The following is a 121,896-nucleotide window of genomic DNA, read 5'->3' on the forward strand; positions in this document are numbered from 1 at the left end:
TCTTCTCCGTTTGGAGAGATTCCCCAGACTGGTTCAGGAAATGGAACCTCACTTTGACCAGACTGATTGGCCTCTCCATTTATGGTCCAGTTGGAGGTCGGGCTTCTCTTGCACCTTTCCTCATGAAGGTTTGAGGATAAAGCTCATCAAGGACTTACACCTTGTCATTGAACACCTTTTCAGGGGATATAATAATAATCATCACTTACTGTCACAAGTAGGCTTCAGTGAAGTTACTGTGAAAAGCCCCTAGTCGCCACATTCCGGCGCCTGTTCGGGGAGGCTGGTACGGGAATTGAACCCGCGCTGCTGGCTGTGTTATGCATTACAAGCCAGCGATGTAGCCCACTGTGCTAAACCAGCCCCTTATTCTTCATCCCTGGAATGTGCTGGAATGCTTTGGAACCTCAAAGTGCCAGAGAATATAAGAGTCATGATGTGTTGGCTAGTGTAGGCTTGAGAGATGAACAGACACGTCCAACACTGATGAAGGTTCAACTCAATTTTATTAACTACTTCTAACTAACTAACACACGATGACTGTGGGTCTAAATGATGCTAATTTAAACTAGAAACCTAAGCCTTGTCCGAACCAGTTGACTCTCTCAGCACGTGTTGAGTCCGTGCTGGGCTGAATAAGTTCCTGTTACACTCAAAGGCAGCACCCAGAATGAGCGGGAACCGTGGTGCCCTCTGCCTTTATAGTGTGTGTATTCTAACTGGATTGGCTGCGATGCTTGTGCATGTTGATTGGTCCCTGTGTGTGTCCATCAGTGTGTGTCTGCACCATGATATACTGGTGTATATTATGACAAATTATAGAAACCCCCCTGGCTACATTGGGTGGCACGGTGGCACAGTGGTTAGCACTGTTACAGCCTCGGGTAACTGTCTGTGTGGAGTTTGCACTTTCTCCCCGTGTCTGCGTGGGTTTCCTCCGGGTGCTCCAGTTTCCTCCCACTGTCCAAAGACGTGCAGGTTAGGTTACGGGGTTACAGAAATGAGGTGGGGGTATGTGTCGAAGTAGGGTGCTCTTTCAGTGATGGGCTGAATGGCCTCTTTCTGCCCTGTAGGGATTCTATGGTTCTTGCACAAACCTGGAGGATTGGCTGCCTGCTGATGATCACAGACTAGCTGGATGTAGAGTGAGTTGTAGTATTTACAATTCCACAATGGCTCCTGGCTCCAGGAGTTTTATCAGCACCTGGGTGCCAACCATGGCTTCCGAACCTTTGGCTCCAATTGCCCCAAAACACCTTGCCTGCTCTGCCGGGCTATCCTAATCTGTTGTGAAATGTAGAAAACTAGTCACCCCGCTGAAGGGTACATCTTTTTTTTTTTAATTTTTAGAGTACCCAATTAATTTTTTCCAATTAAGGGGCAATTTAGTGTGGCCAATCCACCTACCCTGCACATCTTTGGGTTGTGGGGGCGAAACCCACGCAGACATGGGGAGAATGTACAAACTCCACACGGACAGTGACCCAGAGCCGGGATCGAACCTGGGACCTCGGCGCCGTGAGGCAACAGGGCTAACCCACTGCGCCACCGTGCTGCCCAAGTGTACATCTTTGATGAGCTTTACACGATTGTATGCTGCAGATTGTGGTACTTGCCGAGATTCCCTACAGAGCATAACAAATTAGGGTGACAGTAACTTTCTTTTTTTTTAGAAAACATTTTATTAAGGCATTTATAATTTTAATATTTTAACATTCTAAACAACAGAACAATTCAACACATGCATAAATCCCACAATAACATATCCAACTTCCCGCCGCCCGAACTCTTAGCTACCCGTATATTCGATTCCTTGCCCTTACTTTCACTTCCATGCCTCCGTCTCCCCCCCCCCCCCCCTACTGACAGTCAATTTTCTTTGAAGAAGTCGATGAACGGCTGCCAACTCCGAGCGAACGCCTATAATGAAACCCTTAAGGCGAACTTAATCTTCTCTAGCCTAAAAAACACTACTTTTCCTCTCTTCATCTTGTATAATAATCTTTATTAGTGTCACAAGTAGGCTTACATTAACACTGCGATGAGGTTACTGTGGAAATCCCCTCATCACCACACTCTGGCCTGTTCGTGTACACAGAGGGAGAATTCAGAATGTCCAATTCACCTAACAAGTACACCTTTAGGGACTTCTGGGAGGAAACCGGAGCGCCCGGAGGAAACCCGCGCAGACACTCGTGCTAACCACTGTGCTACCGTGCCGCCTGAAAGAACCATCTCCATCTGTGAGCAATTTGCATTGATGAGGTGCAGACTGAGTGATGTCATGGCCAATCAGTTAGTGGCTCTTTGAAGACAGGAGCCTCTTTATCCTAAAAGATTTTGAACAAAGCAGTCAGAAAGCAAGCCAGGAAGTCAAAACTTAAGCAGTAGATATTAAATCCCCCCACCCCATCCCCTCCACGCTCTTTGATCCTTCTGCAACTGTCTATCCTCCCTCGCAGTGAGTCCGTGCTCACTGGGAGGTCCCTCCCTGCCTGGCAGTCCATGTGCCGACCATCAAACCACACAGTGGTTTAAAATGGCAGTGCACCGCCCCTTTAATTAGCTCAATTTCCCCGTTCATTGATGTTGGGAGGGCTGCCGAGGCTCTGGCCCAAAATAGCATGATGGCGTCTGTTATATTCCTTGTCTTGGTCTCCAAGTTAGCCAGATATGTAGTGTTGACAAAGAATATAAAACAAAGAAGTTTAAATTAAACCTAATTTATTTTACACTACTTGATTAGGTTCGCACACTTTACTGAGTCACAGATAACAAAATAATAGTACTGAATCTGTGGTACAGTAATCAATAATCTCTCTAATATATAAACTGGTTGGGGCTGGTTTAGCTCACTGGGCTAAATCGCTGGCTTTTAAAGCAGACCAAGCAGGCCAGCAGCACGGTTCGATTCCCGTACCAGCCTCCCCGGACAGGCGCCGGAATGTGGCGACTAGGGGCTTTTCACAGTAACTTCATTGAAGCCTACTCGTGACAATAAGCGATTTTCATTTCATTTTCATTTCAACTACACTCTAACTCAACCTCTCACTATCTTTCTACATTGAAATCTCCGTCAGCTTCTCCCCAGCCTGCCTAGAGACGCAACCTTTTGTATGATCACTCAGTAACGCCATCTAGTGCTGATATACATGTAATCTCTCTTGTTAACCCTTTCCGTAGGTGGGCTTTAGAGTGGTTTCACAGGTCGGCGCAACATCGAGGGCCGAAGGGCCTGTACTGCGCTGTAATGTTCTATGTTCCATACTTGTACTATGCATATCATTACAGGGTCGGAATTGGTCCCTATTTTATTTTACATGCTCCCGCCCCTGCGTTGCAAAATTCAGTCCACGGCGTCGCCTTCCTTAGCAAAAATGGGGAACCTGTCCTTTGTAAACACGTTGACAATGTTGCTGCACATACTGCATTGGGCAGGTTCCCCCCATCCCACCCCACCCCACCCCACACCCCAGGCCTCCACCCCCGCCCGGAGAATTCAATGGCACAAGAAATAAACACAGAGCCTTGGAATATCCGATTGAAGTGGTAGCATCCCAGGACAGCGTCCCTGGCCGGGTCCCTAACTACCCCGAAGTTGAGCAGCGCGGGAATCTCTGAGGGGAACTTTGTGTTGTTAGTTATCTTTCAAAAGCTACTCTCTGCTTTTGGAACAAACAATCTCTAGTTCTGATATTCTGTGGAGGCTCTAAGGGATTAACAGTTTACTGATATATTTTTCCTCGACTCTGGCCCCAACAACTCATTCATTTCTGTAAACTCCAAGAACAATTGTATACTTTTCAAATATTTGCATCCTTCACTGGCACCCACCCCCGCCAAACAAAAATATGGGCACAGGGATCAACATGTGGGATTAACTCTCACACATTCACCCCCTGCCTATTCAATGAAACATGCCAACGCTGTATTCATTCCCTTTACCACTGACACACAGGAGCAGCCGTATGTACCATCTGCAACAAAGCACTGCAGCAACTCATCAAGGTTCCCTTGACAGCACCTTCCAAACCTGTGACTTCCAGCACCTAGAGCAGCAGACACATGGGGAGCACCACCAGCTGCAAGTTCCCCTCCAAACCACACACCATCCTGAGTTGGAACGATATCGCTGTTCCTTTACTGTTTCTGGATCGGATCAAAATCCTGGAGCGCCCTCCTGGAACAGGAGGCATCCATCCCGGATGGAGAGCCGGCAGCCCAACTGGCTGAGGAGGAGGAGGTGCCAAGGAGGTGCCTAATGAGGCCACGTGTGTACCGGCACCGCCTGTCATTCGAGGACCTGCCGGACCGGGTATGCCGTCGAAGGTTCTGGCTGAGCAGAGGGGGACAGTGCGACATATCTGCCAAATCATAGTGCACCTGGCACCGCGGGGGAATGGGGGAGGTCACCCACTCCCAGTGGCCGTCAAGGTGACGGTCACCCAAAACATTTATGCCTCAGAGTCCTTCCAGGTGCCGAGCTGGGACCTGTCCGCAATCTCACAGAGCTCGGTGCACAGGTGCATCCGTGCTGTCACGGACGCCCTATTATACCCAGGCGGCTCAATACATCGACTTCAATGTGGACCGAGCCCACCAGGATGCCTGGGCAGCAGGGATCGCTGCCATTGACGGGATTCCCCAGGTCCAGAGGGTGATTGACAGGAGGTATGCCGCCCCATGAGTACCTGTAGATGACAGACCGCTCTACACTAACCGAAAGGGGTTCCACTGGATGAGCGTACAGCTGGTGTGTGACCTTCAGCTGCACATTCTGCTCGTCTTTGCCTGATACCCGTGCACGACACTTTCATCCTGGCACGCTCCACGATTCAGGAGTTATCCGCTGTTGTCGTGGCTGATGATCCCTATCTGGAGGCCATGGATCAATGCTGAGACCGTCTACACCGACATCCATCCAGCGACCAGCGGTGTGATCGAGCGGTGCTTCGGCAGAACTGGACCGCCCTGGAAGGGCCCTCCGGTACGCTGCTGAGAGGTTCGACCACATCGTGGCGGTCTGCTGCTTCCTCCACATCATCGCACAGAAGAGAGGCGACATGCTGGAGAAGGAGGACAAACCCCAGGCCGTGTCTGACGAGGAAGATGCAGGGGAGGGCGAGGATGGGCAGGACATGGGGCCCAGGTAGGCACAGGAGGCCACACGATGGGTGGGCCAGGGCCAACCCGCATGGGCACTCTGAACGCCTCCAGGATCACCGACTGGTGGGGTGGGGGGGGGGGGGGGGGGGGGGGGGGGGGGGGGGACTAGCCAAGGACATGGACACTGCATCCCACCCCACACAAGGCTGGTTGTAACAGTGTGAACAGCTGTTTAATGTGTACAAATATATCCCCACGTGCCCTAGCCTCTATAACTAAACCGTGTGCTGCACCCGGGCCAACTTAATAATAATAATAATAATTGTTTATTGTCACAAGTAGGCTTCAATGAAGTTACTGTGAAAAGCCCCTAGTCGCCACATTCCGGCACCTGTTCGGGGAGGCTGGTACGGGAATTGAACCCGCGCTGCTGGCATTGTTCTGCATTACCAGCCGTCTAACTTTCTGGCGTTATGGACCCTAACACTACTTCTGGGTGAATCCCTAGACGGTACATCAGGAGTGGAGGCGGCCTTCTGTGATTTCCGCCCTGTGACCGGGACTAACGGGCCTGGATGGGTCTGGCTGCAGCTCAGGTGTCAGGGCAGCACGGTAGAATAGTGGTTAGCACAATTGCTTCACAGCTCCAGGGTCCCACGTTCTATTCCCGGCTTGGCTCACTGTCTGTGCGGAGTCTGCACATCCTCCCTGTGTCTGCGTGGGTTTCCTCCGGGTGCTCCGGTTTCCTCCCACAGTCCAAAGATGTGCAGGTTAGGTGGATTGGCCGTGCTAAATTGCCCTCAGTCTCCCAAATTGCCCTTAGTGTTGGGTGGGGTTACTGGGTTATGGGGGTCAGGTGGAGGTGTGGGCTTGGGTAGGGTGCCCATTCCAAGAGCCGGTGCAGACTCGATGGGCCGAATGGCCTCCTTCTGCACTGTAATTTCTACAATTCTATGTGTCGTAGGTGGTGTGGTGCTGCCCTGTTCTTCCCGCTGCCCACCAGATACACCAGAGACGGGGGGCGAAGTCTGAAGTACTGCGGTGTTCCGGCATCTCCTCTGCGGGAGTCGCTGACACGGACCCCATCACCTCCTCCGCCTTCGAGGTGCCCGATAGCCCCCGGGCTACTCCATGGCACAGGGGTGTGAGCTGGAGCTGACACCTTTAAAAATAACGATAATCTTTAGTGTCACAAGTAGACTTACATTAACACTGCAATGAAGTTACTGTGAAAATCCCCTAGTCGCCACATTCCGGCACCTGTTCAGATACACTGAGGGAGAATTCAGAATGTCCAATTCACCAAACAACAATAATAATAATCTTTTATTGTCACAAGTATGAAGTTATTGTGAAAAGCCCCTAGTCGCCACATTTCGGCACCTGTTCGGGTAAGCTGGTACGGGAATTGAACCAGCGCTGCTGGCCTTCTCCTGCATTACGTAACAGCTGTCTAGCCCACTGAGATATACCAGCATGTCTTTCAGGACTTGTGGGAGGAAACCGGAGCACCCGGAGGAAACCCACACAGACACGGGGAGAAGGTGCAGACTCCGCACAGACAGTGACCCAAGCCGGTAATCGAACCCGGGATCCTGGCGTCGTCATGCAACAGTGCTAACCACTGTGCTACCGTGCCGCCCTCTATGGCTGAGCAAAGTGCTGCTCAACCTTGTTAGCAGAGGGCTGGTGTGCACGGTGCCGAAAAATCAGCTGGCGAGCCATCATTTGCGGTGAGAAGCCCACGGGGCCTCGTGAGGTGGATCAATTAACGTTGACTAGCCTTCCCGATCTTGCCCGCCCGAGTGTCGGGAATCTTGTGGCAGTTCAAACTCACTACCACGCTGAGGAATCTTGCCGGAGACACGGGGAGAACGTGCAGACTCCACACAGACAGTGACCCAAGCCGGAAATCCAACCTGGGACCCTGGCGCTGTGAAGCAACAGTGCTAACCACTGTGCTACGTGCTGCCCCACCTGAGACTTACACACCACCTGCTGCTGCCAGTCCTGGAGGCCCGCTGTGGTCACGACGAGGGTCTGCACGCTCGCTGCAATGGAGCACAGGGAGAGGACCATCGCCAATATCACGCTGCAACTGTGCCACCACCTTCTGGGACTCTGATACATCAACCAGTGACTGGGCCATCTCCCACTGTGACTGAGCCATCTCTCTCTGTGACTGGGCCATCTCCCTCTGTGACTGGGCTATCTCCCTCTGTGACTGGGCCATCTCCCTCTGTGACTGGGCCATCTCCCTCTGTGACTGGGCCATCTCCCACTGTGACTGGGCCATCTCCCTCTGTGACTAGATCATCTCCCTCTGTGACTGGGCCATCTCCCTCTGTGACTGGGCCATCTCCCTCTGTGACTGGGCTATCTCCCTCTGTGACTGGGCCATCTCTCTCTGTGACTGGGCCATCTCCCTCTGTGACTGGGCCATCTCCCTCTGTGACTGGGCCATCTCCCTCTGTGACTGGGCCATCTCCCTCTGTGACTGGGCCATCTCCCTCTGTGACTGGGCCATCTCCCTATGTGACTAGGCCATCTCTCTCTGTGACTGGGCCATCTCCCTCTGTGACTGGGCCATCTCCCTCTGTGACTGGGCCATCTCCCTCTGTGACTGGGCCATCTCCCTCTGTGACTGGGCCATCTCCCTCTGTGACTGGGCCATCTCCCTCTGTGACTGGGCCATCTCCCTCTGTAACTGGGCCATCTCCCTCTGTGACTGGGCCATCTCCCTCTGTGACTGGGCCATCTCTCTCTGTGACTGGGCCATCTCCCTCTGTGACTGGGCCATCTCCCTCTGTGACTGGGCCATCTCTCTCTGTGACTGGGCCATCTCCCTCTGTGACTGGGCCATCTCCCTCTGTGACTGGGCCATCTCCCTCTGTGACTGGGCCATCTCCCTCTGTGACTGGGCCATCTCCCTCTGTGACTAGATCATCTCTCTCTGTGACTGGGCCATCTCCCTCTGTGACTGGGCCATCTCCCTCTGTGACTGGGCCATCTCCCTCTGTGACTGGGCCATCTCCCTCTGTGACTGGGCCATCTCCCTCTGTGACTGGGCCATCTCCCTCTGTGACTGGGCCATCTCTCTCTGTGACTGGGCCATCTCCCTCTGTGACTGGGCCATCTCCCTCTGTGACTGGGCCATCTCTCTCTGTGACTGGGCCATCTCCCTCTGTGACTGGGCCATCTCCCTCTGTGGACTGGGCCATCTCCCTCTGTGACTGGGCCATCTCCCTCTGTGACTGGCCATCTCCCTCTGTGACTGGGCCATCTCCCTCTGTGACTGGGCCATCTCCCTCTGTAACTGGGCCATCTCCCTCTGTGACTGGGCCATCTCCCTCTGTGACTGGGCCATCTCTCTCTGTGACTGGGCCACTCCCTCTGTGACTGGGCCATCTCCCTCTGTGACTGGGCCATCTCCCTCTGTGACTGGCCATCTCCCTCTGTGACTGGGCCATCTCCCTCTGTGACTGGGCCATCTCCCTCTGTGACTGGGCCATCTCCCTCTGTAACTGGGCCATCTCCCTCTGTGACTGGGCCATCTCCCTCTGTGACTGGGCCATCTCTCTCTGTGACTGGGCCACCTCCCTCTGTGACTGGGCCATCTCCCTCTGTGACTGGGCCATCTCTCTCTGTGACTGGGCCACCTCCCTCTGTGACTGGGCCATCTCCCTCTGTGACTGGGCCATCTCTCTCTGTGACTGGGCCATCTCTCTCTGTGACTGGGCCATCTCCCTCTGTGACTGGGCCATCTCTCTCTGTGACTGGGCCATCTCCCTCTGTGGCTGGGCCATCTCCCTCTGTGACTAGGCCACCTCCCTCTGTCTCTGTGCCACATTAGCCAGCACCTGGGCGATGCCGGCGACGTTCCCAGCCGTGGCCTGCTGTGACTGGGCCGAGCTCAGAAGTGCCGCTGAAACGTCCAGGTGGCTCTGACACATGGCTGCCTGTGGGACGGCAACCTGCTGACCACCTTGCTCACGCTGATGACCACCTTGCTCACGCTGATGACCACCTCGCACACACCGTAGACCGCCACACTCACGCCTCTGGCCGCCTCTCCTTCTTTCGACACACAGCTTTTACATAACCTAGAACCAGTTCTGTTAAAAACTGCATACATTTATGATACTCATGCTTCCTAAACGGCTGTTTTGTCAAAGAAATACAGTTAATAATTAATCAAGAACATTTAATAATAATAATTAATCACTTTTCATTTCTCACACCTACATTAACTTCTGTAACATTAATAGCTCCAAACACCTTTAAAAACACACTTTAACAGTCGGCACATTTTTGCTTCCCTCTAAATGATCTTCAGCTAACGAGACACTGCGAGATGCAATGCAAGTGAGTCATTTCTGAACCAATGTGTTTGTTGAGAAATTGCCGCTTTAATTGACAGGCCCAATGTCTTCATATTTAATTTCACACCCCCCCCCCCCCCCCCCCCCCCCCCCCCCCCCCCGGGCCTCTGCCTGTCTAGATCCCTTTGGAATAATGTGCCTCAAGCACATTATTGAATACACCCGAAACTCATTAAGTAGTGCGAGCGTCATCGGCAACTGTTTGTAAACTTGGTAAATGTTCTTGATTCTTAACAGCATGTGTAAACATTTAGCCCGCATGTGTCAGCGTCTGAAAGCCACGGGCGTTCTGCCTGAATTAGTAACTGGAGATGAATTCCATACCTCCCACAGCAGAGTGTGAGAGACCAGTCGGAAACTGGACATCTCAGTGCGAATGGAAGCAACCATTGGGTGCATTTCTGCACCCCTTGCTATCCTGTGTGTGTGTTTTGTAAAGAAACCTTGCCTGTTGCGACGATTTTTAAAAAGCAGTGTTGAGAGTGAGGAAGAATCACCTTGTGTAAAAGCTCTGAATGAATCAATCACCCTTCAATGAAACATTACACACTAGGTGTAGGACAGGGAGTCAGGGGCTGGTTTAGCACACTGGGCTAAATTGCTGGCTTTGAAAGCAGACCAAGGCAGGCCAGCAGCACGGTTCAATTCCCGTACCAGCCTCCCCGGACAGGTGCCGAAATGTGGCGACTAGGGGCTTTTCACAGTAACTTCATTTGAAGCCTACTTGTGACAATAAGTGATTTTCATTTTCATTGCAATACCAGCCCTGTTCCCTCAGGGTCAATTTGTCCCCTATCCTTGGTCCAGCCTTTGCTGACTTAGATTGCATTCTCTGGAATTTCTTTCTTAAACTCTGCCCCCCCCCCCCCCCCCCCCCCCCACAACCCCACCACATGGACATGAGGGTCCCAACTCTGATTGGCAGATTTGGATCAATATCTCCTAATGTGGCTCACTGTCACGTTTTGTTCAATAATGCTCCTGGGAAGAGCCTCGGGATATTTCGTTATGTTAAAGGGCTTGTACAAATATAAGTTGCTGTAATGTAATAATTCCACTATCGAATTCTGATGTCTAAATGGAGCACCTCCAACAGCACCGCATTCTCTCAGTGCTGCACTGGGAGCACTGGCCTGCATTTTGTGCTCAACCCTCCGCAACAGGTTTCAATCCCACAACTTTCTGATTTACAAGCAAAAACATTCCCCAGTAAGCCACAGCAGACACCTTTGTTGCTTAACTGTGCCTTAAGGGCACGGTCTTTCTCCATCCCAACAGAAAAGTAATCTGTCTTCACTTAACAATTTACATGGGGCGTAATTGAAGCTCGGAGCTCAGTGTCTGCAAATCACTGGTCCAAATCCAGTGTTCTCTCGCTCTCGGGTATATTATCCCACACATTGTACTAAGTGATGTCAGATTTACACTGTTAACTGGTGAATACTAAAGCTTTTCAGAAGATGATCTGTTGAGGGTTTGGTGCAGTTTCCATTGAATCAGAATCAGAATTTACAGGGCAGAAGGAGGCCACTCAGCCCATCGAGTCTACACCGGCCCCGACCCAAGCCCACACCTCCATCCGCCCGCAACCCAGCAACTTCACCTAACCTTTGGACAATTTAGCGTGACCAATCCAACTAACCTGTACATCTTTGGCCTGTGAGAGGAAACCGGAGCAACCGGAGGAAGCCCACACAGGCACGGGGAGAACGTGCAGACTGTGATCCAAGCCGGGAACCAAACCCGGATCCCTGCTGCTGTGAAGCAACAGTGCTAACCACTGTGCTACCATGCCGCTGACAGCGGCAAATGTCACAACACGTCTTGACATGCCATCAAGACACATGAGCTTGAGTTTAGTTGACAATCAATGAAACTCAATCATTATTATTATTCGGCCTTAAGGTGTGGGCTTTGCTGGTAAGACCAGTATTTATTCCCCATCCCAAATTGCCCTTGAGCAGGTGGGGAACCGCCCTCTTGAGCTACTGCAAGTGTAACAGTTCGGTGCAACAGGGAGGCGAGCTTGGCCATTTCAGAAAGCAGTTAGGAGTTAATCATGCCGCCTGGGCATGGAGTCATATATAAGCCAGACCAAGGTAAGGGTGGCGATTTCCTTCTATAAAGGACATAGAAACATAGTAGATAGGAGCAGGAGGAGGCCATTCAGCCCTTCGAGCATGCTCCACCATTCAATATGATCATGTCTGATCATCCAACTCAATAGCCTAATCCGCTTTCCCCTCATATCCTTAGAAGGAAACAGGAGCAGGTCATTAATTAACCAGGCAGGGTTTTACATGGTTCTTAATTATGGATTCTAGCTTTTTAATACCCGATCTATTTTAATAAATGAATTCAAATTCTTATTATCTCTACTCTCGTAATGAAAAGGAGGAAGGAAGAACTTTGTTTTAGTTAATGCCTAGAGATGTCCCAGGTTGTCCCTTTGCGATTCACAGTTAATTATTAGTTTTTGAACTATGTTACTGTTGGTTTTGTGGCAAATGTGTCAGCCAATGTGCTCACCTTAATATCCCACAAATAGCAATAAAATGCATGGCTTGTTTGAGGGATGAATGTTGGTCAGTTCACAGGGAAAACACCTTGTTCTATTTTGAGGATGTATCCATGGGAACTTTTCACAACACTTGAAAAAGCAGGTGGGGCATCTCAGTTGTAACATATTCTAAAGATGGAACCTCCAACTGCACAGTGACTTGTTCACTGTGCACTCAAGTGTAAGACTTGGGGTAAAGGCAGCACGGTGGCGCAGTGGGTTAGCCCTGCTGCCTCACGGCGCCGAGGTCCCAGGTTCGATCCCGGCTCTGGGTCACTGTCCGTGTGGAGTTTGCACATTCTCCCAGTGTTTGCGTGGGTTTCGCCCCCACAACCCAAAGACGTGCAGGTTAGGTGGGTTGGCCACGCTAAATTGCCTCTTAATTGGAAAAAAAGAGAATTGGAGGTGGTGAGAGACTTGAAGATCATTTAATGGGGAAAGGAAGCAGCAAATGGAAGCAGTCAAGGGGAAATTTGCGAGGACCAGCGTAATAACTTTCAGATTTCATAGAATCATAGAATCCTTACTGTACAGAGGAAGATCCTTTAGCCCATCGAGACTGCACCGAGCCTCCGAAAGAGCCCTCCGTGCCCCCTCACTATCCCTGCGACCCTAACTAAACTGTTGGACACAAAGGGATAATTTATCATGGCCAATCCACCTAACCTGCACATCTTTGGACTGTGGGAGGAAAGCGGAGCACCCGGAGGAAACCCCCACAAACACGGGGAGAACGCGCAAACTCCACACAGACGGTCACCCAAGGCCGGAATCGAACCCGGGTCCCTGGTGCTGTGAGACAGCAGTGCTAACCCACTGTGCCACCGTGCCGCCCCTGTCCGAGGCACTAGCGTGCCACAGTGTCATTCTGTAGCAGAACCTCGTGTTACTACGAGCATCGAGGAGTCTGCGCCAACTTAGTTGCTTTTCGTTTTGTCTGGAGTTTCAGAAACTGGAGAAAAATGTGAGGCTTTTAGTAATCCTCTGCGTGATAATCAGCAGTTTAATTGACTTGACTACACATGACCTGGTTCCCTCTCAACACATATTTTAAATAATTACCCAAATATGTCAGTGGATACGCTTATTTATAGTTATTTGGAGGTGGAGTTATAAGTATACAACAAGTTGTGACAAGGAGAAGAAGACAACAGCCATGATTTAAAAGTAGCTGATGCAGGACGCAAGTATCTACATGATGTAATTAGATTTTGCCGCAAGGCAATATTAGCATTCACGTCATGAGCCACTGACAGAGCTCACTCACATATTTCTCACTTAATTGACTCCTGTCATGCCCAAGCTTGTGATATCCCACTTCACCGTAACGTGCAACAAGGATGTGAGGCCTTAGAATCTCACAGTCAGGCGCAATATAGAATCACAGAATGGTACGAGGCAGAAGGAGGCCACGCGGGCCATCAGGCCTGTACCGTTTCTCTGAAAGACAATTGCTTCCAGTACCCTACCTGTTCCCCACAGCCCCGCATTCTTCTTCCCTTCAAAGTATTTATTCAAACCCCTTCAGAATCTTACTGTTGAATCTACTCCACCCCACCTCCCCCGTCCTTTCAGAATGTGCATTCCAAATAGCAACAGCCAGCAGTGTAAAAAATGTTTCCGCGTGTCGCCGCTGGTCCTTTTTCCAATCACTTTAAATCTGCAGTTTTTTGCTTATCAACCCTCCACCCACTGGAAACTGTTTATCTTTATTCTCTCCATCAAAACACTTTGTGATTTTGAATACCTCGTTATCAAGTCTCCTCCTTAACCCTGGGTGGGATTTTTCTGGGATGGCAGGGCAGGGGGTGGGGTGGGGGGGGGGGGACACAATTTATCAAACCAGCGAAAGGTACGTTGGTTTCAAGCTAGAATTTCTGGCCTTGCGGTGGGGCGACCAGAAAATCCCACCCACGGCCAGAATCCTCCGGAACTTGGGATTGACTTTTCCTGCCCGCGGGTTTCCCGGTGGAGTGGGAGGTGGCTACAATGGGAAATCTCGTTGACAAGTGGCGGGATTAGAGAATCCCGCTGCTGGCGAATGGCGCACCGCCGAGAAATAGACGGCTGGGGAATGGAGAATCCTGCCTCACATCTGGAATATGGCATCCAATTTCAGCCTCCATATTTAAGGAAGGAGATTGCTGAATTGGAGGTGGTACAGCGAAGGTTTAGTCAATTGGTAACTTGGATGCAAGGCTGAGTAAATTGGACTTGATTTTCTGGAGTTTAGAAGAATGAGAGGTGATCCCATTGAAACATAAAAGATTCTGAAGGGGTTTTGATAGGGTGGATGCTGAGAGATCGCATCCACTGGTCAGAGAAGGCTGGGATTAGAATGATTTTTTGGTGTCTTGGGATAGAGGGAGTGGACAGAAAAGTGGGATTGGAGCCCAGGATCACCCGCGATTGTAATGAATTCTGGAGCAGGCTTGACAGGCCGTCTGGTCTACTCTAGCTCCTGTTTCCCAAGTTCTTGCAAACAAACCCAGCCTCTCTGAAGTCTCTGCTCCTGGAATCATCCTAGCAAACCTTCTCTGCATATCCTTCACCAGAGCTTTTAGAGCCTTCCTGGTCTGTGAAGCCCAGCACTGAACACAGTACTCCAGCCGAACCTGAAAGAATGGTTTGTGAAGGCTTGCTTTAACATTTGATCAGCGAGGAGGAGATGAACTGTGCACCAGACATTGTCCGACTGACAGCCAAGTTAAAGATGAATGGAATTGGGATGGGGAACGGCCCTGAATGGCAGTCCGATTGAAGGAAGATTGGAACTCAGCTGGGGTGAGCAGAGGAAGACAGCACAAGGAGGAGGCTCCTTGAGTCGGTTCCACCATTCAATGAGATCATGGCTGATCCCTAATTTAACTCCATGTACCCACCTTTACCCCAAAACCCTAAGTGCCTCTGAATAACAAAAATCTTACCAATATCAGACTTAAAATTTACATCTGATCTCGCATCATTTTGTGGATGAGAGTCCCAAATCTCAATGTTTTGAAAGAGTTTCTTAACCGTATTTCTGCCACGTCTGGCTCTTATTTAAAGATAAATTTAGAGCACCCAATTCATTTTTATTTTCCAATTAAGGGGCAATTTAGTGTGGCCAATCCACCCAACCTGCACATCTTTGGGATGTGGGGGCGAAACCCACGCAAACTCGGGGAGAACGTGCAAACTCCACACGGACAGTGACCCGGGGCCGGGATCGAAACTGGGACCTCGGCGCCGTGAGGCAGCAGTGTTAACCACTGTGCCACCGTGTTGCCGTGAGGTCTGGCTCTTAATGTGAGGCGATGCCCTCTCCAACATGTCCCCATCCAAGACTCCCCAACCAGCAGAATGTCTATCGCCTTAAAAGGTTGGTTTAATATCTTAAAGCTTTGATCAATCACCCCTAAACTTTCGCTTCCAGGGAATACAAGGCGAGGTAGTGTAATTCCTCCCCATTATTTACCCCTTGGGAGTTCCAGGCATCATTTATACGCTGTAGCTCCTCCAAGGCTTTAAGGTGTGGTACCAGAGATGTTCACAGGGGTGGTCTATCCAGGGATATGTAGTGATTCTTGATCCTTCTATTATTATCTAACTTGTTTGTGACGTTTTAATGATCTACGTACCTGGGCCCTGGGTCTCTTTGAGTCTTCTGCCGTTTTTGGCTTTTCCACTATTTGGGTAGATGTTTTAAAAGAAACACTCCATCCCCTGATCTCAACCACATCCCCACACCTCTGAACTTTTAAAAAATAAATTTAGAGTACCCAATTATTTTTTTTCCCAATTAAGGGGCAATTTAGTGTGGCCAATCCACCTATCCTGCACATCTTTGGGTTGTGGGGGTGAAACCCACGCAGACACGGGGAGAATGTGCAAACTCCACACGGGCAGTGACCCAGGGCCGGGATTCGAACCCAGGTCCTCAGCGCCACAGTCCCAGTGCTAACCACTGCGCCACATGCCGTCCTCCCCCTAAACGTTTAATGGATGCCTTTGCTTCGCAGTTGTTGGGAGATGAGCCTGACACCTGTACACAAATACCCCACAGCCCAAATACTCAAACGGTCCCAGGTACCAGGGGTGAGTGAGTACACAGAGGTCCCATTCCCCTGGGGCTGGCGTGGGTTCTAGGCTCCTCAGGGGCAATGTTTCCGTAGAACAGGTGAACTCTAATTGTCACCAATATGTCCAGCGCCTCCACAGTCGGGGGAGGGCCGATCCATGGGCCGGGGGGGGGGGGGGGGGGCATATTCGGGGCTGGGGGCTCTGTGGTGGTGGGGCGGTCCGGGGCACGCGAGCCAGCCGATGGGGGGGCCTATTTCGTGGGCCGGCTCCGCGTGCGGTATTCGCAATGAAGCACAATGCGGCCGCTGCAACCCACTGCCGTCCGCATGCGCGCCACGGACCCGGCAATTCTCCAGCCCGCATCGGCAGCTAGACCTCGGAGCTCTACGCTGCCTGGCTGCCGGCCCCACCCCCGGAGCAGGGAATCGGTGGCCGCTTTGTGACAGTTTTCCTGCCGTAAAACACCACTGTTTTCACGCCGGCGTGGGGGACTTAGTCTCCAGAACGGAGAACCCAGCCCACATGCTTTTACATCCAATGAGGCACCTTTTAAAAGTGTGACCAACTGATGGGACAGCCAATTTGCCCACAGCAAGCTCCCCACACACAGCAATGTGATAAATGGCCAGATCATTCTTCACAACGTTGGCTGACGAATAAACATTGGCCAGTGCATGGGAGAGATCTCCCCTGCTCTTCTTCGAAATAACCCCATGGAGTCTACTCATACAGCTGATCATGTGGACGGGGCCTCGGTGTAACGTCACTCAGCTAAAAGGCAGCAACTCAGTCAGTGCTGCATTCCCTCAGTATTGCTCTGCGGCGGGGGGGGGGGGGGGTCAGCCTGGCTTTTACACTCAAACCCCTGGAGTGAATAGAATTTTATTTCCAATCAGTTGATCATATTTTACAAATAAATACGAGTTTTACGATCACAGCCTGACTAACGGCGGAGGGAGGAAGCAATATTTGTGTCGGGTACAAGTACAGTCCGTGATTTGATAGCCTGATGACGTGTTTTCGGTTTTGTTCTTTGACACAAATCGGTGACATTTGCTGAATAAGCCCTCGACCTGTATGTCTTCTGTTTTATTTATCTGTTTAAAAAGAAAATAAACTTCAGACCAAAAAAAAATTGAACACCCAAACAAATCATTTCCATGTCTTTTGCCTTTCCAGTGCCTTTTACGTGGAATTAAATTACATAGAATCTTACAACACAGAAACAGGCCATTCATCGAATCGTAGACTCTACAGTGCAGAAGGAGGCCATTCGGCCCATCGAGTCTGCACCAGCCCTTCCAAAGAGTATCCCACTCAAGCCTATATATCTACCCTTCCCCCGTAACCCAGTAACCCCCACTTAACCTTTTTTTGGACACTAAAGGCAATTTATCCTTGCCAATCCACCTAACCTGCACACCTTTGGGCTGTGGGAGGAAACCGGAAGCCCATGCACACACGGGGAGAAGGTGCAGGGTCCAACTGGCCCATGTTGGTCTTTACGCTCCACATGAGGCCGTTTAAGCCCATCAGCATAGCTTTCTATTCCCATCTCCCTCCCATTTAAATAGCATTGACTTGACTGCATCCCTACAATCCCCAGGCTAAACACTGAAACTTGAACAGGAATAGAATCCCCACTGTGCAGAAGGAAGCCATTCAGCCCATCAAGTCTGCACCAACCCTCTGAAAGAGCACCCGACCTGGGCCCACTCCCCAACCCTATCATCGTAACCCCACCTAATCATTGGACGCTAAGGGGCAATTTAGCACGGACAATCCACCTAACCTACATATCTTTGGATTGTGGGAGGAAACCGGAGCACCCGGAGGAAATCCACGCAGACACGGGGAGAACGTGCAGACTCCGCACAGACAGTCACCCAAGGCCGGAATCGAACCGGGGTCCCTGTGAAGCAGCCACGCTAACCACTGTTACTCAGCCTCTCATCCAAGGGACCAATTTAGTGAACCGCCGTGCCACCCTCACGGGAGCTGAAGGTGAGGGGGCAAAGATAGTGAGCGGAGCCCTGTGCCTTCCCCCATGTTGAGTTTAGTGGCGGGGGTGGCATTTAGTCAGACAGGAGGGTGGCACATGAGAATCGCGCCGCCTCACCACACACCCCCACCCCCACCCCACCCTGATGAGGTCAGTGATGGCCTGAAGGGTCATTCTGTCCCACTGCCAATTGAGACCCTCGTGAGCAATTAATTTTCCCTTAAGGGCCTAACAGGCCGGGGGGGGGGGGGGGGGGGGGGGGGGTCCGCCATGTGGGGCATCCCTCGTTCAGAGGTACCCAGTGCCTGATCGAGGGACCTGACCTCGGGAAGGGGTGTGGCAGGGCGGGGCAGCCCAGCAAGAGCCTTCGCTGCTGGCCCCCCTCCCCCTCTTCCCTGCAACACCCCACCCACCATCACTCACCTCTGGCCTAGGGTCCAATGAGGATTCTAGGCTCTGGGTGGGCGTTGTGTTGGCAGCAGCCACTGCCTCCCAGCGGTGCTGCCGTTCAATTGAGTTGCCAGCCTCTGATAGTCCACGCCCCCGGGGATGAGCCCACTGCTGGCCCATCAGGCTACTGAATGGAACAAGTTGCAATGGGCCTTCCCAAAAAGAGGCAGCGCGGGACATCTGCCAGCCCTCCAGCCAGCAGCCCAGACCCCCTTCACCTCCCCAAGCTTCCTGCCAGTGACTCCAATCGGGAGGTCAACACGTTTCAGAGTTGCTGTGGAGGCAGGTCACAGATATTGATGAGAAGGAGCTAGAAAAGATTTGCATTTAGATAAAGCACTTTCCACGACCACTGCGTATCTCAAACTACTTACAAACAGTTAACAAGGTTCTGTTTAAAGTGTGGTCACTCATGTAAAGGTAGGAAACGCGGCAGAAAGCGTGCACACAGCAGGATCCCACAAACAGCAACGTGATAATAACCAGATAATCTATTCTTGTGATGGTAATTGAGGGTCAAACATTATCATCAGTGATAGCTTCCTTATTCTTTCTCAAAATAGTGCTCCAGGATCTTTTATGTTCCTGAGATGACAGAGGGCCTCAGTTTAATTGTTCGTCTGAAAGGCGCCAACTCAGTATGTACTTCACCGGGAGTGTCACCTAGATTCTGTGGTGATATGCATCACTGTAAATACACAAGGGGTTAATGTAAGTACATGTAGACTAGCTAGACGCTAGAGGGAGCACCAGAGACATGACACACAGACACTCAACCAATAGGTCAGTAAGATAGGACACGACCAATGGGCATTCACGATACACACAGAGGTGACACTACCACAGGGGGGCATTACACCAACCCATATATAAAAGACACAGCACACATGATCTTCCTCTTTCCAGTGGAGACACACAGTGAGTACAGACACAGGGTTGATTCAATATCACACCCACCACGTGGATTGTAGCAGACTGGTTCGTCAATCTGAGTAGCTATAGCAGGATTAACAGTAGAGGCGAATCTGAGTAGGAGAATTGTAAATAGTTTAATAAACGTGTTGAAGTTATCTCCATGTCTGAACCTTCCTTTGTCAGAGTGAACATCAAGGAAGCAGCTTATGCTACGCCTGGAGCATAACAAGACAGATTCCTGTGCTCAAATCTCTGGATTGGGACTTGAATTTACAATCCATTGAGTCATGACTGGCGCATTCCACTCTACGTCAATGCCACGTTGCAGTATTTGTAATGTATCGCATTACCAGACATTACGTGACACATACAGAATGGGGCTGCAGAGCATCCTCCACCTTCCAACAAGGAAACAACTTACGTTTAATTTGCAGTGTCAATCTCGGCAACCATCATCTTCTTATCGTGCAACTCCTGTGAATGGGGGGGGGAGAGAAAAGGATTTTTTTTAAACCAAGACCCTTTTCCACCATCTTCTCCACTTTGCAGGACCCACATAGTGAAGAGGAAGAGGGGAAGAATGCCTCACTACCCCCAGAGTTGGGAGGGGGGTGGGGGGTGGGAGGGGGGGGGGGGGGGGATTTTAGTCAGGGGTTCTGAACAATCACAATTCAGGATTCTCTGCTGTGAGTGTGTGAATGTATGTGATGGGGACAAAGTCATCTCCTGAAATAATTCCATAGTTCCAAACGTCATCCAAACTTGGGCCCAAATAAGGACTAGTCAGGGGAATTTACCTTAACCTTGGAAAGAGCCTTAGTTAAATCACATTTAGAATGGCTGTGCTCAGTTCTAACGACCCTCTCAGAAATAAATTATTCTCACCTCTCTGCTTCCTGTTTGTGATTCATGCACCACGACACCCAGATCCCTCTGTACCACAGAGTTTCTGTAATCTCTCTGCTGCTGCTTTTTCCTTCTTCCTTCCAAAGTGGACAAGTTCGCATATCCCCCCCCCCCCCCCCCCCCCCCCCCCCCCCACCCGGTTATTCTCCTTTTGCCACATTTGTGCCCACTCACTTAACCCATCCCTTTGCAGGCTTCTCATGTCCTCTTCACAACTTACTTTCCCATCTATCTTTCTATCATCAGCACGTTTAGCAACCATATATTCAGTACCTTCATCCAAGTCATTAATATAGATTGCAAATAATTAAGGCACCAGCACTGATCTCTGTAGCACTCCACTAGTTATAGCTTGTCAGCTCAAAATTGATCCATTTATCCATACTTTTCACCTCCTGTTAACTAACCAATCCTTTATCCATGCTACTTGTTACATCTACTCTACATCTTGAACTCTTATTTTGGGCAATAACCTTTGATGAGGCACCTTACCAAATGTTTTTTGGAAATCCAAGTACATCACATCTGCAGGTTCTCCTTTATCCACATTGGTCGTCACTTCCTCAAAAAGCTCTAATAAATTAAACATGATTTCCCTGCCACAAAACCACGTTGACTCTGCCCGACCACATTTGTTTTTCAAAGTATCCTGCTATAATCCCCTTAATAATGAATTTTAGCCTATTCCCATGACAGATGTTAGACTAGGAGTGGCCAACTGTTCCCTGTTTTCTGATCTCCCTTTCACAAAACCATGTTGACTCTGCCTGACTGCATTAATATGGTGCAGTGAATATTTACAGGGATGATTCTGGTACTAAGAGATACCTGGAACCTGGAAACAAACTGAAATTAAATGAAATGAAACTGGGGCTCCTTTCTCTAGAAAAAATACAAAAGGGGCAAACTGATCGAGGTTTTTAAGATTATGAATGGACTTGATCGGGTAGACGTTGAGAAGCCATTTCCACTTGTGGGGCAGACTGAAACTAGAGGCCATAAATATAACATAATCAATATAACAATCTACAATAAATCTACCTGATCCAGAGTGTGTTACAGTTCACTCAGGGCTGGTGGGACAAACATGCACTTTTTGGTTTAGAGATATGGATAATGAAGGAGGTGCCAACGCTCTTTGATGGGTAATCAGGAATCTCACCCATTCTTACTGCCTGCCTTTGGCAGAATTGCAGGTTGATACTCAAACCTGTTTGGCCGCATTGTGAACATACCTTCCTTAAGCATCAAATCCTGGAGTGGGACTCGAATTCGGAGCTTCTGTTTCAGAGGCAGATACGCTACCCATTGCGCCACAAGAATGCAGGTGAACCGTAACCCCCCTGGTAAAACCTGGCCAGATCTAAAATCTTCCCTGTAAACTCCCAAAGATTCACGTTCATTTTACGTGAGAAGGGTGGGTTAATAATTGCAAAATTCCGCATTTTCAAGATTTAGCTTGTTTGGAAACACAATAGGCTATGTTGCAATCGGTTACTTGCATGCCAGTCGCTATGGAAACCTGCCTTTGGGAATTCATTTCGAGAAACAAGTAAATGCAAAAAAAAAGCATTTCCATGATGTCATTGGTAAAAATCACTTCCAAAACATGTAAACAGCGACTTTAATCCCAACAGGCCAGATTTAAACAGATGAATTCGCAGGTTTGACAGCATCTGAGGAGAGAGATACAGAGTCAATTTTCCGAGTCCTTAGGACGTCTTCTGAGCTGCAGGGGGGCGGAAATGTGACGGGTTTTATACTGCTGGAGAAAAGGGGGCAGAGTAGGTGGAGCAAACAGGAAGGCCAGGGATTTGGGGGGAGCTCAGCAGAGTTTTGACAAAGATGTCATGGACAGAAGACAAAGAGAGTGGTACAGTAATAATATTGTTAAAGACTAAAGCAGGTGCTAATGGTGGCATAAAGGTCAGATAGCAGAATGGGTTAATAGCAAGACACAACAACAACTTGTATTTACATAGCTCCTTCAAATGTAGCGAAAGTTGCTTAGCAGGAATGTTGCAACAAAATTTGACACTGAGCCACACCCGAGATATTAGAGCCGGTGGCCACCATCTTTGACCAGGAGATAGCTCTTAAGCAGCTTATTAAAGCAGGAGAAAGAGAGAGTTGGAGAGTTAGGGAGGGAATTGTGAAACTTAGGGTCTTGGCAACTGAAGGCACGTCCCACTAGTGACAGAGATGGAATGCAGGGTTGCTCAAGAGGCCAGAATCGGGGGTGGCAGGGTGGTGCAGTGGTTAGCACTGCTGCCTCACTGCTCTGAGGACCCGGGTGCAGTTTGCACATTCTCCCTGTGTCTGCGTGGGTTTCACCCCCACAACCCAAAGATGTGCAGGCTAGGTGGATTGGCCACGCTACATTGCCCCTTAATTGAAATGTGTTTTTGAAAACAGAGGCCATGGGGCAGCACGATGGCGCAGTGGGTTATCCCTGTTGTCTCACGGCACCGAGGTCCCAGGTTCGATCCCGGCTCTGGGTCACTGTCTTTGTGGAGTTTGCACATTCTCCCCGTGTCTGCGGGAAAAATGAATTGGGGACACTAAATTTATTTTTAAAAAGAAAACAGAGGCCAGAATCGGAGAAAGGTAGAGATCTTGTAGGAACGTAGAAGGTAACCACGGTAAGGAGGGGGTTAGGCGTATGAGGGAATTTGAAAACAAGGATGATCATTTTAAATATAAGGGGCTGGATTCTCTGCACCCCGATGCCGGAATAGCGGCCGGCGCCGGAGAATCCATTTCCCCGCACGGAATCGGGTCCGGCACTGGTTCCCCGATTCTGCGGGCCCCCGAAAAGCAGCAAACTCGGGGGGTACACCGCGCCGCCTTGTACCTACCTGGGGCCATTGCTGGAGACCTGCCCCGCCATTCTCCGCCCCCGAACGGCCGGAGTCCCGACAGCGTGGACCTAACGTGGTCCTGCTGGTCGGGATGCTCGCATGGCGGCTGCGGACTCAGTCTGTGGTCGTCCTGGTCGGGGGCGGGCCGATTGGAGAGCAGGGGGTTGGGCCGGGTAATGTTTGGGCAGGCGGTCAGGGTTGGGCATGGGGCCGATCAGGGGGTTAATTTTCAGGGTCCAGCTCCGCAGCCCGAGTCCGCCATGGAGCATGGCGTGGCCGCTTGAGGCCACCACCGTGCGCATGTGCGGCCTCCGACCCGGAAGTGCGGGGGGCCCGTATCTACAGCAAAAGCTGCTAGATTGACGCCGGATCCCTGCTAGCCCCCTGCAGGGCTGGGAACATGTGGCTCTTTCACATCTGTTTTTCTGGCGTAAAACCCCACAGCTTTGAAGCCGGCGTGGGGGACATAGTCCCAGAAACAGATAATCCAGCCCAAAGTGTTACAGGACTGGGAACCGGTGTAAGTTTGTGTGCACAGAGAGTGATGAACTAACGGGACTCGGTGCGACTTAGGCTATTGGCAGCAGAATCTTGAAGTGTATTAAGGGTGAAAGAAGGAATAGTCCCCAGGGGGGTGTTGGAACATTCAAGTCTGTAGAATGAAAGGCAGGAGTGAGGGCTCCAGCAGAGGGTGAGCTGACACAATGGCGTACAGTGCAGTAAAAGGGGGTAACGTGGTTCCGATGTGAAGATCATACATACCATACCAAAGAATAACAGAGGAACAGAAGAAATCCAACTGTCCCTAAGGAAGCCAGACCTAAAAACAACATAATCTTCACACTGCCTGACGAACCTAAATAAAGAAAATGAATTTGTGTCAACAAATTGAGCGCCTTCCAACTTAATGTTAGCAACAAAGCAAATAATTACCAATGGATCAGTTGGCTTATTTCCCCCATGCTATGACAAGTAATATCTGTTAACCTACACCAGGTTAGACTTTAAGGAAACGTGTGGTTATCTTTGTACAGGTCAAGTTCCAGTTTATAGATGACAAAAGCAAGGAGGTTATGCTGAACCTGTGGTGATATGCATCACTGTAAATGCACAAGGGGTTAATGTAGATACACTAGGACTAAGTAACCACTAGAGGGAGCACCAGAGACATCATGACACACAGACATTCAACCAATAGGTCAGTAAGATAGGACACGACCAATGGGCAGTCAAGGCACCCAGAGGTGACACTACCACAAGGGGGCTACCCATATAAAAGGACAGGGCACACATGCTCTTTCTCTTTCCATAAGCGACACTCAGAGAGACAGGGGCAGATCAGGAAGCATCACACCCACCGCATGGCTTAGAGCAGACTGGTTAGTTAGTTTGAGTTACTGTAGCAAGATTAGCAGGAGAGCCGGACTCAAGTAGGAGAATTGTTAACTGTTCAATAAATGTGTTAAACCTATCTCCAAGTCTGAACCTTCCTTTGTCAGAGTATACATCAAGGAAGCAGCTTATGCTACATGAAGAAGGATAACACAACAGAACCTTCACAGACTTTTGGTTAGGCTACAACCTGCGTCACTGTTTAAAAATAAGGGAGTGGATTCTCCGACATGCCGGCCATGTTTTCCAGCACGGCGCGCCCAATGCTGCCAGTGGGATCATCTGTTCCGGCAGCTGGCCAATGGGGTTTCCCATTCTGACCATTCCACGCCGTCGGGAAACTCGCGGGCCTGGGTGCGCTGCCGGCAAAGCAGAGAATCCCGCCGAGGGAGAATCCCGCAGAAGGGTCGCCGATTTAGGGCAAAGGTGAGGCGAGAAAATTCCTCTCAAGAGGGCTGTGCGATTTTAGAACTCTCTTCCTCAAAAGGGGGCCGAGGCGGAATCTTTAAAGAACTTGAAGGCAGAGGTAAAGCGATTCCTGATAAGCAAACGGGGTGAAAGGTTATCGGGGGGTGGGCAGGAATCTGGAGTTGAGGTTAAAATGATCTTACGGAATGGCGGAGCAGGCTCAAGGGGCCGAGTGGCCTACTCCTGACTTGAATGTCCGTATTGCCTCCAGTGAGGGGGGGCATGTTTTACACTGCGGCCGGTAAAGACTTTGAACTCGCTGCCGACGAGGATGGTGGCAGGGGTAATGATAAAAGATTTCAAAAGGAATTTGGGTAGGCACTGGAGAGAAATAAACGTGCAGGGATAGAGGGGGGGGGGGGGGGGGAATGGAACTGGCTAGATTGCTCTCCAAGAGGCCAGCATGAACTCAATGGGCTGAATGGCCTCATTTTGTGCTGTAGTGTCTCCCTGGTTCTATGATTCTTTACCTATGAATTTAGAGGGCAGCACGGTGGCACAGTGGTTAGCATTGCTGCCTACGGCGCTGAGGACCTGGGTTCGAATCCCGGCCCTGGGTCACTGTCTGTGAGGAGTTTGCACATTCTCCCCGTGTCTGCGTGGGTTTCGCCCCCACAACCCAAAGATGTGCAGGATAGGTGGATTGGCCACGTTAAATTGCCCCTTAATTGGAAAAAATAATTGGGTACTCTAAAATTTAAAAAAAAAACCTATGAATTTAGGCTTGTAAACGTCAACAGGAAATTGATTTTGTAAAACAATTTAACCAATGAACTACAATTAGGACAGAACGGAAAGCGTTTATAGTCATGTTCTTGGAAGAAGAACAGATTCCAATTCCAGGATATTCCCAGTGATGGGCACTGGTAGTCTTTTCTTTCATTTACGTTTGGGACGTGTTCATGGCTGCCGTTTATTGTAAATCCCCCAATTGTGCTTGAAGTGGCGTGCCCTGTTCTTGAATCACTCCAGTCCCGTGTGGAGTCCCAGCATTTGGGCCCAGCGATGAGGGATCAGTGCACAGAGGAGTCAGGATGGGCGTTGTGCTTGGAGGGAAAGTGGAGGTGGTGATGGGATGGAGTCGTCAAAAACCCGCTTCAGCATCAGTCGCATTGGCAGGACCAGAGGGTGGCTGAATAGACTACTCAATGGCTTGGCGGGTACACTTTGGAACAGGAGGAGTCTGCTCCGCCCCGGGGAGATGGCAGCACAGGGGTAATGTTGCTGACTAGTAACGAAGGGACCCGGGCTAATGCTCTGGGCACATGGGTTCAAATCCCACGAAGGAAGCTACTGGAATTTAAATTCAGCGAATAAAAAGCTGGAATCATGGAAATCATTGTCGATTGTTGTAAAATCTCATCTGGTTCACTTATGTCCTTTAGGGAAAGAAATCTGTTAATATTACCTGGGTGGACCAGCGGTGATACACAGCAACATGGCTGACTCTGGCGAACACCCTCTGAAATGGCCCAGCAATCTACTCAGAACCAGTTAGGGATGGGCAATAAGTACTGACCTTGCCAGTTGTTTTGTTATGCTCTTGATGTGGCAGAAGATGCTTCCTTGATGTGCACTCTGACAAAGGAAGGTTTAGACTTGGAGATAGCTTTAACATGGTTATTAAACTGTTAAAAATTCTCTTACTCAGGCTAGGTGGATTGGCCACACTAAATTATCCTTTAATTGGAAAAAATTAATTGGGTACTCTACATTTAAAAAAAAATTTTTTTTTTAATTCTCCTACTTGGATTCGACTCTCCTGTTAATCTTTCTATAGCTACTCAGACTGATGAGCCAGTCTGCTACAATCCAGGTGGTGGGTATGATGTTGAATCAAACCTGTGTGTGTACTCTCTAAGAGTCTCCACTGGAAAGAGGAAGATCATGTGTGCTGTGTCCTTTTATATGGGTTGGTGTAATGCCCTCCTGTGGTAGTGTCACCTCTGTGTGTGTCGTGATCGCCCATTGGTCGTGTCCTATCTTACTGGCCTATTGGTTGAGTGTCTGTGTGTCATGTCTCTGGTGCTCCCTCTAGTGTCAATCTAGTCTACGTGTATTTACATTAACCCCTTGTGTATTTACAGTGATGCATATCACCACACCCCCTTTTTTTCCTGTTACATATTTTCTGTACAGTGTCAAAGAAAATTGAACAAAAACAGGTAGATAAGTGATTCTATGTACAAGTTATGATGACAGTGATCATTAAACAATAAGTCCAAATCATATGCATGAGTGCAAAATTCATTAATTATTATGGTCGAGTGTCTTTCTTGTTTGGTTGGTGAGGTGGTGATGTTGATGGTGGCATTGCTTTGTAAACGCCATCAGTGTCCCTATGCGTAAAGAACCAAGAAGTGGTCAAATCACTTAATTGTCTGATTTGGAGTCTTTTATTCTTCCGATGCCTGTGGTAGCGACGTTTGCAATCTGTGTTGTCCTGCCATGGTATGTCATTGTACTGAGCTGAGCAGTAACAGTGTCCCTCATGGGCAGAGTTGTACCATGTCATACCAGTCGTTATTCCATTGGTGTTGTTTTTGTCGTGCTCGTTGTCGACGTTGTTGCCTTGGTACGCTTCTGGATGTTGTTGTTGTGTTTGCTCAAGGACCACACTCTGTGGATAATATGAGTCCTTCACACAGTTACTCGTGTCAGCGTGCTTTGTAGCATCTGCTGTTTCTTTGAGTGTGCCGTCACTGAGACTGCGGTGCTCCCCGTCTGGAGCCCTTTCTGGTTCACCTGAATCAGCTTTGGTTTCTTGCCGCTCCCCGTCCGGAGTCATTTCAGGTTCACTTGAATCTTCTGAGGTTTCTTGATGCTCCACGTCTGGAGTCAAAACATTCAGGAATGCATTTGCTTGTGGATAGGCTCGAGCAGATGAGGTTTGAATTAACGTGGTGTCACCGGAGTGACCAGTAGTCTCACTGTGATCGTCGAGTGCCTCTGTACACACTAGCTGAGGTCTGTCACCTTGCACATCTGGTATGGGAAGTGCGATGCCGTTGTCACTTGTTGCACATACATTGGGGAGAGCCTCAGTAGCTTCTTGTTCACTCGAGCGTGGTAGACTGTCAGAGTCTTCTTGCTGTGCACTTGAGCATGGCAGACAGTCATAGTCTTTCTGTTGTTCACTTGAGCATGGCAGACCTGCATCGTCTGCTGCTGGTTACTTAGAGGAGGTTGCTAGACCCTCATGGTCTTGTTCATGCAAGGACTGCGCTCTGGAGTCTTGCGTTGCTTCTATCGTGGAGTCTGTCCACGAGCTCGCTGTGGAGGCTTGTGTCAATCCCTCTGTGGAGTCTTGCAGCGTTCCCTGTGTGGAATTGTGCATTGGTCTCGCTGTGGAGTCTTTCATCGCTTTCTGTGTGGAGGTTGGGACCCTTCATGGTGCGTGGACCACTCTCTGTGTGGCAGCAGGCCGCTCTCTGTGTGGCAGCAGGCCGCTCTCTGTGTGGCAGCAGGCCGCTCTCTGTGTGGCAGCAGGCTGCTCTCTGTGTGGCAGCAGGCCGCTCTCTGTGTGGCAGCAGGCAGCTCTCTGTGTGGCAGCAGGCCGCTCTCTGTGTGGCAGCAGGCCGCTCTCTGTGGGGCAGCAGGCCGCTCTCTGTGTGGCAGCAGGCCGCTCTCTGTGTGGCAGCAGGCCGCTCTCTGTGTGGCAGCAGGCCGCTCTCTGTGTGGCAGCAGGCCGCTCTCTGTGTGGCAGCAGGCCGCTCTCTGTGTGGCAGCAGGCCGCTCTCTGTGTGGCAGCAGGCCGCTCTCTGTGTGGCAGCAGGCCGCTCTCTGTGTGGCAGCAGGCCGCTCTCTGTGTGGCAGCAGGCCGCTGTCTGTGTGGCAGCAGGCCGCTCTCTGTGTGGCAGCGGGCCGCTCTCTGTGTGGCAGCAGGCCGCTCTCTGTGTGGCAGCAGCTCTCTGTGTGGCAGCAGGCCGCTCTCTGTGTGGCAGCAGGCCGCTCACTGTGTGGCAGCAGGCCGCTCACTGTGTGGCAGCAGGCCGCTCTCTGTGTGGCAGCAGGCTGCTCTCTGTGTGGCAGCAGGCCGCTGTCTGTGTGGCAGCAGGCCGCTGTCTGTGTGGCAGCAGGCCGCTCTCTGTGTGGCAGCAGGCCGCTCTCTGTGTGACAGCAGGCCGCTCTCTGTGTGGCAGCAGGCCGCTCTCTGTGTGGCAGCAGGCCGCTCTCTGTGTGGCAGCAGGCCGCTCTCTGTGTGGCAGCAGGCCGCTCTCTGTGTAGCAGCAGGCCGCTCTCTGTGTGGCCGCTCTCTGTGTGGCAGCAGGCCGCTCTCTGTGTGGCAGCAGGCCGCTCTCTGTGTGGCAGCAGGCCGCTCTCTGTGTGGCAGCAGGCCGCTCTCTGTGTGGCCGCTCTCTGTGTGGCAGCAGGCCGCTCTCTGTGTGGCAGCAGGCAGCTCTCTGTGTGGCAGCAGGCCGCTCTCTGTGTGGCAGCAGGCCGCTCTCTGTGGGGCAGCAGGCCGCTCTCTGTGTGGCAGCAGGCCGCTCTCTGTGTGGCAGCAGGCCGCTCTCTGTGTGGCAGCAGGCCGCTCTCTGTGTGGCAGCAGGCCGCTCTCTGTGTGGCAGCAGGCCGCTCTCTGTGTGGCAGCAGGCCGCTCTCTGTGTGGCAGCAGGCCGCTCTCTGTGTGGCAGCAGGCCGCTCTCTGTGTGGCAGCAGGCCGCTCTCTGTGTGGCAGCAGGCCGCTGTCTGTGTGGCAGCAGGCCGCTCTCTGTGTGGCAGCAGGCCGCTCTCTGTGTGGCAGCAGGCCGCTCTCTGTGTAGCAGCAGGCCGCTCTCTGTGTGGCCGCTCTCTGTGTGGCAGCAGGCCGCTCTCTGTGTGGCAGCAGGCCGCTCTCTGTGTGGCAGCAGGCCGCTCTCTGTGTGGCAGCAGGCCGCTCTCTGTGTGGCCGCTCTCTGTGTGGCAGCAGGCCGCTCTCTGTGTGGCAGCAGGCCGCTCTCTGTGAGGCAGCAGGCCGCTCTCTGTGTGGCAGCAGGCCGCTCTCTGTGTGGCAGCAGGCCGCTCTCTGTGAGGCAGCAGGCCGCTCTCTGTGTGGCAGCAGGCCGCTCTCTGTGTGGCAGCAGGCAGCTCTCTGTGTGGCAGCAGGCCGCTCTCTGTGAGGCAGCAGGCCGCTCTCTGTGTGGCAGCAGGCCGCTCTCTGTGTGGCAGCAGGCCGCTCTCTGTGTGGCAGCAGGCCGCTCTCTGTGTGGCAGCAGGCCGCTCTCTGTGGGGCAGCAGGCCGCTCTCTGTGTGGCAGCAGGCCGCTCTCTGTGTGGCAGCAGGCCGCTCTCTGTGTGGCAGCAGGCCGCTCTCTGTGTGGCAGCAGGCCGCTCTCTGTGTGGTAGCAGGCCGCTCTCTGTGTGGCAGCAGGCCGCTCTCTGTGTGGCAGCAGGCCGCTCTCTGTGTGGCAGCAGGCCGCTCTCTGTGTGGCAGCAGGCCGCTCTCTGTGTGGCAGCAGGCCGCTCTCTGTGTGGCAGCAGGCCGCTCTCTGTGTGGCAGCAGGCCGCTCTCTGTGGGTTTGTGCCGCTCTCTGTCTCTTGGCGTCAGGCTGCAGTATAATCCTGCAGTCACGAGTTGGGATGTCATATATGCTGGGCTGAGGATTCCCCAATCCGAAGAACTCGTCGTCGGGGTCGTCAATGTACAACATGTCTAGTTGCGGTTCGGATTGGTACTGGGGTAGCCACCTTCCAAGGTGAAATCTTTGTCTGAGTCGTTGCCTTCCAAGACCATATCATCACGTTTTGTGTCGGAGCTGGCATTGGGCTCGCGATGTCCAAAGAAGAATTCAAGGTCTGAGTCGTAGTCTTCAAGGACTGTATCATCTCTTTGGGCCGTGCTAACTGCTTGTTGCAGGGTTCTGCGGACGTTACTTTCAGCTACTGGTCGAATTTCAGGCATTGTGCTGTCGTTCCAGGTGAAAGAATTGGGTTTTACGGCTTTAAAAAACAAATTCTTGTTTTGGGACATTTCCCCTGTAAGTGGGCGTGGTCCGGGGCCTCTGACGTCACGAAGCGTGTGTCGTAGTGCGTAGGAAGCGATTGCGCATGCGCATATCGCTGTTCCTTTACTTGGGGCCTTTTTCGCAATTGCGCATGCGCGGCTTCTTGCACATGTACAAACGGACCTTCCCGTTCTGTGCGCTCTTCACACAACTGCGAATGTGCGGCACCTTTTCCAAGATGGCCGCCAATCAAAACTGCAGATTTCTTCAATGGAAAGCCTACCTTCGCCTCGTGGTGAGTTTTGGCGCCTCTTTTACCTTTTCTTCTTGTATGTTCCTCGCAGAATTCTTGGAATTTGTCCAGGACTGTCTGGAAGTCGCTCTTGTTTTGCTCCTTTGAGTATTTGAAGGTCTGGAAGATTTCAGCTGCTGCTGGACCCGCGATGGTAAGTAGAAGCTTTATTTTCTCTGCATCCACCACACCATCTAGGTCGGACGCTACCAGGTAGATCTCAAATCACTGCCTGAACCAATGCCAGTTTTCACTGAGATTGTCTTGGTACCTGAGCTGCTGTGGAACCAGAATCTTGAACATCATCTTGCCTGGCTGCTGTTGCTGGTTGTCACTGTTTGCTGAGTTGTAACTATATGGATTTAAACAGTTCACTCCTGCGTACCATGTTTTGTTATGCACTTGACGTGGCATAAGCAGCTTCCTTGATGTGCTCTCTGACAAAGGAAGGTTCAGACTTGGAGATAGCTTTAACACATTTATTAAACTGTTAACAATTCTCCTACTTGGATACAACTCTCCTGTTAATCCTGCTATAGCTACTCAGACTGATGAACCAGTCTGCTACAATCCAGGTGGTGGGTGTGATGTGTTTCAATCAACCCTGTGCACTCACTAAGAGTCTCCACTGGAAAGAGGAAGATCATGTGTGTTGTGTCCTTATATATGTGTTGGTGTAATGCCCCCCCCCCTGTGGTAGTGTCACCTCTATGTGTATCGTGAATGCCCATTGGTCGTGTCCTATCTTACTGACCTATTGGTTGAATGTTTGTGTGTCATGTCTCTGGTGCTCCCTCTAGTGTCTATCTAGTCTATGTGTATTTACATTAACCCCATGTGTATTTACAGTGATGTATATCACCACACCAGTGACATCCACGCCCTATTAAAGAACAAAAGAAGACCCCAGCGTCATTTCTGCAATTTGATTCGATCATGCCTGATCTGAATCTTAACGCAGTCTGCCCACCTTGCTCAGAGGTGTCGTAGGCACCCTGCTAAAGTAAGACATATACCTGCAGAAGAGTTGACAGAATCGATGCCTTCAAAATTCAGAGAGAAGAGGCTGAGAGCAGGAGGAATAATGTTCACAAAAGGCACTGCTCAAAATGGCAATTGTGGTTAAAAGACACTGAAACTGGTCAGCATTATTCAGACTAGTTTTCAATTCCAGATTTATTCACTGAATTTAAATCCCACCAGCTTTCAGAAAGGGGATTTGTACCATATCCCCAGAGCATTAATAATAATAATCCTCAGTGTCACAAGTAGGCTTACATTAACACTGCAACAAAATTGTTCCGGGACTTGTTTGTGGCCAACGAACAAGAGGAAGAATAGTCGGGTGGCCAAGAATCAGGGGAAAATGGATGGGAATCGGGGGAAGGTAGCCGGGGGGGGGGGCTACGGGTTCGTTATGGGGGTTTGTTCGCATGGTTTTACGCTTATTTATTTTTCTTGTTAATTTATTGTTTTTGTATTGGAGGGAAGGGGTTACTGTTTTTCTCTGTTGTGTTAAAATTTGTTGCTGAAAACTTGAACAAAAATTATTCAAAAAAAAAAGGACGGACAAAGCTGCAAGCGACAGTCTGATGGCAAGCTAAGGCCCAAAACCAAATTGTAAATAAATGCCTATAAACATGTGCCTCGGCCATATTGGGGAAGGTAAAATATGTATACCGGTTAAAGGGGACGGCCACAGTTGTTATTATGAAGATGCTTACCTGTAAATATATATGTTAATTTTTGCGTGTTTTTTTTTCTAATAATTTGTAACTTGTTGGATATAAAATATGAAAACTCAATAAAAAACATTTCCAAAAAAAAAAACACTGCAACAAAGTTACTGTGAAAAGCCCCTAGTCGCCACGGGTACACGGAGGGTGAATTCAGAATGTTCAGTTCACCTAACAAGCATGCCTTTCGGGACTTGTGGGAAGAAACCGGAGCACCCGGAGGAAACCCACGCCGACACGGGGGAGAACGTGCAGACTCCGCACAGACAGTGATCCAATTCGGGAATCAAACCTGGGACCGTGGCACCGTGAAGCAACAGTGCTAACCACTGTGCTACCTTGCTGCCCAAGTGTGGGCCTCTGGCTTACCAGCCCAGTGACAAAATTACAGCACCACTGACTCCCAGTTGGTGGGATTGTAATGCTACAGGCCGCAATTAGACCACTTTCAACTACTAAAAATCATATAAATTTCCCATAGTTCGATTATTCATATTTGTCAACTATTTCAAGGTTTTAGGTGACGCATTGGCGCAGTGGTTCGTATCCAGGTTCGAATCCCGGCCCTGGGTCACTGTCTGTGTAGAGTTTTCACATTCTCCCTGTGTCTGCGTGGGTCTCACCCCACAACCCAAAAAGATGTGCAGGGTAGGTGGATTGGCCACGCTAAATTGCCCCTTAATTGGGAAGAAAAAAATTGGGTACTCTAAATTTATTTTTTTAAAAGGTGGATTGGCCACGCTGAATTGCCCCTTAATTGGGAATTTTTAAAAAGGTTTTCCTGACTGACTTCCCAGCTCCCAGCCTCTGTAAACGCGAGGTCATCTGAAGCCCTGCTATCTGTACCCTAACTTGCACCAAATCCCATTTACCAATCCCCTCTGCGCTCGCTGACTAGCAATGGTCCGCTCCATCAACGATTCGTTTGTAAAATTCTCATCTTTGTTTTAAAATCCCTCCATGGAATCACCTCTCCCTGCACTCTGTGATCTCATTCCAGCTTCCTGACGCTCCGAGATCTCTGCCCTCCGCCAGTTCTGGCCTCCTGCTCGATCTTGATTTTAACGGCTCCAATTTTTGGCAGCTGCTCCTTCCGAATGCCCGGAGCCCGGGGCCTCTGGAACTCTCCCCATTCCCCAAACTCATCGTCCCTTCCCAGTCACAGTTTTTACAGCACAGAAAGATCCCTCCTCCTTCAACAGGCTCCTTAAGACCTGCCCCTTTGACTGACATCTGACCTAACTCCAGATTCCTTTTGATCACCTGGCCTGATATTTCTTTATAAAGTTCAGGATCTGTTTGATAATGGGAATGGGAATGTTTCAGGACAATGTTGGACAACCTGCTGTCGGGGGGGGGGGGGGGGGGGGCACATGCGGCCCATCTGGGTTCCGAGTGTGACCCAGGAGACATTTGGTTGGCCGTTGCCCACGTGTAGTATTGACACGTTCCGCTGGTCTCCGCCCTTGTAGTTTTGGCCTACCGGTATGACTGAAGTGATCCAGATGTAAAGTGAGGGGGAGTGAAGTGAGGAGCGTGCTGATAGCTAACAACACTGACTGTGAGAGCCGTGCGCTCCCTCTGCGCTCAAAGTGTAAATATTTATTTTGTCTTTACCATTTGAAGTTGATGACAGTTCTATTAATATATGAATGATGCAGCATTTTCTATAACTTGTTATCAAATATTCAGCCTGTATTAAATGTATTTAATCTTATTCATGGGGGACATGGTTCGTGAACAGGCCCCGATTCCAAACTTGAGGCCCATTGCGATGAGGCAGAGACACTCGTTCTGCCCATTCACTAACCTAGCTTACCCAGCACTGATTTAGAATCATAGACTCCCTAAGAGCACTGAGTTTGCACTGACCCTCCGAAACGCCACCCCCACCTAGGCCCACTCCCCCGCCCTAACCCCATAACCCTGTAACCCCCAATTAACCTTCGGACACTTGGGGGCAATTTAGCACGGCCAGTCCACCTAACCTGCACATCTTTGGACTGGGTACACTTTCTGTATATTGAGGGTGTTGTGCAAAGATAAGCTATTTCCATTGGTTGGAGATTCTAAAACTAGGGGCAGGGCACGGAATAAAAATTAGGGCCAGACCGTCCAGGAGAGATGTGAGGAAGAACATCTTCACTCAAAGGGTGGCAGAGGCTTGGAAATCTCTCCCAGGACAAACAGCAGTTGAAGCTGGAGCAGTTGTTAATTTTAAATAGGAGGTAAAGAGATTTTTGTTGAGCAGAAATATTAAGGGACACGAGCCAAAGGCAGGAGTTGGGCCACAAATCAGCCATCATCTCATTGAATGGCAGCCGGGACAGGCTCGATGGGCTGAATGGCCTACTCCTGTTCCTGAGGTCTTCAATGCAAGTTGTTGTTGTCGTTAAGACTGGAACTTGGAAGGTCAAGGGTAAAAATTCTTTGTCACTTTAACGATGATCATATTCTATGAACATCAATCTGATAACATAAATGACACAACTCAAACTGTTCAGAACAGACTAAGCTTTCCCCCCTCTGCCCCCCCCCCCCCCCCCATCCCGCCCCCGCCCGTCCCTAACAATGACTGTAAACAAACCCAATGTTTAGTGAGTGACACACCCCGTCAGTCCAGGTATTCCTGATCTGACCAACATCATTTGTGGGTGGAGCTCGATCACTTCAGGTTTGAAATTCCAATCGTGCCGGCTGTTACCCTGGGGTACATCACGCGGTTGGGTATGACCCAAGTCAGCTCACCTTTCAGCTGCGCCAAAGTCACACACGACTGTTTCTTCACCTACAAAAATAAATTTAAAACGGGCACTTTAAATTGTGACTACACTTCCTATAATGGCCGACCTGTATCTCCTCTAAGGACAAGGGCTCTGACTATCCTATAACGCCAACAGCAATCGATCCTGCCCAAGAGAAAATATTCAAACTATATATGTATATATATACATAGAAACAGTTTTTAATGAGGTGGGATCATTTACAAAACGTGCACAGTGGTTAGCACTGCTGCCTCACATCGCCAGCGACACGGGTTCAATTCCGGCCTCGGGCGACAGTCTGTGTGAAGTCTGCACGTTCTCCCCGTGTGTGCGTGGGTTTCCTCCGGGAGCTCTATTTTCTCCCACAGTCCAAAGACGTGCAGGCTAGGTGGATTGGCCGTGCTAAAATTGGCCCTTAGTGCCCAAAAAGGTTAGGTGGGATTAGGGGGATAGGGCAGGGACGTGGACCTCATTGGGATGCTCTTTCAGAGGGTCAGTGCAGACTCAATGGGCCGAATGGCCTCCTTCCGCACTGTAGAGATTCTATAGTGATTATGAGAGGGTGTCAGTTAGATCACAGAACAGATCATAGAATTTACAGTGCGGAAGGAAGCCATTCGGTCCATCGAATCTACACTGGCTCTTGGAAAGCACCCTACTTTAATTTTTTAGAAAATATTTTATTGAAGCATTTGTAATTTTCACAATTTAACATATTGACATTTCTAAAACAACCGCGCAGGTCGACGCACAAAATAACAACAAACAATAGACCACGTACCCCACTTCTCCCGCCCTGTCCCCAATTACCCGTATACTAAATTCCCTGTCCTTATTTAACATTACCATGCCTCCTATTTTCCTCCCCCCACCCCATTTTTCCCTTTCCCGCCTTACTGCTGACGTTCAGTTTTTGTTAAAGAAATCGATGAACGGCCGCCAACTCCGGGGGAATCCCTGTACTGATCCTCTCAGAGCGAACTTGATTTTCTCCAGACTGAGAAACTCGACCATGTCGCTGACCCACACCCCTGATTTTGGGGGTTCCGCGTCCCCCCGTCTCAGCAAGATCCGTCTCCGGGCCACCAGGGAGGAGAAGGCGAGAATATCGGCCTCACTCCTCCCCTTTGCCCCCGGATCATCCAACACCCCAAATATTGCTAATTCTGGACTCGGAGTTAACCTACCTTCCAGGACTTCCGACATAACATCCGCAAATCCCTGCCAGAATTCCCTCAGTTTCAGACATGCCCAAAACATATGAACATGGTTGGCCAGGTTACCCCCCACGCCGCCCACATCTGTCCTCCACCTCCTGGAAGAACCTACTCATCCGGGCTGCCGTTATGTGGGCCCTGTGGACTACCTTGTACTGAATCAAGCTGAGTCTAGCACAGGACGAAGGTGCATTTACCCTTTTCAAGGCTTTTCCCCACAGTTCAGTTTCCAGCTCCCCTCCCAACTCCTCTTCCCACTTCCTCTTCACCTCTCTGATAGGGGCCCCTTCCCACTAACAATTCCCTGTATACGTCCAAAACCTTCTCACCTCCAAGCCCTGTTTTTGACAGCACTTTATCCTGTAGTCCCCTCAGGGGGAGGCGAGGAAAGCTTGGGACGTGTCTCCCTACAAAGTCCTGCACTTGATGATACTGAAACCCGTTTCCACCCGGCAAATCAAACTCCTCCTCTAATGTCCCCAAGGTCGGAAAGCCCTCCTGGATGAATAGATCCCTAAAACTTCTCAATCCCTGCCCGCTGCTATACCTTAAAGCCCCCATCCAACCCTCCGGGGACAAACCGGTGATTGGCCAGTAAGCCAATCCCCCTTCCCCACGGGCCAGTTCCAGGAGTGTCCTCTTTACTCTCGGGGTTTTCCCCGCCCATATAAACTTCGATATCGCCACATTCATACTTCCGATAAAAGCCTTTGGGACAAAAATCGGGAGACACTGAAGACACTGAAAAAAGAAAATCAGTCTCGGAAGGACCGTCACCTTCACCGTCTGAACCCTCCCGGCCAGCGTCAGTGGGAGAATGTCCCATCTACAAAAATCCCTTCTCATTTGATCCATTGCTTTGCCCAAATTTAACTTGTGAAGCTGCCCCCAACCCTTGGCCACTTGAATCCCCAGATACCTAAAACTCTTCCCAACCACTGTAAAAGGTAGCTCCTTCAGCCTCCATTCCTGAATCATTGGGCTAAATCGTTGGCTTTTAAAGCAGACCAAGCAGGCCAGCAGCACGGTTCAATTCCCGTACCAGCCTCCCCGGACAGGCGCCGGAATGTGGCGACTAGGAGCTTTTCACAGTAACTTCATTGAAGCCTATGCGTGACAATAAGCGATTTTCATTTCATTTCTTTCCCATATTTAACTTAGATATAGAGAAATACAGCACAGAACAGGCCCTTCGGCCCACGATGTTGCGCCAAACTTTTGTCCTAGGTTAATCATAGAATTTTGGACAATTTTTCATGGCCAATCCACCCAACCTGCACATCTTTGGACTGTGGGAGGAAACCGGAGTACCCGGAGGAAACCCACGCAGTCACGGGGAGGATGTGCAGACTCCACACAGACAGTGACCCAAGTCGAAATCGAACTTGGGACCCTGGAGCTGTGAAGCAATTGTGCTATCCACAATGCTACCGTGCTGCCCTTAAGAAGTTAACCTACACTCCATTATTCTACCCTAATCCAAGTACCTATCCAATAGCCGCTTGAAGGTCCCTAACTTTTCCGACTCAACTACTACCACAGGCAGTGCATTCCATGCCCCCACTACTCTCTGGGTAAAGAACCTACCTCTGACATCCCCTCTATATCTTCCACCATTTATCTTAAATTTATGTCCCCTTGTAATGGTGTGTTCCACCCGGGGAAAAAGTCTCTGACTGTCTACTCTATCTATTCCCCTGATCATCTTATAAACCTCTATCAAGTCGCCCCTCATCCTTCTCCGTTCTAATGAGAAAAGGCCTAGCACCCTCAGCCTTTCCTCGTATGACCTACTCTCCATTCCAGGCAACATCCTGGTAAATCTCCTTTGCACCTTTTCCAAAGCTTCCACACCCTTCCTAAAATGAGGTGACCAGAACTGCACACAGTACTCCAAATGTGGCCTGACCAAGGTTTTGTACAGCTGCATCATCACCTCATGGCTCTTAAATTCAATCCCTCTGCTAATGAACGCTAGCACACCATAGGCCTTCTTCACAGCTCTATCCACTTGAGTGGCAACTTTCAAAGAACTATGAACATAGACCCCAAGATCTCTCTGCTCCTCCACATTGCCAAGAACCCTACCATTAACCCTGTATTCCGCATTCAGATTTGTCCTTCCAAAATGGACAACCTCACACTTGTCAGGGTTAAACTCCCTCTGCCACTTCTCAGCCCAGCTCTGCATTCTATCTATGTCTCTTTGAAGCCGACAACAGCCCTCCTCACTATCCACAACTCCACCAATCTTCGTATCATCTGCAAATTTACTTCAACTCCCTCATCCAAGTCGTTAATGAAAATCACAAACAGCAGAGGACCCAGAACGGATCCCTGCGGTACGCCACTGATAACTGGGCTCCAGGCTGAATATTTGCCATCCACCACCACTCTCTGTCTTCTATCGGTTAGCCAGTTTGTTATCCAACTGGCCAAATTTCCCACTATCCCATGCCTCCTTACTTTCTGCATAAGCCTACCATGGGGAACCTTATCAAATGCCTTACTAAAATCCATGTACACTACATCCACTGCTTTACCTTCATCCATATGCTTGGTCACCTCCTCAAAGAATTCAATAAGACTTGTAAGGCAAGACCTACCCCTCACAAATCCGTGCTGACTATCCCTAATCAAGCAATGCCTTTCCAGATGCTCAGAAATCCTATCCCTCAGTACCCTTTCCATTACTTTGCCTACCACCGAAGTAAGACTAACTAGCCTGTAATTCCCAGGGTTATCCCTATTCCCTTTTTTGAACAGGGGCACGACATTCGCCACTCTCCAATCCTCTGGTACCACCCCTGTTGACAGCGAGGACGAAAAGATCATTGCCAACGGCTCTGCAATTTCATTTCTTGCTTCCCATAGAATCCTTGGATATATCCCGTCAGGCCCGGGGGACTTGTCTATCCTCAAGTTTTTCAAAACGCGCAACACATCTTCCTTCCTGACAAGTATCTCCTCAAGCTTATCAGTCTTCTTCACGCTGTCCTCTCCAACAATATGGCCCCTTTCGTTTGTAAATACTGAAGAAAAATACTTGTTCAAGACCTCTCCTATCTCTTCAGACTCAATACACAATCTCCCGCTACTGTCCTTAATCGGACCTACCCTCGCTCTAGTCATTCTCATATTTCTCACATATGTGTAAAAGGCCTTGGGGTTTTCCTTGATCCTACCCGCCAAAGATTTTTCATGCCCTCTCTTAGCTCTCCTAATCCCTTTCTTCAGTTCCCTCCTGGCTATCTTGTATCCCTCCAGCGCCCTGTCTGAACCTTGTTTCCTCAGCCTTACATAAGTCTCCTTCTTCCTCTTAACAAGACATTCAACCTCTCTTGTCAACCATGGTTCCCTCACTCGACCATCTCTTCCCTGCCTGACAGGGACATACATATCAAAGACACGCAGTACCTGTTCCTTGAACAAGTTCCACATTTCACTTGTGTCCTTCCCTGACAGCCTATGTTCCCAACTTCTGTACTTCAATTCTTGTCTGACAGCATTGTATTTACCCTTCCCCCAATTATAAACCTTGCCCTGTTGCTCGCACCTATCCCTCTCCATTACTAAAGTGAAAGTCACAGAATTGTGGTCACTACCTCCAAAATGCTCCCCCACTGACAAATCTATCACCTGCCCTGGTTCATTACCAAGTACTAAATCCAATATGGCCTCCCCTCTGGTCGGACAATCTACATACTGTGTTAGAAAAGCTTCCTGGACACACTGCACAAACACTACCCCATCCAAACTATTTGATCTAAAGAGTTTCCACTCAATGTTTGGGAAGTTGAAGTCGCCCATGACTACTACCCTGTGACTTCTGCACCTTTCCAAAATCTGTTTCCCAATCTGTTCCTCCACATCTCTGCTGCTATTGGGGGGCCTATAGAAAACTCCCAACAAGGTGACTGCTCCTTTCCTATTTCTAACTTCAACCCATATTATAGCTTGAAAATCACTTAAAATTCTCCTAATACGTCCATGATTTTGGTCATCCCCCGTGATATAAAGCAACAAATCGTCGCGTCCATGGCAACTACCACTTCAGCCTCGCACCCCTCCGCTGGCATCATAATTACATTAAGAAGCCGTCTAATGTTGGATGTCAGGTGCCTGCCCTTTGCAAATCCTGTCTGATCCTCCCCAATTATCTCCGGGACCACAATCCTCTATTCGAGTGGCCAGGATCTTTGCCAATAATTTGGCATCTACATTCAAGAGAGAGATTGGCCTGTACGATCCACAGCTCTCCGGATCCTTGTCCCGCTTCAGGATGAGAGAAATTGATGCCTGTGATAACGTTGGGGGGAGTACTCCCAGCTCCTTGGACTTGTTGAAAGCCTTAACCAGGAGCGGCCCCAGTAACACAGAGAACGTCTTATAAAATTCCACTGGGAATCCATCAGATCCCGGGGGGTTTACCCAATTGCATTGCACCCAGTCCATCTATCACCTCCCCAAGCCCAATCGGGGCCCCCAGTGCCTCCACCAGCTCCTCATTTACCTTCGGGAACTCTAGCCTCCCCAGGAGTTGATTCATGCCCTCCTCCCCAAACGGGGGTTCCGACTCGTATAGCTGGCTATAAAATTCCCGGAACACTTCATTCACTGCCTCCGGGTCCGTCACCGTCTTCCCCCAGAAATCCTTTATTTTCCCTATTTCTCTCACCGCCTCCTGTTCCCTCAGCTGATGGGCCAGCATCCTGCCAGCTTTCTCCCCATGTTCATATATTGTCCCTTTTACCCTCCTCAGCTGACCCTCTGCCTTTCCTGTGGAAAGGAGCCCAAACTCTATTTGAATTCTCTGACACTCCTTCAGGAGCTCCTCATTTGGAGACTCTGAATATCTCCTGTCCACCTGTAAGATTTCTTCTACCAACCTGTCCAGCTCCAACCGCTTGGTTTTATCCCTGTGGGCTCGAATCGAAATACATTCCCCTCTAATGACCGCTTTCAGTGCCTCCCAGACCACCCCAGCTGCAGTCTCTCCCGTGTCTGATCTTTATGTACCCCCAGAATGGCCTCTCTCACTCACTCACAGATCTCCTCATCCGCTAACAGCCCTGTATCTAGTCTCCACTGTGGGAGCTGGGACATTCCCGTGTCTGCCTGTAGGTCTATCCAGTGTGAGGCATGATCTGAGACCACAATTGCTGAGTACTCAGTGTCCTCAACCCCTGCTAACAGTGTTTTATCCAGCACCAAGAAATCTATCCTGGAGTACGCCTTATGTACATGGGAGTAGAATGAATATTCCCTGCTCCTTGGTCTCTCAAATCTCCACAGATCTACCATTCCCATCCGCTCCATGAATCCCCGCGGTTCCTTTGCCATTGCTGATAGCTTCCCCGACCTAGCACTCGACCGGTCCAGCCTCGGGTCCAGGACCGTGTTAAGTTCACCACCCATGATCAGCCAGTGCGAGTCAAGGTCTGGGATCTTCCCCAGCACCTTCCTGATAAACGCGACATCATCCCAGTTTGGGGCATATATTCACCAGCACCACTGCCATTCTCTCTATCTTCATGCAAACCCTAATAAATCTGCCTCCCAGGTCTACCTCTATCCTCCCCAACTCAAATGTCACCCTTTTATTAATCAGGATAGTCACACCCCTTGTTTTAAACTCAAGTCCTGAATGAAACACTTGCCCGACCCATCCCTTCTTTAATCTAATTTGGTCTCCCAGATTCAAGTGTGTCTCTTGTAACAGCTACGTCCGCTTTTAACTGTCTCAGATGTGCGAATACACGAGCTCTCTTAACCAGCCCGTTCAGTCCACGGACATTCCATGTAACCAGTCTGGTCAAGGGGCTTTTGCCCCCCTCCCCTGTCGGTCAACCATGTCCTTTCCTAGGCCAGCTCCTAGTCCGTGTTCCGCACCTCACTTGATCCGCCCCTCGGCAGCGACCGCCATCTGATCTCCATTTCCAGTCTCCTAACTGTCCCTTACCTGTCAGCAGTAACCCCCCTACCGCCCCCCCCCCCTCCCCCCCACTTTATCCTTCCTCAGCTCTCCCCCCACTTTGCTCCTGTGAACCAGCTATCCAGCTAGCTCAGCATGTCCCGCCCTCTGGCGTCAAAAAGCCTGCCGACTGCCAGATTCTATCACACCGAGCAGTAACACAAGCGCTCAACACAGTAACAACAATCCCAAAAAGCAAACATACCATCTCCTAACGCGCAGGCAACGAGGCAAACCCCTCCCCCCTTAATCGATTCTTATCAGTCCTATCACCTTCAAACAGAATCCAACACAAAATAAGAAGCTTCAAGCAGCTTAAGCAAAATTATGCATGCAAGAATCAACCATCTTTCCTGCAGAAATGAAAACACTCCATCGTATCTTAAAAGTTCTTCCCACTGTGATCCAGTACATAAAGCAATAAGTCAAAATCAAATTACACAAGAACAGCGGAAAGAAAAAAGAAATAAAACACCAGAACCCTTTTCTTCCCGAACATCGCAACTTAACTCACAGAATTAAAAGACCGAAATTTTAAACAAGCAAAACACAAAACCATTTTAAGAGCACCCTACTTAAGCCCACGCCTCCACCCTATCCCCATAACCCAGTAACCCCAGCCTAACCTTTTTGGACACTAAGGGCAATTTAGCATGGCCAATCCACCTAACCAGCACATCTTTGGACTGTGGGAGGAAACCGGAGCACCCGGAGGAAACCCACGCAGACACGGGGAGAACATGCAGACTCCGCACAGTGACCCAAGCTGGAATCGAACTTGGGACCCTGGTGCTGTGAAGCAACTGTACTATCCACAATGCTACCGTGCTGCCCTCACAGTGCCAGTTGTGAGGATCTGTTGGGCGTTTTACTGTCAAACTCAGTGACTGTTTTCTAACTAGACAGGGGCCAACTTTATCCAGCTCTAATATGGAGTTAATTTCACAGCAACCTGCATCTAAAGAGTGCTCCTCACTGTGCGCTGGACAATAGAAGGAGCTAAGGTAGGAGTGAGAATGACTAACCTGTAGTCAGAGACTGGCGTTGTCAAGATTCATGGGGCTAATGCATAAACCAAACCCCGAGGGTGGGTGAACAAACAGAATGGGTACCCATGGGGGAAGGGCAGGTCTTGTCAACCTGGCTAGTTTTTGGGCGAAGGAAAGATTTGAGGTGACGCTGGGTATTATTTTCATTTTGAAACCTGCAGATGGACTGCAATGGCCTGGGCTGTCTCTGTACACTCCTCCATCCCCGTAACGGTATTCAGTGTGTGGGGGAGCACGAGTCATTCCTCCTGTTAAAATGGCAAAGAGACCAGACTCGAATTCAGCCCCGGTGGATGGACTGTGATTCTCTCCTCTCTCTCTTGCACCCCTGGGGCAATCTCGAGCAAGGTTCCGCTACGTGCCCAGTGGGTGCGTATGTGACACCCGTCCTCACTCCAATGTGACCTAGGCCCCCCTCCTCCTCCTCCTCCCCCCCCCCCCCCCCCCCCCCCACCACCACCACCCCAATTTCAGGGCAATTCAGGAGTAATCTCTTTACCCTGAGAATGTGGAATGAGGGAGTGGCTGAGATGAATCGATGCATTTAAAGGAAAATCAGAGAAGGAGGTGTAAATTGTAACCAAGGAAAAATGTCTGGAGGGACAAAATTATTCAGATGGGGGGCACTGAGGCAATTGTGAGTGCTTCCCCTCGGTTTCTATTTCTCTTTTACGATAGAAACTGTCAGCATCATCCAATCATCTCCCTTCTCTGTTGCTGTTGGAATGAGATGTGAGTCGACAGCCCCACCTAATGGACGTATGGAGTACTGCTGAAGAAAAGCAATTTGATTTGGGAGTTCTCAATTTCTACCTTTGCACCCCATTCTTCAAAAAAACATTTTTGTTCCGGTGAATCCTGGTAAAATAAGTCAACATTATAGAGCATCTTGTTACAATTCTGCTGGAGACCACTAACTTTAGTTTTCAACATTAAGCTTCCAGTTAACAGTTTAAAGGATAACACAACCAAATTTGATGTTTTAAGATGCTTACTGTACCAAACGATTAAACCCTCTACCTACTAAACACTATCTTACCCGGCGACTTACACTTTAAACCACAGAATGGAACAGTCACCTTTTTATTTTATTTAATTTTTTTTAATTTAGATTACCCAATTCATTTTTTCCAATTAAGGGGCAATTTAGCATGGCCAATCCACCTACCCTGCACATTTTTGGGTTGTGGGGGCGAAACCCACGCAAACATGGGGAGAATGTGCAAACTCAACACGGACAGTGACCCAGAGCCGGGATTGAACCTGGGACCTCAGCGCCGTGAGGCAGCAGTGCTAACCCACTGCGCCATCGTGCTGCCCACTCAGTCACCTTTTTGTTTTAGCAGCACCAAAAAATCACACTTCATAGGTAGTCGTCAGACTGTCCTTTAAGTAGGCGTTCAATTCTCCAAGAATCAATTCAAGATGATTCTTAGCTTCTGTGGGTGTACTTCCAATCTTATCTGTTCCACGCTTGGAAACCTGGCTGTTGCCATTGTCTCCAAGCATAAACACGAGCACCCCCTTCCCAGTAAAACAATCCGGGCTCTCTTTAATCTCTAACCACCAAACCACCTAGATTTGCTGTTAGACAGACTGCAGAACAGAAGACATAACCATCTGTATTTCACCTTAAATTAAAGGCACAGTCCCAAATATATACAATCATGAGATTTGAAAGATTGTTAACACTCTATAAATGTCCCTACTTCCCACACAATGCAACATTGACTCCATGACCTCACAGGGTCAGGTGACCGCCTCACACACAATTTTGCGGGACATTATCTCACTTTGAAACATTTTAACACGTGCTGCGTAAAAGTTGTTTCTTCATAAAAGATCAACTTACGGAATTCCATTCGCTGATGGTTTTCAGCAGGAAGGAATAATTCTTGCCACTTTCTAAAGCAGCATTATAATACTCTCTGTAGTATAGCCGGTCTCCCACAGAAAACCGCATTCCATCCTCAACATCCAATGCCAGGAATTCTGCCGTTATGTATGCTTCACTGCCTCTTCTGTGACCAAAGTAGCTTCTCATGGTTTGGGAACTACAGTCGAACGAATGTTGCAACGGCAAGGGCAGAACAACTACCTGATAAAAACTAAATGGGGAGGAATAAATTCAATTTGAAACGAATGAAACAAGAACGGTGATGCGAAAACAAAATCATGATCATTGTAACATACACTCAATGGCTCTTTGCAAACAATAATAATTATCTCTGGGTGTCACATACTTGCTGATTTACAGTGTATGTTAGATGCAGGGATGGTTCACATTTTACATTCAAACAGGTTTATTTGCGGAAGTTTAAAACATCTCAGAACTTACATGATTTTGCTACATACACATGGGGCGGGATTCTCTAATAATGGGGCTATGTCCCCACTCCCGCGAGAAAAGGGGCGCGAACCACTCTGGCGTCAATGGTCTCCGATATTGAGGAGTGTTCCCCTTCCTAGGGGGCTAGGTCGACGGCGGAGTGGTCCCCGCAGCTCCAGCCGGTGCGGAACGGCCGGCGCAGGTTCACGCATGTGCGGAACGGCCGGCGTGATTCCGTGCATGCGCGCTACGGCCGGCGTGATTCCGTGCATGCGCGCTACGGCCGGCGTGATTCCGTGCATGCGCGCTACGGCCGGCGTGATTCCGTGCATGCGTGCTACAGCCAGCATCATTCCGCGCATGCGCGGGGTTCCCTTCTCCGCACCGGCCCCCGGGCAATATGGCCCTACATAGGCCCGGCGCAGAGGAACATAGGCCCCCACGGAACCAGCCCACCCGTCGATCGGTAGCCCTGATCGCGGGCCAGGCCACCATGGGCCCCCCCCCACCCCCGTGGTCGGATCCCCCCGCCCCCTCTCCAGGTCCCACAATCACCTTCCAGGTACAGCCGTGTGGTACCTGAGTAACCCACACCGGAAGGACTCAGCCAAACTCAGCTGCCACTTTGCCCATCGGGGAGCGGAGAACCGGGGGGGGGGGAGGGGAGGCTGCTTTCAACAGCCCCCGACCGGTGCAGCGGGAATCCTGTGGGCGCCCAAGAATCAGCGGGGGAGAATCGGTAAGCCGGCGTCGGGGCCGATTATCACGTTCCCCCCCCGGGATTCTCTGACCCTGCGCGGGGTTGGAAAATCTCGGCCATGGTCTCAGTAGGGACCTTCAGTTCTTCTGGCTCTTCCTCAGATTTCTTAACACTCTAGCTCCACCCACAAGCTTAATCAATCAAGTACATTTACAAGGGTCAGTTACCGGACCAATGTAACCAAACACAGATCAATCAAACCATTGAACATTATGCTAAAATCTTCCAATATGGGTTTCATGCAAGTCACATATTTTAATTGCTCCACCATTGGCAACCCTGCCTTCAGCTGCCCAGGCCCTAAGCTACAGAATTCCCTCCCTAAACTTTTTTGTGTGTCTCTCTCTCCAATGCAAGATTCATAGAATCATAGAATTTACAGTCCAGAAGGAGGCCATTCAGCCCTTCGAGTCTGAACCGGCCCTTGGAAAGAGCACCCTACCTAAGCCCACACCTCCACCCTAGCCCCGCAACCCAGAAACCCCATCTACCTTTTCTGAACACTAAGGGCAACTTATCATGGCCAATCCACCTAACCTGCACGGCTTTGGACTTGTGGGAGGAAACCGGAGCACCCGGAGGAAACCCACGCAGACACGGGGAGAACGTGCAGACTCCGCACAGACAGCGACCCAAGCCGGGAATCGAACCTGGGACCCTGGTGCTGTGAAGCAACCGTGCTAACCACTATGCTACCCTGCCGCCCATTCTCCTGAACACCTTATTATTTGAAGGCATTTTTAAAATGTAACTTTCCTGAAAATGTGGTAGGGCAACATTAAATAGTCCATCATGATAGCCCATAGTGAAACAGCTGAGTTCAGTGAGTGTGTGTATGAAAGAGAGAGAGAGACGTGCCTTTAAAGATGTGCGGGTTAGGTGGATTGGCCATGCTAAATTGTCCATAGTGTAAGGTTAATGGGGGGATTGTTGGGTTACGGGTTACGTGGGTTTAAGTGGGGTGATCATTGTTCGGCACAACATCGAGGGCCGAAGGGCCTGTTCTGTGCTGTACTGTTCTATGTTCTATGTTATATAGCACCCCTCACAACCTCAGGATGTTCAAAAGTGCTTTACAGACCATGAAGTACTTCTGAAGTGTAGTCGCAGTTGTAATGTAGGATTACAAAACAGCAATGAGGGCAGATGATGCCTGAGCCTAATGTTCCATCCAAACCAGATGGTGCCTCTGACACTGCAGCATTTGCTCAGTACGGCACTGGAGGTGTCGGCCTAGCTTTTGTGCACGAGCCTCTGGAATAGGCCTCAAACACCTTCAAACCCGGAGACGATCCTGCCGTCTGCTGAGCCAAGACTGACACGCTGGAAATTAAAATCTTGCTCGTAACAGTGTTGGGGGAGTTTGGTGTTACTGTATTACAATATAAACCTGAGACTCACCTAATGGGTCCATTCTTATTTTCAACTCTGCGGAGAATGAGTGGTGGAAGCGTTTGCTCGACAACCATAACCTGCACAGCTGGCACAGGAGGGTCTGAAATAAAGAAAAACATTTTTAAAACATACAGTGGCTGAACTAGTGTAAAGTTCCTTGGTTATGTTAACAATTTCTGTGCCTATGTAACTCAAACCCAATTCCCTCTTGGAGAGTTACTGTCGAATCTGCTTCCACCGCACTTTCAGACCAGCTGCCTTTGAAAGGGTTAATTTTAAACTAGCCAATGCTGGCTGTGAGTGCTATCCACAGAGCCAACAGGGCCGGAGCCAGCCGGGTGGGAGAATCGCTGGGGCGCCGGGCGAGTCCCGCCACGCTGTCCCGGCACCCACACGTGGTTCTTCCCCCCCCCCCCCCAAACCGGCACGGCGAGATTTACGGCTGGCCGCTCGGAGAATCGCCGCTCGCCGTTTGTAACGGGCGAGCGGCGATTCTCCGGCCCGGATGGGCCGAGCGGCCTGCCCTATACGACGTGTTCCCGCCGGCGCCGACCAGGTGAACAGCACACGAACGCTGTGGGGGCGGCCTGTTGTGGGGGTGGGGGGGGGGGGGGGGGGGGGTGGGGGGAGATCGAGCATCAGGGGGGCGATCAAAAGGGGTCTGGCCCGCGATCGGTGCCCACCGATCGGCAGGCCGGCCTCTCTGAAGGAGGCACTCCTTCCCTCCGCCACCCCGCAAGATCACTCCGACATGTCTTGCGGGGCGGCCGCGGGGAGGACGGCAACCGCGCATGCGCGGGTTGGCGCCGGCCAACCTGCACGTGTGCAGGTGACGTCATTTACGCGGCGCCGGCCGTGTAATTTACGCGGCGTCAAGGCCCGGCCACTCCTAGGCCCCTGGGGGTAGGAGAATAGGGGGCAAGGAATGGCCTCGGACGCCAGAGTGAAACACTCTGGTTTTCACTCCGGCATCGGCACTTAGTCTCCCGTTGGAAGAATCCCGCCCCTGGGTCCTGGAATTTGAGTATCAAACACAACTTCCTTGCTATTTATTTAGTATCAATGCACAAAAAGCTGAAGGGTACTTTTGCAGTTTATATTAGAAAGCGCAAACCACTGAATTCCAAAGGGTCACATCACAAGCAGTAAACAGGGACTGGCCTTAACACTGATGTATATAACAGATCCCGGATTAAGCAAATGTTATTGTTATGTTATAAAAACATTTTGCTCATCGAGGCATTAATGTTTCCTGAATTATTAGCCTGATTTCAGGGTGAGGGTGGTTCCCTGTGAGAAGGGAGTTAGCGGACTGAATCTATATTCCCTGCCGTTTGGAAGAATGAGTATAGATCGCATTGAAACAACAAATTCTTAATGGCTTGGCAGAGTAGATGCCAAGAGGTTGTTCCTCTTGGTTGGGGAGTCTGGAAGCCGGAATCAGAGTCTGAGGGTGAGAAGTCACCCTCCTGCTGCACTGTCGGGGGATTCTGAGGAAGGGACACACAGCACAGATAGGCTGGCGAAGGCAGTTGCAGGGTACAGCAATCATGGGGCAATGGGGAACATTCAGGGGAGAGACGGTTCAGCTGCAAACTAAGCATATAAAGAAAGGGGGCGGCAGAGTAGCACAGTGGTTAGCACTGCTGCCTCACAGTGCCAGGGACCCGGGTTCGAGTCCCGGCCTGAGTCGCTGTCTGTGCGGAGTCTGTGCGGAGTCTGCACGTCCTCCCCGTGTGCGCGTGGGTTTCCTCCGGGTGCTCCGGTTTCCTCCCACAGTCCAAAGATGTGCAGGTTAGGTGGGGTCATGAGGTTATGGGGATAAGGCGGGCCTAGATAGAATGCTCTTTCAGAGGGCCAGTGCAGAGTCAATGGGCCAAATGGCCTCCTTCTGCACTGTAGGGATTCAATGGATTTAGGATTGGGATGGGAGGGGGTTTATGCATCTTTGGAGTTCTTTGCCCCAGAGGGCTCAGAGATTGACCATTTGAGATGGAGATGGATAGATTTTTGGATTCTGGATTTTTGGAAACATTGTTGTCTGTCTAAACGTAAATTCACAGACGATAACTGAAATAACTTCCCTTGATTTGCAGGGAACAAAGCTTCCTCTTGTAAAGCTCACATATAAAGAAGATGAGTCACATTCAGCCGCAAAGGGATAAAAATGTGAGCCGAAATCTTGAAGGTTGCATTAGGGAGGGATGGTTCCCGCCTTCAATCACAAAGACAGGAATGTTCTGGGATCAGCGCCCACGTGTCTGACCGAGATATCCGGCTTTCAGCTGGCACAGCCGCGTGAGAGCAGTGCTTGGAAAATTCCCAGCTGTGGATTCCAAAGATTGCCGTTTCTTTTCCCGCTGAGAATCGGATGTAAAAAAATGACTGGTGCGTTGCCTGCAGTAGTAACATGCTTGGCTGTTCACCTCAATTCCATTATCAGCTCCGCAAAAAGGCAGCCGTTTCTGCTAAAGCTCAGGCGGGGGAGGAATACAGCATCCACTTGCAATTATTGAGCAAACTCATTGGACGGGACGGTGGCACAGTGTTTAGCACTGCTGCCTCACAATTCCAGGGACTCGGGTTCAATTCTGGCCTTGGGTGACTGTGGAGTCTGCACGTTCTCCCCGTGTGTGCATGGGTTTCCTCCGGGTGCTCTGGTTTCCTCCTACAATCCAAAGATGCGCAGGATAGGTGGATTGGCCACGCTAAAATTGCCCCATAGTGTCCAAAGGTGGGCAGGGTAGGTGGATTGGCCATGTTTAATTGTCCCTTAGTGTCCATGGATGTGTAGGTCACGATACGGGGATAGGATGGGGGAGTGAATCTGGATCAAGTGCTCTTTCGGGTCATTGAAGATGGGCCAAATGGCCTCCTTCTGCAGTGTAGGGATTCTATGATTCACACAGTAAAGCATTCCCAGGCGCTTCACCAAAACATTGGTGGACAGAGTTTGACGTTGAGTCACAAAGGGAAGGATTAGGAGAGTGGGCTAAACGCTGTGGCAAGTAGGTAGGTTTCAAGAAATATCTTCGAGGAAGAGAAATATGTCGCGAGGCGGAGAGGTTTGGGGGGGTGGGGGGGGGGGGGGGGGGGGTCCAGTGATGGGGGCTGACCAGCTGCATGATCACCAATGACAGAATGATGAAAATCGGGGGCTGGGGCAAGAGTTTTGGGGAATCTTGAATCTGCAGAGAGCAGAAAGTGATAAGATGGGCACGAAAACATTGGAATAGACAATTCCAGAGATAACAAAGGCATAATAATCAGTTATCAGTGAGCGACCTAATCAACAAATGTCCAGACTCAGTGTTATACGATTACACCCAGCTCGACAATTGAAACTAGTTACTCACCAGTGACCGCTGTTGATAATTGTAGGTGAGCAGAATGTTGCAAGGTAAGAGCTGTGATATTCACTGTATAGTTAGTTCCTGGTTGCAGGTTCAAGCACACAACCGGGGCATCATCTGCTGTACTATAATTAAATGACGTCTCGAAAATGAACTCGCTTTGGTAGCTTCTCTGTCCTTGTATCTGAAACTAAGAAAATAATAGTTTGTTGTATTGGAACTGTAGAAAACAAACGGATAGTCTATAAAAACCCACTGTAACCTATTGACACTGTGTTTGCCAATGAGTTGGCGAGGGGGAGGTGGGTTGGACTTACTATAAACAGTTTATTGTAGAGTAAGTAATGCCTATTTCTCAATAGAGTCGCTTTGAGTCCCTACGAACTACATTAAATGGACCTCTTAACGAAAACTCCAGCCAAGTTTCCTGGTGGTTGACCCAACCATCTCCACTTTGGATGAGAATAATGGGGTCTCCATATGCAGCCACATAAATGGCACTTCGTAACCCCACACATTGAGATAATGGAGTGGATGCACGCTCAGTGAAAGAAGGAGGGGAAGTGGTGAGAAATTAGAAAGTTTAAAATGTACAAAGGGAGCCGGGTGTCCGAGTCAATCAGCTTCTCAAAGTTTTTTATTTGTAAATTTAGTGTATCCAATTCATTTTTTCCAATTAAAGGGCAATTTAGCGTGGCCAATCCACCGACCCTGCACATCTTTGTGTTGTGGGGGCGAAACCCACGCAGACACGGGGAGAATGTGTAAACGCCACACGGACAGTGACCCAGAGCCGGGATCAAACCTGGGACCTCGGCGCCGTGAGGCAACAGGGCTAACCCACTGCGCCACCTAGCTACTCAAAGCTAATATGCATCTTTCAATTGACGTAATTGCAATTAGAACATACATAGAACATAGAGTGCAGAAGGAGGCCATTCGGCCCATCGAGACTGCACCGACCTAAGCCCTCACTTCCACCCTATCCCCGTAACCCAATAACCCCTCCGAACCTTTTTGCTCACTAAGGGCGATTTAGCATGGCCAAACCACCTAACCTGCACATCTTTGGACTGTGAGAGGAAACCGGAGGAATCATAGAATTTACAGTGCAGATGGAGGCCATTCAGCCCTTCGAGTCTGCACCGGCCCTTGGAAAGAGCACCCTACCTAAGCCCACACCTCCACCCTAGCCCCGCAACCCAGAAACCCCATCTATCTTTTTTGAACACTAAGGGCAATTTATCATGGCCAATCCAACTAACCTGCACGGCTTTGGACTGTGGGAGGAAACCAGAGCACCCGGAGGAAACCCACGCAGACACGGGGAGAACGTGCAGACTCCGCACAGACAGTGACCCAGCGGGGAATTGAACCTGGCACCCTGGTGCTGTGAAGCCACAGTGCTAACCACTGTGCTACCGTGCTGCCCCAGGTTAAAGCGTCTTCGTAAAATTAGTAAATCCAAGTAAACTTTCAGAGGTTGTCAGCCAAAATTAATGGTCTTTAATTGTGTGGTGCTGCAGGACCTAGAAACATAGAAAATGTATAGCACAGAAAGAGGCCATTCAGTCTCTCCCAGCTGAAAAGAGTTATCCAACCTAACCTTACTTTCCAGCTATTGGTGGGTAACCTTGTAGGTTGTGGCACTTCAAGGGCATATCCAAGTTAGGGCTGGTAATTCACAGCATAAGGACCCGTTTGGTGAAGACATATTAAATTCCACTCAATTCTAGCAGATCCAGAAAATGACTAATTGACACTATGATGTTTCATTCTTGCCGGTTGTAAATTGTTTCTAGAGCTCTTTCAATTTGATTTATTTTCCCCTGCTGTCCCTTTTTCTCTCCCAATCCAACCTTCCTTTCCCTCTCTCCATTTCTCTGTGTCCCAATTTGACTTTGATTCGCCCCCTTTCATTTCTCAGCCGTCCCACCGTTTCTCTCTCCAGCCAGAAACTTTATTCAGTGAAGGGGATGGATTTTGGTTCTGGCACTCACTGACGTTGACCTCACTTTGTCGTTACCACCTCACAACATCAGCAACTTGGATCACAGGAATTAATTTGCACCAAAGGGTGAGGGGGGTAAAAATCCACTCGCCGTACTGGTCACGAGGTGGTCCACTCCAGAAGATCCGGGGGCCATTCATTCTAAAACATGAACAGAAGGGATATCTAAAAGATTCGCGACTCTACTTACTGAATATGTGTCCTCGGATCTGGATCCAAATCGGTCCCTTCTCCACTTCAAGCAGGATTCATTAAACAGAATAAAATCATTGACTATGAACGACAAAAAGAGGCCCACAGAGTAATCGATTACAACCCAAATAAAAGCAAAGGACAGATGCTGGAAGATGTTAGAATTGAATTTCACAATAATAATAATCTTTATGAGTGTCACATGTAGGCTTACATTAACACTGTTAACTAAATTACAGTGAAAATCCCCTAGTTGTTGCTATATTACTCTTTGGTAATATATTGTTTCTCTTTGCTTCGTAATCCAGAATGGTCTGATGGTGTGATTATAAAGAAACCACCAATCTCTAATTTATTGAATAACATAGAACATAGAACAGTACAGCACAGTACAGCACAGAACAGGCCCTTCGGCCCTCGATGTTGTGCCGAGCAATGATCACCCTACTCAAACCCACGTATCAACCCTATACCCGTAACCCAACAACCCCCCCCCCCAACCTTACTTTTTAGGACACTACGGGCAATTTAGCCCGGCCAATCCACCTATCCCGCCCACCTTTGGACTGTGGGAGGAAACCGGAGCACCCGGAGGAAACCCACGCACACACGGGGAGGACGTGCAGACTCCGCACAGACAGTGACCCAGCCGGGAATCGAACCTGGGACCCTGGAGCTGTGAAGCATTGATGCTAACCACCATGCTACCGTGCTGCCCCTGAATAACAATTGATTAATATTGAGTTTGCACACTCCACAGAACTATAACTAGAATCAAGTAATCTATATCTAAGTAATAACTAATTTAAACTACACGTGCTACTTCTATCTAATCTTAACTATGCTGTGATCTATCTCTCACTGCTTATGCTCCACTGGCTAGAACACCCAAGATTCCCTGAGTTCTTATATTTATCGTGGGAACTAGTGTTGCCCTCTAGTGGTTGTGTTACACTGAGGTGTAATAATTAACCCTTTACGTGTCTACATATCATATCATTACAGTCGGCACTCTCCGGCGCCTGTTCGGGTACACGGAGGGAGAATTCAGAATGTCCAAATCACCTAACCTGCACGTCTTTCAGAACTTGTGGGGGGAAACCGGAGCACCCGGAGGAATCCCTCGCAGACACGGGGAGAACGTGCAGACTCCGCACAGACACCCAAGCCGCTACAAAGCTTTACGACAGGTTACTACGGAATTGTGTATTGGGTTGTACCATGTTCTGGAATATTACCAATAAGTGTGATACATCATCACTGGCAGTAATGTGCCATTTCACATAACGAGCAATGGATTATCAATATAACATTAAAATATGGGAAGAAACCTGCCATTAAACACAATGATTAAGGAATGGATTCCAGTTAGTAACCAACATTGGATTTGCTCCACTCTGCTGAGACATAATTGGAAGTTACTGAATAAAATAACATTTTGTTTTCATTGTGTTATTTCTAAATGCTTACTGTTGCTTCAAGCAGGAATTGTAGCCATTCATCTATAAAGTAATTTATATAGGTTTCTGCTAAACTTAAGTTAAGATAACCTCGATATCTATACCCAATAAGATAGAGAGAAGTTTCATACCCTTCTACTCGCTGTCTAATTTAGTCAGATTGAAACATTGGGTCGTTTGATTCAAACTGGCTCAGTAATGTTCCGCTGAGCTCTCGCAAACCTGGCAAGTACACCATCCAGCTCTCAATAACTATCACTTTGTCTTTTCGTTAATAGGATATGGCATCTCTGGTAATACCAACATGCAATCACTTGCATGGGACAGATCCAGCAGGGGATGATTGTTTCCCTGTGATAACTGGTGCTACAGGCTCCCCACTCTGGACGGGATAGTTTATTAACACTGACATAAAAGTTCAGCCAGTGTGGAGCTGATCAGAAAGGACCCAGTGAGGTGAATCGGACCTTGTGTCGGTAATGTCGTTCGCTAAATGAAGAGACTTTTCAGAAACTTGTTGGACTCCCTTTGCTTTACTTTTTAAATTTAGAGAACCCAATTATTTTTCTCCAATTAGGGGGCAATTTAACGTGGCCAATCCACCTAGCCTGCACACCTTTGGGTTGTGGGGGGTGAGATCCACTCGGACACGGGGAGAATGTGCAAACTCCACAAGGATAGTGACCCGGGGCCGGGATCGAACCTGAGTCCGCAGCACCGTGAGGCAGCAGCGCTGGGGGGGGGGGGGGGGGGGGGGGGGGGGGGATGCAGGGCATGGGGGGCACTCCTATATTGGGTTGGGTTGGGGGGAAGGTCAGGGATTGTTTTGGGGGCCTCCGAGTTCGGGACGCTGTGATCTCTCACTACAATGGGGTGTTCCGGCGAGTGGTGCTCCCCACTGTACAAAACGGGGCGATGTGCTGCCTTGGCCACGTGTTCCATGTTCAGGCCCCTTATTCAAAGCGAGTCGTGTTGAATAGTCATGTGTTTCTCAGCACTGCGAGTGCCGGGAAACAGGCGGCTAATCTCACTCGCAAAGGGACTTTATTCCCTTTACGGAAAAACACGCCCGATGTATCTGGATTTTCAGACAACCTATTAACATTATAATTACTCCTAAATATCCTCACATGCCCTGAAAGAATAAATTTATATTTTAAATCATCACATTTCTCCACCATGATAAGAAATCTCTCATATTTTTAAAATAACAAGCCTTGTTTTTTAAAACAAATACGATTTTAGCATCCATTTTATCCAGTCATGATCATTTATTTCCCCATCTGAAAATTTAAATAAAATATGAAGGACCCCACATTTTTAACCTCCTGGTTTGCTGTCTGTGTGAATACATCAAGGTGATTGGCTGCTGACCGACACCACTCCTGCTGCACTAGATTTAAACTCCCATCGGGAAAGGGGAAACTCCCTGATCGCCCGCCGTAGAATCCTGTTCGGCTGGCGGTCAGCAGCACCGCCCAAAGCTGCAGACTGGCTGTCCGACCTCTCGGAATCTCTCCAAATGGAGAAAACCAAGGGCGAGATTCTCCGCAAATGCGGAGAGTCGTAAAGGCTGCCGTGAAACTGGCCATGTTTGACGGCAGCCTTCACGCCCGTTCCCGGGACCCGATTCTCCCCCCCCCCCATCGGGGCTAGGAGCAGGACCCCGGGAATCACGGCATCGTGGCCTCAACGACCGTCGTTAAGGCCGCGCGCCAAGATGACGCGCGGCCGGCTCCAACCCGCGCATGCGCGGGTGATGTCATCACGCCATTGACAGAACCCGCGCATGCGCAGTTCCGCATTTCTCCACCGCCGCCCGACAAGATGTGGCGGCTTGATCTTGTCGGGCGGCGGAAGGGAAATAGTGCGTCTCTTTTGGACGCAGGCCCGACGATCGGTGGGCACCAATCGCGGGCCTGTCCCCTCCCGAGAACAACGGTGGTGCTCCCGCCCCAAACGGGCCTCTGGATGCCCCAAACGGGCATCCAGCGCCCGTGTTTACGACGGCAGCGAGCAGGTGTGTTTGCTGCCGTGAGAAAACGGGCGTAAAGGCCCAGCCGCTCGGCCCATTGGCCGCGGAGAATCGCCGCTCGCCGTTTTTTACGGCGAGCGGCGATTCGTGTCGTGGGCCGGGCGAGGGGGGGGAGAATAGCGGGAGGGTGCAAAAAATGTCGGGAGGCCCTCCCGCTATTCTCCCAACCGGCGTGGAGGGCGGAGATTCGCACCCCAAATTCGCCATCCGAGGGTCAGACGGCGGCTTCCACAGAACGTGGGAGCCATTCACCCAATTGTTCCGGGGCCTGTTTGTGGCCAACGAACAAGCAGAAGAATAGCCAGGTAGCCAAGAATCAGGGGAAAGTAGCCGAGGCGGGGAAGGGAGGGATAGACCGGGGGAAGAGGGGGGGGGGGAATAGCAGCTAAACCTAAGAGAAAAGAAAGGCGAACCACAGAAGAGGGGGAGGGGGGTAGGGGGAAGAAGGGGTGGGGAGGGGGGGAAGAGGGAGGTGTGGTGATGTGCATTACTGTAAATACACAAGGGGTTAATGTAAATACATGTAGACTAGCTAGACACTAGAGGGAGCACCAGAGACATGACACCCAGACACTCAACCAGTAGATCAGTTAGATAAGACACGACCAATGGGCATTCACGATACACACAGTGGTGACACGACCACAGGTGGGTCATTACACCAACCCATATATAAAGGACACAGCACACATCATCTGCCTCTTTCCAGTGGAGACACTCAGTGAGTACAGACACAGGGTTGATTCAATATCACTCCCACCACGTGGATTGTAGCAGACTGGTTAGTCAGTCTGAGTAGCTATAGTAGGACTAGCAGTAGTGTCGAACCCGAGTAATAGAAGTGTAAATAGTTTAATAAACGTGTTGAAGTTATCTCCACGTCTGAACCTTCCTTTGTCAAGTGTACCACAAGGAAGCCGCTTATGCTACGCTTAGAGCATAACAAGACAGGAGGAGACAGGGAACAATAGAGGGGAGCCAGAGAGGTGGGGGGGGGGAGGCAAGAGAATGACAGCCGGAAGGAGGGCACAGGTAACGATAACAAACTTGGCATCTACAGGAGCAGAGAACAAGGAAAATCCGGGCGAAAGACGGGACGAACGGCTGAAGCGGAGGTGATCGCGAGACGACAACGGCAGTGAAAACCGTCCGGGAGAAGCAAGCGACAAACAACACCAACACCAGATCCATTTGCATATTGCCCTCTGTAATTGTTCTGTAATTGTTTCCCTGGAACCCAAATGTATATGTACCCCCCAGTTTCCACCCCCCCCCACAAACAGATGCCTACTTATGTGCTAAAAATAATACTGCCAATTGTACAGAGCTGCTGTTGTTGAATAGCGCATAATACCCTACCAGTTATTTTATTCTAACTCTTTCGTTGTTGTTTGTTTTGTTTTTTGTGCGTGTTCCCTTCTCTTCTATATATATATATGTGTGTATTCTATTTTGTGTACATAACGGTAAATATACTTTGTTCAAAAACCCAACAAAAAACATTTATAAAAAATGGAAAGGGGAAGCCCACACCACAGAGATTGCTGAATCTTTGGTGGTAACGGATGATCTTGCTGCTGGTCAATGGCAGGCTACCTCCACCACAGGGGGGACAGCGCAAAGTCCTGCCCTTAATACCAATTGGTGAAAAATGTCCCTATTTGCTTCAATACAATTGGGTCAACATCTTTGTTTAAAATAGCAAACAGAGGGCAGCACAGTGGGTTAGCACTGCAGCCTAACGGCGCCGAGGTCCCAGGTTCGATCCCGGCTCTGGGTCACTGTCCATGTGGAGTTTACACATTCTCCCCATGTTTGCGTGGGTTTCGCCCCCACAACCCAACGATGTGCAGGGTAGGTCGATTGGCATTGTGGATAGCACAATCGCTTCACAGCTCCAGGGTCCCAGGTTCGATTCCGGCTTGGGTCACTGTCTGTGCGGAGTCTGCACATCCTCCCCGTGTCTGCGTGGGTTTCCTCCGGGTGCTCCGGTTTCCTCCCACAGTCACAAAGATGTGCAGGTTAGGTGGATTGGCCATGATAAATTGCCGTTAGTGTCCAAATTTGGCCTTAGTGTTGGGTGGGGTTACTGGGTTATGGGGATAGGGTGGAGGTGTTGACCTTGGGTAGGGTGCTCTTTCCAGGAGCCGGTGCAGACTCCATGGGCCGAATGGCCTCCTTCTGCACTGTAAATTCTATGATAATTGCCCCTTAATTAGAAGAATTAATTGGGTACTCTAAATTTATTTTTTTTAAATAGCAATCAGAGAAATTTAGGATGAATGCATTAAATTCTACATTACTGGGCGGCACGGTGGCGCAGTGGTTAGCACTGCTGCCTCACGGCGCCGAGGACCCGGGTTCATTCGCTGCCGGCCCCGGGTCACTGTCCGTGTGGAGTTTGCACATTCTCCCATGTCTGCGTGGGTCTCAAAGCGCAGGGTGGGTGGATTGGCCACGCTCAATTGCCCCTTTTAATTGGAAAAAAATAATTGGGTCCTCTAAATTTATTTTTTTTAATTCTACATTATTGACACCGCAAATGTGAATGACACCACGCTCCCAGGAATACCAGATGCTGCTCTTCCCTCTGAGAGCTGATTGGTGGGGATTTAACCCGAGGGTCACCTCGGGCGAGGGGGGAGGTTGAGAAGGCGAGGTTGAATAACTTCAGCTGGCAACGGGAATTGAACCCATTATGAACCAGCCGTCTAGCCGACTGAGCTAAACCGGCCCCCTATTGCCCCCTCACAGCCGGCTTGTAATCCTTACATTTCCTTCATGAGGAATTCACAGCAATGGTGTTAAAGTTAAAAGAACATTACCTTTACACAGCAAGGTTACTTCCTCCCATCGTCCTGCTTCGGTACAGACAGACATACTCCTTCCCGACACAGTGTAAAATCCATCCCTGCATCTGTAGTGGACAACACTCTCTCGTCTTGTACAGTTGTACTGGAGCAGCTCAGTCCGCGGTATTGCTGGTGGGATTCCGCAGTCAATCTCTATTAAAAATAAAGGGTACAATGATCCACTCTCAGTTAGGGCTCCTTCACTGGAATGCATGTTTTCATCCGTAAAAATGCCCAGCCAGCATTTCGCAAGCCACATTCCAACCCTTGTACTGCAACCCAGGACAAAAATTAATTATCTGTTTCCAATTAAGGGCCAGTTCAGCGTTGCCAATCCACCTACCCTGCACATCTTTCTGAGCTGTGGGGGTGAGGCCCAGACAGACACGAGGAGAATGTGCAAACTCCACACGGACAGTCACGCGGGATCGAACCCGAGTCCTCGGCACCATGAGGCAGCAGTGCTAACCACTCTGGCGCCTAAGAAAAATCGACTAAAGAAAGAAGCGTTACTTGTTTCAAATTTTATACACACGCACTTTTATTTATTGGTGGTTAGGTCAGTCGGCTAGATGCCTAATGTGTGGATCAGACTCGTGACAACAGCATGGGTTCGATCCCTGCGCTGGCTGAGGTAGTTTTGAGATCTATCTCTGAGAGTGGAAGGTGATGGTAAATCATCATTGATTCTAAATCTGCCAAGAGAATAGGTCAGAATGAAGCATCGACAGGGAATGAGCCCATGGACAGAGCACACATGAATCTGAAATGAAATCCAATGAAATGAAAATCGCTTATTGTCACGAGTAGGCTTCAAATGAAGTTACTGTGAAAAACCCCTAGTCGCCACATTCCAGCGCCTGTTCGGGGAGGCTGGTACGGGAATTGAGCCCGCGCTGCTGACCTGCCTGGGTCTGCTTTAAAAGCCAGCTATTTAGCCCTGTGCTAAACCAGCTCACTTGCTTTAGATCAATATTGGCCAGGCCACTGGGGCAGATCTCCTCTGCTCGTCTTTGAACCGGTGACTATGGAATCTTTCATGGTCACCTGGGAAGGCGGATGGGGAGTCAATCTTTTAAATTTGTTTACGGGATATGGGCGTCGTTGGCTGGGCTGGTGGCATTTGCGAAGGTGGTGATGAGTTGACTTCTTGAACCACCGCAGTCCATGTGGTGTAGATACACCCACAGTGCTGTTAGAGAGGAAGATCCAGTTACCAATGGCACGGGATACGTGTGGTCTGAGCCGGAGTGCCAGTTGCGGACTGTGTCCAGTGTCGCCACACTCAGCTGGGATCCATGCCACTGGCCGAGGGCGGGGGGGGGAGGCGTATGTCAGGGCTAGGGAGACTGGTGGGGGGTGGGCTGTGGGGTCGCGGTCCGTGGGTATGTTACGCGCATGGCCGGCGACATGTTTTACGGCAAAACCGGTGCAGATCGTCAGCCCCGCGCATGCGCGGCCCGGGATCCGGCCATTCTCCGGCTGTTCTCGACGCGATCCGGGGGAGTTTCACATAGCGCCGGTGCAAGTCCCTCACCTCGGAATTGGTGAGGGGTTTACGCTGATTGTTGTGACGTGAACCTCCCACAGATTCTCCGTATGAGCCACAGGAACGGAAATCTTGCCCCTTGTTTTATCAAAATTACTCTCTTCTGCAGCGCTACAGAGAAATGCTTAAACATTGTCACATTGTGAAGGATTATAAAAAAGCAGGCAGGTTTGCATTTGTATAGCACCTTTCACAACCTGGGGCCATTTTAAAATGCTTTATAGCCAATGGGGTACTTTGAAGCGTGGTTGTTTGTTATGTTGGAAACATGGCAGCCAAACTGCACCCACTAAACTTTCACAATGTGATAATGACCAGATGATCTTCTGCTGTGATCTGGATTAAGGATTGAATATTGACCAGGACACTCACACCCTCATCTTCAAGATGCTTGTGACCTTTTACATTTACCCGCGAGGGCAGTCAGGGCTTCAGATTAATGTCTCATCCAGGAACCTAAACATGGAATTAGGAGGGCTAAAAGGGGCCATGAAATGTCTTTAGCAAACATGGCCAAGGAGAATCCCAAGGCTTTTAATGCATATATTAGGAGCAGGAGGGTAGCAGGAGAAAGAGTCGGCCCACTCAAGGACAATGGAGAGAAGTTATATGTGGAACCACAGGAAGTGGGTGAAATCCTGAATGAATATTGTGCATCGGTATTCGCCAGGGAGAAGGACATGACGGATGTTGAGGTCAGAGGCAGGTGTGTGAACGCTCTGGGTAACGTCAATATATCAAAGGAGGAAGTGTTTTTTTTAAATATATAAATTTAGAGTACCCAATTCGTTTTTTCCAATTAAGGGGCAATTTAGTGTGGCCAATCCACCTACCCTGCACATCTTATGTGTTGTGGGGGCGAAACCCACTTAAACACGGGGAGAATGTGCAAACTCCACACGGACAGTGACCCAGAGGCGGGATCGAACCTGGGACCTCAGCGCCGTGAGGCAGCAGTGCTAACCCTCTGCGCCGCCGTGCTGCCTGTGGTTCAGGTAATGGCCTGCATGGCTGAGGGCTTGAATCCATGGTACGGGGCTTCAGCTGCATGGCACAGGCACTGGTGAGAATCCATGAGTCAGTGCCAGAGGAGGGTAGAGCTTCTGGATCTCACTCCAGCTGCCCGTCTATCCAATGGAGGAGCTGAGGGGCTGCCAAGCGCCCGAAGGGAAGAGGATCGGCAAGATCGCAGCCCGGGTCTTCCATCCAGGGAGTGTCCAGCCCATCTGATACCCTCCTCCCTCCAGGTGCTCACCACCCTCTGTGTGAAAACATTTCCCCTCTGATCTCTTTTCCATCTCTCCCCTCTCACTTTAAACCTTTGCCCTCTAGTTCTAGACCCCTCTACCTTTGGGAAAGATGTTAACTATCTACCTTATCTATGCGCCTCATTATTTTATAGACCTCTATAAGACCACCCCTAAGCCTCCTAGGCTCCATGGAAAAAATCCCAGCCTGTCCAGCCTCTCCTTATAACTCAGACCATCAAGTCCCGGTAGCATCCTCGTAAATCTCATCTGCACTCTGTCTAGTTTAACAATATCCTTCCTATAATAGGGTGAGCAGAACTGAACATATTATAACTGAGAATAATGTTGAGACAGTAATTTGTAGTGACCTTCATCCTTCGATGGCATTCCCTTTCCCCCCAGCTCTCACGGGCTGAGGATTGAACGAGACTCCCACCTCGAACATCCAGGCACTTTATTCCCCGGTGGCCTGACCTCCATAACCAGTGGCTTTTCCCTTCCACGCTGCTCAGTCCCTGCATTTAGTGGGGACCCACCCAGGAACGTCACAGTCGTCCCCTGTACCCACCCTGTGATTTCACCCGTTTCAGCTGCCACTCTAAAGGGGGCAGTTCCTCAGCAGAGAAATGGCCAGGAACCCAGGGAGGGGTGACGAGAAGCGCTATCACGCACGCCAGCCTCCGGACCCTTCCAGACCTGGAGGCCCTCAGCAACGAGGGGCAGCTGAGGCCTACAAGCCAACCCCGCACCCCTTCCCCCAAAGTTCTAAGGTGCAACACCCCCACCCCACCCACCCCTCCCCCACTGGACCTGAGGTCCACTTATCTGGGATCCCCACTCCCCTACCCCGTGCATCCTCTCCAGTCCCCCCCCCCCCCTTCTCCCCTCCAATTTACACCCTGGAGGGTGATGATGACGTGAACACTCACCTCCAACATCCCCAATCGGAGGGTGGGGTCTCCAGGCCCTCACTTTATACAGCTGTTATAAATAGCGACAGCGCCACATCATGCCCGTGAACATTTAGTTGGGGGGGGGGGCTGACTAATCAGAGGTAATGCACTTAAATGTGAGGGAATTAATTTAAACCTCGCCACATCATCGGTGAGGGACATAGAAAATCGGAAATGCGATCTCTCGTGGGAGAATCGTGTTTCCCAACCCTTGCGCACGTGTCATCATTCTCGCTGACGGCTAACGCGGGTTCACAATTCGACTGGTAGGGAATTGCGACGGTGAAAGAAATAAAACAAGTGATCATAATTCATTATTTTTTAAAAATTATTATTACTTTTTTTGAGTTACAAAGCCAGGGGTCAGAGTGTGGTCAGGGTCGAACCCCTAATCCAGCTCCTGGCCTGCTTCAAAAACCAATTCAAATTCAAATTGAATCCAATTCATGGTCCCCACAAGAGAGACAGATCTGAACCAAAAGGCCGAGAAGCGATGCGATCATTTTTCAAATTTTTAAAAAATATATATATATTTACAGTACCCAATTCAGGTTCCAGGTTCGATTCCGGCTTGGGTCACTGTCTGTGCGGAGTCTGCACATTCTCCCCGTGTGTGCGTGGGTTTCCTCCGGGTGCTCTGGTTTCCTCCCACAGTCCAAAGATGTGCAGGTTAGGTGGATTGGCCATGATAAATTCTCCTTAGTGTCCAAAATTGCCCTTAGTGTTGGGTGGGGTTACTGGGTTATGGGGATAGGGTGGAGGTGTTAACCTTGGGTAGGTTGCTCTTTCCGGGAGCCAGTGCAGACTCGATGGGCCGAATGGGCTCCTTCTGCACTGCAAATTCTATGTATATCTATGTGCAGGTTAGGTGGATCGGCTGTGCTAAATTGACCCTTAATTGGAAAAAATGAATTGGATACTCTAAATTTATCAAAAAAAAAGAATAGTCTGCTCGTCTCTGATGTGTTATCTGTGCTGGTCTAACATCGACTGCAACTGGATGCAGTAAAACGAAAAGCAGGCTTCTGACCCAGGAGATGGTACAACACTGTTTTATTGAACCTGTTGATTGCTGTACATAATCTGCTGTGGGTTGACACTCTATTAACCTAACTGATAACAGGGCAGCACAGTGGCCTAGTGGTTAGCACAGCTGCCTCACGGTGCTGAGGTCCCAAGTTCAATCCCGGCTCTGGGTCACTGTCCGTGTGGAGTTTGCACATTCTCCCCGTGTCTGCGTGGGTTTCGCCCCCCAAAACCCAAAAATGTGCAGAGTAGGTGGATTGGCCACGCTAAATTGCCCCTTAATTGGAAAAAATAATTGGGTAATCTAAATTTATTTTTAAAAACCTAACTGATTTGACCAGACAAGCTCTCTACCACATGGTGGTGATGTTCATTGGCCTGTGCACTGCGACTATCTCCCTGGCCGAGTCCTGTGAGAGAGGGAGAGCCTTAATGCCCTGTGGGCTTTATAGTGGTGGTGTCCTGTCTGGTGATTGGTTGTTCTGTGTCGTGTGTGTTCATTGGTTATCCTGTGTGTCAATCACTGCCTGTCTGCATCTCATGATATACATGAGTGGATATTATGACAGTCTCCTGGTAAAGTCTTTAGGCAGAGAGATAAATCAGGCAGAGATGTTTCCCTGGTATTTTCAAACATTCCCAGACCTGCTCCCAACACCCCTCCGGCTTTTCGTAAGATCACTTCTACTGACCTCTCCCAGAATATGTCCAGTCAGTGTTGGCAACCCCTACCTCAGCATTGCGGCCACTTACTCGTCTTGAATAATCCCCTCAAGTTCTATCTCTCGGTGCTTTTCCCAAACTATTCGCCTATTATTTGAGAGTGGATATCATTTAAAAACATTTATGGAGCACTGACCTTCACATTCCAGGTTTGCTCCTTCCCACTGGCCCTGGGCAGAGCAGATCGATGTGTTGTTTCCTCTGACAAGCACGTAGCCAACCTGGCAGTGGTACACAACAACACTCCCATAGGTTGTGTTAACGGAGTGATATGACACTGTGTTCAGTAACGCTGGTGGTGATTCACAGTCAACAGCTGAGGAGACACAAACCCGGGTTAGTTTAATTTACTTCCCTGTGCATTGGTGAATTCCTAATGGACAGAATCCGGAATGTCCAGACCAGCTCCCTCCATAGTAATTAAACTCGTAAAAAGCACAGAAAAGAAAAATTAGACAAATGTCCAGTCAATGTTCCTGATTGAGAACAAATCTTTACCAGCACACTGGGAGAAAGTCACTATATTTCCTTGGAAAATGTGAAGAACATTCTTAATGTCCAACTGAAGAGATGGACATATTCCCACTTTAAAAAAAAATTTTGAGTACCCAATTATTTTTTTCCAATTAAAGGGCAATTTAACGTGGCCAATTAACCTACCCTGCACATCTTTGGGTTGTGGGGGTGAAACCCACGCAAACACAGGGAGAATGTGCAAACTCCACACAGACAGTGACCCAGCACCGGGATCAAACCTGGGACCTCAGCGCTGTGAGGCAGCAATGCTAACCACTGCGCCACCGTGCTGCCCCATATTCCCGCTTCTAATGTCTCACCAGGGCTCCGGGTTCAATTCCGGCCTTGGGTGGCTGTCTGTGTGGAGTTAGCACGTTCTCCCCGTGTCTGCGTGGGATTCCTTGGGTGCTGCAGGTTCCTCACACAGTCCAAAAATGTGCAGGTTAGGAGGATTGGCCATAATCAACGCATGGGACTCAGGGATAGAGCGAGGGAGTGGGCCTAGGCAGAGTGTTCTTTCGGTGGGTCGGTGCAGATTCGATGGGCCGAATGCATGTCTCTGCACTGTAGGGGTTCTATGAACAGCCTAAGGTCGCATAAGCTTCACTAGCCCGACCTACAAGTTCTCTGAACCTGAAGGCTCACCTCCAATATAGGGGCACAGCAACTGGAGTTATACCTTCAATCCTTCAAACTTATTAAGCAGTTTGAATAAAAATACATTGCATTAAGTAATGTACTTTTAGGAAATCCATCGTGTGGAACAGAACATCTTTTCTGTCAATATTATCCATGACAATGCAAAATGTAAAGTTTTTAGATCCATTCAAAAAATTGTTACTATTCAACCTAAACGCCACCAGACTTGGTTTCATATCCCTTCATAGAAAACAATCTATTCTTTGGAGATTTGGAATGTTTAATTAAGCATTTGCTGCTTTTTGTAGGAGCGAGTCCCATACTTTTAACTCTTTGTGCATGAGGACACATCCCTAACTTCTTTCCTGAGTACGCCAACTTTAAGGTTATGTTTCTGTGTCCCAGATTCCCTTCAGCAGTTAGGAAAGTTTCTCCATCAACCTTATCAATTCCTTTCAAAATCCTAAAAACCTCAATCAGTTGCCCACCTCCCCCATCCCCCAGCTTTTTGTGTCCCACAGAAAACAACTCAAATTATGCAACTTCTCCAATAAGTCTTGGAGTCTGTGTGACATTCTGGCCAATCTGTGCAGCTCGCCTGCCAAGGTCACGGTGCCTTCGCTGAAGGTGCGGTGCCCAAAACTGTACGCAGTGCACTCCAGAACGTAGTCAAACCTCATTCTCAAATCGGCAGTGGGACTTGAACTCGTAGACTAACCACTCAGATCCAAGAGTGCTGCCGATGAGAACATTGGTATTAGCCATCCTGCGCGTACATACAATGAGGGATCTTATGAGGTTTGCCTCAAGCGAAAGAAAAATTCAACGAGAGAGAAGCTACAGAATGCAGTCACTCCCGGGATATCATTTCCATGGATTCTCAGTTTGACTTAAGCCAGACTTAGGTAAGAAAAGATTGTAGGGGGCTCAAGTACAGCACAAACACTAACTTGGCCTGTTTTGTGGGCCCCATCCCTCATTTAACGGTGAGTTACTAATATCACAAATGCGGTTACACCTGGGAAATTATTTCCACGTAGTCTCAGTATAGCTTGGGCTTCGGAACATTCCGGAGCACCGACCTTCACATTCCAGGTTTGCTCCTTCCCACTGGCCCTGGGCAGAGCAGATCGATGTGCCGTTTCCTCTCACACGCATGTAGCCAACCTGGCAGTGGTACATAACCGCGCTCCCATAGGTTGTGTTAACTGGTGGCTGTGAGGCCGTGTTCAGTAACGCTGGTGGCGATCCACAGTCAACAGCTGAGGAGATACAAACCCAAGTTAGTTTAAATGTGAGGTAATGCATTTTGGTAGGTGTGACATGGAGAGAAAATATACTGTAAATGGTAAAACTCTGAGGAATATACAAAGTCAGAGAGATCTGGACGTGCAGGTCCACAGATCTTTGAACGTGGCAATGCAAGTGGACAATTTAGTCAAGAAAGCAGACGGAATGCTTGCCTTCATTGGACGGGGCATCGAGTATAAAAACTGGCAAGTCATGCTACAGTTGTACAGAACCTTGGTAAGGCCACACTTGGAATATTGCGCACAATTCTGGTCGCCACATTACCAGAAGGATGTAGAGGCTTTGGAGAGGGTGCAGAGGAGGTTTACCAGGATGGTGCCTGGTCTGGAGGGTGTTAGCCTTACGGAGAGGCTGAATAAACACGGACTGTTTTCATTAGAAAGACGGAGGTTGAGGGGTGACCTGATAGAGGTCTATAAGATTATGAGGGACATGGATAGAGTGGATGGGCAGGCACTCTTTCCCAGGGTGGAAGGGTCAGTCACCAGGGGGCATAGGTTTAAGGTCCATGGGGCAAAGTTTAAAGGAGATGTGCGAAGCAGGTTTTTTACGCAGAGGGTGGTGAGTGCCTGGAACGCGTTGCCAGGGGAAGTTGTGGAAACAGATACATTAACGGCGTTCAAAAGGCATCTTGACAAACACATGGATAGGATGGGTATAGAGGGATACGGCACAGGGAAGTGCTGAGGGTTTTGGCAAAGGTTGGTTTTATGACCGGTACAGGCTTGGAGGGCCGAAGGGCCTGTTCCTGTGCTGTATTGTTCTTTGTTCTTTGTAGTTCTCTGTGCATTGGTAAATTTCTAATAGACAGAATCCAGAACTTCCAAACCAGTAATTAATAATTGCAAAGCAAAATCCATTGGGGAAAATAAACAATGTGATGAATGTTCCATTATTGCTGGCTGGATGTACACTGGGGAAAAACTCCCTACATTTTCTTGGAAATGTTTAGTTTTCCACTGTATAAGTGGACAGAGCCACATGTTTAATGGCCCTGTTAAGATGACATCTCCTGGGCAGCATGGCGGCGCAGTGGGTTAGCACTGCTGCCTCACGGCGTCGAGGTCCCAGGTTCGATCCCGGCTCTGGGTCACTGTCCGTGTGGAGTTTTCACATTCTCCCCGTGTCTGCGTGGGTTTCGCCCCCACAACCCAAAGATGTGCGGGGTAGGTGGACTGGCCATGCTAAATTGCCCCTTAATTGGAAAAAATGAATTGGGTACTCTAAATTTTAAAAAAAAGATGACATCTCCTTGGGGAAAGCAACAGGAACACGCCGTTCAATCCCTCAAACCAGTTACTTAGTAACAGCTTCAATAAAAAATAAATTGCATCAAGAAATGTATTCTTAGCAAATTAATTTTTTGCGATGGAGCAATTTCCCTGTCAGCTTTACCGATAATGCATAGACCGATGACGATATCCGGATTATTGCTCGAGGTCTTGTGTAAATTGACATGGAGGCTGTCAGCTCAGGTTAAAGAGTTGGTTCTGGATTTTCATAGATAGAACAGTACAGCACAGAACAGGCCCTTCGGCCCTCGATGTTGTGCCGAGCAATGATCACCCTACTCAAACCCACGTATCCACCCTATACCCGTAACCCAACAACCCGCCCTTAACCTTACTTTTTTTTTAGGACACTACGGGCAATTTAGCATGGCCAATCCACCTAACCCGCACATCTTTGGACTGTGGGAGGAAACCGGAGCACCCGGAGGAAACCCACGCACACACGGGGAGGACGTGCAGACTCCGCACAGACAGTGACCCAGCCGTGAAATGAACCTGGGACCCTGGAGCTGTGAAGCATTTATGCTAACCACCACGCTACCGTGCTGCCCACTTTCGAAGACCTGGGGCGAAATTCTCCGACCCCCCCACCCCCCGCAGGGTCAGAGAATCTCCTGGGGCCGGCAAAAATCCTGCCCCCCCCGTGGCCGGAATTCTCCGCCACCCGGGAATCGCGCCGCGCCGATTGGCGTGCCCCCCGCGGCGATTCTCCAGCCCGCGATGGGCCAAAGTCCCGCCGCTGGGAGGCCTCTCCCGCCGCGGCACGTGGTTTAAACCACCTCTGTGCCGGCGGGATTGGCGGCGCGAGCGGGCCCCCGGGGTCCTGCGATACTGGAAAATGGTGGTTCCGGAATTTCTAGTCTCCGGCCAGTTTGCACAATTCCAACCGGCAGCCATTTTGACAGTGTCGATTTGTGGGCCCCACACTGCGGCCTAAACATGGCCAGTGAAGGTGGCGGGGCAGGAGCCCAAAATCACAGACATTCGGGGAAGGCCTGTCCTAGGGGCACCTTTAACCCCCAACCACCCTTATCTCCCATCCCCTCCCCACCCGCAGTGCCTATGGCACAAGGCCACCACAGCAGTGCCAATTAATCATTAAAACTGGGCTGATGTTTTTAGTAGGGCACAAATGAGCCTGAATCAAGCTGCTAAATAAAAAGCTTGGTTTATTGCAAAGCAATTATATTGACAATATACCTCAGAAACCAGCTGGGTCTGCTCTCTCGGTTCCATACCTGGCCGACTTTATACAGATCTCAATCATGAATGATCTTGGGAGGGGCAGCACGGTGGCGCAGTGGGTTAGCCCTGCAGCCTCACGGCGCCGAGGTCCCAGGTTCGATCCCGGCTCTGGGTCACTGTCTGTGTGGAGTTTGCACATTCTCCCCGTGTTTGCGTGGGTTTCGCCCCCACAACCCAAAGATGTGCAGGGTAGGTGGATTGGCCATGCTAAATTGCCCCTTAATTGGAAAAAATGAATTGGATACTCTAAATGTATAAAAAAAAAAAAAAAAAAAATGAATGATCTTGGGCATTCCCTTAGCGGGGGAGCTAGTATTCGGCGAGACTCGCGGGGAGACTGATTGCTCCAACTCCGTAGGTCTCGTGCGGGTTCTAACAATGTTGCTGTGAACAGAGGCAGGAATTCCATCCCGCTGGCCTGCCTCTGTTGCAGTCTCAGGCCTTCCTCCAGAGGTAGCAGATTGGACACCACCTCCCCTCCCCTGGAGCGAAAACATCATCTGCTGGGGTCCTTCATGCGAAGCCGACTCAGGAATTCCCTTTACCCAGAGAATGGTGAGAATAAGGAATGTGGCTGAGGTGAATAGTTTAGATGCATTCAACAGGAGGTTAGGTGTGGTAAACACCACTAGTGTTATGTTGTATGTATTACGGCACTGCAATAAATTGATGTACCGCCAATTACCACCAGACGAGAATGGTGAAACAATCGAGGCTTTATTGCACAAGGTGTTGTGCCTCCTGCAGCTGGAACCAGAATGGGAGCAGCGCAGGAGAGCGCACACTTTTATACTCCGCCTGCTGGGCGGAGCCAGCAGGCAGGGATTTACCGTCGTACCTGTAATATACGGGCATTGCCGTAATACATACAATACAACACTAGTGGTGTTTACCACATTAGGTAAACGCAGCAGGGAGAAGGGAAAAGAAGGTTACGCTGAGAAAGTTAGATAAGGAGAGAGGGGAAGAGGTTTGAGTGGAGCATAAACACTAGCATGAACTGGTTGGGTCGAATGGCCTGTATCTGTGCAGTCTAGCTTATGTAATCCTATGTAAACCATGTGAGGTGTTCAATGATGATTTGCTATAATCACAAATACAATTTTGCCTGGAAAGTTATTTCCATGTAGTCTCAGTATAACGGGTTTCGGAAAATTCTGGTGCACCGACCTTCACATTCCAGGTTTGCTCCCTCCCACTGGCCCTGGGCAGAACAGATCGATGTGTCGTTTCCTCTCACACCCTCATAGCCAACCTGGCAGTGGTACACAACAGCGCTCCCATAGGTTGTGTTAACCGGTGAATGTAACACCGTGTTCAGTAACGCTGGTGGTGATCCACAGTCAACAGCTGAGGAGACACAAACCCGAGTTAGTTGAATTAACTTCTGGGTGTGCTAGTGAATCTCTAAAACAGAAACCAGAACCTCCATCCCTCAATTTGCACAAGATATTGCCCAATGCACAACTTTTAATGTCATTGGTTCAGGGGTAAAACCATAGTGTGGGCACTGGGAGAAACTTTCTATTCATCTCTGATTTGATTTGATTTGATTTATTGTCACATGTATCGAAGTACAGTGAAAAGTATTTTTCTGCGGCTGAGGAACGTACACAGTACGTACATAATAGACAAAAAGAATAATCAACAGGGAACATTGACAAATGGTACATCGACAAACAGTGATTGGTTACAGTGCGGAACAAGTGGCCAAACAAAGCAAATACATGAGCAAGAGCAACATAGGGCGTCGTGAATGGTGTTCTTACAGAGAACAGATCAGTCCGAGGGGTGTTGTTGAGGAGTCTGGTAGCTCTGGGGAAGAAGCTGTTCCCATGTCTGGATGTGCAGGTCTTCAGGCTTCTGTACCTTCTGCCTGATGGAAGGATCTGGAAGAAGGCAATGCTTGGGTGGGAGGGTCTCTGATAATGCTGCCTGCGTTATAATAATCCTGAGGCAGTGTGAGGTGTATACAGAATCAATGTGGGGGTGGCAGGTTTGTGTGTTGTGTTAGGTTGAGTTCACGACAGTCTGCAGTTTCTTGCGATCTTGGACCGAGCAGTTGCCATGCCGAGCTGTGATGCAGCCGGATAGGATGTCCTCTAGTGCACATCTGCAGAAGTTTGTGACAGTCGATGCAGAGATGCGAAGTTTCTTTGGCTTCCATAGGAGGTAGAGACGGTGTTGAGCTTTCTTGACTTTTGCATCAACGTGAGTGGACCAGGACAGACTGTTGGTGATGGTGACCCCCAGGAACCTACAGCTATCGACCATCTCCACTTTGGAGCCGTTGATGCAAACGGGAGTGTGTGGCGTGCTGCGCTTCCTGAAGTCGATGATCAGTTCCTTGGTCTTTCAGACATTTAGAAAAATGCTGTTTTCAGTACACCATGCAACCAAGTAATTTATCTACCTCCTGTAGTCTGATTCGTCGTTGTTTGAGATGCAGCCCACCACAGTCGTATCATCCGCAAACTTATAGATTGAGTTGGAGTTAAATGTTGCCACACAGTCATGGGTGTGTAGGGAGTACAGTAGAGGACTGAGCATACATCCTTGTGGGGCCCCGGTGTTGAGGACTATTGTGGAGGGGGAGGGGGATTGCGATACTGGAAAATGGTGGTTCCGGAATTTCTAGTCTCCGGCCAGTTTGCACAATTCCAACCGGCAGCCATTTTGACAGTGTCGATTTGTGGGCCCCACACTGCGGCCTAAACATGGCCAGTGAAGGTGGCGGGGCAGGAGCCCAAAATCCCAGACATTCGGGGAGGCCTGTCCTAGGGGCACCTTTAACCCCCAACCACCCTTATCTCCCATCCCCTCCCCACCCGCAGTGCCTATGGCACAAGGCCACCACAGCAGTGCCAATTAATCATTAAAACTGGGCTGATGTTTTTAGTAGGGCACAAATGAGCCTGAATCAAGCTGCTAAATAAAAAGCTTGGTTTATTGCAAAGCAATTATATTGACAATATACCTCAGAAACCAGCTGGGTCTGCTCTCTCGGTTCCATACCTGGCCGACTTTGTACAGATCTCAATCATGAATGATCTTGGGCATTCCCTTAGCGGGGGAGCTAGTATTCGGCGAGACTCACGGGGAGACTGATTGCTCCAACTCCGTAGGTCTCGTGCGGGTTCTAACAATGTTGCTGTGAACAGAGGCAGGAATTCCATCCCGCTGGCCTGCCTCTGTTGCAGTCTCAGGCCTTCCTCCAGAGGTAGCAGATTGGACACCACCTCCCCTCCCCTGGAGCGAAAACATCATCTGCTGGGGTCCTTCATGCGAAGCCGACTCAGGAATTCCCTTTACCCAGAGAGTGCTGAGAATAAGGAATGTGGCTGAGGTGAATAGTTTAGATGCATTCAACAGGAGGTTAGGTGTGGTAAACACCACTAGTGTTATGTTGTATGTATTACGGCACTGCAATAAATTGATGTACCGTCAATTACCACCAGACGAGAATGGTGGAACAATCGAGGCTTTATTGCACAAGGTGTTGTGCCTCCTGCAGCTGGACCCAGAATGGGAGCAACGCAGGAGAGCGCACACTTTTATACTCCGCCTGCTGGGCGGAGCCAGCAGGCAGGGATTTACCGTCGTACCTGTAATATACGGGCATTGCCGTAATACATACAACACAACACTAGTGGTGTTTACCACATTAGGTAAACCCAGCAGGGAGAAGGGAAAAGAAGGTTACGCTGAGAAAGTTAGATAAGGAGAGAGGGGAAGAGGTTTGAGTGGAGCATAAACACTAGCATGAACTGGTTGGGTCGAATGGCCTGTATCTGTGTAGTCTAGCCTATGTAATCCTATGTAAACCATGTGAGGTGTTCAACGATGATTTGCTATAATCACAAATACAATTTTGCCTGGAAAGTTATTTCCGTGTAGTCTCAGTATAACGGGTTTTGGAAAATTCTGGAGCACCGACCTTCACATTCCAGGTTTGCTCCTTCCCACTGGCCCTGGGCAGAGCAGATCGATGTGTCGTTTCCTCTCACACCCTCATAGCCAACCTGGCAATGGTACACAACAGCTCTCCCATAGGTTGTGTTAACCGGTGAATGTAACACCGTGTTCAGTAACGCTGGTGGTGATCCACAGTCAACAGCTGAGGAGACACAAACCCGAGTTAGTTGAATTAACTTCTGGGTGTGCTAGTGAATCTCTAAAACAGAAACCAGAACCTCCATCCCTCAATTTGCACAAGATATTGCCCAATGCACAACTTTTAATGTCATTAAAAGCAAATACATGAGCAAGAGCAGCATAGGGCGTCGTGAATAGTGTTCTTACACGGAACAGATCAGTCCGAGGGGTGTTGTTGAGGAGTCTGGTAGCTGTGGGGAAGAAGCTGTTCCTATGTCTGGATGTGCAGGTCTTCAGACTTCTGTACCTTCTGCCTGATGGAAGGATCTGGAAGAAGGCAATGCCTGGGTGGGAGGGGTCTCTGATAATGCTACCTGCCTTCCTGAGGCAGTGTGAGGTGTAGACAGAATCAATGTGGGGGTGGCAGGTTTGTGTGTTGTGTTGGGTTGAGTTCACGACAGTCTGCAGTTTCTTGCGACCTTGGACCGAGCAGTTGCCATGCCGAGCGGTGATGCAGCCGATTAGGATGTCCTCTATTGCACATCTGCAGAAGTTTGTGAGAGTCGATGCAAAGATGCGAAATTTCTTTGGCTTCCATAGGAGGTAGAGACGGTGTTGAGTTTTCTTGACTTTTGCATCAACGTGAGTGGACCAGGACAGACTGTTGGTGATGGTGACCCCCAGGAACCTACAGCTATCGACCATCTCCACTTCGGAGCCACTGATGCAGACGGGAGTGTGTGTCGTGCTGCGCTTCCTAAAGTCGATGATCAGTTCCTTGGTCTTTCCGACATTTAGAGAAATGCTGTTTTCGGTACACCATGCAACCAAGTAATTTATCTCCCTCCTGTAGTCTGATTCATCGTTGTTTGAGATACGGCCCACCACAGTCGTATCAGCCGCAAACTTATAGATTGAGTTGGAGTTAAATATTGCCACACAGTCATGGGTGTGTAGGGAGTACAGTAGAGGACTGAGCATACATCCTTGCGGGGCTCCGGTGTTGAGGACTATTGTGGAGGGGGGGGATTGCGATACTGCAAAATGGTGGCTCCGGAATTTCTAGTCCCCGGCCAGTTTGCACAATTCCAACCGGCAGCCATTTTGACAGTGTTGATTTGTGGGCCCCACACTGCGGCCTAAACATGGCCAGTGAAGGTGGCGGGGCAGGAGCCCAAAATCCCAGACATTCGGGGAGGCCTGTCCTAGGGGCACCTTTAACCCCCAACCACCCTTATCTCCCATCCCCTCCCCACCCGCAGTGCCTACGGCACAAGGCCACCACAGCAGTGCCAATTAATCATTAAAACTGGGCTGATGTTTTTAGTAGGGCACAGATGAGCCTGAATCAAGCTGCTAAATAAAAAGCTTGGTTTATTGCAAAGCAATTATATTGACAATATACGTCAGATCCCAGCTGGGTCTGCTCTCTCGGTTCCATACCTGGCCGACTTTGTACAGATCTCAATCATGAATGATCTTGGGCATTCCCTTAGCGGGGGAGCTAGTATTCGGCGAGACTCGCGGGGAGACTGATTGCTCCAACTCCGTAGGTCTCGTGCGGGTTCTAACAATGTTCCTGTAAAACATAGAACACTACAGCGCAGTATGGGCCCTTCGGCCCTCGATGTTGCGCCGACCTGTGAAACCATCTGAAGCCTATCTGACCTACACTATTCCATTTTCATCCATATGTCTATCCAGTGACCACTTAAATGCCCTTAAAGTTGGCGAGTCTACTACTGTTGCAGGCAGGGCGTTCCACACCCCGACTACTCTCTGAGTAAAGAAACTGCCTCTGACATCTGTCCTATATCTACCACCCCTCAATTTAAAGCTATGTCCCCTCGTGTTGGTCATCACCATCCGAGGAAAAAGGCTCTCACTGTCCACCCTATCTAACCCTCTGACTATCTTATATGTCTCTATTAAGTCACCTCTCAGCCTTCTCCTCTCTAACGAAAACAACCTCAAGTCCCTGAGCCTTTCCTCGTAAGACCTTCCCTCCATACCAGGCAACATCCTAGTAAATCTCCTCTGAACCCTTTCCAAAGCTTCCACATCCTTCCTATAATGTGGTGACCAGAACTGCACGCAGTACTCCAGGTGCGGCCGCACCAGAGTTATGTACAGCTGCAGCATGACCTTGTGGCTCCGAAACTCAATCCCCCTGCTGATAAAGGCTAGCACACCATATGCCTTCTTAACAGCCCTATTAACCTGGGTGGCAACTTTCAGGGATTTATGTACCTGGATGCCGAGATCTCTCTGTTCATCTACACTACCAAGAATCTTGCCATTAGCCCAGTACTCTGCATTCCTGTTACTCCTTCCAAAGTGAACCACCTCACACTTTTCTGCATTAAACTCCATCTGCCACCTCTCAGCCCAGCTCTGCAGCTTATCTATGTCCCTCTGTATCCTATAACATCCTTCAGCACTATCCACAACTCCACCGGCCTTCGTGTCATCTGCAAATTTACGAACCCATCCTTCTACACCCTCTTCCAGGTTATTTATAAAAATGACAAACAGCAGTGGCAGGAATTCCATCCCGCTGGCCTGCCTCTGTTGCAGCTTCAGGCCTACCTCCAGAGGTGGTAAACACCACTAGTGTTATGTTGTATGTATTACGGCACTGCAATAAATTGATGTACCGTCAATTACCACCAGACGAGAATGGTGGAACAATCGAGGCTTTATTGCACAAGGTGTTGTGCCTCCTGCAGCTGGACCCAGAATGGGAGCAACGCAGGAGAGCACACACTTTTATACTCCGCCTGCTGGGCGGAGCCAGCAGGCAGGGATTTACCGTCGTACCTGTAATATACGGGCATTGCCGTAATACATACAATACAACACTAGTGGTGTTTACCACATTAGGTAAACCCAGCAGGGAGAAGGGAAAAGAAGGTTACGCTGAGAAAGTTAGATAAGGAGAGAGGGGAAGAGGTTTGAGTGGAGCATAAACACTAGCATGAACTGGTTGGGTCGAATGGCCTGTATCTGTGTAGTCTAGCCTATGTAATCCTATGTAAACCATGTGAGGTGATCAACGATGATTTGCTATAATCACAAATACAATTTTGCCTGGAAAGTTATTTCCATGTAGTCTCAGTATAACGGGTTTCGGAAAATTCTGGTGCACCGACCTTCACATTCCAGGTTTGCTCCCTCCCACTGGCCCTGGGCAGAACAGATCGATGTGTCGTTTCCTCTCACACCCTCATAGCCAACCTGGCAGTGGTACACAACAGCTCTCCCATAGGTTGTGTTAACCGGTGAATGTAACACCGTGTTCAGTAACGCTGGTGGTGATCCACAGTCAACAGCTGAGGAGACACAAACCCGAGTTAGTTGAATTAACTTCTGGGTGTGCTAGTGAATCTCTAAAACAGAAACCAGAACCTCCATCCCTCAATTTGCACAAGATATTGCCCAATGCACAACTTTTAATGTCATTGGTTCAGGGGTAAAACCATAGTGTGGGCACTGGGAGAAACTTTCTATTCATCTCTGATTTGATTTGATTTGATTTATTGTCACATGTATCGAAGTACAGTGAAAAGTATTTTTCTACGGCTGAGGAACGTACACAGTACGTACATAATAGACAAAAAGAATAATCAACAGGGAACATTGACAAATGGTACATCGACAAACAGTGATTGGTTACAGTGCGGAACAAGTGGCCAAACAAAGCAAATACATGAGCAAGAGCAACATAGGGCGTCGTGAATGGTGTTCTTACAGAGAACAGATCAGTCCGAGGGGTGTTGTTGAGGAGTCTGGTAGCTCTGGGGAAGAAGCTGTTCCCATGTCTGGATGTGCAGGTCTTCAGGCTTCTGTACCTTCTGCCTGATGGAAGGATCTGGAAGAAGGCAATGCTTGGGTGGGAGGGTCTCTGATAATGCTGCCTGCCTTCCTGAGGCAGTGTGAGGTGTATACAGAATCAATGTGGGGGTGGCAGGTTTGTGTGTTGTGTTAGGTTGAGTTCACGACAGTCTGCAGTTTCTTGCGATCTTGGACCGAGCAGTTGCCATGCCGAGCTGTGATGCAGCCGGATAGGATGTCCTCTAGTGCACATCTGCAGAAGTTTGTGACAGTCGATGCAGAGATGCGAAGTTTCTTTGGCTTCCATAGGAGGTAGAGACGGTGTTGAGCTTTCTTGACTTTTGCATCAACGTGAGTGGACCAGGACAGACTGTTGGTGATGGTGACCCCCAGGAACCTACAGCTATCGACCATCTCCACTTTGGAGCCGTTGATGCAAACGGGAGTGTGTGGCGTGCTGCGCTTCCTGAAGTCGATGATCAGTTCCTTGGTCTTTCAGACATTTAGAAAAATGCTGTTTTCGGTACACCATGCAACCAAGTAATTTATCTACCTCCTGTAGTCTGATTCGTCGTTGTTTGAGATGCAGCCCACCACAGTCGTATCATCCGCAAACTTATAGATTGAGTTGGAGTTAAATGTTGCCACACAGTCATGGGTGTGTAGGGAGTACAGTAGAGGACTGAGCATACATCCTTGTGGGGCCCCGGTGTTGAGGACTATTGTGGAGGGGGAGGGGGATTGCGATACTGGAAAATGGTGGTTCCGGAATTTCTAGTCTCCGGCCAGTTTGCACAATTCCAACCGGCAGCCATTTTGACAGTGTCGATTTGTGGGCCCCACACTGCGGCCTAAACATGGCCAGTGAAGGTGGCGGGGCAGGAGCCCAAAATCCCAGACATTCGGGGAGGCCTGTCCTAGGGGCACCTTTAACCCCCAACCACCCTTATCTCCCATCCCCTCCCCACCCGCAGTGCCTATGGCACAAGGCCACCACAGCAGTGCCAATTAATCATTAAAACTGGGCTGATGTTTTTAGTAGGGCACAGATGAGCCTGAATCAAGCTGCTAAATAAAAAGCTTGGTTTATTGCAAAGCAATTATATTGACAATATACCTCAGAAACCAGCTGGGTCTGCTCTCTCGGTTCCATACCTGGCCGACTTTGTACACATCTCAATCATGAATGATCTTGGGCATTCCCTTAGCGGGGGAGCTAGTATTCGGCGAGACTCGCGGGGAGACTGATTGCTCCAACTCCGTAGGTCTCGTGCGGGTTCTAACAATGTTGCTGTACAACATAGAACACTACAGCGCAGTACGGGCCCTTCGGCCCTCGATGTTGCGCCGATCTGTGAAACCATCTGAAGCCTATCTGACCTACACTATTCCATTTTCATCCATATGTCTATCCAGTGACCACTTAAATGCCCTTAAAGTTGGCGAGTCTACTACTGTTGCAGGCAGGGCGTTCCACACCCCAACTACTCTCTGAGTAAAGAAACTGCCTCTGACATCTGTCCTATATCTATCACCCCTCAATTTAAAGCTATGTCCCCTCGTGTTGGTCATCACCATCCGAGGAAAAAGGCTCTCACTGTCCACCCTATCTAACCCTCTGACTATCTTATATGTCTCTATTAAGTCACCTCTCAGCCTTCTCCTCTCTAACGAAAACAACCTCAAGTCCCTGAGCCTTTCCTCGTAAGACCTTCCCTCCATACCAAGCAACATCCTAGTAAATCTCCTCTGAACCCTTTCCAAAGCTTCCACATCCTTCCTATAATGTGGTGACCAGAACTGCACGCAGTACTCCAGGTGCGGCCGCACCAGAGTTATGTACAGCTGCAGCATGACCTTGTGGCTCCGAAACTCAATCCCCCTGCTGATAAAGGCTAGCACACCATATGCCTTCTTAACAGCCCTATTAACCTGGGTGGCAACTTTCAGGGATTTATGTACCTGGATGCCGAGATCTCTCTGTTCATCTACACTACCAAGAATCTTGCCATTAGCCCAGTACTCTGCATTCCTGTTACTCCTTCCAAAGTGAATCACCTCACACTTTTCCGCATTAAACTCCATCTGCCACATCTCAGCCCAGCTCTGCAGCTTACCTATGTCCCTCTCTATCCTATAACATCCTTCAGCACTATCCACAACTCCACCGACCTTCGTGTCATCTGCAAATTTACTAACCCATTCTTCTACACCCTCTTCCAGGTCATTTATAAAAATGACAAACAGCAGTGGCAGGAATTCCATCCCGCTGGCCTGCCTCTGTTGCAGTCTCAGGCCTTCCTCCAGAGGTAGCAGATTGGACACCACCTCCCCTCCCCTGGAGCGAAAACATCATCTGCTGGGGTCCTTCATGCGAAGCCGACTCAGGAATTCCCTTTACCCAGAGAGTGCTGAGAATAAGGAATGTGGCTGAGGTGAATAGTTTAGATGCATTCAACAGGAGGTTAGGTGTGGTAAACACCACTAGTGTTATGTTGTATGTATTACGGCACTGCAATAAAATGATGTACCGCCAATTACCACCAGACGAGAATGGTGGAACAATCGAGGCTTTATTGCACAAGGTGTTGTGCCTCCTGCAGCTGGACCCAGAATGGGAGCAGCGCAGGAGAGCACACACTTTTATACTCCGCCTGCTGGGCGGAGCCAACAGGCTGAGATTTACCGTCGTACCTGTAATATACGGGTATTGCCGTAATACATACAATACAACACTAGTGGTGTTTACCACATTAGGTAAACCCAGCAGGGAGAAGGGAAAAGAAGGTTACGCTGAGAAAGTTAGATAAGGAGAGAGGGGAAGAGGTTTGAGTGGAGCATAAACACTAGCATGAACTGGTTGGGTCGAATGGCCTGCATCTGTGTAGTTTAGCCTATGTAATCCTATGTAAACCATGTGAGGTGTTCAACGATGATTTGCTATAATCACAAATACAATTTTGCCTGGAAAGTTATTTCCATGTAGTCTCAGTATAACGGGTTTCGGAAAATTCTGGAGCACCGACCTTCACATTCCAGGTTTGCTCCTTCCCACTGGCCCTGGGCAGAGCAGATCGATGTGTCGTTTCCTCTCACACCCTCATAGCCAACCTGGCAGTGGTACACGACAGCTCTCCCATAGGTTGTGTTAACCGGTGAATGTAACACCGTGTTCAGTAACGCTGGTGGTGATCCACAGTCAACAGCTGAGGAGACACAAACCCGAGTTAGTTGAATTAACTTCTGGGTGTGCTAGTGAATCTCTAAAACAGAAACCAGAACCTCCATCCCTCAATTTGCACAAGATATTGCCCAATGCACAACTTTTAATGTCATTGGTTCAGGGGTAAAACCATAGTGTGGGCACTGGGAGAACCTTTCTATTCATCTCTGATTTGATTGGATTTGATTTATTGTCACATGTATCGAAGTACAGTGAAAAGTATTTTTCTGCGGCTGAGGAACGTACACAGTACGTACATAATAGACAAAAAGAATAATCAACAGGGAACATTGACAAATGGTACATCGACAAACAGTGATTGGTTACAGTGCGGAACAAGTGGCCAAACAAAGCAAATACATGAGCAAGAGCAGCATAGGGCGTCGTGAATAGTGTTCTTATAGGGAACAGATCAGTCCGAGGGGGAGTCGTTGTGGAGTCTTGTTGTAGCTGTGGGGAAGAAGCTGTTCTTATGTCTGGATGTGCAGGTCTTCAGACTTCTGTACCTTCTGCCTGATGGAAGGATCTGGAAGAATGCCTGGGTGGGAGGGGTCTCTGATAATGCTGTCTGCCTTCCTGAGGCAGCGGGAGCTGTAGACAGATTCAATGTGGGGGTGGCAAGCTTGTGTGATGCATTGGGTTGAGTTCACCACACGCTGCAGTTTCTTGCGATCTTGGACCGAGCAGTTGCCATACCGAGCTGTGATGCAGCCGGATAGGATGCTCTCTATTGCACATCAGCAGAAGTTTGTGTGAGTCGATGCAGAGATACCAAATTACTTCAGCTTCCGTAGGAAGTAGAGACGTTGTTGGGCTTTCTTGACTGTTGCATTAACGTGAGTGGACCAGGACAGACTGTTGATGATGGTGACCCCCGTGGAACTTAAAGCATCTCCACTTCGGAGCCATTGATGCAAACGGGAGTGTATGTCGTGCTGCGCTTCCTGAAGTCGATGATCAGTTCCTTGGTCTTTCCAACATTTAGAGAAAGGCTGTTTTCGGTACACCATGCAACCAAGTAATTTATCTCCCTCCTGTAGTTTGATGCGTCGTTGTTTGAGATACGGCCCACCACAGTCGTATCAGCTGCAAACTTTTAGATTGAGCTCGAGTTAAATCTTGCCTCACAGTCATGTATGTATAGGGAGTACAGTAGAGGACTGAGCACACATCCTTGCAGGGCTCCGGTGTTGAGGACTATTGTGGAGGGGGTGCTGTTGCCGATCCTGATAGATTACAGAGTTTGGTTATTAGTCTTGTTGGGATAATGGTGTTGAAGGCGGTGCTGTAGTCGATGAACAGCAGTCTTACATGGATGTCCTTGTTGTCGAGATGGTTGAGTGTTGATTGTAGAGTCAGGGAGACAGCATCTGCTGTGGACCGGTTGTGGTGATGATAGGCAAATTGCAATGGATCAAGACCGTCTGGGACTCTGGCAGTGATCCGTCTCATGACTGGCCACTCAAAGCATTTATGATAACAGACGTTAGGGCCATTGGTCGGTAGTTGTTGAGGCAGGCTACCTTGTTCTTCTTTGGTACTGGTTTATGGTGGCCTTCTTGAAGGAGGTGGGGACCTCAAAGTGGAGGAGTGAGGTGGTGAAGGTATCTGTGAATACACTTGCCAGCTGGTCTGCACAGGCTCTGAGTGCGCGCCCAGAGACTCTATCGGGGCCCGTCGCTTGCCACGGATTCACTTTCAAGAAGGCAGCTCCTGCCTCTGAGGCTGTAATAGTGGGTATGGGTGTGACCAGGGCTGCTGGGGCTGGTGGCACTGATACATTGGCTGACTGTTCAAAGTGGGCAGAGAGCTTGTTCAGGTCAGGAGTGTTTCCAAGGACTGAGTGTTGAGCTGGCTTTTATGTGGAGTTCCTCCCTCTTAGTCACAGCTCAGCTAAACACAAAGACTTGCAGACACATCGGGGGGGATTCTCCCCTACCCGGCGGGGCGGGCCATACCGACGGCGAGGAGTGGCAAGAACCACTCTGGCGTTGGGCCGCCCGGAAGGTGCGGTGGGATTGGCGCTGTGCCAGCCAGCGCAGAAGGGCCTCCGCCGGCACAAGTTGGCATGTGCGCAGGAGCGCCAGCGTGTGCTGCCGCCATCCCAGCGCATGCGCAGGGGGGTTCTTCTCCGCGCCGGCCATTGCGGAGGTTCACAGCAGCCGGCTTGGAGGGAATGAGTGCCCCCACGGCACAGGTCCGCTCACAGATCATTGGACCCTGATCGTGGGCCAGGCCACTGTGGGGGCACGGGTGCCAGATCCCCCCCCCCCCCCGATTACTCTGCAGGCCGCCCGTAGAGCCAGGTCTCGCTGGTGTGGACCTGGTTTAATTTACACCGGCGGGACCGGCCGAAAACGGGTGGCCACTCGGCCCATCGCGGGGCGGAGAATCACCGGGGGTGCCGCTGCTAGCGGCCGCCGACTGGTGCAGCGCAATTCCTGCCCCAGCCAAAACCCTGGCGCCAGAGAATTCGGCAGCCAGCGTCGAGGCGGTGGGCCGGGATTCACGCCGCCACCCCGGCGATTCTCCGGCCCGGCGGGTTGGGGGGGAATCCCGCCCATCAACTCTGGTTAAGACGGCTTTATTTTTCCAAGCTTGGTCAACGTAGGAGGGAGAGTGATTTGGATAAATGCCAAAATGATAAATGATAAATTCCCGTACCAGCCTCCCCGAACAGGTGCCGGAAGGTGGCGACTAGGGGCTTTTCATAGTAACTTCATTTGAAGCCTACTTGTGACAATAAACGATTTTCATTTCATTTTCATCTTTTCTTTTTCAAAACCACCATATTTTACACTGACTCAGACGGCACTATTATACAATTTTAAAAAATCAATAGCCCACCCTAGTTGGACTTGATCCAGTCTTCGGAGCTGTCAATTTTATATTGACCACTGAAGTTTACTTTAAGCAACAAGATGCTGTGATCAGCTCATGATTTAACCCCATCCTGTCACCTGTTGTTTACCAGGACATGTTTTGTTTTGCTGCCATTCCCACGTTACTTATCTCAGACAGTTCCTGCCCACCTCATTATTCATCTTGGGTGCAGGATGTTGAAGTTGGTTCCTCTTTACACCATGGATTGTCTGAGATAGGATGATAAGAACTGCTTACTGAGCTGACTGTTATTGCTGACCACACTATTTCTGTCTAATCCTGTTTGTCTTAAAAACATTGACAAGTTGGCTAGCTTAAATCCCATCATGCATTGCGGACACTTCTTTTAGCAAGAATTTAAATGCTTCTTACTGCTATGTTCTAAAAATATAGGTTTAATGGTTAATAATGATTACTGGGTGTACTTTCTATGATTAGTCTCAATTCTCAATAAACTAACTTATGTAGCACTATCCTAGTGTTATCCTAGCTATCCGGCTTTAAGGGGTCTCATCTCAGGACATCCCCCTTCAATCTCTGAAAAGCATCATAGGGTTTCCGATATCCATCTGAACACATGGACAGAACCTCAATGTTTCTTTTGAAATATGGCATCGCCAACAATGCTGCACTGTTAGACTACATAGGTTGTCATAATCCTTGACCAGACCCTTAAAGTTTTGGTAAGATTTGACTCGGGACCAATAACATTTTGTTTAAAGTAGACAACATTTGAAATTCAAGACACTTGTTGATAGAATAAAGCCACAAGATTGAACAAATGAAAATAAACTTTACTGTACACGGTCAAAAAAATTCAATTTACAAATATCTCTCTTGTATTCTAAGATTCAAGGTTAAGGTAGATGTGAATCAACAGACAAACTGCAGTCAAACTCACCACACTGCACAATAAATGGCAGATGCGACCAAGGCATGGCCCATGGATTTCTCAACCACTCACTCAGACATTGGCAAACGTGGAGTTAACCAGTCTCACTGAAACTCCGTCTCTTTAACAAGTAAATTCAGTCTTCCTCTTTTGAAGAGCTAACCTTCGAATTCTCTCCCAAAGTCACTCCAACTCAGATGGCAGCAATGACAGACCACCTCGCCGAGTTTCAGTCTCATCTTCTGAGACTCTGTTCATCTGTATTCCCAATTCTGTTCTCAAGCACAAATCCGCAAGCTCATTTCCAGCTCCTCGGCCGTGCGGAGCAGAACACCGCTCCTCAGCCCCAACAGCCCACAATACGGAATCACTGGCTGCCTTCTTAGAATATCGGGGCTTCACCTGAGCCCTCTTCAATCACCAGGCCCAGACTGAATCAACAGTGGTTGACCTCGCAGGGCTACAACTGTGCCACCCGTGATTCTATTCCTTGGGATTCTCGAGGACACACTCACCCACCAACTCACAAGCACATCTACAGATCTTTGGGCAATATGAGCGGAGCATTCCTGCTCCAAAGAGATACCTGGGTCCCAGCGCACCACAGGAGATACCAACCTTCGGCTATCTGTTCAACTTAAAGTGTGTTTCCCGCAGCCCTTTTCCTGCTTCTCTCTTTTTAACTGAGCTGGGACACCCCCTCCGCAAATCCACCCGTCCCCCCGTTCCCTCTCTGGACTCTCCCTTTGGGACCTCACCCTGTCCCCTCTTCGCAGCCTGGGATTCTATACTCCCAAAGCATTCCAAATCCAGTCACATAACCTGGGATTTCCCACCGTTTTTCTCCCGGAACAGGCGCACTGTACCCATGAATGTAGAAATGTCGATCTGTGCATGCGGCACACAATCAAAATCTCCGAGACGCATCAGGGGTTGAAGTTCTCAACCTGCGCCCTCAGCGTTAAGGTCCACAGCAAGATGCAAACCCAGTCACTTCCCATTTAAATGTGGGAGCTCGATCAATTGGGCCATGTTGATCTCGAGTGTCCCACATATCAATACAAAAAAGAATTATTGCAGGGATTCACATGGAAGGTTGACCAATTAGGAGAAAAAACGGATGAGAGAAAAATCACAAATAAAAAGTCATTGTTGAAACATTATTTGCCTGGTTATTTTAGAGTGAATTTCACTCTGAAGCATTTCCGGAGCACTGACCTTCACATTCCAGGTTTGCTCCTTCCCACTGGCCCTGGGCAGAGCAGATCGATGTGTAGTTTCCTCTCACAATCACGTAGCCAACCTGGCAGTGGTACACAACCGCGCTCCCATAGGTTGTGTTAACTGGTGGCTGTGACACTGTGTTCGGTAACGCTGGTGGTGATAGACAGGCAATAGCTGAGGAGACACAATCGCAGGTTATTCACAGAATCATAGAATCGCTACAGTGCAGAAGGAGGCCATTCGGCCCATCAAGTCTGCACCAACCCTGCAACGGGTATTCTACCCATATCCACTCCCCCATTCACCCCACTCTATGCCCGTAACTCCACCTAACCTGCATATCCCTGGATAGCAAGGGTAATTTAGCATCCAATCCACCTAACCTGTACATCTTTGGACTGTGGGAGGAAACCGGAGCACCCGGAGGAAACCCACGCAGACACGGGGAGAAAGTGCAGACTCCACACAGACAGTGACCCAGCGGGGAATCGAACCTGGGTCCCTGGCGACGTGAGGCAGTAGTGCTAACCACTGGGCCACCGTACCGCCCAAATCTTTTTCAACCACTGTAGAATATGTTTGCATCTACATGTGAGAAACAGAAATCGAACCTTCATACCATTTCCCAACTCTTGCTGATGATGGATACAGAGGGAAGGTACCAGCCTGCATTGTGACGGTAGTGTATTGGAAATAATCCTGCAGTATTTCAAATTGTGCCCAGAATTAATCCTTTGAGAAAAGAGCACCAGGGGTTTTATAGATGCCATTCTTCTGTTACACCACATGAGCCAGTATCTACTAATCCAGCTGAATGCTTGTTAAATCATTAATAGAAAACACTAACTTACTAACTTATGCATGAATCATAGAAACATAGAATTTACAGTGCTGAAGGAGGACATTCGGCCCATCAAGTCTGCACCGGGCCTTGGAAAGAGCACCTCATTTAAGGCCACACTTCCAACCTATCGCCTTAACCCCACCTAACCTTTTTGGATACCAAGGGACATTTTATCATGGTCAATCCACCGAACCTGCACATCTTTGGTCTGTGGGAGGAAACCGGCGCACCCGGAGGAAACCCACGCAGACACGGGGTGAAAGTGCAAACTCCGCACAGACAGTGTCCCAAGCCGGGAATATAACCTCGGACCCTGGAGCTGTAAAGCAAGTGTGCTAACCACTATGCTGTGCACTGTGCCCAAATTGTAGGTATTGCTTTGTTCTGTATCGTAGATCTCTGCTGTATCTCAGAGCAATGGAGAGCTGACACCAATTCCAAATTTACAACAGGTTTATTCACAGTACTTAAAAATATCTCAGCAATTACAGGGTTTTTTTTTAAACACACAACTGGGTGGTGAATCTTGTTACGGCATCAGGGGTCTTGCCTGCCAGCTGGACTGTGCTGCCTCTTTCAGGAAGGCCGGCCAAGTTCACCAGCCAATCAGGCAGTGGTGAGGTCAGCAGCAGGTCTTCCCCTGGAATCAAGACCCAGGGGGTGGATGTCTCGCCTACTGAGAGCTGCCAGCCAATCAGGGACCATCAGATATTGTGTTCAGTAGCGCTACGCGGTGGGGGCGGAGGTTGGGGGGGGGGGGGGCAGTGGCTACTGCCAGAAGGATAAGCACTGGAGACCCAGGATCCATAAAGTGAAATCTGGGGAGGGGGAGGTGGGGGGGGGGGGGGGGGGGGGGGGGGGGGTTGGAAGAGGAGTGCAGGGGTCAGCAGCAAGAACGGGTGGGGGGGGGTCTCATTTGGCTCCTCCTTTCTAATGTTCAGTCCCTTGATCAGGAATTGGGTTTCCTCTGATCAAGGGACCGCCTCCTCCTCCAGAGGTGACAAATTGGCCACGTGGGTTTAGCTGAGCCACCTGCAGCTGGGCTAATACTAGCGGTGGTGGGATGAGGCCCTTAAGTGTCCATTAATTAGCCAGCTAAGGGCTTCGGGTGGCTGTGGGGTGGAGGGGGGGTGGGAGTTTGATTTGAGCCTTCCCATCTAGGATTTAATTCAGGCGGAGGCAGGAACCATAGAAACCCTACAGTGCAGAAGGAGGCCATTCGGCCCGTCAAGTCTGCACCAACCCACTTTAATTCAGGCAGAGACGGGCAGAACGGTGGTGCAGTGGGTTACCACTGTTGCCTCATGGCGCCAAGGTCCCAGGTTCGATCCTGGCTCTGGGTCACTGTCCGTGTGGAGTTTGCACATTCTCCCCGTGTTTCCGTGGGTTTCGCCCCCACAACCCAAAGATGTGCAGGGTCGGTGGGCTGGCCACGCTAAATTGCCCCTTAATTGGAAAAAATTAATTGGGTACTCTAAATTAGTTTAAAAGAAATTCAGGCACAGGCAGGAAGATGGTGGGGGTTTGAGATAGGTCAGAATCCCACCTAATTACATGCTCTTCCCACTGCCAATCTCACCACCAGCAAGAACCAAAGTATCCACCATGGTCTCCACCCAGACTCCAGAACTCTCTGTGTGGTGTCAGCTACCTTAACTCTCTAGCACCACCTACAGGCTTAAGCAATAAAGGTGAAGATCAGTGAACAGGCCAACACAATCAAACACAGATCAATTAACCCATTGAACACTGCACGAACTACAGCAGGAAAAAACACAATTATTTTTTTAATAACAAATTTAGCGTACCCAATTCACTTTTTCCAATTAAAGTGTAATTTAGCGTGGCCAATCCACCTACCCTGCACATCTTTGGGCTGTGGGGGTGAAACCCACACAGACACAGGGAGAATCTGCAAACTCCATACGGACAGTGACCCAGAGCCAGGATTGAACCTGGGACCTCGGCGCCATGAGGCAGCAGTGCTAACCAATGCGCCACCGTGCTGCCCTAGGAAAAAACACAAATGCGCGTTCTGGCATTGAAGAAAAACATCAAGTGGAAGTCTATGTTGTTGTTTAATTTGGTAAAGGTAAAGGCTCACCAGGAAGCTAGACCAAGCGACGCCTATTTCTTTAGTTTTGCTAAGAAAAGAAAACAACTCTTTTATTATGATCCATTAGATGGTGGCACGGTGGTGCACTGGTTAGCACTGCTGCCGACGGTGCTGAGGATCCCGGGTTCGATCCCGGCCCCGGGTCACTGTCTGTGTGGAGTTTGCACATTCTCCCCGTTTCTGCGTGGGTTTCACCCCCACAACCCAAAGATTTGCAGGTTAGGTGGATTGGCCACGCTAAATTGCCCCTTAATTAGAAAAAAATTAGTGTGCACTCAAAAAATTTTTTTAAAACTAAAAAAATAATATGTTCCATTAAAAATGTTAATGTTCTGCATAATGCAAAATGATCAGAGAAACTAACTTTTTAACGAGAATGAGGATGAATTTACCCAGTTGAACACCGTTAAATCGCAGTCATGGCTAGTGTAGGTTCCAGTCAACAGGTTGGCCGTGGTGTTGATAACAGCCAGCCATAGGTGCACAGCCTTTTACCTGCAGGGACTATAGTTACCTGAGCTCAAAGCACCCTGGGGCACTGACCCTCACATTCCTGAATTGCTCCTTCCCATTTTTATGTGCCTGATCGCACTCTGTGTACTTGTGCACTAATTCTGAGATGACCCTCCAGTTATTGAAGGAATGCTGCACGGTTGATAGTGCCACCTTCTGGGTGAGACGTTAAAAGGAGACCCTGTCTGCTATCTCATGGGGATGCAAAGTGCCTGCGGCACTATTTGAAAAGAGAAGCAGGGGAATTCTCCTCGATGTCCAAATTATACGGCAACCGGCATTTGAGAAAGAAAATCTGGTCAAATCACTTCGCTGGTTGTGGGAGCTTGCTGTGAGCAAATTGGCTGCCTACGTTCCAACAGTTGACTACACTTCGGAAGTACTTCATTGGCTGTAAAGCTTCAAGGGCTGTTCTGAGGACAAGAAAGGCCCTGTATGAATTATAATTATTCCTTATTTTCTCTTAAAGCAGCATCTTCAATGTATGTTACTTCTGAAGTGCTGGTGTTATTTTTATGCAGGCAAGTGTGGTGGCCAAATTGTAGAAGGTAAGACCCACAGAGTTGACAATCCAGTTAATGTCCTCGGTTAAGGGACAAATATTGGCCTGGCCACCAGCGGAAATATTCTACCTTTTTTTGAAGTATCCAGGGACTTTTAGTGACAACTTGAATAGGTGGACAAAGCATCAGCTTTCATGTCCCTTCCAACACCAACAGTGCAGGACTTCATTAGGCTCCAAAATCTGATTGGGGCTTGAACCCGTAACCAATTAAGAGTAGCTGGACCCTGATGGCATCATGTGACACTCACAAGAACGAATGAATGCAAGAAGGATCAAGCAGGCTTGACTCAAGATGAAACACAACAAATGCTTGCACTCCTGAGATATGATCTACCTTTGGGGCAGGATTTTCCCTGCAAGCTTCTGAATCCCATCGTGAGGTTAAAATGTGGGTCAGAATCCTGTAAGGTGTGAAAAACAGTCACTCAATTTTCTTAGGAGCGACCGATTAATGGCTGGAGCATGGAGCGGATTTCGGAGCTGGAGGCCTTCCCACTAGAGAAGAGGAGCAGAATGCCCTCGCAGGTAAGTGAGGGAGAGGTGGCTTCAAATTGGAGGTGCCTTCTCGAAACCTTCGAATTAAAACCAGCCTTTACGGCAGTGGGGTGGCGAGTGGTGGGACTATACATCCACAGGGGTGGCCTGTGGCTGTGGCCTGTGTCTGACTGGGAGTTCCTCTAAGCCTGCCTGGAGAGCTTCCACCCACCCCACCTTGCACCCTCACCACTGCCCCTCTTCCACAGTTGGCCTTCTTTAAAGGTGTGAATGTGCCTTTAATGGGTCAATATCCTATCCACTGCTTGTGAGAAGCAGGCCAGGAATTGGCACTCAGGCGAGCAGCGCCAAATTCTGTGTCCCGCATGTCTCTGTTCGAGGTCCCAGATGGGGTTAAAGCTCCAGCACACCATTCCTAAAGCTGAATTAAACTAAGGCTTCCTGGAGCACTGACCTTCACATTCCAGGTTTGCTCCTTCCCACTGGCCCTGGGCAGAGCAGATCGATGTGTCGTTTCCTCTCACACGCACGTAGCCAACCTGGCAGTGGTACACAACCGCACTCCCATAGATTGTGGTAACTAATGGATACGACAATGTGTTCAGTAAAGCTGGTGGTGATTTACAGTCAACAACTGCAGAGACAGAAAGCCAAGTTACTGTTGAATACGTTTAGCTATATTTGCAAATTTAACATCCAAAGCGAAGCCAATTTCCATAGGGAAATTGCAAATGCACTCGTGTTAATTTACCAAAATTCACTAGACTCTGGGGTGGTCCCGGCAGATTGGAAATTAGCAATCATGACACCACTGTTTAAAAAAGGAGGTAGGCAGAAAGCAGGAAATTATAGGCCAGTTAGCTTAACTTCGGTAGGAGGAAAGATGCTGGGATCTATCATCAAAGAAGAAATAGCGAGGCATCTGGATGGAAATTGTCCCATTGGACAGACGCAGCATGGATTCATAAAGGGCAGGTCATGCCTAACTAATTTAGTGGAATTTTTTGAGGACAGTACCAGTGCAGTAGATAATGGGGAGCCAATGGATGTGGCATATCTGGATTTCCAGAAAGCTTTTGACAAGGTGCCACACAAAAGGTTGCTGCAAAAGATAAAATGCATGGCATTAAGGGTAAAGTAGTAGCATGGATAGAGGATTGGTTAATTAATAGAAAGTAATAGCATGGATAGAGGATTGGTTAATTAATGGAAAGCAAAGAGTGGGGATTAATGGGTGTTTCTCTGGTTGGCAATCAGTAGCTAGTGGTGTCCCTCAGGGATCAGTGCTGGGCCCACAATTGTTCACAATTTACATAGATGATTTGGAGTTGGGGACCAAGTGCAATGTGTCCAAGTTTGCAGACGACACTAAGATGAGCAGTAAAGCAAAAAGTGCAGAGGATTTTCATGGAATTTACAGTGCAGAAGGAGGCCATTTGGCCCATTGAGTCTGCGCCGGCTCCTGGAAAGAGCACCCTACCCAAGGTCCACACCTCCACCCTATCCCCATAACCCAGCAACCCCACCCAACACTAAGGGCAATTTTGGACACTAAGGGCAATTTATCATGGCCAATCCACCTAACCTGCACATCTTTGGACTGTGGGAGGAAACCGGAGCACCCGGAGGAAACCCACGCACACACGGGGAGGATGTGCAGACTCTGCACAGACAGTGACCCAAGCCAGAATCGAACCTGGGAGCCTGGAGCTGTGAAGCAACTGTGTTATCCACAATGCTACCATGCTGAAGAGGGATTTGGATAGGTTAAGTGAATGGGCCAGGGTCTGGCAGATGGAATACAATGTTGACAAATGTGAGGTTATCCATTTTGGTAGGAATAACAGCAAACGGGATTATTATTTAAATTATAAAATATTAAAACATGCTGCTGTGCAGAGAGACCTGGGTGTCCTAGTGCATGAGTCACAAAATGTTGGTTTACAGGTGCAACAGATGATTAAGAAGGCAAATGGAATTTTGTCCTTCATTGCTAGAGGGATGGAGTTTAAGACGAGGGAGATTTTGCTGCAATTGTATAAGGTGTTAGTGAGGCCACACCTGGAGTATTGTGTTCAGTTTTGGTCTCCTTACTTGAGAAAGGACATACTGGCACTGGAGGGTGTGCAGAGGAGACTCACTAGGTTAATTCCAGAGCTGAAGGGGTTGGATTACGAGGAGAGGTTGAGTAGACTGGGACTGTACTCGTTGGAATTTAGAAGGATGCGGGGGCTGGGATCTTATGAGAAATGTATAAAATTATAAATGGAATAGATAGGATAGATGCGGATTTTTTACTGTACTCAGTGTTAGGCGTCTCCCCCTGGCTGGCTTGTCTCACAGCCATTTGCTCCTTTATTTGGCTTGATGTCACCGCCCCCTCCCCCTGGGAGGAAGGCCCAGCTCCAAGATCTGCCAGCCAACCGAAACGCCAGAAGATGCCTTGTGCCAGAAGCGCCACCAGGCACGGTGGCCACTTTTGGGACTACAACAGTCTCCAAAGGAGGCGTTCAATGATGGAGCCTGGACTGAGAGGTGAGTCCTGGCTCTCGATAGGGATAGCCTGGCAGGCCACGATTGGATGCCTGACGCGGGGGGGGGGGGGGGGGGGGGGGGGGGGCAGTGCGTGGGTGAATTCTCATTTTGCGGGGGAGCTGGACACTTGATGACTTGGTGTTGACCTATCCCACTGCGGGCATGATCCCAGCAATGGGGGCCTCAGGACCTTAAGTGATTGGTTACGTTTCAGCAACATTTCCACTGGCTTGGATCAAAGAGCTACCATTTAATGCATGTGCCCCGGGTGAAAGCTCTTGTGTGGTCAGTGATAATACATGGATGCAAAATCTGGGCCATTGGGATGGGCGACGGGGTTTGAATAAGAGCATTGGAAATGAAAGGTCTCAGACAGATATCACACGTGTCATGGATGGTCGTGCAGACAAACAAGCGAGCGCTCGAGAAAACTGGTCTTCAGAGGAGCTTGTTTGAGGCAGTGATATCAAGTAAGCTCTTATATTTGTGGGATGTGATGCAAACAGGAGGGGAGTGTTTGGAAAAGGATAAACGCGAGGCAAAACACCTGGAAACATGTACAAGGAGGACGTGGGTGGATGATGTTAGAGTGTGGACTGGCCTCTCTAATGGAACAGGCAGTGAGGGCAGCGGAGATTAGAAATCAGTGCCGAGATATTGTTCATAGTACGGCCAACCCTTGGGACAAGGATGGATGGAAGACAAGACGGGTGCATCGAAACAGGATATTTTTATTTTTTAAAAAGAGCGTAAGTGGTAAGTAATTAAGCTGCTGAAGTACTAGCTTGTGTAGACAGTAAAAGAGAAAACGTCTCTCTGTCTTTCCCAACAGCCACAATTCACGCTCATTTTATTAGGAACCATTTGATGCCCCATCTCTGTCTGTCAACAGGCTGGCTCAGAGATATTGGGCGGGATTCTCCGCCCCGCCGCACCACATTTCTGCCTCACCAACCGGCGGGATTCTCCATTTCACCGGCCGGTCAATGGGTTTTCCCATTGTGGGGCAGCCCCACGCCATCGGAAAACCCCCCCGGGCTCCGGCAAAACAGAGCATCCCGCCAGCGGAGAATCACGCCCAAGGTACTGTGCAGGTTTTTTAACAGGAAAGTTAAAGGATTTTCACTGAGACCAAGATATCAGAAACATTAGAGAAACGGAGTTCTTTGTGTATATGGCAAGTAAAACGACACTGATATGCATCTCCAATTATAACAGTCAGCCATCGTATTCATCTAAAATGGCACCTTTCTACAGAACCTCCGCAATTCAATCTGTAAGGCGTAGCTCCACCATTGCTAAATTCACATAACGGAAACAGTGGCAGAAACTGCATATTTGCCTAGCCTTAGCTTCTGGATCTAGGCTCTCTCATCTTCAGCCTGCCTGTACTGTACTACTGGACTCATCATCTACTGAGCTCCAACGGCTCTGTCTCCTTTGATATAGTTTCAAACAGAAGTTTTGGTTCCCAATCTCAGTTTCAGTCTTAGTTTCCTTAGAAACCAGGAGGGTCAGTTTCCTTTCTCAGTTTCTATTTCTCAGCTAGGGTCTGTCTTAAAAAATACAAGCTCTTCCTGCCGATTCCATCATAGGATAGGATGATAATAAGATTCAACATTGGATTAATTTTTTTTTTTTTTTTTTTATAAATTTAGATTAGCCAATTATTTTTTCCAATTAAGGGGCAATTTAGCGTGGCCAATCCACCTACTCTGCACATTTTTGGGTTGTGGGGGCGAAACCCACGCAGACACGGGGAGAACGTGCAAACTCCACACGGACAGAGACCCGGAGCAGGGATCGAACCTGAGACGTCAGCGCCGTGAGGCGGTTGTGCTAACCACTAGGCCACCGTGCTGCCCTAACATTGGATTAATGCTTCAGTAAGCAACCTATTCTTGGCATTTGAGCCTTGTCATTTCTGGAATAAAGTCCACTGCTCATATTTCATGAAAATAAACCAAAGCTTCCATTTTTTTTAGCACTGAGTTCCTCATTTGCTACATTATTTACATTGTAATACTTCAAAGCTTGTATTATTTAAGGGGACTTGACAGGGTGGATGCTGAGAGGATATCTTCACTAGTGGGAGAGACTAGAACCAGTGGGTCACTGTTTAAAAATAAGAGGTCTCTTACTTTAGACAGCGATGAGGAGACTATTTCTCGAGGAACTCTCTTCCCCAGAGAGCAGTGGAGGCAGAATCACTGAATATCTTTAAGGCAAAAGGTAGATAGATTCTTAACTAACAAGGGACTCAAAGATTATTGGGGGTACGAAGGGGAGTGGAGTTGAGACTACAATCAGATCAACCATGACCTTATTAAATGGTGGAGCAGGCTTGAGGGGTCAAATAGCCTACTCCTGTTCCTGATTTGTATGTCAGTATGTCTTCCATTCAAATTGTTGGATAGTTCCAACACAATAAGCAATTTTGAATCATCATTGGTAGACTGTTGCCATTTCTTTTGCGGCCACAGAACATGAACTGAAATGGTAAATGTAATTAGTTGGACCAGGAAGAAGGATTTTCCTTCATCTTGTTGTCGGCATAAAGGTTAATAATATTTACCATATGCAAATGTCAATACTGATTTCTCCCTTACTGGTATTAATTGCATGTTCACTTAAGCCCTCTATAAAAGACACAAACCTAGCTTTGACAAAGAGTCATCGGACTCGAAACGTTAACTCTTTTCTCTCCCTACAGATGCGGCCAGACTTGCTGAGATTTTCCAGCATTTTCCCTTCTGTTACACAAACTAAATATGTGTTTATTGGGTTAGGAGCTGCATGCTTGCAAAGCGTGACTCTGCAAATAAATTTTAAACAGTGTGTAAATATTGGCTCCGGTTCCATCCTTCAACTGTCTTTCTGGACTATAACAGTTAATTTGACAGGTTAAACAGGCAGTACATAGGGGGGGGGTTGTTAAGAGTGAAAAGAGGGCGGCACAATGGTTAGCACTGCTGACTCGCGGCGCCAAGGACCCAGGTTCTATCCCAGCCCCGGGTCACTGTCCGTGTGGAGTTTGTATATTCTCCTTAGCTGCGTGGGTCTCAACCCGCCACAACCCAAAGATGTTTAGGGTAGGTATATTGGCCACACTAAATTGCCCCTTGATTGGAAAAAAGTAATTGGGTACTCCAAGTTTTTTTTTAAAAAGAGTGAAAAGAAATGTTGGGTGAATACTGAACATTCTTTATGCAGTCTCTTGGTTTAAGCCAGTTGAATGAACGCTGACCTTTGCATTCCAGATTTGCTCCTTCCCATCGCCCCTGGGCAGAGCAGGTTAATGTGGCATTCCCTCTCGGATGAAAATAGCCAACCTGGCACTGGTATGCGGCCGTACCTCCATATGTTGTGCTCCTTGGTGGATATTGCACTGTGTCCTGTAAGGCTGGAGGGGATCCACACTCAACAGCTGAGGAGAGACAGAGCATGATGGAATTGTGGCGTAGATCCAGCTCCAGGCCGCTTGAGTAAATATACACAATGTTTCACTTATCCTGCCTCGTAACAGGAGTCTGTAAGAAGCAGCTGACCCATTCACATCAGGTTACCAAAGATTTCTTATCGAATTAAAGCGGTATCAGAGTTAGAGCATCTTTTAAACAGCTGTTAACTCCCAGCATGCTGTTTTCTAATGGCACCCAATCGACAGAAAGGCGAATGTTAATAGAAAATAAGGACCCGCAATTTTCAATCTCCAGAGTCTGAAATCCCTTCCACAATTTGAGCTTTGTGAGCAGCACGTTTTTATTTTTCCAGATATGTTTCTCAGCAACAAAATCCTTCTCGAGGCCTTTGCTTACCTACATTCTTCTTGCTCCAGTCGATGTTTATGGCATATTATTCTAAATACAGGTAAGCTAATACTTCAGCAGACTGATACAAATGGGCTATGGCCAGTGCCACTGGATGGGGCATGATACCTATTCCATTGCACTTTTCAATATGACTTTTTTGCTTCATTTATCTACTTAATCACGGCGCCGAGGTCCCAGGTTCGATCCCGGCTCTGGGTCACTGTCCGTGTGGGGTTTGCACATTCTCCCCGTGTCTGCGTGGCTTTCGCCCCCGCAACCCAAAGATGTGCAGGGTAGGTGAATTGGCCACGCTAAATTGCCCCTTAATTGGAAAAAAAGAGAATTGGGTACTCTAAATGTATTTATTTTTTTTAATAATCTACTTAATGCTCAGCATTACCATAGAATCCCTACAGTGCAGAAGGAGGCCTAGGGCTGTTTAGCTCACTGGGCTAAATCGCTGGCTTTGAAAGCAGACCAAGGCAGGCCAGCAGCACGGTTCGATTCCTGTAACAGGCGCCGGAATTTGGCGACTAGGGGCTTTTCACAGTAACTTCATTTGAAGCCTACTCGTGACAATAAGCAATTTTCATTTCATTTCATTTGTCCGTTGAACCTGGACCGAGCCTCTGAAAGTGCACTCAACCTAAGCCCACTCCCCCCCCCCCCCCCCCCCCCCCCCCCCCCCACCCTATGCCCATAACCCAGCGCATTGTTCATGGCCAATACACCTTCCAATGCATGAAAGTTTGAAACTGCATAAGTATGGATTATAGTGGCGCACAGATTGCAATATTTCAATGACAACATGTGGTGGCACATGTCGGGTTAATGTGGGTCTGAGTACAGTATTGCCCATAAATTGCTGTCAGAGAGCACATGGCCCCACCCAGGATCAGTATAGTGTTGGGCAGAGCTGCGTGTACCAGACCCTCCCTAACAGCACTAACCTACACCACATGGACTGCAGCAGCAGATCACCACCACCTCCTCACGGGCAAGAAAAATACTGGTCTAGCCAGGAACTCCCACATTCTGTGAAATCATTTTAAAAAGCAGCTCCTAACGCGCACCTTTTACGTATGTTTGCAAATAGTTCTAAGGGTCAATAAAGAATTATAGTTAACCTATGTATGCATATAGAGACGTCTTCTGACATACTAAACTGCAGGTTTACCCACAGCTCTCAATATTTCAATAAAGTTTGAAACAGCATACGTGTGAATTAATACTGACGCATAGGTTGCAATATTTAATTTACCCCATGTGAGTGTCATTTCCCAAGACTGCAGCTTCTCATTACGATTTTAGATTTAGCAAAGTTATTACTCAATTTCTCGAAAGTTAATGTGGTCCCTCGAGCAACCTCTACCATCCAGACGGTCCAGGGCAACGGGCCCATGGGAACCAAGATCCACAGGTTCCCCTCCTAGTCAGGCATCATCCTGACTTGGAACTATTGCTGTTTCTCCACTGTCACTGGGTCAAAATCCCGGAACTCCCTCCCTAACAGCACTGTGGGTGTACCTACACCACACGGACTACAGCGGGTTCAAGAAGGCAGCTCACCACCACCTACTCAAGCGGAATTAGAGATGGGGACGAAATGCTCGCCGAGCCAGTGATGCACACATCCAATCAATGAACAAGATCAATATTTGCCAGGACGTTGTATAGGTTAGTTGGTGGCGTGTAGCCTTAAACTGGAACTACCAGAGATTGTTCTGACACATGTAGTAAGTGTGAAAGAGAATACATTTAGATATCAATTCCCTTCAAAACAAGTGGCGTCAGATACAAAGAAACATTAAGTTTGACTCAAGTGGAAGAAATTCTGGAGTTACTGCTTGGACTGCTTCGTTTCACTCGCTAATATTTCTGGAGCACTCACCTTCACATTCCAGGTTTGCTCCTTCCCACTGGCCCTGGGCAGAGCAGATCGATGTGTCGTTTCCTCTCACACCCTCATAGCCAACCTGGCAGTGGTACACAACCGCGCTCCCATAGGTTGTGTTAACCGGTGGATGTGACACCGTATTCAGTAAAGCTGGTGGTGATCCACAGTCAATGGCTGAGGAGACGCAACGAGACATCAGTTAAGACCATTCAGCTGCATTAAAACAAAAGGCTATTGTTGTGGTTCACATCTGGGATCTTCCTGACCTGTGGAACCTTAGATCATAGAATTTACAGTGCAGAAGGAGGCTATTCGGCCCATCGAGTCTGCACTGGCTCTTTGAAAGAGCACCCTACCCAAGCCCACACCTTCACCCTATCCCCATAACCCAGTAACCCCACCCAATACTTGAGGGCAATTTTGGACACTAAGGACAATTTAACATGACTAATCCACCTAACCTGCACATCTTCGGACTGCGGGAGGAAACCGGAGCACCCGTAGGAAACCCACGCAGACGCGGGAAGAACGTGCAGACTCCGTACAGACAGTGACCCAGCCGGGAATCGAACCTGGGACCCTGGAGCTGTGAAGCAATTATGCTAACCACCATGCTACCGTGCTGCCTGCTACCGTGCTGCCCACCTTTTGCCACGTCACATGGTGTATTTACCCACCGACCCATTGTGCCTATTGCGATTAGCTTTTCCATTTTCTGATAATAGTCTTTACGTTCTCCAAATGATGTCAGTTCAGTTTGTGCTTTCATAATAATAATCTTTCATTGTCACAAGTATGAAGTCACTGTGAAAAGCCCCTAGTCGCCACATTCTGGTGCCTGTTCGGGTAAGCTGGAACGGGAATTGAACCCGCGCTGCTGGCCTTGTTCTGCATCATAAACCAGCTAGTAGATGATGACTCTCATACTCCACACATTTATTTCCTTTCTGTTTATGTGTCTCCAAAAGACAATCTGGAGAGTGCAGAATGCAATCGATGTACGGTTTAATGTTTCTTCTTGTAGATAGCTTCTCTGACAATATAGAACTCCACTATCTATGTAATCAAACCTGCAATGGGACCCATAATATCAGAAGAGGGAGTTCTACCAACCGAGCCATGTTGACATTAAACATCCCTCATAAATCAGGCAAAGAATAATATAACACAAAAGCAGGCCCTTTGGTCCATTGTGCATATGCTAGCTCTTTGAAAAGCAGCCTATGAGTTTCATTCCTCCGCTGTTTCCTCAATAATCTTGCTAATTTCCCCCTTCCAAATATTTATCCAATTCATTTCTGCAAGTTATAATTGCATCTATTTCCCCTCTGCTTTCAGACAGTGCGTTCCAGCCCATAACGTACTGCGTGAAATGGTTATCGACGTGTTGCCTCTGGTTTTTTTGGAACCGGTGTCCTCTGGTTATCGACCTTTCTGCCTCTGAAAAGGGTTTATTCCATCACAACCCTCGGTGATATTGAACCAATATCGCCCTTAACCTTCTGACCTTTCTAGTAGCTGTAGTCTCTTCCAAGCAGCTGAAGCCTTTCCTCTCTGATACAATTCTAATGAATGTCTTCTGCCCTCTGGTGGCGGCTGCTCGTCAGAGGATCAGTGCGGGTGTGGCACCGATTTTTCCTACGTAAAAAGCCACAGAACCTCTGGACATAGCTCCAAAACTGGAGAATCTGGGCCCCCTGTGGGTCTTTTTAACGAGTCCCCTCGACCTGTCCTAGCTCCTTCAAAGGTTTGCAAAATACATCCCTTTCTGTTCCTGCACCCCCTTTAACACCGTACCATTCAACTTATATTGCTCTCTTCCTTCATTGCAGCACAAAGAATAATTAATGTTGGAGTTATCTGGAAGTTTGACCTGATTGGAAGAAACATTAGGTGAGAACTTGGAAGATTGCTGTAAAGAGAGACACGTTGACGAAGATTTTCATCAGGGCAAACACAAGAATGCCAAATTTCAAAGGGAGAAACAAATTCTAAAAACGAAACAGGATCTTATATAAGGAATACATTCAACTCCCCCCCCCACCCCCCACTGCCACCCACCCCAGCCACATACAGCTTTCTTGAATTGCTTGGAAGTTTCCTGATTCTACAGCTCCATCTTGCTCCTCCCTGGCAACAACTCAACAAATCAGAGTTGACTTGCTCACCGATCAGTGGCCATTTTTTCCTGTGCCATAAACTATTGCGGTTCTTTGAAATTTGGTGTTCTTGTGTTTGTCCTGATGAGTGCAGGATGAAAAAGTTCAGCTACCCGTCTCTTTTCAGCAATACTCGCATTAGATGAGAAAAAAGCCACAAATATCATCATGGGTGGAACGTTATTCGCCTATTATTTTACTTAGAAACAGTCTGGACTACACACCCGTACATTCCAGGTTTGCTCCTTCCCACTGGCCCTGGGCAGAGCAGATCGATGTGTCGTTTCCTCGCACACGCACATAGCCAACCTGGCAGTGGTACACAACAGCACTCCCATAGGTTCTGTTAACCGGTGGATATGGCACCGTGTCCAGTAAAGCTGGTGGTGATCTACAGTCGACAACTGAGGAGACACAAATTGTGGATAAAATTCAAATTAAATTAAAAGCCATGTTTCTTGCATTAAAGTTTATAACAAGCCCAATACATTGTAAACTACCTTGGGGTAGAGAAATACTACAGAGTAAATGTTCATCTTCAACGCATGACTGACACACTAGTGCAATGTTCTTCAAAGTCAGGGGCGCGACCCGCAGGTGGGTCGCGGGCGGGTGTCGGGAGGGTCGGCCGGCGTGGGTCGTGCAGGTCGGCCGGCGTGGGTCATGAAGGTCGGAGGTCGTGGGTCACGAAGGTCAGCCAGGTTGGGTCCCGAAGGTTGGCCGGTTGGTAAAAATGGGTCCCCGGAAAAAAAGTTTGAAGAACACTGCACTACATTACTGGGAGCGTGCCAGCGAACCGCCCTTCTGCCCTCACAGATGAGCAGGAAAGATCCCATGGTAATTTGTGAAGGACACAGGAGTTCGCCTTGGTGCCCCAGCTAACATTTATAGTTAACGTAACACCATTAAAGACAGGTTATCTGGTCATTATCATACTGCCATCGGTGGGATCTTCCTGTGTGCCAAGTTCCCGCCATGGTTCCTACATTGCAACACTTTGGAAAAGAGCTTCATTGGCTGTGGCGTTTTGGGACATTTGTAAGTTTGTGCAAGGTGCTAGAGAAATGCAAGTCTGTCTTTCTCTTCTATAACAGATAGTCGGAGCACCAACGTACTGACAATGATCAGTTTCAACCCTCGGAATGTTGAAAACATTTTGCGATGCACAGCAGCACTGAATTCCTTGTCCCGCAACCTGTGTTCAAACCCCTTTGCACACGGGGGGACCTCCTGTAAATGTTGATACATTCCTGGTCACCCTGCACTAACTCCTGGGTGAACCTCCCCCAGGGACAAATATTGTTGTCATTACAGAAGACATTTCTATGAGTAAACGGCATCAGATATAATGTATGCTTCAAAATCAGCCATTACAGAAGAAACATAGGGGCTATTGCAATAGTTCAGGAACAAAGGTGGTTTTTAAGATGGAACAAAAGATTTTCATTAAAACAAAGCCTTTCACACCATGTGGTTGACTCTTAACTACCCCATGGCCATGAAAGTCACTCAGTTCAAGCGTAATTATAAACGGACAACAAATGTTGTCCTTGTCAGTGATAGCCACATCCCATAAAATAATTTTTAAAATCATCGACACTACTGGTGTATCGCAAATACCCCTCCCACCAATCACCAGATAGTACCTGGTGTATCGCAAATACCCCCCCACCAATCACCAGATAGTACCTGGTGTATCGCAAATACCCTTCCCACCAATCACCAGATAGTGCCTGGTGTATCGCAAATACCCTTCCCACCAATCACCAGATAGTACCTGGTGTATCGCAAATACCCCCCCACCAATCACCAGATAGTACCTGGTGTATCGCAAATACCCTTCCCACCAATCACCAGATAGTACCTGGTGTATCGCAAATACCCCCCCACCAATCACCAGATAGTACCTGGTGTATCGCAAATACCCCCCACCAATCACCAGAGGTTGCCTGATGTATCGCAAATACCTCTTCCACCAATCACCAGATAGTGCCTGGTGTATCGCAAATACCCCCCCACCAATCACCAGATAGTGCCTGGTGTATCGCAAATACCCCCCCACCAATCACCAGAGGTTGCCTGATGTATCGCAAATACCTCTTCCACCAATCACCACATAGTTCCTGGTAGATCGCAAATACCCCTCCCACCAATCACCACATAGTACCTGGTGTATTGCAAATACCCCTCCCACCAATCACCAGAGGTTGCCTGATGTATCGCAAATACCCCTTCCACCAATCACCAGATAGTACCTGGTGTATTGCAAATACCCCTTCCACCAATCACCAGAAAGTGCCTGATGTATTGCAAATACCCCTCCCACCAATCACCAGAGGTTGCCTGATGTATCGCAAATACCCCCCCCCCCCCCCACCAATCACCAGAGGTTGCCTGATGTATCGCAAATACCCCTCCCACCAATCACCAGATAGTACCTGGTGTATCGCAAATACCCCTCCCACCAATCACCAGAGGGCGCCTGCCCAGCTTCCCACATAAACGCATACTGGTTGTTCAAGGCCATCAATTTGCAGCTGCAGTAATGGCCGCCACTCCTGGTGACACTGCCTCAGCTGCTAAGCAGACGTCCCTCTGATTGGGCCAGCAGCTCCTGGACTGGGGCCGGCATCCTCCTGTTAATTATCTGCTACCGCAAGGATCCTGTCAACGCACCAGGATTGACCCACAGCAGAAAATTCAGCTTCTTGTCTCAGTTTAACTGGGGTTCGAAAGCGTTCTGGAGCACTCACCGTCACATTCCAGGTTTGCTCCTTCCCACTGGCCCAGGGCCGAACAGATCGATGTGTTGTTTCCTCTCACACGCACATAGCCAACCTGGCAGTAATATACAACCGTACTCCCATAGGTCGTATTAACTGCTCGATATGACACTGTGTTCAGTAACACTGGTGGTGATTTACAGTCAACAGCTGAAACGACACATAAAAAGATATTAGTTAAGATAATTTAACAGTAGGACGAGATAAAGCTAATGTTGACGATCCTCTCGGGATCTTCCTGTTCTGCACGAGTTGCTGCCAGCTGCAAGTTGCATTTTCTAACTGAGAACTAAAACAATTGTTACGATCCCAGTTGAAGTTATAACTGAACAGCTTGATCCCAGAATGGAACCCTAGTTTGCAACTTTTACTTTTTTTAATAAAATGTGAACAACGGAATCACTGGGAACACAAATTAGTCTTAACAACAAGACAAAAAGCATTTATTAAACATGAAACATTGGATTATAATACAACATGCCTTTATTTTTCCTTTCGCTTTACAATTACACAGACATTTTAGGATTGACATGGATTACAAAAACATTTAAATCTACAATGGCCCCTTTAACAGAAAGCCTTTAAGCACACAGATTGGCTGTGGTCAAATACACTCTGAATCCCGGGGCAGCACGGTGGCCCAGTGGGTTAGCCCTGTAGCCTCACGGCGCCGAGGTCCCAGGTTTGATCCCAGCTCTGGGTCACTGTCCGTGTGGAGTTTGCACATTCTCCCCGTGTCTGCGTGGGTTTTGCCCCCACAGCCCAAAGATGTGCAGGGTAGGTGGATTGGCCACGTTAAATTGTCCCTTAATTGGAAAAAATTAAGTGGGCACTCTAAATTTATATTTTAAAAAATACTCTCTGAATCCCAGGTGAATGTTTGTGAATGTCTTGTATCCTGGACTTGGCCGCACATCATGTGATCATGGGAGGCGACACAAGGGGCGAAATTCTCCGACCCCCCCCCGCAGGGTCGGAGAATCGCCCGGGACCGGCGAAAATCCCGCCCCCGCCGTGGCTGGAATTCTCCTCCACGCGGGAATTGGCGGGGGCGGGAATCGCGGCGTGCCGATCGGCGAGCCCCCTGCCAAGAGGCCTCTCCCACCGCCGTGGTTTCAACCACCTTTGGTGGCGGCGGGATTGGCAGTGCAAGCGGGCCCCAGGGTCCTGAGGGGGGCACGGGGCGATCGGACCCCAGGGGTGCCCCCACGGTGGCCAGGCCCGCGATCGGGGCCCACCGATCGGCGGGCGGGCCAGTGCCCTGAGGGCACTCTTTTTCTTCCGCCGCCGTCACGGCCTCCATCATGGCGGAGGCGGAAGAGAACCCCTCTACCGCGCATGCGCCGGTGGTGACGTCAGCGGTAGCCGGTGCATGCGCAAACCGGTGAAGGCCTTTCGGCCAGCCCCAACGCCGGCCGGCGGGCGTCAAAGGCCGTTGGTGCCGGTTTTGCCGCCAGTCGGTGTGGCGCCAACCACTCCGGCGCGGGCCTAGCCCCCAAAGGTGCGGAATTCTCCACAGGGGGGAGTGAGGATGGGGACATGGGTGGTTTTTAGACGGACTGGAATTTCTGCAGCTGGATGAGGGGAGGAGGCAGGTAGAGGAGCCTTTAGGGCTGAGGAAGGTGGTGGAGAGTATAAGAGGGATGAAGTTGGGGAAGGCCCCAAGGCCGTACGGTTACTCGACGGAATTTTACAAGGCGTTTACAGCGGTGCTGGCACTGCATTTACTGGGGGAATTTAGTGAGGCTGAGGAGAAGGGGGTGGTGCCAGACGCAATGACACAGGCGACGATTATGCTAATATCAAAGAAAGGGAAAGACCCTTTGGAATGTAGGTCGTACAGGATATTGTGAGTTGGGGAGTGTGTTCCCCGGATTATTTATGCTTTGTAACTTTTTGAATAAGTATGGAATAACATACCTGTTTTTAAAAAAATGTTTGTGTCTCCTCAAAATCCCCCCAGATGATATTCACATGAGAGTTTCCAAACTCCACTCCCAAAAACCTGTTTCAAAACCTTCTTTCATAATTATACTTTCCCTTGGTGGTTTGCATTCCGAAATCCAGATCAGGTTTTTGAAATTACACTTTTGAACAAAGCTACCACTCCACCTTTAACAGGAAATCCAGTCCAGGATTTTACATCAACCCCATTAAGGTTTATTTGTCTTGACTGCTGTGCAAGCTGCTCACAATTGCTTTAACTCTCGATTCCCAGACTGTATTAAAATGACAGCAAATGTTTCAGTTAGCTCTGAAGTCTGCTGTTCTACTTTAACATTTGTAACTGCAATTGTCTCTTTAACTCAGAACACTTTGTTTGCTCTTCCTTGAATTCTTCTGAACCATACCTTGGTGTCTGTTCACTTAACTCCAGATCTCTTGGACACTTCTCTTTCTTTCTCTAGTTTCTTTAAGAAATTGCTCTTCAGATCTCTGCACTTATTTTCTTAACCATTACTCCATGGTATGGCTTTTCCTCTAGTAAAACTAATAGAGATGTTCCCTCTCTAACCTTCTAAACTACCCACTTCTAGCAGAGCTGAGGGAGCTGCCTTCTCTCTCACTACGTATATCCAACTGCAATCCAATTAGTTAAACTAAAACTTAAAAGCTTCTCTACCTCACAAGGCCCCAGTTGCTAAGTAGCCACCGCTGGTTTATTTAATTCTACACACCATAGCCCTCTCTCAGCACAATGGAAACACAGTTGGAACTTAATCAACCCCAACACATACAAACACCTTTGTCAAGCTTAAACCAACTATTGGTTTTATCTTTCCGGGCACCAGAACATTAAATTAAACCCACTCAAAACGATACTTTATTTCTAATGTTTACCGATTCAGGTATAAATCCCTTAAAACTGTCTTTGTTTTCCTGACACAACTTATATTTATATAGAGCCTTTGATGTATTAAAACATTCCACGGTGCTTCAGAGGAGCATTTTAAAACAAAATGTAGAAGCGGCACGGTGGCATAGTGGTTAGCATTGCTGCCTCACGGCTACGAGGACCCGGGTTCGATCCTGGCCCCAGGTCACTGTCCGTGTGGAATTTGCACATTCTCCCTGTGTCTTCGTAGGTTTCATCTCCACAACCCAAAGATGTGCAGGTGGATTGGCCACGCTAAATTGCCCCTTAATTGAAAAAAAGGAATTGGGTGCTGTAAAAAAAAAATTTTTTTTTTAAGTAAAACAAAATGTGTCAGATTTCCATAAGGAAATATGAGGTGAGATGACCAAAGGCTTAGCCTCAAGGAACTGAAAGTGGTGCACAGAGCGCACCTGACCAGATCCCGAATGAGCAGGTTCTTCCCGGAGATGGAGGATAAATGTGAACGGTGCCAGGGAGGCTCGGCCAACCTCGCCCACATGTTCTGGGCTTGCCCCAGACTTGTCGGGTCCTGGACGGCCTTCTTTGGAGAAGATCCAAGGGTCAGAGGATGGCGGCCACTCACCAACGTCACAGAGGCCAGAGAGCTAAGAACAAGAACACCGGAAAAGGAATTCCCCACCCCCACCCCAGGGGGGGGAGGGGGGGGCGGTAGGCCCAACAACAAAAGGGGGTGGAGGGCACCGCCCACGTGTACATAATGAATATCTAGCTATTGTACAGGTAGGGCCCAGGAACAGACCCTGAAACAACGAGGGAAGGGGACGTGGGGGAGGCCGACACAAAGGAAATAGATATATACATTGTAATTGGCACAGTTACCCTTACTGCTTGTATAATGAACAACGAGTAAAAGCTTCAATAAAAACATTTCAAAAAAGAATGTAGTTTATATTTAGTCATAGTGGAACCGGAGTTTGGAAACATTCCCGGAGCACCGACCTTCACATTCCAGGTTTGCTCCTTCCCACTGGCCCTGGGCAGAGCAGATCGATGTGCCGTTTCCTCTCACACGCACGTAGCCAACCTGGCAGTGGTACACAACAGCTCTCCCATAGGTTGTGTTAACTGGTGGATGTGACGCCATGTTCAGTAACGCTGGTGGTGATCCACAGTCAACAACTGAGGAGACACAGCCACGTTAGTTCAGAATTTGGTGTATTGCACATAGTGTGTAAACAGACTATTATCTCCGTTAAATATTTGCCACGTTGAGGTTGTACAGCACTAGCGTGAGGTTATGTTTAGGGGTGTGAATTCAAAGCAGCCTGTGTTCCAGTCGGAAATGAGCAGAGAATCACCTGAAATTGGGCCTCGGGCTTGATCGTCGTGTTGCAGTCGGCCATTGCGTAGCAGCTCAGGAGTTCCACAGGGACTAAGTTGGGGTCCTCGGGCCTTCTGGCTGGTGCTGGAGGAGGGGAGGGTTGCAGAGAGGAGGTGTGGCTGGGAGTGAAGGAGAGAGGGAGGTGGGATTGAGTTTGTTTTAAGGGGAGGACAATTGGAAGGGAAGTGGAGAGCTGGTTGGGAGCCATGAAAACTCATTGCCCGCCATATCTTTTCTAAATGTACTTTATTCCTAACTGTGATGATAGGTGGACTACCATCTGTATATAATACGAGTAGATCATCATCTGTCTGTGTATTATAAGTTATATGTTTTACTGTTGTAGTTCTAGCATCCAACCAACAGGTGGTATGAGTATGCAGGTATGTGACCCGGACACACCATGTGTTCAAGAAGAAGGTATTAGTGAGGAGTTGATAGCAGTCGCATATCAGAGTAGCTCTGTAGTATCTTAGTGTAAGTTAGTGTGAGGCCATTATTTCCAACTGTATTAATCTTAGGCATTATAGTAATCCTTTAGAGTAGTTTTAGTAATAAATAGCAAAACAAAGTCTCATGTTCTTTGTTGACATTACCGCATCAAGATTCAATATAGGCATAATCAAAGAACATCACACAAACACATTCAAAAGTACAAAACTATAAATCAGAAACATTGCCAACACCCCCACGATTATACAGTTTGTGCAATTTTCCCCCCTTTCACCCCTCCCCCATCGCCACCCTCCTCCCCCCGACAAACAATTCCTCAAACATCACCATGCACAGTCTCCAAATTACCCGCCATATTGGATGCTTAGATGCCTAATATGAGACTTTAAAGATATCGCCATATCAATGAATTTTTGGCTAATTGCTCAAATTGATTCACGCAACACAATCCTGGGTGTTCACTGTCAGAGGAACTGTTGATTCGTTCCACTGCTAATGTACTGAGAAAACAAGAATACTGACATGCAGCAACACATCCATGAGATGCCATATTCTTCCATAGCTTAAACTCACACACACCGTCCTGCCTGAAGCTCCTCGCTGTGGCTCAATACCTCACACCCTGAGCAGCTCAACCCCTGAGACCTCTTAACTGTCCATTTACAACATTGCAAAGGTGAATCAAATAATGGGCTATAAATCGCTTCGGTCCATCCTGAGGTTATGACAGGAGCTATATCAATGTAGCTTAATTGGGCGGCACAGTGGCACAGTGTTAGCCCTGCTGCCTCACGGCGCCGAGGTCCCAAGGTTCGATCCCGGCTCTGGGTCACTGTCCGTGCGGAGTTTGCACATTCTCCCCGTGTTTGCGTGGGTTTCACCCCCACAACCCAAAGATGTGCAGGCTAGGTGGATTGGCCACGCTAAATTGCCCCTTAATTGGAAACAAAAATTAAAAGAAAAATAAGTCAATGTAGCTCAATTTTATTCTCTCCTGAAGCTTGGTCAGACCCGTTTGCTGCCTCGGTCATGTGTTTGATCTCAAGGTGAGGTTCTAATCCACACCAACACCAAGATCACCTACCTCCACCTCCGCAATATGGTCTGATTCCCCCAGGCTCAGCTCATCTGCTTCCGATGAAGCCTCATCTATGACTGTTACCTTTTGGACTTGACTATTCCAATGCTCTCCTGTCTGGTCTCCTGTCTTCCCCCCGACAGACTTGGAATTTATCCATAACGTTCTCCACCTTGTGAACTCTCTCCCATCCAACACAAGGCACTTTAAAACCTGCTTCGTTGACGGAGCTTTCAGAATCTACCCTGACACTGTTGCCGCGATTCAGCGGCCCCATTGTCACCGGTGCAGATCCGGGTGCAACGGGGGAATCAGCAATCCCCAAATCGGGCGCCGGGTTGATCGGGGGTCACCCGACTCGCTCTGCCCGGTGCAATCTGGATCTTGCCCTCACTGGGGAGATACAGACTGAATATTGAATTGAGCCTCATTGCTTATTTAAATACCCGGGCGTCGAGTCAATCTGGGCGCCCCGGAGACCTCGCCTGGGCTCTGTCTCGTGCTGGTCCACACTAACGTGCACCAAGTGTAATGGCACCTGGGCGGGTCTCCCAGGCCATTGGAAACGCCAAATTGGCCAGAGACGGGACAGGGTGGCACCCTGGCACCCCCCCCCCCCTTGGCAGCTGGACTCCTTGACATTGCAAACCTGCCACCCTGGTACTGCCAGGGTGCCCAGGTGGCACGATCAGCGTGTCCAGGTGCCAGGTTGGCACTGCCAGGGTTCAGGCCAGGGTGGGCCTTGCCATGGCCTGGGCCTCCCCAAAGTTAGGGGGGGGGGGGGGTGAGCGGGTCAATAAAGTGGAGGGGGGGGTGAAGTAGGGGCTTCTGGACAGAATGGTGCCCTGACCAGCGAGGAGGCTTTCCTGCTGAAGCTGAAGCTGGCAACAGGAAATCCCAGCGAGGTGGGGAGACATCTCGCCCAGGCCAAAGAAAGGGCAACGTGGTGTTGGATAGCGGGATATTCCAATGCACTGCAGCCACCAGGAAACACCCTGCTAAATGTGCCCGACAGTGGACGTTAACTTCAGTCCATTGAATCACCGCCTGTATCTCCTTCTGTGGCTGAATGCCAACAGGTTTTACTGCGGGGTAACACCTTGGGATGTTTTGCTATGTCAAAGGTGGATAAATATGTTGTTATTGACATTGATCTTTCTATCTCATCCTGGGTACTAACGGTGGTCCTATCATCAGCACCTGGGTTCCTGTGGCAGCGTGGCACTTTAGGGGCAAGTTCTCAGAGGCTCATGTCACCCATTCGGCCCATCGGGTCGGAGGGCCCAGATCCTGGGCAGAGCTCAGGTTTTCTTTGTCAGTCTGGAGTCTGGAGTGGCAGAGTACAGTCGTCTTTATCTCACTCTCTGCAAATAGTTACTTACCTTCAGAAACTGTTTATTTGTTGATCTACTTCGTGGTTGCCAGTCTTATGGGATACTGCAGTTCAATTTGGAGTGATGTGGGGAGCAAAATAAATCAGACAGTGTTGTCCATTCATAATCATTATTTTTTGTTAAATTATTCATCATGGGATGTGGGCGTCGCTGGCAAGGCCAGATTTGTTGACTTGTTGTCCATCCCTAATTGCCCTTGAACTGAATGGTTTGCTCAGCCATGTCAGAGGGTAGTTAAGAGTCAACCACATTGCTGTGGGTCTGGGGTCATATATAGGCCAGACTGTGAGGTGAGGGTCAAGAAACAGAACACACTGGCCAATCTCAGCAGGTCTGGCATCATCTATGAGAGAGAGAAGGAAGCTAACGTTTCGAGTCTGGATGACTCTTTGTCAAAGATGGGGAGAACTGGAAATGGGGTCAGATTTATACTGCAGCGGGGGGGGGGGGGGGGCGGGGGGGGGGGGAGCATGGAGGGGTGGGGGCTCGTTGGGGGCCAGCGATAGATGGAGATAGTCAAAAGTGTCGAGGACAGAAGATAAAAGGAATGCAAATGGAGGTGACTAAGGTTAAGAAGGGAGCTGATAGTGGCACAGAAAGAGATTAGGATGTGTGGGTGGCAGAACAATGGTGGGCAGTGTACACTGCCCCCTCAGCTACAAAGTGAACATGTGTTGATGTCAAGTGACGGATTAAAAAAGATCTTTAACATTATAAAGGTTCACCAACTCTCTGTACAATAAAGTAAATTAGCGCGGGCAAGAGAAACATAATGTCAGCTATACAACTGTTTAGAAATATGAGAAATGCCAATAAAAAGATTTTTTTTTTTAAAATAAAGGTTCACCAAGGTGGTCATAGAGACGTAATTTTCCACTTGAGAAGGTTCAAACATAAGAGTGTCACTAATAATTCCAATCAGGACTCTTCCCAATGGAGTGGGGTGAATGTGGAACTCGCTCTCACAGGGAGTGACAAGCAGAGATGCCTGTAAGAGGAAGATGGATAACATGTGAAGGTGAAAGGAGTAAAAGGAGTAAAAGGAGAAGCTAATCGTCAGATAAAGAGGAGTGAGAGAAGGTTTGTGTGCAGCATGAAGCAGTTGGGTCAAATAGCCTGGTTTCAGCAAACTCAAATCAGCCACATTTCAATACATCCTCATGTAACTATCATTCATGCATGTGGCTACACAGCGAGGGTGATAGGCTGAACAAACATGGTGGGATTAAATCCAAGTTCAGCTCTTCACCCGACATTTATTTCACTCATTGTCTCTCTTTATGCTCTCTGCTGTTTTTATATTGTTGATCTCCGCATCCCCCTCCACAATCCATCGCGGACACTCCGCCCTCTCAAGTTTCCCGTCTCTTTGATGAATATTCCTTCCCATTGCCTGGACAGCACTTATTGTGGCTTCTCAATTGTCTTCCTCATTCATAGATCATAGAATTTACAGTGCAGAAGGAGGCCATTCGGCCCATCGAGTCTGCACCGGCTTGGAAAGAGCACCCGACCCAAGCTCACACCTCCACCCTATCCCCATAACCCAGTAACCCCACCCAACACTAAGGGCAATTTTGGACACTAAGGGGCAATTTATCATGGCCAATCCACCTAACCTGCACATCTTTGGACTGTGGGAGGAAACCGGAACACCCGGAGGAAACCCACACACACACGGGGAGGATGTGCAGACTCCGCACAGACAGTGACCCAAGCCGGAATCGAACCTGGGACCCTGGAGCTGTGAAGCCATTGTGCTATCCACAATGCTACCGTGCTGCCATTCAGTGCTGGTCCTCATCCAAAGGTGTGGAGTCAGCTTCTCGTGTAAACTAATGACCGCCCTCCATTCCATCTTTACTCTCAAGTTCTTAATAATTTGCCGCCGCTATTTTACCCTTCTAACAGTAATGCCCCCCCCCCCCCCCCCCCCTTATTATTACATTGCGATATTTATTCATTTCCTGCACCAGCTATCTCTCACTATCTTCTGGCAAGTTACTTGGCCGTTATACACAGTGGGTTCATACTGGCGAGGGATTGGCTTGGGACTGCATAAACTCAATTTACACAGGACCCCTTCAACCATCGGAGACCAGAGGCTTTCATCTCCTTGGACTGGCACAGAGCTGAGCCCAGCTCTCAGGAAGGAAGGTAAATGGTAGACTTACGCCCCAGACTGTCTCCTCAGACAGAATCATAAAATGGCTGCCCCCTTCACCCCATCGTGATTGTGTCAGCTCTCTGTGAGGGCACTCCAGATATAATATTGTTCAGATGCAAATGTATTCCTAAAAACTATTCCATTCATTTTTGCCAAAATGGTTTCACGTTTGCAACAGGAAATTGGCAATTTGACTTTTTCGACCTACAACCAACGTCCCAATGGATTCCTTTTTCTTTCCCGCAAATCAAAAACATAAATTCACTCCCAAAAAAAATGAAACTGGTTGATAATCAATGTATTTACTTGCACACTGAGTTCCATCATTGGGAGTGAATGACTCCATATACTCCTTATTGTTCGATGGTCTGTATCCTTCATTGCACGTACAGTAATAACCACCAAACGTGTTGTAACAAGTGGTAAAGTCACCACAGATCCTTTTAGCTCCCATGTTGCATTCATCTTTATCTAAAAAGGACATATGAAATAAAATTTAATCTCCATCATGTCATCATAGAAAAACACATCACATCATCGTGCCAGCTGAACCAATATTTTCTGCCATTTCTTACCACCCCCCCCCATCCTCCCCCCACCCCAACTTTGAAGGCAAACTCATTCTCAAGACTAGAGCATATAATCCCGGTTGACAATGGCAGTATCATCTTGCCGATGATATTTTGAACTGAAACCCTGGCTGCTTTCAGGTGAATGTGAGGGCTCCCATGGCATTATTTGAAAAAGAACAGAAGGATTATTTGGAGGGTCCAGGGCCAATATTCATCCCTTAGCCAACATCACTGAAGCAGATTATCTTGTAATTTATCTCCTCACTGTCTGTGGGAGCTTGCTGTGTGCACATTGGCTGCTGAATTTCCTACAATGAATATGCTTCAAATAGTAAGCCATTGACTGTGACACTCTTTGGGACGTTCTGAGATTTCAACCCCTCTCTCCCGCTTTCTTCGACATTCAACGACGTTAACATCACTGAATCCCCCACTATCAACATCCAGGAGTCACCATTAACCAATATTTAACTCCACCTGTCACACTATTGCTACAAGAGAGGTCAGAGGTAAGGAACTCTGTGATGAGTAAGGCCCTCCTGACGCCGCCCGCCCCCAAAACCTGTCCACCATCTACAAGGCACAAGTCAGGAGTGTGAGGGAATACTCTCCACTTGCCTGCATGGGTGCAACTTCAAAACCACTCAAGAAGCTCAACACCATCCAGGACAAAGCAGCCCCACAGATTGGCACTACCAGATCAATATATGGGTTAGGGGTTAGGGTTATATATCTAATTTCTCATTGGTTGGAACATGGGTTAGAACAGAAATACTCTGGAGAGCAGATCTCCTGATCTTACTTCCTTTGGCACCGTGTGTGCCCCCAGGGGCGGGTGCCATCACAATTTTTACAGGAAAAAGGTGGAGAACCAGGAAATTAGCCTGATCCTCCCAATGAACCATTGGAACATCGGCTGCAGACATGTGGAAATTCTGAATGCAGATAGAGACGGAGTTCCTCGAGTCCATTGAGAGGACGACTGAGAAAATTCTCAGTCAGGCCTGTTGCCAATCAGCACTGGAGTCGCCAATTAATGTTGCCAATTAATAATGATGCTCTTTAGAGTCGCCAGGTATCAAATGATACCACCACAAGGCTTTACCAGATATTGATCAAAGGACCACACAACCAGTCAGTTCAAGTTCAAATGTGGTTTATTTACACACAGGATTACTTTGACATGCAACACAAACACTACAAGTTAAACTACACCTAACAACTACAATAACCTATACTTAACTCCAGGGCAACCGACTCTCTGCAGATGGACAAGGCCTTTGCCCGGATCTTGCGTGGCTGGGTGGAAGAAGTGGCTCTGATTCTGCTGGGCTCATCCGTCTGGTAGCGATTGTTGGTCTTGAACTTGTCTGTCTGGTCGTTATGCTGCACTTGGGTTGGCGTAGGCCAGATCCAAGAGAGACCGAGCACATGGCTGTGTCTCTTCTTATCCCTCTGGGATTTTGCGCTCTTTGGGGCGGTCCTTAACTTGGACCCAATAATTCGAGAGGCTTCAATCACTGCCTTCGATTTTGGCCAATAAAAGGGGCGGGTGCCTTGATGGCTGGGCGTGTCCTTAGCGGTCATGTCCTTGGCTGTTTGGGCTCCCTGAGTAAAGGGAGTGGCGCCGATCAGTCTGTGGCTGTGTCGGTTTCTTGAGTGCAGTCCTATTGTTCTGGGGAAATGGGCCATTAGAATGCAAACGAGCGGGGGTTTCGATCGCGTCTAGCTATCTGGGTTGCAAATACACACACGAGCTCTGAGTCTGTCTGAGTCCTGGGTTGGCCATAATTCCCATGGTCCTTTGCGGGTGGCCATCTGAGATGGCTACAGGCAGACACGGAGTAAACATGGAAACGGGCCTTGTTCTGGGTTGAACCAACAGGCAGCCTGCAATGGGTTTATAGGCCTCCATCTACTCCATAACCTTCTATGGACCTGCGGTAATTTTAAATAACTTACAAAGCAGACAATTAAAAAACTGTCAGCAAATTTCTCTTATCTTTCCCCTTTCCAAAGGATGAGTAGTGTTTGAAGTTGGTAAAGTTTCCATAGTCCCAGATGACCATCGATTGATTTTCCCTTTGAGGGGGGAGGGCTGCCTGGTGGTGATTTAATCTGAGGGTCACCACACCTCAGGCGAGGGGTAAAGCTGAGAAGGTGGGGCCTTCATGGATAACCTCAGCCGGCGCAGGAACTGAACCCACGCTTGTATTTATATCAAGACCCCACTGTCCAGCCAGTGAGCTAAACCAGCAAAGTGACATTAAGCGATGATGTTTTGAGTGACTTTCTTTAAAATATAAGTTTAGAGTACCCAATTCATTTTTTCAAATTAAGGGGCACTTTAACGTGGGCAATACACCTATCCTGCACATTTTTGGGTTGTGGGGGTGAGACCCACGCAGACACGGGGAGAATGTGCATACTCCACCCAGGGTCAGAATCGAACCCGGGTCCTCAACGCTGTAGGCAGCAGGGCTAACCCATTGTGCCACCGTGCTGCCCCTGTTTTTAGTGATGCTGAACAAGGTTAAATATTGTCTGTAAAACTGGTGGTAACCCTCCTGCCCACCATCACAATCGTGGCCATGGGATCTTTTGCACCTGCCTAAGAGGGTAGATGGGACCTCGCTTTAACAACTCATCGAAAGGACCACACCTCTGGCAGTGCAGCACTCCCTCAGTAAAGCACTGGGCATTGCTGCTTAGATACATCGTGTGCACAAGACTCTGGAGTGGGGATTGAACCCACAACCTCTGACTCAGAGTAGAGAGCGATACCCAAGGAGCAATGGTAGACGCTCAAGATTATGGGCGTGGTTTTCCGCCTGCCTGCCCCGCCCACTGTGTTTTGTTGCTAGGCAATAACTTCAGTCTATAAAGGCCTACACATCTCCCTTCAGCCTGCAAGCTTCTGTCATGCACAGCCCTGAATAGAAAGTTAAATATTATTTCCCCAAATGTCATACCTGCGCAGAACGTAATTCCATTTCCATAGAATCCATAGTTACAGGTGCAGGCTTTGTTTCCACTGGTAATGGTGCACGAAGCATTCACGTGACAGGTGGAGCAAACATCCAGATTTGCAGTTGGATCAGCTGCTGCTACACAGAAAGATAACACAGCCATTCAACACTGAATTACACTGGACTCTTCACTGACCTGTCCTGCCTGAGCACAATGCGGCGGGCACTCCCTACCAGCACTGCTGGTGAGTCAGTGCACCGGCTGGTTCCAATAGACGGAATCTGTGAGGTTCACAGAATCGGCCAGTCCCAAGTTCCAACCGAAATGAAAATTGGATGGGGGAGCAATATTTCTCCCTAGAAATGTGAACCATTACACACGGCTGTAACACAGCCAGGTGAAGAGAAGGTATGGTGGAGATTAGGGGGAAATGGGAAGCGGAGTTGGAAGGGGAGATCTCTTAGGGAGTATGGATTGAGGCACTGTGTAGGGTAAATGGGACGTCCTCCTGTGCAAGGATGAGCCTGATACAGTTTGAGGTGGTGCACAGGGTGCATATAACTCAGGTGAGAATGAGTGGGTTCTTTCAGGGGGTAGCAGATGAGGGTGAGAGGTGTGGGCGGGGGCCAGCGAATCACACGCACAGGTTTTGGGGTTGTGAAAAATTGGGAAGATTCTGGGCGGGAGTGTTCGCGGTCTTAGCCAGGATAGTGGAGGAGGAATTAGACCCGCACCCTTTGGTGGCGATATTTGGGGTTTCAGAGAAGCCGGAGCTCATGGAGAGGAGGAAGGCCGATATCGTGGCCTTCGCCTCTCTGATTGCACGGCGGCAAATTTTACTGGAGAGGCGGTCGGCATCGTCACCGGGGGTAGCGGCATGGCTGGGTAACCTATACGACTTCCTGCGGTTAGAGAAGATAAAGTATGAGTTAAGGGGCTCAGCAGGGGGAGTTTGAGAAAAGGTGGGGGATGTTTGTGACCGTGTCTGAGGGGCTTCTCGTCTCGGGGAGGAAGGGGGGATGAAAATGGGGAAAAATCTGTACAGGCTGTATAGTTGATTGTTGGGAAGTATGTTTCCCGGGGTGTTTATTTGCTGTAACCTGATTTGATACATGTTTGTAATAAAATGCATTTTTTTTTTTAATGTAGCGCAGAAAGTGTTGCAAACATACTCTGGACTTTTCCTCCTTCCTGATGATGTGTCACAGTTCACTGAGACAGTCCAGGTTGCTCAGATGACATGCACTTTCTACATGGAGCTATGGACTGTGATGGTAGAGGCTGCGATATTCTTTCCATCACATAGCTGACCCAGGAATTTCTCCCACTCTCACCACCTGCCGTTGGCCTGGATTAGAAGGATTTACAACCTGTTTGATCGAGTTAGGAACACACCTTCCTTCACCGTCAATTCCTGGGGTGGGTCTTGGAGTAGAGCTTCTGGCTCAGAGGCTTCCGACTGCCATGTTAGATCTCCTAGCCACACTGCCAGAGAGGTGGTGAAAGTAGATCTGATGGTGGCTTTCAAAAAGGGGATTGGATAGATCCCGAAGGAGAAAAAGCGTTGCAGGGATGTGGGTAAAGAGCCCAGAGTGGGACCAACAAGATGGCTTTTTGGAAGGGCTGGCATGGCCTTGATCGGCCGAATGGTCTCCTTTTGTGCTGTACAAGTCCATAAAGTGCTCCTGGGATTAAATACAGCACTTGCCTCATATATGTAACCCTGCAACCACAGAATTAATGGGAGAATTAAAGGGAGGATTACCTGAAACAATGGCGAGTAATTGCTTCAATTTTCTGCAAACTATTGGCAAGGTGATCCTCCCAAGCTCCTCCTTCCCTAAGAACTGCAATGGGTATCTGAAATTGATGGGGTTTTTATCAAGGCTTTAACTGATCAAAAGTAAGTTTCCCTACACCACAGGGCAGTTTGCAGATGATACAAAGATCTGTAGAGGGACAGGTAGTATTGAGGAAGCAGGGGGGCTGCAGAAGGATTTGGACAAGCTCGGAGAGTGGGCAAAGTGGCAGATGGAATACAATGTGGAAAAGTGTGAGGTCATGCACTTTGGAAGGGGAAATGGAAGCATAGACTATTTTCTCAATGGGGACCTACTTAGGAAATCAGAAGCACAAAGGGACTTGGGAGTCCTTGTTCACGATTCACTTAAGGTTAACGTGCAGGTTCAGTTGGCAGTTAAGAAGGCAAATGTACTGTTAGCATTCATGTCAAGAGGGCTAGAATACAAGACCAGGGATGTACTTCTGAGGCTGTATAAGACTCTGGTCAGACCCCATTTGGAGTATTGTGAGCAGTTTTGGGCCCCGTATCTAAGGAAGGATGTGCTGGCCTTGGAAAGGGTCCAGAGGAGGTTCACAAGCATGATCCCTGGAATGAAGACCTTGTCATATGAGGAATGTTTGAGGACTCTAGGTCTGTACTCGTTAGAGTTTGGAAGGATGAGGGGGGATCTTATTGAAACTTACAGGATACTGCGAGGCCTGGATAGAGTGGACGTGGAGAGGATGTTTCCGATTGTAGGAAAAACTAGAACCAGAGGACACCATCTGAGATTAAAGGGACGATTCTTTAAAACAGTGATGAGGAGGAATTTCTTCAGCCAGAGGGTGGTAAATCTGTGGAACTCTTTACCGCAGAAGGCTGTGGAGGCCAAGTCACTGAGTGTCTTTAAAACAGAGATAGATAGGTTCTTGATTAATAAGGGGATCAGGGGTTATGGGGAGAAGGCAGGAGATGGGGATGAGAAAAATATCAGCCATGATTGAATGAGGGAGCAGACTCGATGGGCCGAGTGGTCTAATTCTGCTCCTATATCTTATGATCTTATGGGTACACACCATGTGGTATATCTCCACAGGAAGATAGCAGAGCTCATGTTTAGGGTCAAGCTTGAGATAGCCAGGCCACAAGTGAAAAGACTGCAACTATCTCTTTGTCACAGCTAAGGCAAACTCAGGCTCCCTGGGCGGGGGGGGCGGCGGGGGGGAGGGGGGGGGGGGGGGGGGGGGGAGGGGGCGGGGGGGGGGGGGGGGGGGGAGAGAGACGGCAGAGTTGCTAACCCGTGCAGACTATTAATATCCAAATTTGGTAAGAACTGTCATCTCGCCATGACTCTTTCAAAATGAAAACACCCACGATTAAATGTGCAACTTTATGTTTGGATATGAATTTTATGCTTTGAGATAGACAAGTTATTATAAAGTTATTTATTTACTTAAATAAACCCAGTTACTTTCCCACCTCTCACTTATGCACACACATCCACGCACACGTCAATGTACAGATACAAATCATTCTTTTGAAGAGAAGTATAATTGAATTTTGATATATAATAATAAAATTAGCACTCACCATGCAGATAGAGAAAGTCAGTGTTGAAGACCCCCAGGTACAGACTCAGGACAAGGGCTGTGAAGCTCCAAGCTGAGGGAAGTTTCGTCCTCATGGCCAGCTCAAGCTCTGAGTTTAACAAGAAACTTGCCCTTATATCCGCAGCAGGAGCTTGTCAGAAACGCCTGCTTCTACCATTATCTGGTTACCTTGAGAAGTGTGGCCTTAATAGATTAAAATGTTCCTTCCTAATATGGACATGTTTAATGCTAATATAGATAGCTATTTCTATTCTGCCAGAAATAACTAGCAATGGGTGTTTCGAGTGAAGCTACTTTTACCAAACTTTTAGGTTTTTCTTTTGCAAAGTCATTTCCACATCAAAATTAATTGCTTCTATTATATGCAGCCAATGTTGCATTTTTTAATTAATTTTTTATTTTTTTTATAAATTTAGAGTACCCAATTATTTTTTCCAATTAAGGGGCAATTTAGAGTGGCCAATCTACCTACCCTGCACATCTTTGGGTTGTGGGGGTGAAACCCACGCAAACACGGGGAGAATGTGCAAACTCCACACGGACAGTGACCCGGGACCGGGATTCGAACCCAGGTCCTCAGCGCCATAGGCAAAAATGCTAACCACTGTGCCACCGTGCTGCCCTGCCAATGTTGCATTTGAATGAAATTACTATTTTTTTAAATATAGAGTACCCAATTCATTTTTTCCAAATAAGGGGCAATTTAGTGCGGCCAATCCACCTACCCTCCACATCTTTGGGTTGTGGGGGTGAAACCCACACAGACACGGGGAGAATGCGCAAACTCCACACGGACAGTGACCCAGATCTGGGATCGAACCTTGGACC

At 48.9% G+C, this 121,896-nt stretch overlaps 1 protein-coding gene across 12 annotated transcripts; it reads right to left on the bottom strand.

Annotated features, from left to right (window-relative positions):
* Positions 1 to 16,976: 16,976 nt before the first annotated feature.
* Positions 16,977 to 121,227, bottom strand: susd1 (sushi domain containing 1). Of its 12 annotated transcripts, none has more exons than XM_038804169.1 (25): positions 121,049 to 121,227; positions 117,678 to 117,812; positions 114,440 to 114,604; positions 108,660 to 108,839; positions 104,792 to 104,971; positions 102,263 to 102,442; positions 99,874 to 100,053; positions 97,526 to 97,597; positions 92,090 to 92,269; positions 87,097 to 87,276; positions 81,907 to 82,086; positions 78,199 to 78,378; positions 74,889 to 75,068; positions 72,122 to 72,301; positions 68,186 to 68,365; positions 66,085 to 66,264; positions 60,421 to 60,600; positions 54,099 to 54,181; positions 51,901 to 52,087; positions 48,551 to 48,644; positions 45,913 to 46,168; positions 35,804 to 35,843; positions 24,007 to 24,100; positions 19,899 to 19,951; positions 16,977 to 17,207 (listed from the first exon to the last, which is right to left on the bottom strand). In XM_038804169.1, exons 1-24 carry the CDS (start codon positions 121,140 to 121,142, stop codon positions 19,930 to 19,932), a joined length of 3,582 nt encoding a protein of 1,193 aa, XP_038660097.1. In that variant the 5' UTR covers positions 121,143 to 121,227; the 3' UTR covers positions 16,977 to 17,207; positions 19,899 to 19,929. The 12 variants fall into 12 exon arrangements, with proteins under 12 accessions (XP_038660097.1, XP_038660092.1, XP_038660093.1 ...); XM_038804164.1 differs by having other exon boundaries at positions 97,418 to 97,597; XM_038804165.1 differs by having other exon boundaries at positions 97,418 to 97,597; positions 117,678 to 117,809; positions 121,049 to 121,146.
* Positions 121,228 to 121,896: the final 669 nt, after the last annotated feature.

The sequence above is a fragment of the Scyliorhinus canicula genome, chromosome 8 (genome assembly GCF_902713615.1).
Source record: "Scyliorhinus canicula chromosome 8, sScyCan1.1, whole genome shotgun sequence".
NCBI classification, from domain to species: domain Eukaryota; kingdom Metazoa; phylum Chordata; class Chondrichthyes; order Carcharhiniformes; family Scyliorhinidae; genus Scyliorhinus; species Scyliorhinus canicula.

What these genes read in the sequence shown, in the direction of transcription:
- susd1 (XM_038804164.1), bottom strand. Translation starts at nt 121,142, where the DNA reads ATGAGGACGAAACTTCCCTCAGCTTGGAGCTTCACAGCCCTTGTCCTG. An exon ending in AGCAAACCTGGAATGTGAAG is followed by an intron (nt 82,087 to 87,096) that starts GTCAGTGCTCCG and finishes GTGTCTCCTCAG; the next exon opens with CTGTTGACTGTGGATCACCA. An exon ending in AGCAAACCTGGAATGTGAAG is followed by an intron (nt 78,379 to 81,906) that starts GTCGGTGCTCCA and finishes GTGTCTCCTCAG; the next exon opens with CTGTTGACTGTGGATCACCA.